General features: G+C 35.6%; 13 protein-coding genes, 1 long non-coding RNA gene and 1 pseudogene across 27 annotated transcripts; 5 read left to right on the forward strand and 10 right to left on the reverse strand.

Annotated features, from left to right (window-relative positions):
* Positions 1 to 18,473: 18,473 nt before the first annotated feature.
* Positions 18,474 to 21,053, reverse strand: LOC140890947 (UV-stimulated scaffold protein A homolog). Its single transcript, XM_073299127.1, has 2 exons — positions 20,837 to 21,053; positions 18,474 to 20,491 (listed from the first exon to the last, which is right to left on the reverse strand). The coding sequence occupies exons 1-2, from the start codon at positions 21,017 to 21,019 to the stop codon at positions 18,710 to 18,712; spliced, it is 1,965 nt and encodes a 654-aa protein (XP_073155228.1). The 5' UTR covers positions 21,020 to 21,053; the 3' UTR covers positions 18,474 to 18,709.
* A 2,674-nt stretch (positions 21,054 to 23,727) lies between these two features.
* On the reverse strand, positions 23,728 to 26,194 carry LOC140891568 (transcription factor MTB1). Of its 2 annotated transcripts, none has more exons than XM_073300124.1 (2): positions 26,035 to 26,194; positions 23,728 to 25,763 (listed from the first exon to the last, which is right to left on the reverse strand). In XM_073300124.1, the coding sequence occupies exon 2, from the start codon at positions 25,719 to 25,721 to the stop codon at positions 24,093 to 24,095; it is 1,629 nt and encodes a 542-aa protein (XP_073156225.1). In that variant the 5' UTR covers positions 25,722 to 25,763; positions 26,035 to 26,194; the 3' UTR covers positions 23,728 to 24,092. The 2 variants fall into 2 exon arrangements, with proteins under 2 accessions (XP_073156225.1, XP_073156227.1); XM_073300126.1 differs by having other exon boundaries at positions 23,728 to 25,920.
* Positions 26,195 to 27,338: 1,144 nt separating this feature from the next.
* LOC140888660 (ethylene-responsive transcription factor ERF023-like) lies at positions 27,339 to 35,560 on the forward strand. The gene is made up of 2 exons (XM_073296358.1): positions 27,339 to 27,408; positions 35,070 to 35,560. The coding sequence occupies exons 1-2, from the start codon at positions 27,339 to 27,341 to the stop codon at positions 35,558 to 35,560; spliced, it is 561 nt and encodes a 186-aa protein (XP_073152459.1).
* A 762-nt stretch (positions 35,561 to 36,322) lies between these two features.
* On the forward strand, positions 36,323 to 41,265 carry LOC140890633 (exportin-2). 2 transcript variants are annotated; one of them, XM_073298555.1, is made up of 3 exons: positions 36,323 to 36,405; positions 36,545 to 39,533; positions 40,778 to 41,265. In XM_073298555.1, the coding sequence occupies exon 2, from the start codon at positions 36,584 to 36,586 to the stop codon at positions 39,506 to 39,508; it is 2,925 nt and encodes a 974-aa protein (XP_073154656.1). In that variant the 5' UTR covers positions 36,323 to 36,405; positions 36,545 to 36,583; the 3' UTR covers positions 39,509 to 39,533; positions 40,778 to 41,265. The 2 variants fall into 2 exon arrangements, with proteins under 2 accessions (XP_073154656.1, XP_073154655.1); XM_073298554.1 differs by having other exon boundaries at positions 36,341 to 39,533.
* Positions 41,266 to 42,929: 1,664 nt separating this feature from the next.
* LOC140893631 (uncharacterized) lies at positions 42,930 to 58,091 on the reverse strand. Of its 8 annotated transcripts, none has more exons than XR_012153230.1 (17): positions 57,620 to 58,091; positions 54,481 to 57,150; positions 53,046 to 53,481; positions 51,859 to 52,087; positions 50,898 to 51,062; positions 50,060 to 50,332; positions 49,698 to 49,943; positions 48,556 to 48,948; positions 47,089 to 48,468; positions 46,943 to 46,999; positions 45,828 to 46,256; positions 45,068 to 45,291; positions 44,568 to 44,701; positions 43,894 to 44,151; positions 43,630 to 43,808; positions 43,394 to 43,544; positions 42,930 to 43,300 (listed from the first exon to the last, which is right to left on the reverse strand). XR_012153230.1 is itself a non-coding variant. In XM_073302716.1 (17 exons), exons 1-16 carry the CDS (start codon positions 58,077 to 58,079, stop codon positions 43,446 to 43,448), a joined length of 7,632 nt encoding a protein of 2,543 aa, XP_073158817.1. In that variant the 5' UTR covers positions 58,080 to 58,091; the 3' UTR covers positions 42,930 to 43,300; positions 43,428 to 43,445. The 8 variants fall into 8 exon arrangements, 5 of the variants coding, with proteins under 5 accessions (XP_073158817.1, XP_073158815.1, XP_073158816.1 ...); XR_012153231.1 differs by having other exon boundaries at positions 42,930 to 43,319; XM_073302716.1 differs by having other exon boundaries at positions 43,428 to 43,544.
* Positions 58,092 to 59,676: 1,585 nt separating this feature from the next.
* Positions 59,677 to 62,508, forward strand: LOC140888661 (probable alkaline/neutral invertase F). Its single transcript, XM_073296359.1, has 5 exons — positions 59,677 to 59,742; positions 59,792 to 60,364; positions 60,782 to 61,219; positions 61,365 to 61,923; positions 62,210 to 62,508. Exons 1-5 carry the CDS (start codon positions 59,677 to 59,679, stop codon positions 62,506 to 62,508), a joined length of 1,935 nt encoding a protein of 644 aa, XP_073152460.1.
* A 241-nt stretch (positions 62,509 to 62,749) lies between these two features.
* LOC140886744 (pyridoxine/pyridoxamine 5'-phosphate oxidase 2) lies at positions 62,750 to 65,172 on the reverse strand. Of its 2 annotated transcripts, none has more exons than XM_073293514.1 (7): positions 65,026 to 65,172; positions 64,879 to 64,928; positions 64,707 to 64,764; positions 64,037 to 64,069; positions 63,815 to 63,910; positions 63,047 to 63,217; positions 62,750 to 62,959 (listed from the first exon to the last, which is right to left on the reverse strand). In XM_073293514.1, the coding sequence occupies exons 1-7, from the start codon at positions 65,116 to 65,118 to the stop codon at positions 62,858 to 62,860; spliced, it is 603 nt and encodes a 200-aa protein (XP_073149615.1). In that variant the 5' UTR covers positions 65,119 to 65,172; the 3' UTR covers positions 62,750 to 62,857. The 2 variants fall into 2 exon arrangements, with proteins under 2 accessions (XP_073149615.1, XP_073149613.1); XM_073293512.1 differs by having other exon boundaries at positions 62,750 to 62,968.
* A 3,127-nt stretch (positions 65,173 to 68,299) lies between these two features.
* Positions 68,300 to 70,707, reverse strand: LOC140890430 (uncharacterized). Its single transcript, XM_073298203.1, has 4 exons — positions 70,581 to 70,707; positions 69,815 to 70,047; positions 68,835 to 68,983; positions 68,300 to 68,731 (listed from the first exon to the last, which is right to left on the reverse strand). The coding sequence occupies exons 2-4, from the start codon at positions 69,998 to 70,000 to the stop codon at positions 68,593 to 68,595; spliced, it is 474 nt and encodes a 157-aa protein (XP_073154304.1). The 5' UTR covers positions 70,001 to 70,047; positions 70,581 to 70,707; the 3' UTR covers positions 68,300 to 68,592.
* Positions 70,386 to 73,176, reverse strand: LOC140890429 (probable phytol kinase 3, chloroplastic). The gene is made up of 6 exons (XM_073298202.1): positions 72,920 to 73,176; positions 72,310 to 72,377; positions 72,089 to 72,220; positions 71,134 to 71,249; positions 70,839 to 70,953; positions 70,386 to 70,759 (listed from the first exon to the last, which is right to left on the reverse strand). The coding sequence occupies exons 1-6, from the start codon at positions 73,034 to 73,036 to the stop codon at positions 70,582 to 70,584; spliced, it is 726 nt and encodes a 241-aa protein (XP_073154303.1). The 5' UTR covers positions 73,037 to 73,176; the 3' UTR covers positions 70,386 to 70,581.
* A 1,173-nt stretch (positions 73,177 to 74,349) lies between these two features.
* LOC140891680 (ribonucleoside-diphosphate reductase small chain-like) lies at positions 74,350 to 75,841 on the reverse strand. The gene has a single exon (XM_073300281.1). It carries the CDS (start codon positions 75,634 to 75,636, stop codon positions 74,563 to 74,565), a length of 1,074 nt encoding a protein of 357 aa, XP_073156382.1. The 5' UTR covers positions 75,637 to 75,841; the 3' UTR covers positions 74,350 to 74,562.
* Positions 75,842 to 76,518: 677 nt separating this feature from the next.
* LOC140887660 (SWI/SNF complex component SNF12 homolog) lies at positions 76,519 to 79,640 on the reverse strand. Its single transcript, XM_073295064.1, has 3 exons — positions 79,473 to 79,640; positions 77,486 to 79,029; positions 76,519 to 77,227 (listed from the first exon to the last, which is right to left on the reverse strand). The coding sequence occupies exons 2-3, from the start codon at positions 79,015 to 79,017 to the stop codon at positions 77,158 to 77,160; spliced, it is 1,602 nt and encodes a 533-aa protein (XP_073151165.1). The 5' UTR covers positions 79,018 to 79,029; positions 79,473 to 79,640; the 3' UTR covers positions 76,519 to 77,157.
* Positions 79,641 to 82,354: 2,714 nt separating this feature from the next.
* LOC140886091 (uncharacterized) lies at positions 82,355 to 86,802 on the reverse strand. 4 transcript variants are annotated; one of them, XR_012151424.1, is made up of 7 exons: positions 86,666 to 86,802; positions 86,177 to 86,254; positions 85,976 to 86,078; positions 85,622 to 85,862; positions 85,419 to 85,525; positions 85,227 to 85,334; positions 82,355 to 82,477 (listed from the first exon to the last, which is right to left on the reverse strand). It is a non-coding gene; the product is annotated as an uncharacterized lncRNA (long non-coding RNA). The 4 variants fall into 4 exon arrangements; XR_012151423.1 differs by lacking the exon at positions 82,355 to 82,477 and adding an exon at positions 84,378 to 84,516; XR_012151422.1 differs by lacking the exon at positions 82,355 to 82,477 and having other exon boundaries at positions 85,179 to 85,334.
* On the forward strand, positions 85,327 to 89,108 carry LOC140886090 (chloride channel protein CLC-b-like). The gene is made up of 6 exons (XM_073292594.1): positions 85,327 to 85,531; positions 85,637 to 85,837; positions 85,972 to 86,149; positions 86,710 to 87,242; positions 87,483 to 88,638; positions 88,817 to 89,108. Exons 1-6 carry the CDS (start codon positions 85,341 to 85,343, stop codon positions 88,922 to 88,924), a joined length of 2,367 nt encoding a protein of 788 aa, XP_073148695.1. The 5' UTR covers positions 85,327 to 85,340; the 3' UTR covers positions 88,925 to 89,108.
* LOC140888662 (uncharacterized) lies at positions 89,028 to 93,716 on the reverse strand. The gene is made up of 15 exons (XM_073296360.1): positions 93,541 to 93,716; positions 93,342 to 93,456; positions 93,139 to 93,250; positions 92,980 to 93,024; positions 92,788 to 92,855; positions 92,543 to 92,597; positions 92,390 to 92,469; positions 92,216 to 92,299; positions 91,353 to 91,466; positions 91,059 to 91,177; positions 90,856 to 90,973; positions 90,482 to 90,612; positions 90,201 to 90,345; positions 89,957 to 90,036; positions 89,028 to 89,345 (listed from the first exon to the last, which is right to left on the reverse strand). The coding sequence occupies exons 1-15, from the start codon at positions 93,714 to 93,716 to the stop codon at positions 89,261 to 89,263; spliced, it is 1,527 nt and encodes a 508-aa protein (XP_073152461.1). The 3' UTR covers positions 89,028 to 89,260.
* A 47,648-nt stretch (positions 93,717 to 141,364) lies between these two features.
* On the forward strand, positions 141,365 to 142,082 carry LOC140888663 (putative RING-H2 finger protein ATL21A; annotated as a pseudogene).
* Positions 142,083 to 143,451: the final 1,369 nt, after the last annotated feature.

Below are 143,451 nucleotides of genomic sequence, written 5' to 3' on the forward strand. Positions count from 1 at the left end.
TGGACAAAGGTCCAAGTGTCGAACCCACAGTGACTGTATAAAAATGATTACCAAAATATATTTATTTCTACTTAATCTAGACTAATTAAAAAGGATGATTTCATATTTTATAAAAATTAATAAAATTGCAATAAAGATCAAATTAATTAAAACGCAGCTGGAAACTTTGGATTAACTTAAATTTGGAAAAGTTCGATCAAGGACTCACGTAGGTACCAGACAATTCATGTAACAAGCAGTAAATCTAAGATATCAGACTTAATCGTAATTCACGGGAATTTTCCTAATTTGTTCGAAGGACTATTTCTAGAACAATCAACCTATTCAAATATTGATGAACTAATCTTTCGTAATTCTAATCAAATTTGAATGCATAAATTGCTGTGAAAATTCAGTAAAAACCTAAACCGCATAATGAAACCGAATTCTATTTCTAGTCAGTTTTACACTATGTTGATTATCGAAGTGATCAAAATCGAGACCTCCTCTGTCGACTTGGAATCGATTAACAAGCAAACAAATAACTGGCCAAGAAATTTGTAAGACAAATATAAATTCGATAATTAATAAATTCAAATCAAGTCTAAAAATCCCAAATAAACAAACGAGTTTTATACATAAATTGTCTGGCCCAATCACCTGGCCTTGATCGAAAAAGAAAAACTACTCACAATTCATAATTCAAAACCAAGTTTTAATCATGAATTGATAAAAGAAAAATAAAAGAAAAGAGAAAAGAATTCTTCTCTCAAGCGTGTAGCCGTCTCTGCCTCCGTCTCCAACTCAGAAAAATTGTGGAACCCTTGTAAAATAATAAAAACTCCTATTTATAGTGTTTGGAAAGCCTTAAAAATTAATTTCCTAGTTGAAATATAATTTTCGGAATTTTCTGGCCCGTCAACACGCGCGCGTGCGCCTTGGAGTCCTCGCGCGCGCGCTTCATTAAAATACAGAGACTCAGGTTTCCTCTCTCGCGCGCGCGCGAGATAAAAGCTCGCTCGCGCGCGTTCTTCTCAAAATTCTCTGGAAATTCCTCTTGCGCGCGCGCGAGATAATTCCCTCGCGCGCGCGCGCTCTATTCTTGCTGAACATGCGCGATAGCTTCCTCCTCAGCGCGATTGCTCACCTTCATAGCGCGTTAGCGCTCCCTCATGCGCTATTCCTCACCTTCTTAGCGCGTTAGCACCCCTTAAGGCGCTAAACTCCCACCAACAGCGTAACTTTTTCCTGCTCCGAGCGATGATTTTGAAAAATTCATATCTTAAGATCTAGCCGTCGGATTGACCTGAAACTTGGACTGCAGCTTCAAAACATCTTGAACTTTAATCTGATAGGTGGAGATCGGATTTGGATCTCTCAAAAATTAAATATGATTTTTATGTCAAGGCTGCTCTGTTATTCACTCTTCAAAAATCCAATTTCAAAATCCAATTTCCTACAAAATTAACCGGGGAAGTGAAATACATACACATGAACTAAAACACATAAAAAACACATAAAAATAATATGAACTCACACAAAATATAAATACAACTAACACAAACTAACGCATACAAAATGAACTTATCAGAGCGCGCAGAAGACCTTATTCGGGGTAACAAGGTTTTGTGCAGCATCAGAGATAAATCCCCCAAGTAGACAGTAAAATTTCAATTTATTGTATTGTATATGAGTCAAGAACGATCAAAAAAATGTCAAGAAACAGTAAAAAAAAATCCAAGATACATTTTTAAAATTGAAAAGAAATGAATGAATATCACTACTCTCATCTAACATCTCTTCGATCTTGATACTCTCAAGAAACAGCAAACAATTTTAAAAAATCGAAAAGATATGTGTGATTTTTCACTCTACTTTGATCTAACCTCTCATGGATCATCCACTTCTCCTCCATCGTCATCCTCTCTTCCAACATCCTCATGTCTTCTATCTCTTGGCTCCTGAACAAACAGATGAATTTCTTGACCAGGACCCACACTTTCACCGCGACGTTGATGGCAGCTAAGGCATTCGACAAGACTTCTGAAAGTTCACTCGTGAATGCGAGTAGCATTCGCGCTCTTCTCACGTACTCCAGATTCATTTTCGTCTCTTGAGAAGAAATTTTTTTAGAGCGAACTTGAGAAGAATTAAGGCTTTCTGATTTTTTTTTTTAACAGTAGGGACATGATTGGTACGTTAAAAATTAGAATGGAATAAAGAATGAATGAAATCAACTTTGGAATGAAATGACAATAGGCATGGAATGGTACTTTTATTCCATTACAATTATTAATATCGAAAAAAATGAAAAGGAATGTAATGAAATTATTTTAATAATCAAATATTTTTAATCGAAAAGAAAAAAATAATTACTACTCATATGTGTTTTTATTATAATTATTAAATAATAAATTAATAATATTATAAAATTATTTTATTTAATTTAATTTAACTTATATATTAATTGGAATAATTTTTAAAATATTTTTTAATATAATAATATTTTTATGATAATAAAAATAAATAATTATTATAATACTAAAAATTCAATATATAATAATTATTATTTTTATTAATATTAGTTATAAAAATAATAAAAATAATATAATATATTTTTATAATAATAATAATAATAATAATAAATAATAATAAATTAGTATTTTATAAATAATAATATTGATAGATAAAGTAAATAATAAATCATAATACTAATAATTATTTATACGTGATAATAATTACTTATATTTAATATTAAAATAATTATATAATAATTTGTTGTTTTATATATAATATTAACTATTATTGGTGTTATTATTGTTGTTGTTGTTGTTATTATATAAGGTTAGATTGTTATAAATGAACTAAATATAGAAGAAATTTTTTTATAAAAATAAAAAGGAAAAGTGGAATGACCAATTCCATGCAAAATGGATGGAATGATTATTCCCATGAACATGTGAATAGTTATTCCCATGGAAATGGTCATTCTCATTCTAACGGTCATATTAAACATAGGTACGAGGAATGAGATGAGAATGCTCATTCCATTCTCATCTCATTCTTTCATACCAATCATGACTTAGAGAAATAATATATATGAGGTGAATTGGAGAAGGAATCGGGGATTTTTTAAAAACTTAATATAAAATTAAAAAATAAAAATAAAACATTTTATAGTTAATAAAATCCATTTTATTCAAGTTTAATTCATTAGACGGAAGCATGTTACTAATTATATAATTAAATCAAAATTGAAGACCACTAGAGAGTTGAAACAAAGAAATTTTGGGTTAGGGAGTTAAAATAAAAATTGGATAGGTGATAGTGATTTTAAAATCATTTACCCTTGAAAATTTTTGGAATATTTTTTTATTTTGGTATATAGTATATAGGTGAATAAAATATATTTTTATAGTTTTTTGTATTTATCTTGATTGAATAATTTTGTTTATTTTAATACAATTTAATCTATTTTTTACCTTTGGTTTTTTTAATTTTCTTCTTCTTCTTTTTTTCCCCTTAGCCATCATGTGCTTTTGTGTGATTTGAGTAAAAATAATAATAAGAGGAATGATATTTACACTCCAATTTTTGTTAAATATACTCTATATTTAATTTTTATAATAGATATTGACAATGATATCCTTTTATTAATTTTTATATTTTTAGTAAATTTATTAATGATGATCTTTAGTTTAAATTTTTTTCAACAAGTGATATTTCATTCCCATATTTTAATATCTTATTCCATGATGATACTTTTATTATAAATATAAAAAATTTAAATTTTCAAGTAAAAGATATTTATATTTTAAAACTTAAATAAAAATTTTAAAAAATATATAATATATTTTTCGGCATATTTCTTTTACAATAAAAAATGGCTATGTCAAATGAATAATGTTCACAATATATTTTATTAAAATTATACAATTTACCTTTGGACATTTTTGTAAAAACAATCAAAATAATATAAAATAAAAATTAGTTTTAAGTTTTATTTAAATTTGTATTTTATTCCAAAATTTTTACACCTAATAGTTTAAAGTATTTCTGAAAATAATTATTAATAATTTGTAAAACCTGTTAAATATTTTAGACAAAATATGAAAAATATTATGTAATATTAAATTTATTTTATTTCAATTTATGTTTTTATGTATACATGATAGAAAATTATGGTAAATGATTGAAAATTTATAATTGTTAAACGTGAAACATATTGCACTTATCTTTTAGAAATTAATCAATTTCATCATTAATATATATACTTGAAATAAAATAATGAAGAAAAGGATATCATTATCAATGAATGTCATAAAACTTAAAAGTGGAGTGTAGTTAACAAAAGATTGAGTGTAAATATCAATACCCTAATAATAATAATATCTATATACGACACATTCTTATCAAAAAATCACCATGACATATTGAATAAAAAATTGAGAAATCATGTGGTTTCTTTTTTGTATTCAACTTTTTTTAACATATTATTTTTGAAAATAATATATATCCATGATTGTGTAAATTTTTTTATAAAATAATTTTTCATATTGCTTTTAACTATTTATTTATTTATTTTAAATTTGTACATATATTTAGGAGAAAATAATTATATTTTGTTGGAATCTAAATTTTGGTGTTTACGATTTTCATAAGCCAAACTTATCTCGATCAATAAGGCGCTCAACCGATTCAATGAAGAAAAAGTGCTCAACTGCTTCTCAGAGAAAAACGCGACTTTATTAAGTAAAGTACGACTTCAAGCGCCAAACTGAACGCCACAAGAAAAGTGCTAAACTGACGAGATACCAAACTGATATCAAAACTGATGTCCTAAAGATACTGAACTAATATCGTTGAACCGATGAATACATCACCATACATAAGCGCATCGCAATCGAGATTGGATAAAGTTTTCCGTACTCTGACAGCCTCTGCAACATAGTGCCGCGATCCAAGAAAATGTCGGCCTCAAAATATGTTGGTGAAATTTACAAGGCAACGGGAATAATTCAAATTCCATCAGAGACACTTCAAAATTATAACTGTTGCAATCCAAGACCTAGAAATAGGCATCTTGATCAGACGAAGAACAACTTCGGCCAAATCCTTACTGTTGCATATATTTGAAAATCCAAGTTCTTCAGTCTCAAGAATTTCAATCCAAAAAACTTGAAGCACAACGCCTAAAAGGAATTACTCTGATCATTCAAGGATCAATCTTGTGCAAATCTGTAATCGAGTTGTAACTCTTGTATTTCATCAGTCGAAAACTTAAACTGAGTTGTAAACTAGAAGTTCTAAGATAGGCTATGTGTGTAAGTCCTGGTCTTGGATCGGGATTTTGCAAATTGCTTGTAAAATTCAAAGTCTTCTAGTGGATCCTTCCGAGGTGAAAGAAGTTGTGACGTATGAGTATTTGAAATCTCCGAACATCCATAAATAACCCACTGTGTTCTTCACTAGTTTACCTACCTACGCTCATTCTTGCATACACATTTGGATAAAGTGTTTGGAATCTGTCTTTGATATATTTCCGCACATTATCTGTTTGTCAATCAACATACGACACCAAGATAAATTGAAGTTCAATCACTAAACTGATTGAATTCACCTCCAGCCTTTTTTTTTTTAGAAAACATGATAGTGCATTCACCCCCCTCCCCCCTTTCTCTTTACACTCTCAACCGATCCCAACAAGTGGTATCAGAGTGAGGTTTTTATCTTGTCTCTGAACATTTTCTAAAGATGTCTTCATTCAGCAAATTTCCTATGTTCTCCAAAGAGGAATTTGATGACTGAAAGATACGTATGCAAGCTCACCTATCAGCACTAGATGATGATATTTGGTATGTCATCACTGATGGACCTCTTACCATCACAAATGTTAACACTGCGATGGCTATCTCAAGTGGTGGACCACAATACATCGAGAAACCAAGAGTTGAATAGACTACAAAATATAAGAATAAATCAAATCTTGACAATGTTGCTAAGGACATTCTTTACAAGACTATTGACAAAAACACGTTTAGCAAGATCAAGATGTGCAAAACCGGAAAAGAAATATGGGAAAAACTTATTCAACTTTGCGAGGGAAATGAACATACGAAAGAAAATAAGTTATCTGTGGCTACACATAAATTTGACAATATCAAAATGAAGCCAGGAGAATCCATGACAGAGTTTGATGAACATGTCAGTAGCATTGTTATTGAGCACAATGCTCTGGGAAAAACATACCCGAATCGAGAGATTATTTTGAAGGTCATTCTAGGTCTTCCCAAAGAATGGGATGTAAAAACAATAACAATAAGAGAATCACAAGACTTGAAAAAACTGAGACTTCATGATCTATTTGCTGACCTAAAAGCTTATGAGTTTGAGTTGAAAACTCGAGAAGAGGATCAGTCTACCTTTCAACTAACCAAAGCCCTAGCAGCATTCAAAGTGTAATCTCCAGCTTCAATGGAAAGAACCGCTGAACAACTTAGCAGTGATGTTATGTCAATGTTTGTAAAGAAGTTTGGAAAGTTCATAAGAAAGAATCAAGAAGGTTCCTACAGAAGAAATTCTCAAAAGAAAGAATCAAATGATGAGCCAAGAGCGTGCTTTAACTGTGGAAAGACAGGACATTTCATAGCAAGACTATCCTAAACCCAAAAGGATGAGAAAAGATCAACAGACAAAAGAAAGAAGAAGTTTGAAAGAAAGAAAAGCTCAAGAGATGCTAAACATAGTCATGAACTTACAGCCAGCACGAGGTTGGAAATAAACGGAAAAATCTAGTCGAAGACATCGTGCGGAGAAACAAGAATGAAATATCAACGTAGTAGCATGAAGGTGAAGCTCGCCTACTCGATGTCGGAACCCTGGGAAATAGAGGAAAGCATTTGGCGTCAGTTGACTGATACTTATACCTAGGCTCTGCGCCACCTCGACTAGCAAAGGGTCAGGAGGGATAGAAAGACCATTATTAAAGTATGCTAGGGTCACAGTAAAGTATCCCGGAGGGGGTTTGTGGAAGGAGTCCCCTAACCCAGATATCCCGATCCGCATCACAAAAAGCAGGTTCAAGAGAAACATTCAGTGATGAGGGTACTAAGGAGCTAGGGACAGTGCAAATCCTAAGTACGTCCATAGACCCAAAGTCACTCGAAGAATCTAGATCACCGAAGAGATTTAGATCACCCAAAGAACCCAGATCTCTCAAAACTCAAAAGATAGTGAGTGTCAGATTAATAGGAACAAGTATCTGAAGCTTCACTCCAACTAGAGCTAGTCCCAGATGGAGAGTTATGCCTACGATTAGCCATTAATAAGGAATACTCTTTGTCACGAGGTGCACACCATGCAGAGAGTTTTTTTTATCTTTAAGCTACGCAAAGATGCAATATGGTGGCATAGGACCCAATCAAAAGGTATTCACGAATCAAAGAAGTTAGTCCAAATTACAAATTAAACTTTAGCAAAATTACCAAAGCCCAAAACCATGCCCAAACCAAGCCCAGAACCATGCCCAAACCAAGCCCAAAACCCATGTCCAGCCAAAATCCATAACCCATGCCCAGCTCAAACCCATAAAGCATGACCAGCCCAAACCCATGCCCCCATCCCATAACCCCTTAACCATTAAAATCCAGCCCATAAAACCAACCCCATAACCCATACCCATCCCAACCCCTAAACCCATGCCAGCCCAACTTCCAGTCCCAACCCCAGTCCAAGCCCAATCCCGCAAACCCAGCTCCATCGGCCCAACCCCAAATTCACCTCCACAGACTCACCAAGGGCCGTAATTGCGTGGCAGCGAAGAGATCATCCCCACCATGGGCTCAACTTCCACAGATTCACTGCTTCTCCCCTGAATGCCACAAGCAACACATGGTCTCTCCCTCCCAAACCACGCCATGGGCTCAAATCTCACGAGCGTCACCAACGATAATAGCTGGCTCCTCCAAGAGCTCGGCCTCCATTCACCTCACCACACCATCGTAGCAGCACTCCGCTGCTTCCATTCCTATTTATAGACACAACACAGTCCCAGAGCTCAAACCCCTGCCCAAGCCCCATCTCCCATTAGCAAAAACCCAGCACAAACCATCTGCGGCTAAGCCCCAGCCATCTCTCGTGCAATCGTTGAAACACCGCTGCCATAGCTGCAAGAGTCAGCCATCCACCCCACTAACCCGAGCTATGATTATCCCTCACTCAAACCACTGCAACTCAATCACCATTTAAATCCAAGATAAACCACAAAATGCATAAAAATGAAAAAGAAGACGGATCACAAAAGAGAAATCAGCTTGATGGCAAAAAATTTAGGAACGATGGCCTGCACAATAAGAGAGCTAGTCGTCGCCCTTGCCGCATGCATCACGGAGAACCAGTCATTGACGTCGCAGAAACAACCTTACCCGAGGGCTTTTTAGATTAAGGAGGCACAAATGCCCCATCTTACCGTCCTCTCAACCGAATACAAATAAAAAACGAAGAACAAAAGCAACAAAAACCAGGAAGAAGATAGGGGGCGTAGATTTTAAAAAATGCTAGACGTTGCCCCGCCCTCACCGCTTCACCGGAAAACGGCCACTGCCATCGTAATAGCAACCTCATCCAAGAATTTTTAGGGCGAGGAGGCGAGGGTGCCACTTCTAGCCGTCATCTCCATTGAAAACAAGCAAAGTAAATAAACAAGGAAAGAAGTGTTAAAAGAAGAAGAAATGGCAGCAGCAATATGTAACACCCGGAAGTTTTAATACGTAAATTCGCATGCATAATTAGGAGAAATTAATTTTAAAAATAAGGGTTAAATGAATTTATGTGTTATTATGTGATTTATATGCATGATTTAAGTTATTTTAGCATTTAACCCAAAATTAGTGATTTTTGTGATTTATGGAAATTAATTGGTTTTGATCGCGTAGACGGGACCGTGGACGGACGAGATACCAAAATATTTAGCCAAAAATATTTTATGAGTTTTATGAGCCTTAAAATATTATTTTAAGATATTTTGTCAAGAAAATTTTAGTATTTAGTTATATATTTATTTAATAATTGATTTTTAGTCAAAATAAGTCATTTTATTGACTTTTATTAATATTTAAAAATTCCCAAAGTTATTATTTCGGGATTTTGGTTTAATATCAGATTTATTATTAATTTTATTAGTTTAAAAATTTATATTTTATGTCATATTATCTACCTAACTATATTATATTAATTAATATTCTATTTTTATTCTATTTAATCTATTTAAAACCTAAACCTACCCTACCACTATATGATTGAGCCGATAACTTTTTCTTCCACCCTCTCCTTCACGCCTCCATCATCTTCCTTGGCAGAAAACTCCATAGCCGATCCAACCAAGCTCCACCTTTGAAGGTTTTCGGTCCGTTCGTCGTCCCGGAGTCCCGTAAACGCATCAATCGTTATCCAATAATTATCAAAGGCATGTATATTTCCTTATTTTGGCCACCATATGAGCTATTAACCAGACATGATGTTTTCTTCTCAGATTCCATATGAATGTTTCGAATTTATGCTAGTTTATTTATGGTTGATGCATGATCGTTGATTGTTTCATGTCATGGTTCACGTTTCTGTTGCATGGTTCGGTCCAGAGGTTGTGGCTCGGTCAAGGGGTGTCCTAGGGTGCCTAGGGTCGAGCTGGGTCCAGGGGTTCGGGCTGGTTCACGGCTGGGTTCAAGCTGGTGCAAGGTTTGGTCATGGGAGGCGACAGTTTAGGGTTATGGGGAAGAGGGGCTCGGCTGGTCATGCTAGGGCATGAACCAGCCGAGCACCTGTTGGGTTCGAACCGGCAGGACCCTGGGAAGGTCCTGCCGGCGGCGGTCCGGCCAGTAGTGGCCGGACCGAGGCGGCAGCAGCCCCTGAAAGGCTGCTGCCCGAACTGCACGCGCAGCATGGGAAAGGAGAGGAGAGGGGATCGGGTAGGTGGGTTCTGGGTGGTTCCGGGTCGGGTCAGGGTAGTGGGTCGGGTCAGTAGGGTCTAGGGTCGGGTCAGGTAGGTCCGGGTCCGGGCTAGGTGGGCCGGGCTCGAGTATTTTAATTTTAAAATGTTTAATGGTTTAATTGGATTTTTGGGCCATTTAATTAGAAATAAAATTATTTGGGCTTCCAAATAATTTTATTTGGGCTTTTTAAATTATTTTTAAGTTAACCCAATAATTTTATGGGCCCGTGGGCCCATCGGAATTTTTGGACTAGTCAGTGATTTTATTGGGTCAGTCTAGGAATTTTTATGAATTAAATTAGTTATTGGGCCTAAATATTTTTATTTAAGCCCAATAACATTTAAGTATTTTATTTTAGTAAAAATTATAATTTTTAAAATTAGTTATTTAATTATGGGCTTTAAGTTAGTTAACAGGCTTTAAGTCAGTTAAGGGGTTTAGTAGAAAGACCAGCAGTCTGGACCAACCCATGAAAATAAACTAAGTCCGGAATATATATTTAATTATTTTTATGCATGAAGTCTATTTTAAGTAAAAGTATATTTATTATTAAAATTAATTAAATATATATTACGGACATATTTTAAGTGCATGCATACATGAAATATTTTATGATGTGTTTATGATTAAGAATTGAGCATGAAAAATATTTTTATGGAAATTGAAGTGATGTGACAGCATAGAAGTGGGTTCTACCACTGACACAGAGGTAGTTCTACTACCGGCATAGAAGTGGGTTTTACCACTGGCACAGAGGTAGTTTACTACCAGCATAGAGGTGGATTTATCCACCGCCACGTACGATGGTTCTTTAGACTGATCAGTCGGCACAGTTATTAGTCACATTCATGGATATGACCATACACAGTTTTTATGTTTATGACATGCTCAATTATGTTATGTATGATGAAGAAAGTTATGTTATGTATAAGATTTATAATTAAGCATTTATGTTATGAAAAATGTTTCCACGCATGCTCATGTACATGTATATGTATTAGTATTTACGTGATGCATTATTTTTAACCTTGTTATAAAGGATTAGACATGTTGAGCCTCTAGGCTCACTACGCTTATATGGTGCAGGTGAGTATGAGGTAGCTCCTACCGGTGGCGAGGACGTATGAGCGAGCATGGCAGTGGCCCCGTGACCGTCTCGCTAGGAATTTATTTATGCATGAGTTATATTTAGGATATTTTTATGTTTTTATTGGTTATAATTAATTATTGAATTTTCATGATTTTAGTAGACATTATTCTATTTATTGCATGGCTCAAGATTTTATCAAATAAATGTTTATTATTTTTATTAAACGAGTTTTTATTTGTAATATATTTTTAAAGTTTATACATATATGTATGGGCGTATATGTATATAGTATAGTAATAAAAAATAAAAAAAAAAAAAAAAAAGTTTTTCCTCATTTTATTAGTATTAGGCGTTTCAATTGGTATCAGAGCACGGTCCTCGGAGGGTGTCCATCTGCCACGTGAAGCTCAGAAATCCTGCTACTGGTCTGTAAGTTTTAAATGTTTTTAATAAGATTTAAAAGGAGCATATGTATTAATTTTAAGTATTTCATGTTCAGTAAGATTTTTGAAACCCTTAGTTATGCATTGCGATTTAAAGAAATATGTGGTGGTACAGAATGCCTCCCAGACAGATGAATAGACGCGGAAGACCTCCACCTCCACCGCCACCTCCGCAGAACCCTATGACAGCACTGGAGCAGGCCAGTGCTACGATGATGGCAGGGATTACTGCTCTGTTGGAGCAGCAGGCTGCACGTCCCAGACTATCCCATGAGGAGGACGTGGCTGAGAGGTTCCAGAAGAAGGGACCTAAAGAGTTTACTGGGACCACCGATCCTTTGGTGGCTGAGGGATGGATTCGCTCTCTTGAGTCCATCTTTGATTACACGGGGATCACAGACACCGACAGGGTGAACTGTGCGACGTACATGATGAGAGGAGATGCAGCCCTTTGGTGGGAGGGTGCAGTTAGGGGAGTCCACTTGCCCACGCTGACGTGGACGGAGTTCAGGCGTATCTTCTACGCCAAGTACTTCACTGAGGATGTGCGCAGTCGCATGATCCGTGAGTTCATGAGTCTCCGTCAGGGGGACAGGTCTGTTGTGGAGTATGTGAGCCAGTTTGAGAGGGGCTGTCGCTTTGTGCCCATGATTGCTGACAGTCCGCAGGAGAAGCTGCGACAGTTTGTGGAGGGCCTGAAGGCTGAGATCAGGCATGATGTGCGCATGGCAGACGTCTTTACATACGAGTCTGCAGTGAGTAGAGCCTTGCGTTCCGAGGAGGGTCGGAGAGAGATCCAGAAGGAACAGCAGCGTAAGAGACAGCTCCAGCTGGAATCTTATCAACCATCTTCGCAGCCACCCACGAAGAAACAGTACACAGGGCCATCTAAGGACCTTAACCAGCAGAATCAGCAGGGTCAGCAGCAGCAGCAACAGAGGGGCGGGGCCCCTAAGGCAGGAGGAGTACCACTTTGCCCGAAGTGTCAGAAACCACATTCGGGTCTGTGCCTAAGTGGGTCGAATGTGTGTTTCCATTGCAAGGAGCCGGGGCACATGTCCGTAAATTGTCCAAGGAAGAAGAACACCACAGGGAGGGTGTTTGTCATGCAAGCAGCTGGGGCAGACCCAAACACCACTTTGATGTCCGGTATGCCCTAACCTATTCTTTTAAGGGAACTTTGGTGAAGTTAAAAATATTTTGTTTATCAGAGTGCGCAGCAGAAGCATTACTTTTGGGATACCGAAACCTGGGAACTAGATATGTGATAATGAGTTTAGCGAATTGGATTTTGAAGAACTCCGTTATTAGAATTTGATCCGTCGGATTTCGAGGACGAAATTCAATTTAAGGGGGGGAGAATTGTAACACCCGGAAGTTTTAATACGTAAATTCGCATGCATAATTAGGAGAAATTAATTTTAAAAATAAGGGTTAAATGAATTTATGTGTTATTATGTGATTTATATGCATGATTTAAGTTATTTTAGCATTTAACCCAAAATTAGTGATTTTTGTGATTTATGGAAATTAATTGGTTTTGATCGCGTAGACGGGACCGTGGACGGACGAGATACCAAAATATTTAGCCAAAAATATTTTATGAGTTTTATGAGCCTTAAAATATTATTTTAAGATATTTTGTCAAGAAAATTTTAGTATTTAGTTATATATTTATTTAATAATTGATTTTTAGTCAAAATAAGTCATTTTATTGACTTTTATTAATATTTAAAAATTCCCAAAGTTATTATTTCGGGATTTTGGTTTAATATCAGATTTATTATTAATTTTATTAGTTTAAAAATTTATATTTTATGTCATATTATCTACCTAACTATATTATATTAATTAATATTCTATTTTTATTCTATTTAATCTATTTAAAACCTAAACCTACCCTACCACTATATGATTGAGCCGATAACTTTTTCTTCCACCCTCTCCTTCACGCCTCCATCATCTTCCTTGGCAGAAAACTCCATAGCCGATCCAACCAAGCTCCACCTTTGAAGGTTTTCGGTCCGTTCGTCGTCCCGGAGTCCCGTAAACGCATCAATCGTTATCCAATAATTATCAAAGGCATGTATATTTCCTTATTTTGGCCACCATATGAGCTATTAACCAGACATGATGTTTTCTTCTCAGATTCCATATGAATGTTTCGAATTTATGCTAGTTTATTTATGGTTGATGCATGATCGTTGATTGTTTCATGTCATGGTTCACGTTTCTGTTGCATGGTTCGGTCCAGAGGTTGTGGCTCGGTCAAGGGGTGTCCTAGGGTGCCTAGGGTCGAGCTGGGTCCAGGGGTTCGGGCTGGTTCACGGCTGGGTTCAAGCTGGTGCAAGGTTTGGTCATGGGAGGCGACAGTTTAGGGTTATGGGGAAGAGGGGCTCGGCTGGTCATGCTAGGGCATGAACCAGCCGAGCACCTGTTGGGTTCGAACCGGCAGGACCCTGGGAAGGTCCTGCCGGCGGCGGTCCGGCCAGTAGTGGCCGGACCGAGGCGGCAGCAGCCCCTGAAAGGCTGCTGCCCGAACTGCACGCGCAGCATGGGAAAGGAGAGGAGAGGGGATCGGGTAGGTGGGTTCTGGGTGGTTCCGGGTCGGGTCAGGGTAGTGGGTCGGGTCAGTAGGGTCTAGGGTCGGGTCAGGTAGGTCCGGGTCCGGGCTAGGTGGGCCGGGCTCGAGTATTTTAATTTTAAAATGTTTAATGGTTTAATTGGATTTTTGGGCCATTTAATTAGAAATAAAATTATTTGGGCTTCCAAATAATTTTATTTGGGCTTTTTAAATTATTTTTAAGTTAACCCAATAATTTTATGGGCCCGTGGGCCCATCGGAATTTTTGGACTAGTCAGTGATTTTATTGGGTCAGTCTAGGAATTTTTATGAATTAAATTAGTTATTGGGCCTAAATATTTTTATTTAAGCCCAATAACATTTAAGTATTTTATTTTAGTAAAAATTATAATTTTTAAAATTAGTTATTTAATTATGGGCTTTAAGTTAGTTAACAGGCTTTAAGTCAGTTAAGGGGTTTAGTAGAAAGACCAGCAGTCTGGACCAACCCATGAAAATAAACTAAGTCCGGAATATATATTTAATTATTTTTATGCATGAAGTCTATTTTAAGTAAAAGTATATTTATTATTAAAATTAATTAAATATATATTACGGACATATTTTAAGTGCATGCATACATGAAATATTTTATGATGTGTTTATGATTAAGAATTGAGCATGAAAAATATTTTTATGGAAATTGAAGTGATGTGACAGCATAGAAGTGGGTTCTACCACTGACACAGAGGTAGTTCTACTACCGGCATAGAAGTGGGTTTTACCACTGGCACAGAGGTAGTTTACTACCAGCATAGAGGTGGATTTATCCACCGCCACGTACGATGGTTCTTTAGACTGATCAGTCGGCACAGTTATTAGTCACATTCATGGATATGACCATACACAGTTTTTATGTTTATGACATGCTCAATTATGTTATGTATGATGAAGAAAGTTATGTTATGTATAAGATTTATAATTAAGCATTTATGTTATGAAAAATGTTTCCACGCATGCTCATGTACATGTATATGTATTAGTATTTACGTGATGCATTATTTTTAACCTTGTTATAAAGGATTAGACATGTTGAGCCTCTAGGCTCACTACGCTTATATGGTGCAGGTGAGTATGAGGTAGCTCCTACCGGTGGCGAGGACGTATGAGCGAGCATGGCAGTGGCCCCGTGACCGTCTCGCTAGGAATTTATTTATGCATGAGTTATATTTAGGATATTTTTATGTTTTTATTGGTTATAATTAATTATTGAATTTTCATGATTTTAGTAGACATTATTCTATTTATTGCATGGCTCAAGATTTTATCAAATAAATGTTTATTATTTTTATTAAACGAGTTTTTATTTGTAATATATTTTTAAAGTTTATACATATATGTATGGGCGTATATGTATATAGTATAGTAATAAAAAATAAAAAAAAAAAAAAAAAAGTTTTTCCGCATTTTATTAGTATTAGGCGTTTCACAATACATGTATCGTAAATCGTAAACGAGAAAGGAACAAAAAAAAAACAAGAATAATTTTCACTTGTCATTGCGACGTCCTATTCGAGGAATAGAATAATGGTGGATCCTTTATATAAAGGTACAATACGACCTAGTATAGTGAGAACTTTACTCTGGGTGTTGTCAGAATATTGGCCCATTATTTTTTAATACTCTCAATCATCTTTAGTAGATTAAAATTGATCGAGAGTGAAGGTTTATGATGGTGATAAATACTAATTAAAGGTAATTAAGATATAAGTTGGGTATATTAAAGCAATATTAAAATTATTAAGCCCATGTGTTTGAGCCCATAAAGAATCCATATATTTAGGAGGCTCATAGCACATGTGTAAGGAATCTATAAATAGAGGACTCTTACCCATATTTCAAGGTATTCTCTCATTTTCTCTCAATCTATGCTCTAAAAGCTCTCTAATTTTTGTGAATACATAATTTTAGTAGATCATTGACTTGAGTATCGGAGGGTTTTCGCTGGACATTCCCCCACGCCTCTAACCTCATTTTGTGACACATGTGACGAACCTAGCATTGCTGGATTGGATACGTAAGGAGCACTTGTTTTCCTAAAATTGTGGTATACTTTAACTGACTGGAGCGCGCAGAAGACCTTATTCGGGGTAACAAGGTTTTGTGCAGCATCAGAGATAAATCCCCCAAGTAGACAGTAAAATTTCAATTTCTTGTATTGTATATGAGTCAAGAACGATGAAAAAAATGTCAAGAAACAGTAAAAAAATATCCAAGATACATTTTTAAAATTGAAAAAAAAAATGAATGAATATCACTACTCTCATCTAACATCTCTTCGATCTTGATACTCTCAAGAAACAGCAAACAATTTTAAAAAATCGAAAAGATATGCGTGATTCTTCACTCTACTCTGATCTAACCTCTCCTGGATCATCCACTTCTCCTCCATCGTCATCCTCTCTTCCAACATCCTTCTGTCTTCTATCTCTTGGCTCCTGAACAAACAGATGAATTTCTTGACCAGGACCCAAACTTTCACCGCGACGTCGATGGCAGCCAAGGCATTCGACAAGACTTCTGAAAGTTCACTCGTGAATGCGAGTAGCATTCGCGTTCTTATCACGTACTCCAGATTCATTTTAGCATTCGCGCTCTTCTCACGTACTCCATATTCATTTTCGTCTCTTGAGAAAAAAAAAATTTAGAGCGAACTTGAGAAGAATTAAGGCTTTTTGGTTTCTTTTTTAACAGTAGATACTTGATTGGTACGTTAGAATGGAATAAGGAAAGAATGAAATCAACTTTGGAATGAAATGACAATAAGAATGAAATGATACTTTTATTCCATTACAATGATTGATATCGAAAAAAATGAAAAGAATGTAATTAAATTATTTTAATAATAAAAAATTTTTAACCGGAAAAAAAAATAATTACTACTCATATGTGTTTTTATTATAATTATTAAATAATAAATTAATAATATTATAAAATTATTTTATTTAATTTAATTTAACTTATATATTAATTGGAATAATTTTTAAAATATTTTTTAATATAATAATATTTTTATGATAATAAAAATAAATAATTATTATAATACTAAAAATTCAATATATAATAATAATTATTTTTATTAATATTAGTTATAAAAATAGTATAATATATTTTTATTATAATAATAATAATAATAATAATAAATAATAATAAATTAGTATTTTATAAATAATAATATTGATAGATAAAGTAAATAATAAATCATAATACTAATAATTATTTATACGTGATAATAATTACTTATATTTAATATTAAAAGAAATATATAATAATTTGTTGTTTTATATATAATATTAACTATTATTGTTGTTGTTGTTGTTATTATTATTTTTATTATATAAGGTTAGATTGTTATAAATGAACTAAATATAGAAGAAATTTTTTTATAAAAATAAAAAGAAAGAGTGGGAATGACCATTTCCATGCAAAATGGATGGAATGATCATTCTCATGAACATGTGAATAGTTATTCCCATGGAAATGGTCATTCACATTCCAACGATCATACCAAACATAGGTATGAAGAATGAGATGAGAATGCTTTCATACTAATCATGCCTTAGAGGAATAATATATATGAGGTGAATTGAAGAAGGAATCGGGGCTTTTTTAAAAACTTAATATAAAATTAAAAAATAAAAATAAAACATTTTATAGTTAATAAAATCCATTTTATTCAAGTTTAATTTATTAGACGGAAGCATGTTACTAATTACATAATTAAATCAAAATTGAAGACTACTAGAGAGTTAAAACAATGAAATTTTGGGTTAGGGAGTTAAAATAAAGATTGGATAGTTGATAGTGATTTTAAAATCATTTACCCTTGAAAAGTTTTGGAGTATTTTTTTATTTTGGTATATAGTATATAGGTGAATAAAATATATTTTTATAGTTTTTTATTTATCTTGATTGAATAATTTTGTGTATTATAATACAATTTAATCTATTTTTTACCTTTGGTTTTTTTTAATTTTCTCCTTCTTATTTTTTTCCCCTTAGCCATCGTGCTTTTGTGTGATTTGAGTAAAAATATTGTATTTTTAAAAACGTCAATTTAAAAGAAGGCCGAAGGGTTTATGGTATGTATCCATTACGAACAATGCTCATATGCTAACATTGAACAATCCAACCAATGTGAATGTATTAGTTGAGTGCCTTTTTAAGATAAAATTTTATTTATTTAGTACAAATATTTCAAAAGTAGTGGTGTTGGTTTTTCCTTAAACAAGAGCGACGGAGTTTGTTTGCTTCATTTAATGTCTGCATTAAGAAGTCCGAATATTGGCTCACTGCTGCACAACAGAGTTTATGGGGACACAAGCACTTTTAAAGAACGTTGAACATTCAATAATGTGATGTTGCGTAAAATTACAGAAACAAAACAATGAAAGGGGGGTGAAAAAAGTGCAATCCCGACCGAGTTTATGTACAATATGTACCATGCAAGAGTTGATCTATAAATTTTAAGTACAAGAAAGCACCTCAAACTTCTTAAGGCGACGAGATAGTTGAGGTACACCGTTGAACTTTTGATCATACACACATGCAAATAGAAAGATTAAATAACACAAGACTGAACCTTGATCTACCACTGATTTGGAAAAGCCTCCCGATAGTTGGCGTCCTCTGATTCTGTCAACTGTCTTATCGTGCTTTCTCTTGCTCGAGTGTTTAATAGCCTCTGACCTAATCTAACTTTAGCAGTATCTTTCTTTTTCAGCATTGATGCAAGTGTTTGCTTCTTGATTCTAGCTGAAGATTTAGAACCACTCCCGATTTCCATGTCTTCTCCAATATGAGAGGATCTAGAAGTTGAAGCAATTGCTGCATCTCGAAGAACGGCTTCATTGTGTGCTCGAACTTCTGCAAGCTTTGCTCTCTTCAAAGCCTGCTTGTCTGAATGCCTCTTCTTTGATTCTTCTCTATCTCTTTCCCTAACATTCTGCACAGCCTGCTTTAGTAGCTGCTTCACTTTATCACTGTCCACATACGGAGTCATTTCTACCGACTGATTCTGGGGATCTGTCTCTTCTACTATGGAGCTCCCACTGATCGGATTTCCTTCATCATCCCTAGGGATGACGAGTCCATGAAATGGACAAACTCTCAAGTCTCTTCTTTGACAAAGTTGGCCATTTCGTAATGGTGCCTTACATGGTTGGATTTCAACAGGCTCTTCTTTATAAACAGATGCTCGTACGTTAAGTTCAGCTATTTTCTCTGCTGGTATAACTGCATCATAGTCTACCCTACCCCAGTGACCTTCAAGATCCAATCCCCTATGATTAGCTAAAACATCCCGGTTCGAGCCCCAGTTATCAAGGAAAGAACCCCAGGTAATAACTGGGGCTTCATCCAAGAGTTTACCTCGGGCAGGGTTTGATTTGCTTCGACTGCTGTCACAACCATCTATGATACTTTTGTTAGACACTTTATTACGGCATTCTATGCCTTTTGCATCATTGGTGGTCGATGCAACAGGGAAATCATTGCCTTTGGAACGATCAAAAACAGAGTACCCTTTCTCAAGTGTTTGCAAAGTACCATCTTCCCAGATATCTTCTTCTTCGGTATTTGCTATATTAGGAAGTGCACAACCTGATTCTTCACATTTATCCTTAGTCAATTGAATGAGATTTCTAATATCTATGAACTCCTTCAAAGTAGAATCCCTGAACCTGTTATCTGCCACGTCCACCCTTATAAGAACAGAGAGCCATTCTTGTATTCCAGCTAGATGCTTAGTCACCAAAACCTTATAAAGTTCTCTCACGGCATCAAAAACAATTTTGTTTTCACTATTCTCCTGAATTTTTTCCCCCTCTATCAAAGAATCATGACGTATCTGCCGTAATTCTGAATTATGAAACTCTTGGATTTCCTCACCATCTATAATAGCAAATGGAATATCTTCATCCTCCGTTTTAAGAATATCTAAGCATTCACCAATCTCATCGACTGTTGATTGTATTTCCTCTTTAATCAAAGACATATTAGTCTTCAAAGATTCAAATTTTTTAAGCAAGATCTCTTTTGTTCTCATCTCCCTTTCTTTCCTCTCTAGCTGAATCCGAGCTGCATTGGCTTGCAGGTTAGGAAATTGAAATCGGAGGGTGTTCTTGAGATAGTCGTACCCCAACCTGAGCTGTCTGTAATGAATACCAAATGTGACATTCCACTTTTCTAAAAACTCGATGGCCTTTGACCGCAGAACAGATGCAACAGAAGTAGGTGCAGGTAGAGGTAAATTCCTTCGAAATCCAATACTCAAACTGAGTAACTGATCTAGGTTCTCGACCATAAGAGTTCTAAAAAGTTTGGACCGCATGAAAAGCTCGTCTATTATGAGAAGTGCAAGATATCTTACCTACACAACATAGAAATAACTCAACTTTCATCAAAATATCTTCATAAAGGGGCATCAACGATTTTCCAATCGTCAAACAAAATTGGGCAAAATACTTTCAAACAACAATTCCATGTATCAGTATCCCCTTGCCTAAACATGAGAAGCCTGTATATATATAACAAGTTATATCATATGTCAACATATGATAGTTTTATTTACTCTAACTCTATTCAGTATAAAATAAAAATCGTGAACAAAACTGTGAATTATGGTGAATTGAGGAAAATCTGATCATACATCCATCTATCTAAGCAATGAAAGCTAAGCTATTGCTATTAGAATTGAGCTTCTCGTGAAAGGTACCTGAGAATGGTCACGTTTCATAAGCGATATTAGGGTTTGGGCGGCGCATCGGAGCTGGGAGTCGGATGACCGGACCGAGGATTTGATGGCCCTGAGGAGTCGGGGATCAACCTCCGCCGCCGTGGAGTTGGTGGCTCTCTGAATCAACGGCACCACCACCGCCCTTTCCGTTTCTTCCTTCATGATCTCTTATCGTTATCTGGGTCTATTTCGGTATTTTGCGGTTATATAACTACTTGTAATTTCAGTAGAGGTGGGCTCAAACCTCAAAGTCAACGAATCGTTGCTTGCTCTCAAGAAGGCGGTTACATGCAGTTGGGCCAATTGAGAATATATGACTAGTACCTTCAGGCCCGGCCTGAGGCCCATGTAAAGTATTAAATAATAACCTACCTACGTCACCGAAGAATAATTATGACGTTATTATTATTGTGAAAAGATAAATTTGTTAGATATTTATTCTCAATAAGAATGGATATAATCATATAAATCATAATCACGAGAAATAAACATGTGAAAGCCAATGTGTTTGGATGTATTAATTGAGTAGGTCTCTTATGAGATTGATTTCACAGATAAAACACGAACTTTTATCTATGAGACAATCGAATTTATCTATATTTACAATAAGAAATAACAATTTTGACATAAAAATGATAATTTTTAATGGATTGACCCGAATAGAAGATATTTCTTATAAAATTTATCGTCTCATAAGAATTTTTGTGACATTAATATAGACACTCTAGATACGTGATTTGACACAATTTTCTTAAGTACTTATTTATCTATCCACATTACAAAAAAAATCTTAAAATAATTAATTTTCACTTATACATTAAAAATTATTATTATTAAAATAAAAATAACCAAATCTATAATAATAACTAATAATTAATTAAAAATGAATTCATTTTCTTAGCAAATATCAGATAATACATTTATAAAATATCTATTTCCCACACATTTTTAATATAATTTAATTTGAATTTTTTTCTCTAAGTTAATTATACTAGTAATTTTAAGGTATATAATAAAAATAATTTTAAAAAATATAGCGAATGATGTATGCATATACTTGCTAAGAATAACCACAAATTATTATTATTATTATTTTTTTATAACGTGGGAACCTGCAGCCGCCTACTTTTAAATGTGAATTGGATAAACTTCAGGGCTAACGCAATAGTCTGCAAACTACGTTAGACAAGTCTAGTGTGATAGTCTAGTCCAAAAAGGTGTTAGTAGACTCCTGATATCTGACCAATAGTTCACTTACTTTACCAATTTTAACACCTCCGAGAGCTATTATTATTATTATTATTATTGATGTGTCAAGATGACACCAATATTCTTCACCATTTTACCTCTGTTCATTGAGAGTTCTCTTGCACAGTTTTTTTTTTTAAGGCAAAATAACATTTTGACAACTTTCATAATTCTAATTTAATCTCACGTCTCTCTCACATGTCTCCCAAACGAACGTTCTTTTCTCTCAAACCAAAAAAAAAACAAATTTTATTAAAAAAATACTGTAAAAGCACGCAAGCGTGCTTCGGATCACTAGTTATTATATAAAAGATAAACAGACTATAATAACTATCTTGAAGACACCAAAATTACTTATTTCATAATTATCTTTTTCCTATTAACTACCCATTAAATCTCTTCCACTCTTTCAAAATTTACTTTTAAAAATATATAAATATAAAAAATTTCTCTTTAACATCGCGAGTTATTATTATTGATTGATGGAGAATAACCTCCACATATAAATAAACATGTTCCACACGTTTTCAATAGACCACACATTTGGTTGGTCGTATTCAACTAACCGTAGCTACACCATAACTCGCCCTCTTTTATTTAGACGTCCTCGTAATAGGACCACACGCGTTACGCATGGCGTATGTATAAAATTTTAGTTTTCGGTTAAAAATTGTATATTATTTTTAAAAATTTATGCATTGCTTTAGATAATATTCATTTTGAAAATATGATCGATAATTTCAAGATGTTGAAGATACAAATATTATGAATTATGAAAAAAATTGAGAAGTTAATCCGTGGGTTTGTGATATTGACATATGTTTGGATATTCAGAATTGGGTTTTTGGACTTATTTGGGTATATGTATCAAGTGTTTTACTTTTTTTAAAAAAAGTAAAAAATGTATGTAATTGTCATTTTGAAAGAAGGCAATTCTGAAGTCTGAACACTATAATTGCCAAAACAGTATTCCTAGGAGGCAAATCTATTATAATATAGCAAAGATCATAAATAATTTATATAATTTTATATTATATATGTTCAACTACAAGAATATATGATTTAGACCATCAAAATTTTCTGTTTTAGTTTAACCCACTCGACCACTCTTAACACGTAGTAATTAAAAGTAATAATAAATAAATAAAATGCTCTGGGAATTGGGCCATGTGCTCCCTCTCTCAAAAATATTATTAGGCATTGCCTGACCGGATGAGATGATATAAAAGACGAGATGATGAAATTGAAAATACCGATAGCAAAACTATTTTTTAACTCCTTCAAATTTGAATCAAACACGAAATGACATAAAGACATTGAATTTCATTTTTATTTTTCACACCAAACGGTGGCATATCGTGCCACAATATCATGTTGTCCGCAAAATCTCAGTGGTCCAATATGATAATTGATAAACATAATCCCGATGTCTCCCTCGTACTGGCCTACCAATATTATTTCTCAAGGGAATTGTCATTTATCTTTTTCTCAATCAAAATCAACGGCGGACCTAATGAGTGCCAAAGGAACCGTATCTTATCCTCAGGTTCAAGAAAAGACAGAAAACACATGAATTTTATGTTATAACTTTCTAAAATTGATCCAAATTAAAATTATGCATTTTTCATCGTCCGAATCCGAGATCATCAAGTTCCCACCATTCTAACTGTGTCACTGTCTACATTGTCGATTTAAGACAAGGTCGACAATAGAACCAGCCAAAAGTAGACTGAAATTTAATATGTACAAGGTTACATTCTTGTGGATATACATAATAATGTGTGTTATAGACAAACAGGAAATAGTTATCCCACTTGGACTAAATGGAGTTTGCCTCAACTTTCTACCATTACCAGGTGTATATCAAAATCTCTGCACGAGGATTTCCAGATTGGTTCATGAAACATTACGCAAGTAAATGTGTCAAAGAAAAACGACACTTGTATTTATTTACCGAATAGATGACGACTGCTGTGAGGAGCTGGACTCAGGGAGCGAATGCTTTGATCAACTTCTCCTTAGTCAGCTGTTCCGATCCTTGCGATTTGACAACAAATGTGTGAAGAACTTGTTCACTTCCTATCGAAATATTTGCCTCAAGGATGCATGCATTTGCGTCCTTTATAGCTTGAATGAGCCTTGATGCAGGGTGAGCGTTCAATGGGAAGCTCGCTCTCACGATGAGAGAATCACAGTCAGCTTCAATGTCAATGTTCGAAGTCTGTTCTTGGTTATTTGAATTTGATATACACCCATTCACTTCTTTGTCATACTCTATTTCTTTCAACTTCGTCTGAAGTTCAGTTATGTAAGCTACAGCCTCTTTTAGAAGGGATGCCTTGTCTGCTTTAGAAACATCGGGCACTACTGCTCGTAGAGCATCGAAATGCTGGTTTAGCTTTTCTCGTCGCTGTCTTTCCGCCTCTACATGGTTGAGTGGCTCCTCTCTTCCATTTGCAGGTTTTCTACCACGCTTCCGAGGCCTCTTCTCATCCATTATCCCGGTACTATTCGCTTGCTTGCGTAAAATCTCAACATTTGACTGCTCAGACTCAACAACAGGCTGCTTCGAAATTATAGGCCTCGATGTGGCTCCAGTAAAATCAATCTCCATTTGGGCTGGTTTTTCATTCCCAAAATTCCCAGTCCTGAGATCCTCCCTCGTCCCCTGAAATCCATTTCCACTGTTCATAAGCGGCAACCTGTTCCAATTCATGCTAGCATCCCCTGTCTTCTCTTCCACATTCTTTACAACAAATTTTTTGTTGGATTGTGCAGTACATAAATTCAAGTTCTGCCCAAAAATCTTGGAGACTACTCCAGGTCGATTACTTTTCAACGGATTCAAAGTAAGACCACACTCAACTCTTTTGTCAGCAACTTGTTTCGCCTTGAGCAGCGACGAAAAAGAAGAAAACGAAGATGTTATCCCCTTTAAGAGTTCCAAATTCTCAGGGATACATTTCACTGATCCTAGTTCAACCACTCCAATGTCAGTAGGAATCAATATTATAGTCCTTAAACCAGCACATCTCGCAAGGCACGACCTTACACAATATTCCAATGGCGATTTCACAACATCCAACAACCAGATATGTCTACCAGATACATAACACCTCCCCGGACCCCCTTCCCCTCCACGGAAGGAAAAGTACATAGACGCAAGAAAGAACATCTCAATATCAGTAATCTTATCCAATCCAAAGGCATAGCTGTCCTCATCACTTCCCCCAAACAGCTTATGCAGATGTTGGAGAACCTTTTTCCTCATTCTTTGCTGAGAATCATCCTCAAGCCTCATGTTTAGAATTCCAGGAATTTCGGTCTCCTCGCCTTCAAGAGGCTCTCGGCAACAGCCATCCCCCCATCCTAACACCAAATCACCAGACTTGGACCTCGAAAGCTGCCAAAAAATCGCGTAATTCCAACGGAAATTGGCAGAGTTTGGGTGCTCCACAAGATCTGAGAGCTTGTCTTGCAAATTCTCATCTCTCCCAAAAGTCATCAATGAGCATTCAGAAGAAACCGAGTTTGACATCAAGTGATCAAAGGCCTTAATTCCCAGAACCGCCGCAGCCATAGCTTTACTCTCATCAGTCCACTCAACACGTCCCATGCTGAGGTGTTGAGCTGTAATTAATAATTATCCCGAGTAACACTGCAAAATCCAGTCTCTATGGTCAATAGATTTCGAAAAAATACACTCGAAGAACATTTAGAAAACCAAACCGGCTCGATCCCATCTCAAATATACAAATTCAAATTCTTTTGCAGAAACCCATCTCAGATCTAAAGACTCCCAAATCTATAGAAGACTGCATAACAAGAAAAGCAAGAAAAGTAAAACAAAAGAATCCCACTAAAAAATGCGAGTTCGGCAAGAAGTAGCGAAATACATGGCCAGCAGAGATTGAAAAAAAACTACTTACCAGTATTCGATATCTTTCCCACGTAAAATACCATCCAATGATTCATGAAATCAACACTTTATTCATCCCCACAACCACATGATACTCAGTTTGAAGCGAAAATCTCATTTTCCTTTGTTGTTTTCCTTTTCAGTGTCATTTTCCCTCAATAGTAAACGAGGAAGACAATAATAACATAGAGTGGGTAGGGGGTGGGGATAAAACATTTTCCATTCTTGGTTCCTCACATGAATTTTTTTATATTATTATTATTAACCCAAAAATAATGGATCCTCTTTGTTAGGTTATGACAAATTCAATAAGAAATATATGACGGTATAATTGATATAAATATCGATTTTATTCTTTTATGTTTATTTAAAATGATTATATTTTTATTTGCTATTTCTTGATAAGAATATTATTTTGTCAATCTAAAATTAGACATACAATTTAATGTTATTAGTTAATATAATCATCCTTGATTTTATTTACAAATTGAATATTTAATCTTTAAAAATATCGGTTTTTATTTAATCATTTACAAAAAAAATTTATGAGTTAATTTTATGAAATTAATATCTTACTGAAATTACTTTTAACTTCAAATATAGACCGAATAATTCTTTTTTGATTAATGAGATTGTCTGATATTATATTTCATGAAATTATTTTAGAATAGTCTGTATCATCATGTATCATCAACATCATCATCACTTTCTTCATGTTTATTATCTCAACTTATTATTATTTATTTAAAACCAAGGGAAAGCACGATAAGTGTGACAATAGTTTAATTATGGTTGTAAAAAGGACAGATTAGAAAACTATTAAATAATAATAATAATAATAATAATAATAATACAAAGGCTTAAACAAAACAACATTATTCCAACAATCACCCCGTGGACTTAATTAATTTTTTAATTCGTGATAATATAAGATTGTTGCACGTGATTCTTGAGGGCCGAAATACTGGGAGTAGGGACCTCCATTATAATTAATTAATTAATATAATGCAATGCATATGTGTAGTTTTATTTTTATTTTTTTTAAAGCCAATGCATATGCGTAGTTTGTTGCACTTTCTCCATCATTTTCCTATTTATTATTGAGACCAAAAGATAAAAATGACAAGCTCTTTTTTTAAAAAAAAAAAAAGAAAAAGAAAAAATGACAAGCTCTTACCATCATTATCAAGAATAACACTCCTAGGGTTGAGATAGCGAACCAAAATACCGATTTTTTGGGATATCATACCGAAATTTTTTTTATATATAGACATTTTTTTGGTATATCGAATTTTTTTTCAGTATCTATACGGTATGAAAGGCGACTGCGCGGAGAAAGAAGCGATGGCGATGGAGAAGGAGGCGACAGTGAGGGAAGAAGAAAGTTTGTGTTTTTTTTTACGGTGAGGAAAGAAAATTGGGCTTCTGAATTGGGATCTTAATTAAGATCTGATCGAGTCATAACCGGGTACTTGTTTTTAATTTGGTTAGTCCGTTTCACGAAACATGACCCGTGAAACAGTCTCACACAAGTGCTTGTCCATTATCAATTGCTTTTATGGTCTAAGTTTGGTTAATACTAGAGTTGTTGTCACATGGGTCAATTCATGGTAAGACACACCGGCTCAACAAAAACTCACTGTTTGACGAGTCGAGGGCAAGCGGTCCACCATTTTGGGCGGGCAGGAAATCCTCAGCTCATCACAGCCCAAGGTGGGTTGCGGAACGTTAGACAAACCAACCCGCGGGTTGACTCACTACAAATAAAAATAAATAAAAATCATTATAATAATTATAAGTTCCATTTTATAAATAAATATTAATATATACATATTAATAAATTTTTTAATTATTGATTTTGCATGTGTAAATTTTATGTAAAATAATTAATACAAAACATTTTCATAATTTTCATTAAAAATACATATATCACCATAAAATAAATATAATTTTTAATTTTTTTTCTTCAGGCAAGCGGGCCAACTCAATCCTGAAGCCAGTTGGTCTCCTAATCCCGTGTAGTGACCCGCGTCGTAATCACTTACTAATCAAAATCTTAACCATGCAATTAACTTTAATCAAAGTAAATCAGCGAAAACTTAATCAATCTAACAACCTGACAGAAAGCAACCGATAAACAAATAAAAACTCAATGGAATAATAAAATATCGGATAAAATCTTAATCTAGAAATCTCTGGTGACTCATGCTACCAAGCCCTAGTCATCAACAACCACTGATCTCGCTCCTAGTCCACCTGCACACTTGTCCTGTTAAATGAGGTGTCCGAGATAAAAGCAGGGACGTGAGCGCTAACGCCCAATATATAATATCAAATATACAAGTCTATATGATACATGCAACATGAAATGTGAATGCTCTGGGTAAACTGGGATCATATCTGGAAATCATTCTCAGAACATAGGCGACTTCAGTATGCGCACGCTGCTCCAAAGATTCAGTGGGTGTCATACATACTGAACCCGATCTCGGACTATCACCGTCCTGGGTAAATCGCACACGCTGCCCCATCGGTCTAGTGGATGTCACAAGGTACCCGATCGTACAATAACAACAACCCTAGGGCTGAGCGACCCAAAAACAACTGGCTATCTCAAAAGGATAACTGAATCAACATGGTATGAAAATGCCGCATACAAATCATGAACAATATAGTATGCATCTCATGACAAATAATAATGCAATACATAAACATGTATATTCAGCTGATTATCTCAGTGTGTACTTACGTACTTTACTAAGGCAGGTCTTAGAATCTCCCATTTAGGTTCAAGCCTATCATGTAACACTACAATACAATATAACCATGCATTATTTGGCATGCCAAACAACACATATCATGCTTTAAAAGTCTTAATTAAACTATAGCATACTCCCTATTTTCAATAAGGATCCAGAGTTATATTTTCGTTTGTCGCCAGCCCGCTGATTTCGATGCCCCAGAACTTGGGCACAACTCCTCAACGACTTCCGGATGCCTATCTAAGACTCTTCCCCACGCCTATGAAGGCTGGAAACCCTCAAAAACCCGCAAAAAATGAAAGAAAAAGGTTGGATTTGGTGTGAAAAATGAACTCCCCGAAACCACTATTTATAAATGGAGATCGGAAGCTCCGAACACCATATCTGTGGAGACCTCGGGTGCAAATACGTAAAAAAATTCAATATGACATTTGGCGACTCAAAACCTTACATTTGGCGATGCAAAAACACGTCGCCAAAAGACAAGATTTTTTTTTTTGGGAGGAGGCGTAGCCGCGCCCCTGCTACGCATTTCTTGCGTGACCGCGTTGTGGCTTCGAAAATGTCCCATTTTTCTTCTTTTTCTTGCTCAAAAACCTGAATGGTGATATCTCAAAAGTCTTGATCAAATCACACAATAAAAATATGTCCGAAAATCATCCAAACGAATATAAAAAGCAACAAATTTGAAAATTCCAATTATGAAACATGTCTTCAACATTTATTTAAATCATTTGATTGCTAGACCCGAGCTCCACTTCTACTCTCATTTCAAATCTTTAACGTCCTCTAAAGCTTGACCCCGAACCACCTGTTGCAATGCACACACACACAAGACAAAGTAACAGCCAAAAAACCGATTAGTATAAAACCCCAGTATGAATGACAGAAACAAATGAGTATTTAAACATTTCAATGATATCAATATAAATCCATAAGTAATCTCAAATGGATAATAAATAGATGAAATGCATGCTCAAGAATCTGGGTTATCAATTTTATTGATTCAGTCTGAATCTCGGTCTTAGGGATTCCAAGGGAAAAGAAAACACAACGTCACCACCTACTTTCCCAATCGGGGTGGACGTTGAGTTCACAACCCCGGACTTTGGCACTACTATATAGAGTATTTTGGTCATGAAAGTTGCTCTATATTCCATGCCACTCAAATATAGACCCAAACATCCGCTGCAATCTAGGCAAGTTTGCCATCAAATATGAATAAAATCTGATTCAATATGAATGAGATGATGCAATTCAATATATCAAAATCTTTGCTCAATTTGAGCATTTCATCTCATATATCAAATCATATATCGATAATCATCGAATTATAATCAAATTCATAATTTAATGTTATTCAATCAAATCATATAATTGAAATAATATTAGCAAACAAGTGTGTGATTTTATTGGGCTCAAGAATCTCATGATCTTCTCGAGGATTCAATCTCAAGCTCTTCATTGTATATCTATACCTCAATTCCAAGTCTGTAAAGCTCAAATCTTGAAAGCTACATCAATACAAAATTCATATCAATTTCTTGTTAAATCAACCATTCAATATTTCCTTCAAAAATTCAATAACGTCTCAAAATCGGTATTTTCAAAAATTTCCAACACCAATATTCTCACAATTCCAACACAATATCATCATCGAAATCATCTCTAATTTTCGAAAATCATCATCCAAAAATTCCAGAAATTCCAAAAATTCTTCGAAAATAAAAAAACATGTTCAAACGATGTATTTTCTCAAACCGTATAAGATATACCATCTCTATTATCTCAAAAACATATTTATACCATCAAAACTAGAATCCAACAATATCTCAAAATTAGAACTTGGTATAATTCTAAAATACTTACATAGAAACGCAGCACTTGTCGCGAGGATCGCAAATATGTGTTTGAATCGAAATTCTACCAGTCGGATCGAGTCAGATCGGAAGAACAAAAGCTTGGAAGGTGTCGGCTATGACTTATTCTCTCTCGTGAAGGAGATGAAGGAGTAAATATGCATACAACACATGAATATAATGTTAATAATTGATGAAATTAATAAGTCAACCCATATTTGCAGTTTAGTCACTGGAGATTTCCAAAATTTCAATCTAGTTCCTGATTATCTCCAAACTTCAATTTCAATCCTTTAATTTCTTAAACTTGGAGTTTAAATATAAAATTTCATAAATTTTCTAATTAAATATTTTGGGGCATTACAATATCGGAAGCTCCGATCTGTGCATGCAGGACACATTTTGGACAGCTATGATCGAAAGCTCCGATCTGTGCATGCAGCTACATGTTCAAGCCATATTGACACCTGTTATAGATGAGTTCAGAAGCTCCGAACTGGAGATCGGAAGCTCCAAGCCTCCAAACGCATCGCTCCTTTCGAACTGTTTTTGGGTTCTTTCGAATTGTATTTGGACCCCCGGGATCCTCCATATCATTTTCGGACATTCTGGATATGATTTTCCACTTATTTTCACCAAATAATAACTTTTTAAATATGTTTTGACACTTTTAAAATTATATGTTATTTTTTAACATGTTTAAAATCACATAATATTGTAAAATGAAACCGGTCTACTACATCCAGCTAGCGACCCGCGTGAGTTGGCCCGGCAGACCCGTATAGACCAGTCTTTAGTTGGGTTGTAAAAAATTCAAATCAGCCCACTTAAATTGTGTGGTGGAGCGGGCCGATCCGACAGTCATAACTCAAATTGACGGCTCTAGGTAATATTCTCTTAGGGTAATAAAGTAGTGTTTAGGAGAGTTTTTAAGAAATATTTTTTTAGCTTTTAATAAACAAAATTTTGAAACTAAAGAAAATCTGAAAAGTGATTTTTAGAAACTTTTCCAAACACTATCTAAGTACCATTGTTCGTCCGGATCGGACTCAGGATTTTGAGTTAGAAAACTTTATTAAATAAATTATAAATTTTTATGTAAACAATTCATCAACAAAAAAATGTTATGTCAAAATGTACGAAAATTTAGCAAATCATCTATACTATCTATACTATATTATAATAGTTTTACCTCTTATACTAACTCTTTTTTGTGTGTCAAATCACACAAAAAATTCTTCTCATGTTATCCTTAAATTTAACTCAACTCTCTTTTATGTTAAATTATAAATGACCGAAAAATTTTCTTCATTTTTTCTTTAACATCCTTATCTCCTTTTATTTTTATCTCATCATTCAAATTTCATCATTCAATTTTCATCATTTATCAATTATTATTAATTTATATACATAAATTTTTATAACTTATCTCTACTTTATATCAAAACTTCATATTTTTTCACCGCGATAATTTTTTTATATTTTTTAAAAAATAATTAAATTGTCGAGCACGTGAAAATTACGTATCAACGGTCTCTAATCATGCTCCAATTCTTCTTTGATGCGAGCTGGCATTTCTCCCAAGGCACCACTTATAGATGCAATTCTACTTTCCGGCTTAGCACATCGGCTACTATATTGGCTTTGCCCGGCCGGTACTCAAACATAATCAAACTCTACCAATAAGTCTTGCCACCTAGCTTGCTTGAGACTAATCTTTTTTCTGACTCTGAAAGTAGCTAATGACAACGTTATAGTTTTCACGGAAAATCGAGATCCCAGCGGGAGATGACTGCCACACTGTAAATGACATTTTGATTGTTGACATTTCCTTGGAATCGAATTTGACAATTCGGAATTTCTTTTAATTTTTTTAAAGATATAGTATTGTTGGTGATCAAATGTTTTGGTGGACAGATTCAGAATCTATTAATTGAAAAATGATTAGGTTAGGGTTGATATGTAAACTTTTTTTTAGCCTTTCGTTAATTTTATTTATTTTTAAGTCCAACTCAATATCATTTTTTTTAGCCTTTCGTGTACAATAAATTTTAAGTTTACTTTTTTAAAGCCACTTTTTTCAACACAACTCAACATACAAGTGAGAATAAGAAAAAATTCTCACGGTAGGTGTCATTTGGCAAGTACGTACATTATCGATTATTTATTTGATTAATAATTAATACATTGATATTTGATGTATTACTTTTTTATGGTTTGGCGTTTTTTTTTTCATTGTTCTATTTGACCAATTTATTAAATATATTATAAATTGACTTTTATGACATTATTTCGGATTTCATATACAATAATGGATGTTTTTTTTTAAAAAAAAATGATAGCTTGAAATTATATTAATTTAGATGTTATTAGTAATGAGATTAATTTATGAAAATATTATTTTGTGACTTGAGAATATCAAGTTTAATTACTATTATCATAATATCTTAATTTTTTTTTATCGTTTCTATAGTTTGATATTTTTTGCCATTTTTATTGATTATTATTGGCACCGTAATTAACAATTAAATTTCCACATGTTTTTTAGAATTGACATATGAAATTCATTTTCAATGCCAATTAAGTTGGTTAATAATTAATTAATATCATCTTTATTATTTATGCTTATTTGATTTTATTAAGGAATATTTCAAAAAAAAAATATCAAGGAAATTTGAGTTTGATTATAGTGTCAAATGAACATATTTCTAAGATACAAAATAAAAATTAATTATTTATCTTTTTTATATTAAATCATTTTATATCTAATTATTCACTAAATATCGTGAATCATCTATACCTTCAAAAATTGATCAGTTCTCCTTGAAGTAAATTCCTAGTTCCGTCCCTATATATATATATATATATATATATATGCGCGTTTATATACAATTAATTGTTTTTTTTTTTAAAAGCAAGTATTTAATCTCTCCGCTTATTTCTGCATTAGTCTTCGACTCTCTTAAATAATAAACGAAACCGTGTAGAGGACAAAAAGGGGAAGTCGATCACCTAATTCTCGTGTTGTTTAATTTTTTGTTCATGTGAACTCAAGGGGACCAAAAACTTTTCAAGTCCCTCGACCACGACAGTGTTGTGTCGTGTTTTAAGGGTAAATTTGTCAAGGAAAGGAAAATAAAAATAAAAATTTAAAAACATGATTGAGCTATAATCCACTTGATCACGATCGAAGAAGGTGTTTTATGTTAATTTGAATTGACTCACGCGATATATTAACAATCAATATCGTGATATATAGCTCACAAGAATTTTATCGGATATTTGACCAAATTTGCAACATGGTAATTGGTTATAATAAGGTTTGATCCCAAATAAATTTTTATGTGGTTAATTAATGTTTGTTTCAAAATATATATTAACAAAGGGCACGCATATTAGAAATTTTTGGTTTCGTATCATTAATACTTAATTCTGCTCTGATTAATTAGTCGGAGAGCTAGCTAGAAGCCTAGTCGAGTTATAAGGAGCACTACTTAAAATGACGAATTAATAATAAAAAAAACCCCACAAACTCGAAGATAGTGTAACTCTCCTCCATGTACATTTAATATCACATTTAGTTTAATAAATAATTTTTTCTAATGTTTTGGAGATTAATTTGCAAAAATGATTATGTGGGATGAAAAATAGAAACATTTGAATGTCTTCAAATGTGTAGGATCTAAAAATAGAATATTTTTGGGAACATGTGAAAATATATTTTTGGAGAGAATAATAAAAACTAGCATTCAAACACAAACTCTTGCGATTGTGATATAATATAAATCCTATGTATTTACACATCTATATCTATATTTATTTTATTTTAAATATTTGATTTGAAAAACTGAATGAAATTGTAAGTGACTTATTCTCACTACTACAAAAGAGGTGGTTGAGAAAAAAAATATGGAAAAGAAGGTGAGAAAGTGAGGTAGTGATATACTAGCTTTAGTGAATAATAGCAAGGGTAATTCGATGCAACCATTAACCAAAAATGGTTACTATAATTAGGGATGTGATATCGAACCAAAATACCGACTTTTTGGGATACCATATCGAAATTTTTTTGATATATAGATATTTTTTTGGTATATCAAAATTTTTTTCGATATTTATACGGTATCGATATGGATTTTTTTCATACCAAAATTTTGAAATTTCGATATCGACGGTATCGGTATGAATTTTTTTCATACCCAATACGATATACCGAAAACCCACCCCTAACTATAACACTCTTGTGCATTATTATTATTATTATTATTATTATTATTATTATTATTTTACTTGTAATTTAATTTTATTGAGGTCAAGGTTTTGGGGCATATTCGTGAATTCAGGTCTTCTTCTTGTACGAACCAAAATGGCATAAATATTGCAATATTGGACAATTTGGCATGCATGCTGAATTTGATCTGCAGTGGAGCAACCACCATCAAGCGACACCAACTATGGCACTTCCACCGCACGGAATCCCTCCAAACAAGGTGGAGCGCTGAGCGACCCTCGCCACCCTCTTTACAGAGGCGTGCGCAAACGACGGTGGGGAAAATGGGTTTCAGAAATCCGGGAGCCCAAGAAAAATAATCGGATATTGCTAGGGTCTTTCCCTTCACCGGAGATGGCGGCCAGAGCGTACGACGTCGCGTCCCGTTGTCTCAAAGGCCACAAGGCTCAGCTCAATTTCTCTGAAGCAATCGAGCGCTTGCCGCGGCCATCCACCAGCGCCGCCACATTGGCAGCCAAAATGGTGATTGAGAAGAGTGGCGCCGCTGCTGAAGGTGGAGGCGTCGATGACTTTTGGGCGGAGATTGAGCTGCCGGAGCTGATGGATAATCATAAAAATCTGTCGGAGGTATGGAACTGGGAAAATTACTATTCTACCCATCATGGGGGATCCAGAGATTTGTGATGAATCGATCAGTATTAATCACGCAAATAAATATATTTCATATTCATTCATATAATTATTTTGTTGATCAATGTTTGTATAAAATATATCTAATATTTTTATAAAAATAATTAATTCGGTGATTCGGTTTGAATTAAAGAGAATTAATTATTTTTATAAAAAATTTCCAACACTAAAATCGAATTTCTTAAGTAAAACGAATCTGTCGATGAATCAACCGAACTGATTTGGTTTGATTTATTAATTCAGTTTAACCAGAATAATGTTATATTAGACAATTCCACGGTCCAAACTTATTACAATTTTTTTGAAAAAAGGAAAGTGAATAAATAATTCAACTAGTTAAAATGATATAAAAAAATAACTTTAATTTTTAGTTTATCCTTTAAATTGTCATGAGATTTTTGGTCTGCCAAGTGTTCAAATTTTACTTTTGGTTCAATAAATTTTAATTTCCAAAGATTTGATTGTTGATGTATTTTTTAGGTCATGTCAGTTTTTTTTGGTCACACGTTAGTACTCTGAAGAGGTAAAATAAAATAAAAAAAATCCACATTATTGTATCAAAAGTGCAAAACCAAATTTTAAATAGATAATTGCCAAAATTTTCAGAATGGGACTACTGAAAAAATATTATCAGTAATAGTTTAGCATCAGAATGGGCTAGAGGAATTTGAAATAAAAAATTTAAAATGGGCTACAGGCCCAATAGAGTGAAATATTATTTTGATAAAATAAAAAACGCCTTCCCCCCATTTGCTTTAGGCTTTTCCCCCTGCCTATAGCTATTTCCCTTTGTTCAAATTCCCTCTGCGTCTGCGAATCGATTTCACTCTCACTCTCAGGTATTCTCTCTGCAAATACATATACACTCGATTTGAATACTTACATTGATAATATATTTCTTCTTAGCAATCGATTTCGTTGAAGAATTTTGTTTTGTTTTTTTTTGCTTACCGGTTCAAAATCTTGTATAAACCCTAGACCATACTAGAGCTACGAACTGAGAGCGTGAGGTTGAAAATGGATTGGAACCCAGAAACCCTGCAATTTCTCTCGCAGTGTTTCCTCAACACCTTGTCCCCAATGCCTGAACCTCGTCGCCTGGCGGAGAAGGCTTTGGCAGAGGCTGCTGATAGGCCGGACTATGGACTTGCCGTGCTTCGCCTCGTTGCTAGGCCATCTGTCGATGAGCAGATCCGGCAAGCTGCTGCTGTCAACTTCAAGAACCACCTTAAAGCTTGTTGGACCTCGCAAGCTGGTGATCCATCCGGGGCCCAAACCCCGGTCATACCTGACCAGGAAAAGGATCAGATCAAATCCTTGATAGTCAGTTTGATGGTCAGTGCCTCCCCGAAAATTCAGGCGCAGTTGAGTGAAGCCCTTACTATTATTGGGAAGCATGATTTTCCTAAATCGTGGCCATCTTTATTGCCTGAGCTCGTGGTGACTTTGGATAAGTTGAGCCAGGAGAAGGACTATGCCTCAGTTAATGGGGTTTTGACCTCCATTAATTCATTGTTAAAAAAATTCAGGTACCAGTTTAAGACCAACGAGTTGTTGCTTGATTTGAAGTACTGTCTTGATAATTTTGCAAAACCATTGTTGGAAGTGTTTAAAAGGACTGCGAGTTTTATAGAAGAAGTCGTTTCTTCTGGGGCTGCAAATGCAATTTCGCTCAGGCCATACATAGAATCTCAGAGGTTGTGCTGTAGAATTTTCTATTCGCTGAATTTTATGGAGTTGCCCGAGTTTTTTGAAGATCATATGGATGAGTGGATGACTGAGTTCTTGAAGTATTTGAGGACAAGATACAATGTGTTGGAAGATAGTGGTCCCGATGGGCTCGCTGTGGTTGATGACTTGCGAGCTGCTGTATGTGAGAATATTAGTCTGTATATGGAGAAAGAGGAGGACTTATTTCAGAGCTATTTGAGTGGGTTTGCAGAGGCAGTATGGGGACTTTTGGTGGCCACATCAAATTCTTCTAGCAGGGAAAGGCTGACAGTGACTGCTATTAAGTTTTTGACCACGGTTAGCACTAGCATTCATCATACTCTATTTGGAAGGGATGATATTTTGCAACAGATTTGTCAGAGTATTGTGATTCCAAATGTGATGTTGAGGGATGAGGATGAAGAACTGTTTGAAATGAATTATGTGGAATACATAAGGAGGGATATGGAGGGGAGTGACCTCGACACAAGGAGGAGGATTGCCTGTGAACTCCTAAAGGGAATTGCCTTGAATTACAAGGAGAAGGTGACTGAAAAGGTTTCGGCGCAGGTGCAATCTCTTTTGGCTTCATTTGCGCAAAATCCAGCGGCAAATTGGAAACACAAAGATTGTGCAATATATTTGGTTGTCTCCCTTGCCACGAAGAAAGCTGGTGGTACTTCTGTCTCCACTGATCTTGTGGATGTCCATAGCTTTTTTGGATCTGTAATTGTACCAGAGCTGCAAAGTCAGGAAGTGGATGGATTTCCCATGTTGAAGGCCGGTGCATTGAAATTCTTCACCATGTTTAGAAATCAGATATCCAAACATGTTGCACTTGCATTGCTACCTGATGTTGTTCGATATCTAGGCTCGGAATCAAATGTGGTTCACTCATATGCTTCCAGCTGCATTGAGAAACTTTTGCTGGTTAAAGATGAGGGAGGGAAGGCAAGATACTCAGGTGAAGACATCAGTCCATTTCTGCTCGCATTGATGACAAATCTTTTCAGTGACTTGCAGAAGCCAGAATCTGAAGAGAATCAGTATGTGATGAAGTGTATCATGAGGGTTCTTGGGGTCGCTATTGTTTCTCGTGAGGTTGCTTTACCATGCATCAATGGTTTGACAATAGTTCTGAACAGGGTCTGTGAGAACCCTAAAAATCCCGTTTTCAACCACTATTTATTTGAATCAGTGGCTCTTCTTATTAGAAGGGCCTGTGAGCGGGACCCATCTCTCATTTCTATTTTAGAGACAAGTTTACTCCCTACCCTTCAAATGATATTATCCAGAGATGTCAGCGAGTTCTTCCCTTATGCATTCCAGCTCCTTGCCCAGCTTGTTGACTTGAATATAGCCCCATTGCCAGGTAATTATATGGAGATTTTTGCGATCCTCCTTTTACCTGAATCATGGAAAAAATCTGCGAATGTTCCAGCTCTGGTTCGTCTGCTCCAAGCTTTCCTTAGAAAGGCGCCTAATGAACTAAACCAACAGGGAAGGTTATCTAATGTCCTCGGGATTTTTAACACCCTAGTTTCAACTTCGAGTACTGATGAACAAGGGTTTTATGTGCTCAACACTGTGGTAGAGAACCTTGGATTTGAAGTCATCTCCCCATACATAAGCCACATATGGGTTGCTTTGTTTAAACGACTGCAGTATAATAGAACAGTGAAGTTTGTGAAGTCTCTTATTATATTTATGTCACTTTTTCTAGTGAAGCATGGTTCTCAGAACCTTTCTGGCTCAATGAATGCTGTTCAACCGGATGTATTTCGTACAATTTTAGAGCAGTTTTGGATACCAAATCTCAAGCTGATTACAGGTTCCTTAGAGCTCAAGTTAACTTCAGTTGCTTCAGTTAGACTTCTGTGTGAATCTTTGGCACCATCAGATTCTAAGCTTTGGGGAAAAATGCTTGACAGCATGGTTACACTTCTTTCCCGACCAGAGCAGGAGAGAGTGGAAGAGGACCCTGAAGTTCCAGACTTCGGTGAAAGTGTTGGTTACAATACCACATTTGTTCAACTTTATAATGCTGGGAGGAAAGAAGAGGACCCTGTTCCAGAAATCAAGGATCCAAAACAATTTTTGGTGGCCACCCTGGCTAATCTTTCAGCTCGCTCCCCTGGGACATATCCCCAAATCATTAATGAAAATCTAGAACCTGCAAATCAAGCTGCACTTTTTCAACTTTGCAGCTCCTATAGTGTGACAATAGCCTGAGACAGGAGTCTTCCTTTGTTAACTTGTAAGTATTTTATTTGCGCTTATCATGTTACATTTGTCATTTATTCAAAAGTGTAATGCTTGGCATCGGTGAAAATTGTTTACATTTATGATCAGCTCATACAGATAATAACATAGTAAGCTGTCGGATTCAGTAGACTTGGAGAAGTCTTTGTTTTGCTTCTTTACTCTAGTAACTTTAACCCCTTTTATTTCTGAGATGCTTGCCAGACCATTTTTGTCCAGTATATGTGCCAAACATCTTCATTATTCATAATGTTCCCCCTGTATTTCCTCTTGATTGGACTCCCTTGCTAGATCATCAATAGTTGTTATACATGATATAAAGCATGTAGAATGAGAATGCCGAAACTGAGCGTATTTTGTCTTCTATAAATTTTGACTGATGTATGTACTAATTGCCAAATCATTGAGTTGAGGTAGGGTTCATATCAAAGATTCATTGAAACTAACAGTTCATGATTGTTTGTCAAATAGATTATAAATGTTTATCATCATGTTTTTTGTCCATCTCGCAGGTGCATTTTAAGCAAGGTATATGATATCATACTAGTATGCGAGAGAAAAAGAATAATGTTTTCTCCTGTACGTAATTGTTGGTTTCCAAGACATATTTGTTGGTTCATCATGTTAGTTGTCCAATTACATTAGCATTTAAGAATGAGATATATTGACCACTTCTTAGTCGCATGTTGATTATAGTTTGATAAAAGCTGGGAATATTTTGTTGCTGCTTGTGTTGTTATACATAGTTTTCACCTGTTTTGTTCTTTGTTTAATTGCATCTTATATTTTTATGTTGTGCTAAATATGTTTTACGTGCCCCTTGAATCTGCTTGCTTTGGTTTGCTGTAGGTACTTTTGTGTCGAGGATAATCCTCCCAAGTACCAACTAGATGATGTAAATAAATTTTGCCTCACCCGTGTTCTCTCGTTAATTATGGGTTCAATCATCAATATTTCATTTTAAAAATTGGAAAATCCAAAAGCATTGGCCATAAAAAGAGAAATAGGTACAATTATCTGTTTCTTCTGAAAACGACTGCATACCAAGGTTAACAGTCTTATACATTTGTAGAGTTATGTATAACTGCTGCATAAAAGGAATTGCTCACATGTTTGGTAGAGGAATTGGTGCCTTACATTGATTTGATCTTGTTGTAACTCTTTCTATCCACGTTCCCGCTTGATATTAGTCTATATTTAAAGTTTTTTTGTATGAATTAATTGTTTTTCCCTTTTCAGGAGCAGTGTTTTATTGATGGCAACACCATGGTTTGTGGTCATAGTTCAGTGTTTATGCACAGGCTTTCACTGCGCTTGCTTGAAATGAAATGGGGCAGATAAATATATATAATTTAAGCTCGTTACTTCCAGTCATGCTCACGTTTTCCGACCATGCAGTTATATGTTGTCATATCGAGTGGCCAGTATGAATGAATATGTAGTCTGGGGGCACTTCATATGAATTTGGTCGGGAAACTGTCCGTCTGTTGAGCTTAAACATGCTTCTGCGGCTTTTACTTTACTTTTTTCAGGCTGTCTTCCTCACGCATTGTTTGTTTTTATTCAAACTTGTGCTTTGTTGTTGAGCAAGTGAGTCATTTAGAATCTGTTATCGGACTCAAAGTTTTGAACTTCTTGTTGCTGCCGAAGATGTATGCCAAAATTATATTTTTCAGTATCAATCATGTAGTGTGAAGGTTTGAAGGTGGATATATTTAAGTATATCTTAAAACAGTTTCATACACTATCTTGAGATAGCCATCGATATATTTCACTAATTACATGGTTAATTATAGTCATTTTGAGGTTATTATCCCAAATTTGGCAACAACTAATTGCTTTGTCACCGGTGCGAACTAGATGGGTGTCATAATTTCAACAATAAAATCAATGTGTAACATAACAGTTTGTTTTGTTAAAGAATGAAAAAATTGATTAAAGGTAAATAGGATATGTACAACTACACCGGATATTTTTTTGTTATTGTTACATGATAGTTTGGTCGAGGCCCGAGGAGCATCAGACATCCCTCGGATTGATAGAAGGCGACGGATTTGATCCTGCCTCGACATAGAGTAAAAATTTATTACTAGGTTAAAATCTACCCTTTAATATATTTACTTTTTTTTTTTAACGGATTTAATATATTTACTTTTACTTCCAAAGTTATTCTTATTAAATATTTCTAATTGTATATATTATCAATTAGGTATCTCATAGATTGAGTGAATTTAATATTTGAAAATAATTTTCACAGAGAAGTTTTAAGTTGTCCAACAAATTTCTGCTCATTTCATACCTGTTAGTTGTTTTTGTTTTTAATTTTTCGCACCACTAAAATCCGGCATCGAGTTTTAGTGGTCGGACATAAAGTGGACATCATTTGTTGGATAGCTGAAATTTTTTTAATTTTCACTATCACATATTTTAACAAACCGATCAATTTTTTTTTCTATTTAAAAATTAAAACATGAAGTTTTTTTCCAATCAAATTTTTTTTATCTCGCAAAATCATCTTCTGTAATTAAAATGGTTATAAATTATAATTTTTAAAATACAAAGTAATATTCTTTGAAATAATGCTTGGTATGCACCCATATTATGTGTGTAAAAACGCTAGTTGATAATAAAGAAAAGCATCCCGTTTCCTACATATGCACAACAATTGTTGGGAGTGGTAGAAATCGCATTTAAAAATACGAACATCAAATGTAATTTTTCAAAGATACAGACGAATTTAAATTATTACAGACACGCTGCATTAGTACACAACAAATAGAGATGAATCTCACAGGAATAAGAAAAGTATGCCAACGTATTGTAGCTTTTAGAGCATGTACAATGGGCGAGGAAGCCCACGCGAGGAAGTGGGCTTCCTCGCCCATTTTCATTTCTCGCAAGCAGTGGGCCTCGCGCGGAGGGTCATCGCGCGAGGAAGCCCTGGTTTTTTTTTTTTTTTTAATTATTTTTTTGTGCGGGGTCCACTGCATTGTTTTTTTTAAAAAAATTAAATAAAAATCTAACGGTCAGAAAAATTTGGCCGTTAAAAATCGAACGGCCAGATTTAATCTGACCGTTTTAAATAATTAAAAGTAATTTAAAAATAAAATTAAAAATAATATAACTTTAAATTAAATATAAAATTAATAATAATATAATTTTAATTATGTGTAAGCTTTTAAATTTTAATGAAATAAAAATTTATTTGTGTATTTCTTAATTTTCTATAGTTTTTAAAATTTAATTATGTGTAGTTTTATTTTTTTTATTTGTGCAATTTTATTTTGTGTTTCAATAAAAATATATTTAATAAAATAAAAAATTAATATTTCAACATCGTCTCTACAACATCATCTCACCCTCGCAGAACCAAACAATAAAGTTATCATAGCTAACATCATCATACAATGAAGTTACCAACTTCCTCACACCAACTTCATCTCACCCTTGTACATGCTCTTACAAAGAGCCAATCTTCACCAACAAAAGCATTAAATGCAAAAACTTATTATCAAAACCACCACTTGAATAAAATAATTACAGTTCTGCAACCATAATAATAATAATAATAATATAACATACATTAAATTTCAAAAATATTCCTAGTCACCACCACGCAGTGAGGAGGCATCTAAACGCTGTACAAAATCTCTAAGCTACCGTCTTGACATAAACTATTGAAGATCATCTTTTCAGTTCCAGATCGAAGATGGCGAGCAAGTTTCTTCAGTCAAGGCTCTCTGCAAAGGATGTCGATTGACTCTGTGCAAATATCGTCGAGCTGTATCAATTTTTTTAGAATGATCTTCTGAAAAAGCAGGCTACGATAAATTACAAGAGAAACAGAATTTGCACCTCACAAGGGTTCTCGCCAAAGAATGTAGATTACCACAAACGGAATTAGATCTCATGAGTGGAAATCTTGAAACCTTATAAATTTTACTAATCCATCTCCACCACATGAAAGAAAACCTTGTGGAACAACCTGAATATCTGTAACGGCAACCTGTAAAATGGATTTGGGGGTGTTTCCGTAAAATGTTACAAATAAAATGGCCTTTTTACTCAAAGTAACTGCTTTAAGAAATTACCCTAACAACTTCGCCGAAACCACGGGAGCTTGGTTGCAGAAAGGTGTGCCTTTCATGCAATCTTGGCCAGTGAAACACCAACTTGGCCATCTTGGCATCCCAAAGTTTTACATCCCCGTCCTTGCTTCCAGTTAAGAAAAAGCTGGTGTTTGGAATTGTGGTGATTTTAGTTACACTCCCTTCAAGACAAATTAAAGGAACATCAGTATAAATAGCATTTTATTGTTTTCAACTATGTATTCAACAGTACACATTTTACAGTACCGGAGTGGGCCTTTGGTATATACCAGAGCATTCCATTCCTATTCTGATCCCCAGTTTTGTTCTGCATATAGCCCAAAGATGAAGCGTTTATGTTGTGTTCACCAGTGTCCAAGTGCTTGTGCCTCTTTGTCTTTCCAGTAGCTATGTAGCGGAAGTCATGAAGGCCCACATCACCTTCTTTTCCACCAGTCAAAATGAGAGGCGAAATAGACCCACTACCAATGTCATTGTCAAACACTGAAAGAGAGCGAGCGCCACCTAGAACATGGCAGATGAATACAGATTTGAATCTAAAATCATAAAAATAACTTGCAGGTTGCAATGGAATAGGAACCAATACATATCCATGCATGCGTATCTGAACGTACGTGACTTTGTACGGTATACAAGAAATCTAAAAAATAATTCCAAAAAAACATAGAATCATGTATAAGAAAAACATTCTATTTTACTTGGCATATTCATTGGTAAACAGCCTCAGACTGAGAATATTGTTATTACCCAAGAAATCATTAGCACCATATCAATTTTCTAATCAACAATGAGGACCAATTATGCCATTTTCCAACTGGGACTTCGGATATTCTTCCACCTCTATATCTAATGAAGCCGAGCATTTTTTAAATTTAACAGGTCACAAAAATGATTCTCTCAAAATCTTTTGGGAAACAAACCTTCGTGGCACATAATGGAAGCTTGAGAAGTGGCAGGAGGAGCGAGTGTATCCCAAACTACCACGTTAACACCATTGGAGCTATATCCAGAAGCTGCAATAATTGATCCACTAGCAGTAACATAAGTAACATCCCTGCATATTCATTTACCAAGATTAAAAAAAAACCCACAGGATACAAAATACAGACCAGCAAACTGTTGAAAGGCACAAGAAATATTGGCTCCAACTCTCAAGAGAGAAAAGCATGGAAAAGCTACGAAATTGAACGAAGGGCAAGACTCTACCAACCTAAAACCCCCACCTCCAGCAACTAGAGCAAGCAACGAATTAAACTTTTGTGATTATTCAATATTACTGATGGCAGGGTAAAGCAGAGAGGGACAGGGGAAAACTGCTCCAGGGACTTCAGAAGTTCACAGTGAAAGTATAAAAATATAGCACAAACTAAAATTCTCGATTCAGGTGAATCAATTCAACACTGAAAGAGGGATCGCATACGAGGTATGATTGCTAAAGCAGGCAGACGATTCTGTTGGCCGAATATTACTCCGCCCTCCAACTTCAAGCTGCCATGTGCATACAGTGCCGTCTAGTGCAGCAGTGGCAAATCGGTGCCCACAGTTGTCAAACCGCAACGCTGACACTGAGGCGAGAGCATACGGAGGAGGGACATTTGCAGCTGGAAGAACTCCATATGTAGCAATAGCTCTTTCCTCACCAAACTGCAGTTGAGAGATTCTTGCGTCAACTTCTGTTTAGGGAAGCAAACTAATAGTAACTTTAGCAAATGGAAACCAGATTGTTTGACTGAAAATTACTTCAGTAAGTGGAAAAATCTTGTGATTCTTAGATGTATGACACTAAATGAACCCTATGAACCAGTTGAAGCTTAGTTCAACTATATATTCCCGGCACACTGGCTTTTAAAATAAAAGGATTCTCTTAACCGTTTTAGGACCAAAGGTTCATTTAGGATACAAGAAGAACAAATGGAGTAAAAGGCTGATAAATTTAGAAAAAGGCTAGAAAGGATTCTTATAATAAACACATCCACTGAACCATAGAAAACTAAATGCCACAGAAAGCAATCAACTTAATATGTAAAGGCAGGGGCATACAGATCACATTTTTTCCAGAAATAAAACTAAGATTCTGGCTTAACCAAGACCAAAAAAAATCCATTAGACGACTATTATAATCACAATATTGACAGTTGGAAGCAGACAAGGCCGATGATCTACTGTACAAACTTGCATACCTCCCACAGGTATATGTGAGTATTGCTAGAGCCGACCATAAAGAAGGGCCTAGAAGGATGAGATGCCAACACCCTGGACCTGACATTTTCGACAGTTGCAGGAGGATCCACAAACTCATCAAAACCATCTTGGACCCCCCAACCAAGGCCAGATGCTCCTACACCAGCATAACCTGGAATTCCAAACGCTCCACCACCAGTTAAATCCCTGCCTGCTCTTAGCACAGCAGCTGCACCAATGGTAGCTCCACCTAACCCTAGATGTGTGCCCTTCGTACTCCCCAGACCCACGCCAGGAGAAACACATGTGGGAACTGGGGTAGACTCAGATCCAGCCCACCCATTATGTGGCCAATCAGCTTCCTCCCAGAGGTAGTCTGATTCATCCATATGAAGCAATCCATCTTCCCAGTTGAAAAATATTATTCCCTAAAAAAATATGAGCCTGTCATCAATAAACTATAGAAATCGCTTCAACTTAATGGCAAAAAAGGCGATCGGAAGCATTTTGTTAATAGCAAACTAGATATGCTGTTTTCCCTGTTCATAAATATCTCAATATTCAATAAAAAGAAGTCCTATTAGAACATACTAATACCACCAAATGAGATAAATGACACAAAATACAAAGTACAAACACCTCCATCCATATTCAAAAAAGATGCTTAACCAACAAGTGATTACATTACTAACAAATTAAGTTGGTTTGGTCATTTGGTCAGGTTTCACAGCCCACAGGTCAATGCAGGTCAAAAGTTCAAAAGCTGACATCATACTCTCCTCTTGAAAAGATGAGAACTGTTTGGTTAGTTATGTCATTATTAAATCATAGGCCTGCAAATACAAAAGTAACAAAATAGTCAAATGCTGCATGATCCTTCTGCCTGATGCTTATACTTCAGCTCTTAAAGCCACCAAAATGGACTCCATTTTGCTCCATGTCTCCATCAATCAACAGAATATAATAAATATATTGATTTTTAAAATATAAGAAAAGGTAAAATCAAATGGGGCCAACTTTTTATCTGTGTGCATTAACGGAGACAGCTTTCATGAGATTGTCAGACATTTTACCACTACAGCAACAATAATGGAACAAAGGAAAGAAATCCCACCTTTTTATTGCTGGCAACTGCAGCTTGGCGATTATCAACAGAGTTAATGCACAAGGCCTGGTCAGATACTGTAACAGATCAGAATAACTTGATGCTAGATGAAGCAGATATTTCAAATACGGAATATAATAGTAATTAAGAGGTACCTCTAAAAGTTCCCCGTTTCTCTTGTATATTTCTTTAGGATTGTAGAAAGGCATAGTTTTCTTCATGTCAAACACATCATTTTCCCCAAAACTTTTGAAAGGGTGATCATCTGGGGACATACAAGCAAGAGGTGATCCAACAGCATGAGTAGGGCTGCCAAGCCCATCTTTTCCGCAAGAAGTTTCCTCAGATTCACACTCTCTTGAGATGTTCATATAAGTTTCACCCCATCCACCAAAAGATTTCTGTTTAACATATGGAAGCCAGTTGCAGTATTCTTGCTCAAAAGCTCCATGAGTTATTCTTCGATCAGCACAAATAAGCCATAACTTTTTCAAAGCTGGTAACTCACTGCCGCTGTCCAAAAATTCTGTATTTTCTAGAGTTTTATTGTTGTATTTATCTCCGAGTTCTGGCTGAGGAAAACCATTTTCTAAATATGAGAGGATAGGTTTGTTTGATAAGTTGACTTCCTGAAGAAGGTATATCACAAATTGCCTCGAACAATAAAAAGAAACACCTGCTCTCGTGAGCTTTAGAAATTCAACTAAAGTACTTGACACTAATCCCATTTCCAGGGGTAAATTTTTGCAAACGGGTATGGACAAAGACGGGGTCGGCGAAGCACATATACCATTGGGAATTACAGGCAATGTGTTAAGTTGATGTTCCAAAAACTTAACCATGTGTACCCACAATGAACCACTCATAAGTTCCCAGCACTTGTCTTCTGGAGCTGATGACACACTTCCTACATTCTGCTCATGCTTACGTCCATCCAGCTCAACATAAGTTGGTAATGGAACATACGTTGAATCTTGAGCAAGTGTCTCCACAATCTCACTAAGCATTACATTGAGGTCCTCAACCGTAAGCTTATTAGGCGTATTCCCTCTCATTAATGGGGTTAGAATAGGCCTAACACTAACAAGAAGAGCATTGAGATTCCTTTGAAACCAAGCTGATGAAAACAACACATGGTACTTGACCAAAGCTAGAATATGAAAAAGAATCATCTCAAATTCCTTGGTGCAGGATCTAAGAAACAACCTCAGCATGGCTGTTAAACACCCAAATGACCATGTAATCCCTTGATTGGAAAATCGCCAAGCAGCAAGCCAACAAAACCTGGCTTCACAAGAAATTCTATTGTTGGCCAAATATGCTGCGTGACAGCTGTTTACACACGAGAAAACAACATATTTTGCAAAAATGCATGAAAATTCCTCAGTGGCTTTCGATAGAAGATTGGACGGAATAGAATCCAAGAACAATTTGTCAGCATAGCTCTTCTCACCAGATTGAACTTTCAGCATATATTCATGCATTATATTGTTTCCAATGAACACTAAGCCTTTATGGTGAAAATACAACACAGCCTGCAAAGTACAGAATATAAGAAAAAATTGGATAATTGAACACAAAAATGAGCAACACATCAAGTTACTACCATCAACAACAATTACCATGAAAATCAAATGAAGAGGAATCAAAAGAAACTTCTGCTGAAAACATGCAATAGCTGCAGTCAAATTGCTGCGAAATTCACTCAGTGAATTTTCAAATTCTTGATCCACAGGGTTGTAGTTCTCGAACATCCCAAAAGATGCAGTTTCAATATCCGCAGAACTTGGATGTTCTATCAACAAGTTTGACATGTACCGCATAGCCAAATTTAGCTTAGAATGAAACATAATCTGGTGTGATATCTCATTTGATATCCAGTTCAAGAAATGTTTATCTGCCGGTGGTTTCAGCATTTCAACAAGAAGATTGTGACCTGCGCTCTGCATTGTACTCCCTTGCCCTAGACTGCCAAAGTGGCTAATAGACGAGGAATGGCATTCCAAAGCTTCGAGCTAATCAGAAAGCAAAACAAGAAATCATCATGAAATTGAACGAAAGTCATCCATATCATAGAGGTATATAAGTACTTGGAAGAGTTGAGGATTAGGGTGTTCATAATTCCTGTCGTTTTCCGAGCATTACTTAGCACCCATAAAATTTATCTCAGATGGTTCAAGTGTGTTAAACCACAAAAGTTTGCACGATAAAACGGAAACCCAGATAGAAGGTAGCACAATTACTCCATTTTCAAAGTTCAAACAAATAGCATTAACAAGACAATTTTCAAAAGATTGTATTCTTAAATAACAAACAATTAGTACTTTTGAAGTGAAACATACTAATGCAATCGGTGCAACAACTATACAATAAAGTCATACATAAAGGAAAAGATGAGCAACAACTATAAAATTTCAGTATACAATACAGAGGTGGTACATGAATCTAACTTATTTACTAACCAGGAGATTCCAATAAATGAGAAACTATTATTAAAATTCTTTGATCTTCCAAAAACAAGGAGAGTTTCAAATAAAGAAATGAATGATCTTGACACTCATTGGAGCAGAGACCATGAAATAATACAACTAACCATCTCATGCATGGCTACAAGCACATGCCCAAGTCATAAGACAAGTATCAAGCATAAATAAAATATCCTAAATTTAATAAAAACTATTAACAAATTTGTATCAAGAAGTTGAAACATAAAGTGTTTAGTCAAGAAGTGATGATTCAGAAAACAATGACAAGACTAACTTACAGGTAGGCCACATCTACTTAAGGATGTCGCATTCATCAGTACAGAAAACTGACTTAATGCAGCAGCTCGGTACTCCCCAATAGCATTTTTCATGACCGTCTTGGTAGCCAACATCATGCAATATTGACCGATACTTGGATCCAGAAATGGAGCATGCAAAGACGAAAGAAAGGAACTATTTGACTCTGAACTCATTTCAACACCAAGCATTCTCAAAAAGGACTGGAAATGATTCCCCAACACCCACTGTTCATGAAAAAATGAATGAAATTAGTGGCATGCTAATACAAGGAAATAATGGAGATGAATCTACCAAGGGGAACATCAGTTTTTACGGAGTTAAGAATATCATAACTCACTACCTCCAGAAAACTTGACATCCAAATGTTTCCTTCGCTTAGTGCAGATGGAAGGAGAAACTTTGAAATAAGATTGTGCTCTGAAGGCCCACCATAACCCTCAATAAGGCGACAAATTACAAGAGCAAGCTGCTCATCCCCTAGGTTTTTAGCACAGACTGTAACAGCTGAAGAAAGATCCCCACCAAGCAGAAAGAAAGCTACAGCAAGCTCTAGCTGATGCTTTCCCATTAGTACATAAGCATTTTTTAAAGCAGCAGCCTTATTGTGATCCTCCTGAACATTAAAGTTCAGCAAAACAAAACTAATGTAAAGATCAAAATCACAAGTTCGCAACAATCAAAGGAATTGTTATCACAGCAACAGCATTAAACAAGTGAGACTAGAAAAGCTCAATTCTAGGAAATACCAAAAAACCAGAGTTCTTTGAGCGTCAGATTCCATAAGAAGAAAATTCAGTATCAGATCCAAGGAATGTATAAACATATGAGTTATTCCTAAGGTTGTTCAGGGCAGTGAGATATAAGTGACTGACCGCTTGGCAGATTAATCGTATGTAGTATGTGCATTAAGAAAATTTTAACTCAGTATCACGACAAAAAAATGGCATAAAGAGACAATGTTATTTACTTCTTTCTTATGTTACTTATAGCCTAACTAGAGCCAAATATGTAAACTGCCATACGCTTGAGAGATGAGCATTTAACATCCATCTCTCCTGTATAATATTTTATTGACTTTATATAATAATCATTTAACAATTGCATAGGGTCGTGTTTAACACTTCCCCTGATGGAAAATACTGTTTCAATCCATCAAAATGGACAAATATTATGAGCACCTGAAAATTTCTCAACAGAAACGTGGCCAATGGCTTGTCTTTATCGTCTTTGCTCATTTTGAACAGGCCAGCCAAAACTTGAACCCTGTTTAAAGCTATGTACAGGAGTGAACATGCCTTGGGATCTTTGTTTCTCATGTACTGCTGTCTAGCCAGTCGTTCCATCTGCAATCAGACATAAAGTTACTTAAAATAAGGATTAGATATCTTCTACTCGCAATTATATCTTAAATCAAAAACATAAAAACCAGGATATAGATATAATACATTGTGATGAAAAATGAATATCAGTGGGGACATGCAAAGGTCTATAACCATCGTGTGTGCATACAGAGAGCTGATTAACAGTGACTTGGCAGCGTACCACTCCAATTATCAAGTTGAGCATAAGTACAGAAACGGAGGACAAAAGGCCATAAAATCAACACGTAAACACTAGCCTCTTTACCAAAAAAATACAAATTCTCTTCCAAGTTTTCTCCTCCAGCAATTCAACTCCTTTTTCTATATATATTTGGTTGCTTGCACATTCTTGGATAGTATTCAACAAAACAAAAAAAAAAAACAGCAGGGAAAATGGTTCCTTCTAAGGGGGGAAAGGCTGACAACGCTATCTCCCCTTGATCTGCGATTTGAAGTGGGTAAGAAAAGGCTCAGTTTGGATATCTCATACTACAGAAGCCAGAATACAGCTCACAAAACTCATACACCTTATCATAGGATGGAGAAAGCAGCAAAGGATGAAAAAACCGAAGACAGTTCCGCAAAAGTCAAAATGAAGTGGAACCGGAAAGGAAAATGATATTTTCTTGTCTTAATTTCGCCATTTTCATCCCAGAAACAACAAACAAATGAAATCAACTCATAATCTAGCAAAAAACAGAGTGATCATTCAGAGTTTAAGAGCATACAAAAAGAAAATACAAATTTCGTGTATTTGCATGTTTGGTTTTTTGAGTACCTTCAAACGGAATTGTGTCACATTTGAGTACCAAAACCCAACACCTATACTGCGCATTTCTTCCCAAGATGGCTCAGCCGATAAAAGAGAGTTAAACAAATTTTCATGACAATCTGAATGAAAAGCCCATCCAATCAGCTCTGACGAAAAGTCTAGTTCTTCCACCAAAGGCAACCTATTGAATCTTCGGGAAAAAAATATTCGTTGAAACCTAACTGCAACCCAAAACCTTCAAAAGAGAATGTTGGAAAATTAATAGAAATTCACTGCGAAGAATCTATAATCTATAAAAAAGCAAAAGTGTAAAAGGTGCAGAAAGAGAAGAACCACAACACAAAAATTATGTTAATTAGCCGCTCAGCCTCAATTAAGGCATGATAATAAGTGAAGTTAGGAGTGTGAAACTTACCAAGGATTCAAACAAAAAGTTTCTGTTTTACAACATTAGTTTATAGCGAAAGGACTGAATCAGAAAGTTTCTGGTTTTCAATACATATACCTGAATATATCCTTCAAAGCCTAGCAAGCTAACATCAGAACAATAATTTGATAGTTTAATAAGTTGAATTGATATGCATTACCAAACAGAAGAACCAAGAGGAAAGAAATTTCACATTTCGTATTTAATTAGATATTTACAATTTTGTCTTTGTCATGATGTTTATGTATCATTTATTTAGGAGCTGTCGTGTTTGTGACACATCATATCAGTTGTGATGACAATGACTTAAACACAAACGTAACAAAATAAGAAAAAAATCACACACCAGCTCTGTGATTTAGATTTTCTAAAACCAGTCACACCCAAAATGTAATTATAAAAACCGAACTGAATAGCTGTACATTGCCATTTGATGCAAGGGGTCCATGGCTTGTCAAACTAAAAAATTGACTAAGAGCTCGGATCCCAGAACTTTGCAGAACAGCATCGCAGCACGAGATTGAATCATGTCCAAATTCATCATCTCCAGATTTGGTCAACTTCTGGTTAGTGATAATTTTAATTTATTCACCAGATTAACAAACCCAGTGTTATCATCTCATAGCTTTTATGGGCCAAATCTAGAGTACCCGTCCCTAAAACAAATTGATGGCCATCGAGCCAATCAAAAACTTTTTTAAGAGACATCATCCCCAAGATTGGAAAGAATCCAAAAACCGAGGTGGCAGACAAAAATCTAAAGTACCTTCTACCAGGTTCATCTAGACTTCCATAAGCTGAAGTGGAGTGTGGATCACTAACTTCTTGCAGGAGATCGACTAAAGAAATTGCCTGCATCATTTCAATCTTTGTCATGCATCCAGCACGGTGCAACCACTCAAGAGCTTCAATGAAGCTTATAAATTCAGATTTTTGAGAAGATGAAGTCAATCTAGTATTGGGTTCATTATGTCCCCAACCAGAGGTAAACTGAGATAATCCTATCTGTGGTTGGGAACTACTCCACTGAAATAGGTTATCATTTGAACTTGAAGTGAGGAGTCCTTCGAGATAGTTTGATAATGGGAGTGGTGAAATCATGTTGCGTGGCACTTTAGTGCCATATCTCTTTTTAGACGATCCACTGGAAGCAACATCCTTGACCAGATGACGCAAAGCTACAAATGCACGATTGAAGTTACCTGGAGGCAAATTATAAAATTATTAGACCTTATAAAAAGCCACAAAAGGTTAAAGCTTCTTGAATATATTTAAAATGAACTGATTGCCAGGAGCCATGCATTAACAAAACACATACACACTTTAAAAGAATCTACAATTTTAAGGCAGCATATTTCAGAACAAAATTCTAAGTAACAATATAATAAAGCATCAGGAAGCTCTGTATACTATAATATTATAGAATAACTTCAGCAACAGGCAAGCCCAAGTCCATATCAATACGGAAGATTTTAGTCATTATTCTTGAAATGCTTTTCGCCAATGTAGAGGGAGAGAGAGAGAGAGAGAGAGAGAGAGAGTATAATTTAATGTCGCAAATTAATAGAGTGTTTAAATACTTCTGCTTGTACTTCATCGCAAGCACAACGCAGAAAAAGAGACAAGTCCTTCCCAGTTGCCAATTTCTTTGGGTTTCTTCCATAAATAAGCATAAATATAAAATATCTGGGGTATTTCGGGTTTCATTTTCTAGCCCACCTTTGCCATTTCCCAACAATGAAACCAAGCATTAAAATTTTCTTCTTCCAAAATATTTTTACCCTGCAACACAGTCATTATTTTCCATTAAACTTCTCAGATTTCCTAAGCATACCCTACAATTTTATTTTATTCTCATCCAACAAACTATATTTTTCGATTTTAAAAATAATCCTGTACCATTCCAATATCTATGATGAGGCATTAACAACTCAACATATTTTTACTTGACATACATCTACATTAAAAAATGTCTCCTTCATGAGACAAAAACATACATCACAATCTCCAATACTTTTTATTCAAAATATTTCCAAAAATCTTCCAGCAAACATAGAAAACAAAACATCATAGCCATGGTATTCTGCAAAAGGCTCCTTGTTCTTATTTGATTAAGCGTTAAAATATATTGAGTCACAAAATTATCAAACCAAAGCTCATATAAATATAGCCAATATTCCGTAGTCCAAACCCAAAAGTACCTGAAGAGATATTGATCAAAAGTGTCTCAGGATGAAATAAAGGAAGGGATCCTCCCATATTTTCTGCTATTTCTGACATGCTCCAGAACCAAATTTTAGTTAAAATTTCATACATTTGTTCACAGTTTTGAGCATAAGATTTCGGATTATCTCTCATATTCACCTCAGAAGAGAACTGATAGCGTGCTTCATTGATCTTTATTGATGGTTCTTTCGAATCAGTACAGTTTGTTGAAAGCATTAGTTTACCGACACCGCCATTGCAAAGAAAAGGACCATCCTGGCAGAACTTCGGGCAACGGTTGGACAGAAATTCCTTATCAGCTACCAATAAAAACTGACTAAAAATGCTAAAATACTTGTCGTGAACAACAGTGATTGTCCCTCTAGGCCCCCAGAGGAAATTGCAAATAGCAGGGCTAGCACTATGTACTGCAATACAATGCCAGATGTTTTTATCCACAGGTTTCCCAGATTTCAAAAAATTCTGATCTCCACAGCGTCCAAGAGCATATACTCGCACTTCAGTTTGCAAGCATATCCCTAGTAATAACTGACCATTTCCCATCATCAACCAATTTAGAGCAACAACCTCTCCATCAAGACATAATTTATCTTCTAGTAGGAAGATACCTGCATTCTGCACATGCATGCATTCCCATATACAAAGTATACTAGCGCAATTTTGTTGATCACTTGGAGAAGCTGTTGCTATCTTTTGACAACAAGGGCTGGGAGTCAAGCCTGTGATAGAACCTTGGCCTGAAGAAAGCACACCAACAAGATCCCACTTCGCACCAGATCTCGAGGATCGAGTTGGCAAGCTCCTCCACAGCTTTAAACTGCTGTCCATGCAACCAGTTATCATATGATAAGCATAGCAGCGGCTGTACCTTTCATTAGTAGAACTTAGCTTCTGTTCTAAAGATACAATTAAGTTATCAGGGCAGACCACGGAATAGCTTGTAACTTTGTCATCATCATGAGGAGCAGGAATGACTGAGGAGCATGGATCAACAGAGACAATGTACTTTTTACCAGCAAAATCAGATTCAAATGTCTGCAAGCGTTCATCACAACAGCAATGACATAAATCATTACAGTGTATGGTTATTTCCCACGATAGAGCCTGAAATCTATCCATCCATAGTGCAACAAGCAGAAACTTACAAGAGTTAACAGTTTCATCGCAATTAGAAGGTAAAGGAATCGAGCATATTCTACTTAGCTTTTGTTGGTCACCACAAGCCCCAAAGGGAATAAAACATAGCTTATGAAAGGAAAGATCCTGTTCATCACTTTTCGACGTCTTAAGGATAAAGCAATCAATACCATCAGAATGCCCTAGGAGAAGGGCTCGGTCCTCACCCAGAACAGTTGGGGCCCAACAAAGGCAGGTGTAATAAGGAGAGTGAGAGCATCCAGGAAACAACATTTTTCCGAAGAGCTTCCAAGAGGGAGTTGATGTTGGCAAGCCAATGTGACTACTGAAAAAGGTTGAAAATGACCAAAAAAGAAGCATTCCATGTCTATCTAAAGATGCGGCTAGTTCAACACCTGAAATGGACGGATGAACTGCAATTTGCAAAATTTTTCCAGTGTGGCCGTCAACTTTCATAATTCTTTTACTTTGAGATGGCGTAGGGTTGTCAGTGTTGTATCCATTGGCAGATTTACCTTTTCTAGTTGGTCTTTGAAAGTATAATTGTAGCCAGGAAAAAGAATTGCAAGGTGAAAACTGGACTAAAGAGCAAGCAACTGGTGGACCAGAAACATGATTTCTCGTCATGAAAACCTTGCGAGCTAATACTTGACTAGTTTCCATTTCAGAACTGACTAACTCTTGTTTCTTCCATAAAGTAATCCTTGGGAATCTCACTGGAGAAAAATCATCAAGACAATGTACTGCCCATAGAGTTGTCACTTTATCAGGACCTAAGCCAATTAACCACTCACACCTGCTTGCATCATCATACCGTGAATCACTTAAACATGAATAGCATGCTTCATCATGAAGGAGTTTTATGCTTTCAACTTCCGTTGCCCAAAATACAAATATATCGGAGCCCAAAGAACCATTAAGAGTTTGAGAAACCTCAATCACACCAATGACACAAAAAGACAACCTCGGTGATCTATGGTCACTACTATCCTTTCCAGCTCTTTTAATCCTCCCAGCATCAATTTCACTCCATAACCTAACAGCACCATCTAAAGTGCAAGTTAGAAGCACTGACCTCGGCGCATGTACAGCATGTCTGCTCAATGGTTTTCCTGTTGACGGCCTCCATTGTATCATCCCAACGGGCATTGGATGATGCAACTCAGCTTGCATATATTTGGAATGTCCATCACCTTGACAAATTAAAACAGAATTGTTTGCCACAGAATCATAATTTCTTGCTTCACTGGTCAGAGATGATGCAACTCCATTGTTCAGTCTACATGGTGCTGTTGCTGATAATCCTTGAAGCGACCAAGTGGCAGATATCAGCGCTTGAGGCACTTTGGGTGTAAATTTCCAAGCTATTTCCCAGGATTTCACATTCCTTCTCCAGAACACTACTTCAATACCTCCTGAAATGATTCCATCCCCAGACCCCGTCCATTGGATGGCCTCCACCTTCGTTGCTTGAGAAAGAACTGCAGTCTGACTCCAACAAAAAGAACCTGAATATCAGTAAAGAGATTCATATTTGATTGATAGAAATGGAAGTTAGCAGGAACCTTTCCTGTGCACAAAGTTTTACAAAATATTAAGATATTTTTCCTTACAATTGGTTATGGTGTTGGATAATTGGTATGTTTAATGAAATCCGCTGTGTTAATTATGTTTCTGCACTGTATATAGGTATCTATCCTAAAAGTAGCAAGCATGTACAATCACTTAGAAACTTGAAGCAAACACCTGCCTCAATGAGATAATTCTGCTCAGCTTTTCACATTCGTCCGTATCTTGTAATTTCGTTAATTTGTTTCAGCAAAGCTTGGTACAATCAAGTAACCAAAGCTTGTTAAAATATGATAAATCGCCAGCAGGCATCCATATAAATTAAACCTCACAAATTTTCGGCCGATACTCCAGCATTCAAATCCAGGGAGAAAAAAAAATGACAATTACTAAAAGAGTTGAACTTACAGCTCGAAGTGTCGTCTGAATTATATGAGAACAACTGGATACATTCATCTATAGCCGCCCCAAGTTCACCAACACAAGGGTCGGCAGGCGACCACGAGACTGCGGAGACGCAGACGTCGCTACCACAGCTTCGCGATAGCTCGAGAACTTGCCGGAAAACGGGACCGATCTTCGCTTCGGCCTGAGACAAAGGATTTGGTAAGTGAGTAATTACAAGAAGAGATGAAGCCCCGTAAGCAATCCATGAGTATCCAGCGAAGTCCAACAGCCAGTCGATCAATTGTTCAGATCCATGTTTGGGCCGGGACGGTGCAGGAGGAACGATCTCCGATTTGATCAATTTGAGAGGAAGATATGAGGCGATGTCCGCCGCAGCCGGATATATGGAAGTAATCTCCGGCATTTTCCCGGCGGACGAGATTTGGCTGGAGCTTGGAGGGAAGGACTGGTCATACTCCATTCCTAAAGCGATTAATTCATTTTCAGCAAAATTAATAGCGCTTAATACCTCCTCTCCTCCTCTTCTTCTTCTTCTTTTTTTTTTTTTTTTTTTAATTATAATTATTAATCGATACTGTATTATTAATTGATTAATAAAAATAGTAGCTTTGCCCCCGATTTTAATATTTGATTAATTGATATACTTGATGTGAAATTTTAATAAGAAGAAAAAATTATGTTGAATATAAAATAAAATTGGCAACCAAATGCAAATTAATTAAAAACACTAGAACAATGATTTGGGTTATTTGAATTTTATATTTTATCACTCAACTAAAATCAATTTATTAAGTTCAACCTTGTAAAAATAATAGCAAACACAAAAATTTTTGTGATTATGTGTTTTAAGTCAAGGGATTTCTTACTTGACCTAATAACCAAATGAATTATTTTATTATATCAAAAATATTAATTTACTTTCTATATATATATATACATTGTCTAATAGATAATACTTTAAACTAGTTTTTTTCATTAATATTTAAGGCATATAAAATATTTTAATTAAGTGATTGGATAATTAATAATTTCATTTGAAAAAAATTCGACGTGCGATGATATTAATTTTATGAGATAAATATTTTATTATATCATATTGGTAAAAAAATATTATTTGTTATTTTTAAAAATACTATTTTAATTTTAGACGTTAATCGATAAGACTTGTTAGTCAATTGAAAAGTTTTTAGACACAGTTTAATTTGAATGATATGATATAGATTACTAACGTAATGTAAATAAAAATAAATTAAAAATTATAGTTAATTTAGTATTTGATTTGATTGATAGATTATAATTTATTTAATTTGATTGATTAAATTTTATACAAAATGTTAAATTATCATTTTGTATTTTTAATAATAAATAAAATATAAATAATATTATTTATAAGGGGCAATATAATAATTTCAATTCAATGATTTGATTTATGTAAGATAAATAATTAATAATTTGATTGATGTAAAATAAATAATTAATAGATGAATAAATAATATGTCAAGAATAACATAAGATTTGATAAGATAAATTATACCAAAATTAATAATAATCGTATCAAATGAAGCTTAAGGTACAATTTGAAAGAGTTTTTAGAAGCTTTTCTCAGCTTTTTATTTATAAAATTTCTATATCTCAAAATTTTATTTCAAAACTGAGAAACATGTTTGACAGAATTTCTAAAAAGTTTTTCTCAACTTTTTCTTCATATACCAATCTCAAAATTTATAAAATTTCCCGAAGAAAAAATCGAAAAATACTTAGGAAAATATTTTGGATACAGTACCTAAGATTCACAGCAAGAATAATAAATTTCTATATTCCCAAATTAACCCCGCACTTCCTCCACTCCACGTCTGTTTTAAGAGGCCAATACCGAAACAAAAACATATGATGGCATTTTCGTTTTTAAACATAAAAATAAGGGCAAAAAATTCCACCAAATCTCCCTCCATCCCCATGCATTCAACCTCTTAACTGAAAACCAAACGTCACCTCCGTACACCTTATTTCTCTCCAGTTCTGCTCCCTCCAAAACACGACGTTGAAACGGCAGACGAATGCGATTTTCTGATTCCGTTTTGGCGACTTTAGCATCAACTGAACGAGACTGTACCGCCGGGGAAGTACTGCAATATTGCGTTTTCTTCAAACTCTTGGCTATTTTCCATATAGAGGTCTCCGTCTTCCTTGTGTTCACTCAGACCCAAAAATTTGTTGGTTTCTACATCCGCCATGTCTGGGGATTCAACAGCACTCGGAAGAAGCGAGACTTCCGACCGTGATCCCGAGGAATCTGAAGCCGCTGTTGATACGATCGAAGAAGCTTGGAGGAATCTCAGTCTCGACGGCAAGAAATCGTTCGGTAAAGTTCTTTCCGATATGGCGGGAGACTCCGATTCTTTGTCAGGAGAAATGAATACCAGCTCACTGATGAGTAGCGGAGACTTTCCCGGAGAAGAGAATGCTGAATCGGAGGTTATGGGTAAAATTGATGGCGGCGGGGGAAAGGCGACTTGGGTATTGAAACCGTCACCGAGCGTCGGAATCAACCTGGAAAATCTTTTGGAAGCGCCGATCGGTGGTGCTACGAAAAATGGTGGGTCGGATAATAGTTCTCCGGGAAATATGATGGATGAGGCGTGGGAGCTACTTGCCAGAGCATACGTCAACTTCAAAGGGCAGAGAGTAGGTGCACTCGCCACCATTAATGACGAATCCGGCGGCGAGACTTTGAACTACAATCAGGTATTGCATTTCCTTGAACTTTAATTTCATAACTTATGGTATGTTCATTTTATGTATATGCATACACGAGGAGATTGCGGGAAATGTGCATGTTTGCATAATATAGAGAGTATATGCATGCATATATGCAAAGTATTGTCTCGAAAATAATTGGCGGATTGATGGTAGCGTTAAATTCAAGCATGATATATGCATCTCCAATTCTGCTACATGATATGTTATTGGACGAACAACTATAAGATTGATTAATTGCCGTTCGTTTTTTATTCAAGTAATCCTTCCAACATCTTTCAAATACTGTTTATTAATTTTTTTGGGGAGTCTTCCTCAAATTCGTCTTTGATAATTTTTCCATTGATTTCTAGTTCTCTAGTTTGGAAGACTCTTTTTCAATTGATGCGTTTGTGGAATTGGCAGGTTTTTGTGAGAGACTTCGTTCCTTGTGGGCTAGCATGCCTAATGAAAACGGATGCAGATGTAGACATTGTAAAGAACTTTCTGTTAAAGACTCTCCACCTCCAAGGCTGGGAAAAGAGAATCGATAACTTCACCCTCGGAGAAGGTGTGATGCCTGCCAGTTTCAAGGTTGGTCTTGACCCAGAGCGTCAGAAGGAGATTCTGCAAGCAGATTTCGGAGGCACCGCGATAGGAAGAGTTGCACCTGTGGATTCCGGATTCTGGTGGATTATATTGCTGAGATCATACACAAAATGCACACACGATTATTCCCTGTCGGAGTTACCAGAGGTGCAGAGGGGAATGAAATTGGTGCTTAACCTCTGTCTCTCAGATGGATTTGACACATTTCCAACATTGTTATGCGCGGATGGATGCAGCATGATTGACAGACGAATGGTAAACTTACATATCTGCTTAAATACTTTATAGATGCCGAGTGATTGTCCAAGAGTGATTAAAAACTGAGAGTTCATTTTCGTGTCTCCAAATGACTCTAAATTGTTGAGTTTGGAGGATTGACTTTGGCTTCAATATGGTGCAGGGAATGTATGGCTATCCGATGGAAATTCAGGCCCTCTTCTTTTTTGCTTTAAGGTGTGCGAGGCAGATGCTTAAACCCGAGCATGATGGCAAGGAATTGATTGAGCGCATTGACAAGCGGATTACTGCACTGAGTTATCATATACGAAATTATTACTGGATCGATTTCACTCAACTGAACAACATTTATCGCTATAAAACTGAAGAGTATTCCCACACTGCTGTCAACAAATTCAATGTCATTCCTGAATCTATTCCAGATTGGGTATTCGAATTTATGCCATTGAGAGGAGGTTACTTCATTGGCAATGTAAGTCCAGCTCGCATGGACTTCAGGTGGTTCTTGGTCGGAAACTGCATTGCTATTTTGAGCTCTTTAGCAACACCTGAACAGGCTACTGCAATAATGGATTTGATTGAGGAACGCTGGGAAGAGTTGATTGGGGAGATGCCACTCAAAATCGCATATCCAGCTCTGGAAGGACATGAATGGAGGATTGTAACCGGATGCGACCCAAAGAACACAAGATGGAGTTACCACAACGGTGGATCTTGGCCAGGTACTATTATGATATAATTGCATCAGTTGTCACTTGTTATCCTCTTACAACCCTGGTCTTTGGTTGATATTACGGTCATGGTCGATTTGATAAAATATTCAGTGATTGCTTCACAACTGCTAATTTTACAAGTGATACATGCGTCCGTATTGCATTTTCCTTAAAGAGCACTCGAGTAGTTTTGCATTTAGACTATTTGTCCTGGCATTGTGATTAAAAGAATGAAAAAGAAGTGGTACGCTGCGAGCTAATCAAGGTTTGGTAATTGGGTTTTATTTTTTTGTAGTTCTTCTATGGTTACTGACAGCAGCAAGCATTAAAACTGGAAGGCCTCAAATTGCAAAGAGAGCAATAGAGTTGGTAGAGCAGCGGCTAGCAAAAGATGGATGGCCGGAATACTATGATGGAATAAGCGGCCGATATATCGGAAAACAGGCGAGGAAACATCAGACATGGTCCATCACCGGATATCTGGTGGCAAAACTCATGATAGAGGACCCATCCAATCTTCTCATTATATCTCTTGAAGAGGACAAAAAGATAGCGAAGCCAAAGCTTACACGATCCGCCTCATGGACATGTTAGAAGCGTGTTCCCGTTACATAAAACTTCTATTTTACTGATGGACAAGTCTTCTATGAAAATGTTACCTAGTATCATACATTCCTATTGGCTGTCTGCACAGACACACATCAATTGAACTTGGAAGATGTGAACAACTGCTTTTTAAGCATCCCAAATATTTCGTAGTTTTGAGTTTGTTGCTGTGGTTACTGCTGCTTTCTAGTTGTCTTTAAAATACATTGTCTCGATTAATCAAGGGGAAGATCTGAAGAAATGATTATTAAAGGTAACTAAACTTGTTATATTTAGTTAATGAAACACATTAGTTTTAATTGGAAGTCGACATATTATAATTGCAAATACCAATGCCTTAGGGATTGACTTTTTCCACGCTCCACTGCTTCTTTCGATTACCATTCTGACCTGCTGTAAATATCATCCTCTCGTTGCTCTTCAAATTTAAATAGTCAACCTGAAAAAACTACACACGATATGCCATCTTTGGAGGGGTCAAGTTAACCAATTCAGATTGAAGTGTAATGACACGTAGGATTCTTACCTGGTCGGGGTCCAGAACGAGCAGGCAAAACACACCAACAGGACCCATAGAAGGATCCAATGTGGGCGGTTCTGTTGGCTGTTGTTCACTTGCAAAAAGAATCCGTGGTGCAGGCGTCAAATACTGCATCCTTGATTTAAGAGAGCAGGCAAACCAAGATTTCTCTCTTTGCTTCACGTACAAATTAAAGGGAAAATATACTCATTACTGGTTATTGTTATAGATAAACAAAGCTGTAAATATAGATATAGTCTCGTTCGACAAGACATGGATTGTGTTTCTTACAATTATTCTCTTTGCCGCAACAGGTCATAAATATTTATGACATCATTGGCTATGCTAAGTAGCCTATGGAGACGAACTATAAATACGATTTTAGCGAACCAAAACAAAACTGGAAACTGCCTGATTTGTGATTCCTCGAAAATTTAAAAATATGTTTTAAATTAAAAAGGGAAGAAGACAAGTCAATCAAAGATTTCAACATATTGTGTGCAAAGCATAAGAAATGAAGCACCAGAGGGCAAAGTGGACCAACTACTTTTGGTATTCTTAGGGGCAAACTTATCGGACATCAATCAACTCGTTCTCCCAATTAATGGTGCAAACCTAGACAGCTTTGGGACTTGAATCTGCTAACTAAGGCCCATATTTTTCACCATTAAGTGTAAACTTTGGCTTCTTGTGCTGATAACAAAACATAAAGAGCTGGGGCACATGGTGATGTAAAAAGGGGCACAATAAAAAAAGGCGGCCAAGGGGGGTCACCTGAAGTTTAACTGGATCAGAATTTGTTCCATCTATGACATCTACTTTTCCACCGATGCGGAATTGCTCCCAAGAGTTTGTGAAATACCAACAAATCTGAACTATCCAACATATGAACAAGGACAGGTGAATCAAAAGAACTTTTTAAATGCAAAAGCATTGAAGCTCTCTGGTCCATTTAACACCGACGGCAAATTTGTAGCCAAAAAAATACTTTTATACCTCTGCGAATGGACAGTGCTTGAGATCATCAATCTGCAATGTGCATGTAAATTCCGGAAATTTAACAGAAAATAACTTGTAGGTAGAAATATAGTAATCAACGCGAAGGAAACATTAAATTTGCATGGAAACATTAAAGTGTTAAAGAGTTAAAAACCTAGTTTTTTTAAAAATCATAGTTGATGAAACTGGACCAACAATGATTCTTCTGTCTTTAACACAACTCTTACCAACGATTGCGCAAATGCTCAGAAAATAAGCAACACAGGCGAAGACTGAGTTAACACTTTCAAACTCTGGGCCATTATGCTATGATATTCTCCAAAAGCATAATTTGATTTGAGGAGTCAAACAATGGTTTTATATATCCTTCAAAAAAGGGGTATGAAAAAACTTCACATAGCCAGCATTTGCATTCATTGATTCGGATCCAACAAAGAATCAAAATGAAACGATTTCAAAATATTCGAATTTGAAACAGCGTCCTCGGTAAGGAATTTCAAATACTCCAAAGATCAAGGATTTCAACTCTTCCATTTCGTTCTTGTTGCCACGCTGGATCAATCGAGATAGTAGATTTCAAATTCTCACATAAACTAAGCAAACCCAAAAAGGATTAAGCAAAGCAAAGATCAAGCCTTGGGGACAAAAAGTAAAAAACGAGAAACACCTTGTGAGTGCGAGAATCGGTGTTGATTTGAATCTTATCGCCGTCATCTTGGAATCCCCTGAATATCATAAAAAAACACCCAGAATTCACAAAGCCAACTAAAGAATACATGATCAAAGATAACACACAAAAGTGCGTTTAGTAAACATATCATCGAGCAGCAGAAACCAACCTGAAAACAACAGTGCGATTGGAGGGTTTGCCGTTAGATGCTACAGTAGCCTAAATTCGAGACGGTCCAAAAGATTAAAAAAAGACGGAGACAATTTCAGAAGAAACAATGAGCAGAAACACGAATGAATAGCATAAGTGGGTTTACAATCTGAAAGTAAGAAGAATGGTTGAGATGGGAATTGGATTGAATTGAGCTGAGGAGGAGCTGCTTCCATGACGCCGCCGCCACCGCCGCCATTTGCTGCAGCTCTCTATCTTCCCTCCGACCTCGTCATTAATGCCATTGGTTAGGTACTTACTCGTTGCAATCCCAAAAGGCTAAAACAACACCAGCTGTACGGCCAAAACTCGTTCCATTTTTACTTTAATTTTAATAAATATAGTATTAATTAAGTTAATTTGATTAATAATTTGATAAATCTAATACTACATTCTTTTTTTTCATCCATCATCTACTCTTTTATCAATTTATTTTATTAAATTAATATCATTAACTACTAATATAATTATTTTATTCTGCTGAAATCCTCATTAAATAAGAGCAAGAGAGGAAATTACTATAAAAAATTACTTTCCTAAATATTTTTCTAACATTTGGAAATACATATATATATATATAATATATATATATATATATATATATATATATATATATATATATATATATATATAGTGTGACACCTGACTTGTAGTCTAACCTTTGTTAGGTATCACATTCCTTAACAACACTCTATGTGGGAATTTAATATCCCTAATTAAAGTGTCTTAGGCAATAACAGATCATTTAAACGATTAGTGTGTGCGGAAGCGAAAATAAAGATTTAATAATAAAATATCAATAAGGATCTTTTATAACAACAGGACTGAATTCTTAAACAAGTAGCAGTACATGGATAAGACATTTCTTTATTTTACTAAGCATATGGTCTCTGATGAGCATAAAAGAGACTACATAAAACATAATTGAGAACATTATTTGTGGCAAAGATGGTTCATTCACTGACATTTTCTTCATTATCCATATCTGGAAACCCTGGCTCTGGAAATTACAATAGAGAAAAAAAATAAAGGAGGTTAAATCTTTAAGGACTTAGTGAGAATAAAAGATTATTCATTGGATAAAATTTCCTGGTAATAGTAGTAAACATCAGGATAATAAGCTTAAGTAGGTAGGTATGAATTCAATAGTTTAGTAGCAATCATTCCAGTTGTGATAAAGAGGGTGAGCCAAAGTGAACACGAATACCCGGTTTTAACCCGCTGTTCATTGGACTCAATATCCAGATCGAAGTCCGTTGTCCAGGGCTCTCACTTCGAATAACATTCATTCATTCATTCATTCATTCAATCAATCAATCAATCAATCAATCAATCAATCAATCAATCATTTGATCTTTCGATCATTCCACCATCCGTTTTGATAATAAACCAATACATTATGAAAATCAGGTATAATAATATCGAATCAACAAATTAATATGAACAATAGTTAGGATATATTATAATTTCCAGACCGAATGTCAAAGGGCTGTATAAAGATAATAATTCCTTAAGTAATGAAAACTTCACCTCAATACTTACTATCCGAATCAGTAGATAACTTCAAATTCCTATAATTTTAGGATATTTCATATGTTAGAAATACTACCAGATGCTAGGCTAGTTTATAATTAAAATTTGTTACTCAAACAAGGAAGGAACATTTTGATAATTCATAAAAAAATTTATAATAATTTGAAAGTAGATCCAAAAATTCTGAAAATTTGACAGTATGTATAACTCAAAGAAATCTACAACTTTTGTGTTCAAAGCATGTCAAAATTCCAAGTCGATCTTTGACCAAATCAGCTTTTTCCAAACTGATTCTCTAGGTATATTGACCACCGAAAAAATGCTTCTTCCGGCAACTATTCCGGTCATAGGCCACCATTCTAGTATACTAGACAGTACAGGGAACAACTTTTACTTTAAGCTCTAGGCTAGAAACAGATTCCATCTTTGAGAAAATCGAGCCTCAATCTTGCGTCTAGCCACTTTCAAAACTCAAGTTTCAAAGATTTAAGGATTTCTAAGGAAAATCATAACAATTCATGTACTTGTAAAAAAATTATGAAACTTGAAATATAAGCCTAAAACAAGTGCAGAAAACTACGGCTGCCGGAAATTTTGTTTTCTGCGCGTGTAAATCACGCGCCACTTTCGGCGGCGCGTGCACAGCTTCCGGCGGCCACGCGCGGCCCAAACTTTTACCGAAGATGTGTTGCATGATTTCCTACATTTTTTGTTTAATGAGTTTTCTCAAATTCCTAACCGAACAGTACCAGAAATGGAATAACCTACTGTGACTTTTACTCTACTAGACTGAAGAAAAAAATACTGTTCCGACGTTATTCCCGGAAAAAATACGGTACTGATGCAAACTAGGGTACATCTGGAGCAACTTTCATGTTTAGACTAGGTTCAAATACTGAGAGTAAGGTATGAAAAACGAGGGTGAAAACAGTACCTGCAAATGGTTTCTGAGCACTGTTTTTCCTTTTCGGACAGCGATAGTTTAAGAATTTTAACGGAGAATCGGTTGATCTTTTTATGACACCTCCTTCACTACTATTTTACTGGACATCCTAAGTATCTTGTATAATTTTTTGAGAATTTTGGAACGTGTTCTTGGGTATAAGTGAGTAAATCCCCTCTTTTTTCAACCTTTAAGCACAATATTCTCACACCTCTTCAACTTGACACTAGACCACTAATCATCACGAAAATCTGAAGGAAAGCTCAATGAGGTATGTGAAGGGTCTCTATATATAAGAAAGAACCAAACATGATATCCTATCCATGGAACACACTTTCCGATCACCGGTTGGGCAAAGGGGAGGTGGAGTGGTGGCCAAGAAACCTATTAACAAGTAATATATATATATAAGCATAAAGATATTATAATAATATATTTATAAAAAAATTTATTTACATATATATATATATATATCAAATTAATTATCCTAAAAAAAAAGGGGCATTACATATAGTGAGACGGAAAGAGTACTAGTTTTACATCTTGAAAAATCCAACACAATTTGATTTAGTTGATTTTAAAAACCAAACTCATATAAGAAGTTCAATTTTTTTTTTGGAAAAAAATAATAATAATAAAACTAGAGAAAGAGTTCGATTTTGCTTGTTTACATATCACTATATCAGATGGTTACACACGCATGTAGTTTGTTGATTTGTTATCAAATACATAATTAATACAACTAGGTACACATTTTTTATCCAAAACTCTGCACGTCGATTACTCGGGAAAAAGACGCACATCACTAGGTTAAAATCAAGTAAGAATTTAATTTAAAAAAACCACAAAAATTAATTCAAACCACCAAGCATAATGATATCGTTAATATGTACTTACACGTGAATTATAACAATCCTTTAATCAACCTTTTATAATACAATTTCTAAGAGTCCAACGACAAGTTCAATCCCTAAGGCATCACTGAGATTATGTGCTAAAAACTATTAAGTAAGCACATGAATGCAAAGATATACTCTTGAACAAAATTCACCGTATAACATTAGTCATGCTATTTACGAATGGTACCACAAGTACATCTCTTGATTTCCAACTTCTACAAAGGGATATAACCAAACCATATCTGCAGGTACCATATCAACCGAAGGCCATGGTTGAATTTGACGAAGAACATCAAACTCAATAATCTCCATTAATTCCAAAGATTCGAACTTTGTGCATATTCGGAAACTTAGCTATAACCATAACGAGTACTGCAAGTGTGTTCAACAATAGCATAGGGTGTCGGTAATCGGTTGTATGTGAAGCAATCAAGTAGCTGCAAGTAAAACAAAGGGGAAGGGATTTTATCAATTCATACCAGTTAATTAACTTCGAGTGATGAGTTATATCTGCGAAGAAGGAATTGATGGAGGGCTTACAGAACGAGAGGTACAACCGTGAGGAACTTTCTATTGCGAGTGAGCTGCTTCCCATTATCAATCTGCTCCCACCAAGTTAAACTATTGTAAATTCCCTGGTCATCAGCAAAAGGAGTCCCTTTTTTCCAATGGAAGAAGTGGTAAGTCACCTGCATTTAAAAGCATATATGCACCGCAAGTTAATCGGACTGGGTTTATGTAAGCTTTACCAGAGTATGCACAATGACCATACTGTTTAGTTTCTAGAAAGAACATTCTGAACTATCACCCCATAAAACAACTATCTAATGCTACTATAACACAATTAACACACACAGAATCAACTCCATGATGTGAATCATCTGGCATGAGTTTTACTTGAATAGATATTGGACAGATCGAAAGATTTTCCCAGATTATAGATGTATCAACAAAGTATTACGGATCGAACCCGAACTTTCAAAAGTGAAGATGAAGGAGAGGATAAAAGCATGATGGATAAAAAGAAAGCATCTTTCAAGGAGCCATTTAACAGCTGCATAAACATCAAATATATTACTTTTCAATCATAGGCAGCATGAAATGAGGAGTAAAAACAATCTGAGTGAACAATAAACATATTTTAGATCTCAAGCACAAATCAAACGCACCAAAATCATAGCTCGTGTTTGAGGTTTACGTGGCTTGTGATTCCAAAGCAGGAAAGCATAAAACAATAGGTGGTCGGGTCTACAATTACAAGCTTCTAATTAATGATTGAGCTTATTTTCAAAAACATCAAAACACGCAATCATACACAAATAGCTGAAAAGGATCTGACAATCGATGGAACCAAGGCTCGAGTATATTCAACATAAGAGCACAGAAACGATCCAGAAACATCCAAACATCAAATCAGGATCAAAATATACTCGTGATAGCATCAGAATACTCAAAACCCTGGACATCGTAATCTAAAAGCTCCCGACACCGGATAAATCGCAATAAAAACAGAAACTTACAACGAAATGACCGAGATTAACGATCGTCCAGGCTATTCCGGGGGTACAATTGAAGATCGAGAAAAATAGGAACCAGAAGAAGAAGAGAATGAGAATATAGGAGGTCCAGACACCGGGATACGTGAACCACTCGGTGTTCCGATTCATGTCCGGCGGCGGCACCCAGTTCACGTACAGATTCTTCATCTCGATTTTGATCGTCGCTGCTCCGCTTCGTGGATAAACTCGATTCACTTTTCACATTCAATTCAATTCAAATAAATAACTATATATTATAAAATAATAAATAAATAAATAAGTATATGAATTAGGTTTGATTCCAGTTTATCCGTTCAAGATAAATATTAACTTCATTTTACAACTAATATAAACCAACGAATAAGTGACACACGCAACCGGGAAAAAATGATTTTTTTAATTTCAAATATTAATTCGTTAAAGTAATTAATTATTTCTTAAAAAAAACGAGTTATTGATTTTAATTATCAAATCATTTAATTATTTTTAAAATTTTAAAAAATAAGCTCGTATGTCTGGTTCGAGAATAGGATGCAGTATCCATAATTAATGTATCAAAAAAAATGTATCAATTTTATTGAAAGAGGCAAACAAGCAAACAATCACTGACTAAAGTTACAAGATGATACAAATATGCATACAACACACATAAAGACTCATTGATTTGAGCAGCACTATGATGCCTAAACTCAGAATGGTCAGCCAGCTATGTTTCAATCAGTGTATCTTTCGTTACATGACATTTCACCTCATAGAACAAAACTTCCAACGAGGAAGGATGCGAGGGGAACCGTCAGATTGTCATCAACCTTGGTGCTGAGTGGATGGGATTCAACAAGAGCAGAAACAAGGGACACGATCAAGAACCCGAGAACCATCTCCGGGCTTTCTTGAATGTATCCAAAGGAGGAGAAATAGAACATGAATCTGTTTTGAATTTTCCATCAGCAAAAATCCCAGCAAGTTTTTACTAATATTATGGCACCAGAGGCAATGAGTATTTTACCCGATGGAGGCCAAGAAACCAGCAGTTGCCATAGCGAAAGTGCCAAGAATTGTTTTGTTGCTGTTGTAAGGAAGTTTCTGACGTCCGAAATTCCTCCCCACAATATCCGCCATACCTAAGAGGAGATGTGAATGAATGAGTTCAACTATTGGAAACACGTCTACAATTGGAAACACGTCTCAGTCCAATACTTGGGTATATATATGTACGCTGAAACAACCAGGCAGCATAGAGAATTCCCCACCTGACTAAGCAGAAAAAATACATGTACAAATATTTTAACGAGAAACTATACCATCTCCGGCGCAGAGGTTACAGATTGATGCAATTGCTATAGGAGAAGTTCTCCAGTACATAAAACATGCCCATGTGATCGTGGAAGCATAGTACAACGGTCCCTTAATGAGTTCCCTAAAACAGCAAACACACCATTTTTAGTAAAAAAATCCCCCAAATGGCCAGACAGGTTTCAAGTATTACAGAAAGGAAGAAAAGGAATTTCGCCATGCCAAGAGTTTCCTCCTATACCAACCAAACATATTGGTCTTACAGCATCGTCAACTTACAATAACCATTCACATTTTTCTCTTGTTCAAGTAAGGGGAAGGTTGAAGAGAATTATTAACTGTCCAAGTATGCCTCTCAGATACAGAAAGATCTTACTAAATTATGTTTGGATCATTGGATGAAGAATCTTTTATTAGAAAAGCATTTTTCTAAAAGAAATTAAAAGAGTCTTTTCTAGAAATGTGGCTCTTCTGTCTCAATTTCTCTTTTAAAAAATAAAAAGAATACCATTTTCATTAAGAGATCCAAACATAAAACTGCTTCTGTATCTCTTAAAAAATTTTGCTTGATAAAATCTTTGTTAACTCAATGCCTTCAGCATCCAAACTCACCCTCAATCCACAAAGCCATCATTGCTGAAATTTAATCAAAGAACTTGTAAAAAGTTAATGATTCTTTCGTTTTTCAGCCCAAACACACACAAGCACCATTGGTAGCAAAAAAATTCTTTCAAATCAATCAGAAGTATTACAATGCAGGGTATAAAATGAATCCGATCCAAGACAGACATAACAAGCTAGGGCAAGGCGGCAATCCCTAAAAGGAATTTAAAATCTAAAAAAGATCAAATTTCATGCATATTTTCTTTTTCTAAAAAAAAGTCTTAAATTACCCCTTAGCCCTGCTCGTCCTTCATGGTCAATGTTTCAGTCCGCCTATAATTCTAATTCCCTAGTACATACCTATGGTCACCAAATCTGCTCATTGACTTGACAGTTTTCTCATCTTTCCATATTCCAAGGCCCAAAAGAAGCATCTTAATGATATTGACTCCAGGAACAAGAGCTGCTAAACCTGCTCCTCTAGCATCATTACTGTCAAAAATCACCACAACATCGTAAATATAACAGCACCATACCAGCAACAACAAAGAATTTTTCTTTCTTTATAAACTAAAATTCACCTGAACATTGGCCAGCAAAGCATGAAAACTAATCCAACAGTAACGTGTACAATCTTCCTATTTAAATTCTAAAACAAAAAAAAAGAATAAATAACAAATCAGATTTGAGTAAAAAGGAATAAAGAGATGCTTCGCATTAGAATCAAGATTTTGCAGGATTATATATCAATCCCAACATGTTTTCTTGGTATGCTATAAATCTATTGAATGCTTCCTTTTTCCCTTTAAATGCTAAGAATTTAGCTGTCTCCATGTAGGCAAAATCCCAAACACTTCTTTAGTTGGTGGTGGATGTTCTTCGCTGCAGCTTAATCTAACCAAGCAAGAAAATGTGGTGCATAATAATAACAGCAGCTTAGATATGCGGTCCGATGCTAGCTTAATGTGTTAAACTATATAAAATCATTATTTGGGCCTACGAATTTTAGTTTTCAGGCGAAGGAATTTAGAAACATCCCTACATAGATACTCTTCGATAAGATTCTTAGAACAAGAAACCCATATCTGCAGATCATTTCTCTAAAATTTCTTTGTTTCCCTTCAATATTATACGAAGAAAAAAAAATTAAAAAAAAAATTGGAACAAGGAGAGCACAGGAGTGGAGTCAACCTGGTCAAAGATCCCTCTTTTCGCTGTTTCTTCCCATAGTCTAAGCAAAGACAAGGCTACTCCGACGGTCAACGTGGTGGCGGTGAGGTCGTTGCAGAGCGTATTATCGGAAAACATGGCGGAATGCGAAGAAATCGGGCACGAGGAGCTTATATATTCATGAGGAAGATAATGCTAGGAATTAGGCATTGGGCTGGGCGTTTGGTTCATGGCTGCATCATCGGCCAAACGAGCTGTAAAAGTACTCTTTTTTTTTTTCCTAGTAAAACTTGTAATATTATAAGAACAGTTTAAATCTTCTAATACAAGATTTATTAACCAAAACGGTAATATCTCTGACTCCCAAACAAACGAGGTAGGGGGAGAAACTGTAAAAGATTAACTTAATAATCTGAGTGCGTGTTACGTTTTTTTTTTTTTTTTTAAATCAAGTGTGTGTTACTTTTGACTCGAAACAAAATGAATTTATTGGAATGTTGGTGAAATCGATGAACTGAGGTAGCGTTTGCATCCTCGTGATTATGAAGATTCTAATAAATTTGTTATGATAATCTTTATAATCATTAAGAGAATCTACATAATTTATTAGTTTTAAAGATTGCAAAGAGTACTTAAATGATACGAAAATGATCTTAAATTTATTTTTTTTATTTTTAATATTTCATCAAAAAAACTTGTTGATAAGTATATTGGATACTGTCTAGACAAAATCTAATGTTTGAGTAGTGTCGACATAATGAATATTTTTGTTGCAAGTGTCCTCTTTTTTTTTAAGGAAAAAAATGTTTTTTTTTACATTCGATATGTTTACACTATCTTATCTATAATTTATCGTTATCGAATTCAATTTGAAATATATGATATATTTCTCGTTTTTATCCGATATAAATTGATGAACAAACAAGTCAAATAATTTTTTTAAAATTAAAATTTAAATTAAAAAATATAAAATATTATATGTTAGTTTAGTAGGTTGCCAAGACGGATTTTGAAATGTCTGGACAACAAGTTAAAATAATCAATTAATATAATAACTTCAATAAAATTAACTAAAAATCGAGATGAACAACCGCCTAGCGCAAAGTGCCTAAGCAATCCTAAACTTTTTTTTTTAAACACTAATAAATGCTCAAGTGATATCTGAACATACAAATTGTTTTTACTTTTTACAACTAGGCAAGTGTCGTCCATCTAAGTCTTTTCATCAATTGAATCTTCCACATTCGAATAGAAAACAGTCGACAATTCATACTCGCTCGCCACACGATGTGCTCAAATGCGGAGATTTCACAGGTTTCATTACAGCTTAAGAGTTAGGTCTATTAATATATTTTTGATTGTATTTTACAAATACCACATACAATAATTGAGTCTTTGTGCACGAAAATAATAATAAACTCATTATTACAAAATTAAAAATGTAATCAGATCCATTGATAGAACATCGAAACAACACACAAGATTCAAACAACTTTTTGTAGTCTATAGGGACATGATGATCTATGTACTTCATTCTCTGGATCCAAGACAAGAACACCTTTGTAATGTTAACACAGATTATCCTACGTTGAATACATATAAAGATTAGAACTTTTAACGAAATCAGTCGCCTGAAACTCTCGATCCCATTCAAGAACTCCAGATCAGAAATCTTCATCGAGCTTGAAGATGTGGGTCTCTCCATTACCATTCAAACTGGACATCACGGAAGCTTTCTGGTACTCTCCGACCCTCTTCTCGAAGAAATTCGTCTTGCCCTGCAGACTGATCAGCTCCATCCAATCGAACGGGTTCGGCACTCCGTAGAGCTTGCTGTATCCCAGAGCGTTCAGCAATCTATCGGCCACGAACTCGATGTATTGGCTCATCAGCGTCTCGTTCATACCCACCAACGCGCAAGGGAGAGCATCGCAGACGAATTCCCTCTCTATGTCCACAGCATCCCTCACCAGGCCCTTCACTTTCTCCTCGCTCGGCTTCATTCTCAGCAAACCGTACAGCATGCACGCGAAGTCGCAGTGCAGGCCCTCGTCTCTCGAGATTAACTCGTTTGAAAAAGTTAATCCCGGCATAAGACCGCGTTTCTTCAGCCAAAATATGGCGCAGAAGCTTCCGGAGAAGAATATTCCTTCAACGCAGGCGAAGGCGAGTAATCGCTCAGCAAAAGATTCGGAACCATCGATCCAGCGGAGAGCCCACTTGGCCTTCTTCTCCACACAAGGGACGGTGTCGATCGCTCGGAAGAGGTGATTCTTCTCCGCCGAATCCTTTATATAAGTCTCGAGAAGGAGACTATACATCTCCGAGTGGATGTTCTCGATGGCAATCTGGAATCCATAAAACGCGCGCGCCTCGGAAATCTGGACATCTTTCATGAACCTTCCAGCTAAATTCTCCAAAACGATGCCATCGGATGCAGCAAAGAAGGCCAGAACATGTTTGATGAAATGCTTCTCGTCGGCAGAGAGGGCGTTCCAATGGGTGACGTCCTGCGACAAATCAACCTCCTCGGCAGTCCAAAAGGAAGCTTCGGCCTTCTTGTACATCTCCCATATCTGAGGGTACTCGATGGGAAACATGCAGAAGCGATCCGGGTTCGGCGCCAGGAGCGGTTCTTCCGGGATCGAAGGCATTTTCAGGCTGCCGCTGTTGGGATTCCGATCAGGGGAAGAGGGAAATGATTTGCTTGTGAAGACGGAGGAAATCGAGGACGACATTAAATAAAGATTGGATTTTTCGAAAACAGAGCGCCGGAATTTGAAATTTAAAGGTAATTTGTTGGCGCCAGCGGGACCAGAGAAGGGGCTTAAATTTGGGCGGCGCCTTTGTTAAACGATTCAAAGTATTACCATAATAATTTGTCCAAGTTTCAACATAAATAAGAATCTACCTAACAATTTAATTGTAATATAATATCAAATAAGGGAAAGAAATAAACCCAAGAGAGGGAGAAGGTTGAAATATTGAAAAACAAAAAAAAGCTAATCTTTGGAGCGTACAAAGGAAGATTCAAGGTTATTTGAACTACTTTCAAGCTGGCGCCATTGATAAAATTCAAACTGGAATGGGTTGAACAAAGAAATCCAAAAATGGTCCCCAACCAACTTGCTTAATTGGTCTTGCAATCAAAACAAGAAGCACAGCGAGTCTTGATAGGCCAGAGCCCAATACAGACCTGATTGAGCTATACACGTTTGGATTACCCACTTGCTTGTGTTTACTATTTGGTTTCAAGTATTTTCAAGGGAAATTCTTTCAAAATTTTATTAGTTTATTGGATTCGAACAAGAAACAAATCCACTCGGGGGGAGATGCTATGATTCACCCGGTGCATCATCTACCCTTGATTGGGCACCCGAGCCCATTTTATTGTGGGCCCGGGTGCCCAATCAAGGGCAGATGCTGCACCGGGTGAAGATCACCCGGTGTAGCATAGCCCGAGCCCACTCGGGAGATGCTATGATGCACCGGGTCGGGGGTACATTGACAAAAGAACCAAAATCTTGTCAACCAACGAATTCAGCAATGTCACAATTTAATTTAGAGGGTTAAATTTAAATGCAAACAGTTGGGAGAGTGTAATACACGTACGATCTGTATTGTATACAAATACTACATTAACATTCAACTGTATGAAAATTTAAGAGAGTGCAGATGGGACTGTCACAACTGGTCTCCTCCCACCTGCCACTGCCAAAAACCAAGCTACAAAGAAATGGCTAGAGACATTGGGAACACAACTTTTTTCTTCTTGTCTAATAATTTGTTAAGCGAAGCATTAGGCCATCTGCGATCAGACTAAATTCAGTGTGAAACAACACAATACAAAGCAAGTCAACCAACTACACGTAGCATAACATCAACACCCATCGTTCTTGCAATGTTGAACCTAAATATATATTTAACAACGAAAAAACAGTAACATGTGTGCCGTATTTTCAACTTATCCATGCATCTCAGCAGATTACAGCTCGAGGTCGAGTAGGCATCGCATCGCCATTTTGTAAAACTTATCTCGCGTGTCGTATCTCATTCCAGATTACATCTACACCATGTCGTGTTTTCAGCAGCATTAAAATTACTGTGGATTATTCGAGCACTTATTGATAGATGCAAGCAACTTTCAAGTCCGCAGAACCTTTTTGTCAAAAGATCACTCGTACTAAGACCCAACAAGCCAATTAGCTACCAGATGCATACTAGTTTCTAGCCGTCCTTGGAGTTAAATTCATCCCAGTTCAAGTGTTTGCGGGGACGTCTGCTGCTGGTGGCTTTCGGTTCAAGTACCGAATAACAGCATCTTCAACCCTGTCAAAAGTTGCAAAGATTCCATTTCTCATCCAATCTCATAACTTATCAGTATAAACGAATACTTTGGCCTCGAAAATGATAAAAGAGATCATATTGTCTTTGGTAACGAGCAAAGTAATTCAGGTAGATCATGCTAAGTCACAGCAGTGGAAACCAAACAAGTTCCTTTGATCATTTGTCAGATGCAAGAAACACAAAGCAATGAGTAATAGAATTAGAGCAATTAACAAGAACACAAATCTAAAATTCACATACCAAGGTTGGCCGTAGAAATCAGATCCACGCTCTTTTTCCGCATTGCGACTTGCTTCACCGGTAACAAGCTTAATATCCCTATTTTGAGAATCGATAAGTGTGTTAATAAACTCAATCGGCGACTGGCTAAATCCAAGAAAAAATGCTCGTCTCCGCCGGTGCTCATGGATCTTTCTTATAGCAGCACAAATTGCTTCATCACAGGCATCGATCTCTTTGGTTTTTTCCGTATTGGCTAATAAGGCGTGCAATTCTCTCTGAATTGGGAAGGGTACATCAACTAGCACATCATAACATGCAGTCCCAGCAGGAGTATTTCCTGACAGTTTTATCCTGTGCTCTAAATGTATGGGCTGTGGAGGAAAAAGGTGCAGAGTAATTCTTTGCGCAACTGTAGTGAACTTGATCCTGGTTTCGCCAAATACTTTCTGAAGGGGTGGATCACAGTTGAAAGAAGATGGGTCATCTGGACACTGCAATTTTCTAGCCTTGACATAGTGCCATACTGCAGCCATTATTCTTGCGCGGGTATCAACCTCAATACCTAAGACATCAACAAGTGCTGGAGCTAGCTTATACTTCTCAGGCACATAATTTATCTCAAGCCGTATGCTCACGGTAAATTCTTGGTCCCCTTTCCTTTTGACCTCGAAGCCTTCATGAGGAGCAGGTGATCTAGCACTGTCCCATATGATTAAATGATTGTCAGGATATAGCTTCTGGTCTAATGTAATAGTAACTCTTTTAAAAAATGAAGAAAACTTCGGATTCAAAGGGCTCGGTTGCATGAGGGCAGCTTGTTCAGGATCCATCCCCTCCTCCACGATTCTCCCTACTATTTTAAGGGTCCACGTAGGTGGCTCCGCATTTGGCTTCTTAGGAATTGTGCGAATCTGATTGGCATAAGTGTTAAATACATAAATACGGAGCATTTTCTGAATGCAGGGAGGGGTCTTGAGGGCCTCTTGAATATCAATTTTCTTCCTCGTCAAAGCAGCATCCACACGAGATTCAAACTCCAAGAGTTGCGTGTAAAGAGCCGATTCAGGTAAAATGGCCGCCACTCTTTCTTGTAACTGTTTCTCAGGAAGCTTCTGCTTTTTCTTGCGAGCAGCGGCAGCTGCTGCAGCATCCATTGGCCTCATCGGAGAGGCCGAGTAAGTTGGGGGAGAGAAGGTTGGCCGCACAGGTGGTTTTTGGGAAAACCATTTGGCACCAGCACTTCCAGCTCCGGAAATAGAGGGCGATGGTGAGCCTATGTTTGAAACCCCTCCAGCATGAGCCTGGTTAAATGCAAGGCCCTGAGCAGCTTGCAACTGGGCTTGGAATTGCGCATGAGCTGCTTGGGCCTGAGCCTTTGACTGAGCTTGAGCAATGGCTTGGATCTGAGTTGCGGAAAGCTGGGTCAGCTGAAACTGGCCTGGAAATCCTGGTCCTACTTGCTGCTGACTAGATGGATTCACCGGAAAAGAATTCATAAAGGGAGGTGAAGCTCCAACAGTCTTTGGCGGGTTACCGCTGTTAGCTGACATTGCTAGCTAAATCTGAAAATTCAAACCAAGGAAACCACTTCTCACCAGAAGTTTAAAACTAAAAATTTAAGAGAGAAAAATAAATAAAAAGAAACTAACTTCATCCATATGAAAACATTATGAGTGATAACTGAAAGGATAAACTTGCGGGACATTATCAAGCTGAAGCTCAATCGCCTAGAATCGTGTAAAGTTTTCAAATTGTTAATATTTTTTTAAAAAGAAAAAAAATCGCATATAAAACAAAACCCTAAACCCAAATGTCGAGCAGAGCAAATCGTATATAATATGTAATCAAAAGGGAGACAAAAATTACAGTAGCCAAGAATGCTTACGACCTTAAAAATAGTCTATGTTCGAATTCAAACAGCTATCTTTGTCACGACAATTATGCAGAAACTACAAATACAAAACGCAGAAATGAAACAGATTTGGAGCTGACGCAGAAATCATACGATTGGAAAAGCTTGGATCCGGATTTGAGAAGAATCTTGCAAAGTATGGGACGAGTTTGCTCCACCGTAGCCCCCCGTCGCCGCTGGCGGCCTCCGCGACTCAGGAGCTCTAGTTCACACTTCACAGTGGGGTCAAATTGGAAAAGTACGCCCGATATTATGGTTTTTAATTAATTAAATAATAAAAATAAAAATATCAAACAATCCAATTTAAGACAGCAATAATTTATTTAATATAAAACGGATCCAACACCTTTAGACCACGGTGCCTAAGTTTTTAGATTTTTTTTTATAAAAAAAATGCCTTTTGTTTTCGAAAAAAAAATGCCTTTTGTTTTCGAAAAAAAAAAGCCTTTTGAGAAAAAAAAAACTAATTTAAATTTTAAATGTAATATTATATTAATCGTAGAATTTGAAATTTTGAAATTTTAGTTTAAGGAATATAACATCATTTTATGTTCGGAGAAAAAAGGAATTTATTAATTTTTGGAAATAAATAATCTTTCTTATATTATAATACATAATTTTTACTATATTATAAAACATAAACCCCATAGAAAAAACATCTTTACTATATAATGATACATAAATCTCATATAAAAATCAAATTTGGTCATTTTAATATATTTTTAAATTAATTTTTTATCATTCCTCGAATATATTAACAATGGAGTGTCCAAAAAATAAATTTCTTATTAAAAAACTTCTCACATTTTGTTTCACTATTCCCATTATCCTAACCAATATCATATTGTTCTAACTTTTAAACAAAAATTATAATTAATTTAAGTTTATAAAATATTATTTAATTTCAAATAATATATAATATACGTACATATAACGCATGTGCTTCATATACTAATGATAATAATTGAAAAATTAAAGAGTTAGGCGAACCACGTTTGGTGACCAAGGTATTTATGTCACTCATTTTAATTTTAAACTAATGTATAGATGGATAAAAAGATAATTTTCTAAAAAACATCGAATTTCGTTACATGTTAATTCTTGATTAATATGCATAAAAGCCAATCGCGTGGCTCGTGTTTGCTTGTCAAAATTTTCATTCTCGAAGTAATATTTTGTCGATCAACAAACTTGTTAATGAAATATGATTTTCTATTAAGATAAAAATAATAAGAAATTATGCATCTCTATCATATTTGTACATGTAAATATAGAGTTATTTATTTATACAAATACAAAATAGTAAAAAGACCGTTCTTTATGATCATTTATTATAAAAAAAGATGACAAAAAGATTAATGCATATCAACTTAGGTAGTGTTTGAGAGAATTTTTAGAAGCATTTTTTAATTTTTTTTAACAAAATTGTTAAAATAATACATTTTTATACTTCGATTTGTAAAAAACCAAAATCGGCTTTCAATTTTAAAAAAATCAAAAACTATATAATGAACTATTTTTTCTGTAATTTTTATTTAGTTTATATAATATAAATTTAAAAAAAACATTTGAAAAATCATATTTCGACCTCTTTCACAAATGTCGTCAACATCAAGAATGAAAAATAGTTCAAACTATTTTCTAGAAAATAGTTCAAACTGAATTTTAAGGCATGAAAATTTCGGGCCTAAACCTTTGACCATACCAACTGTATTTGGGCCACCTGTGGTTTTCGAGGCCCATGTGATTAGTATTATGGGATTTGTTGGCTAATTTTTTTTTCACGCAACTTCACGCAACACAGAAATCTTCAAACCACACAATCAAAAATAAATCATATTGGACAAATTATATGTGACAGATTCATCTCAAAAGATGAGGATGCAAGCAATCAACTCATTCTCATTAGCTTCGAGTTCACATTTTTCATCAACTCGGACATAATAACGTGATTGCTTGATGGTGAGTTGTTATAGAATATATCTACTAAATTCATATATCCCTTTCTTTTAATCCATATGTTTTATACTTTATCGACATAAAATATGTATTACATCACGAGAGATGCGCCTCGTTCGACACATGTACAGTTAGATGTATAGAATTCACATGCATATTTAATTATTATACAAAACTCAAGTGTATTTCTATACATCTTCTTAATTATTATACAAAACTCAAGTGTATTTCCTTACATCTTCTCCGGTCCTCGCTATTTGTCTTGTTCCATTATTAAAATAAAATAAAACAATCCATTTTTAATGACTCATCCAACATATCTGTATATTTATAATTATAATTGATAGAGCTACTTTAAATCTCGAGGGATACTCGATAGTTGATTTAACATCACAAATAAATAAATAAAAATATATATATTATAATGTGGCATATATTATTCACTAAAAAAATCAAGAATCGTCACATTCCCGAACACCTACTCCATCGGAAAATATTTATCCGCAATCAACGTAGAAAAACAATTATTACACTTGTATTATTCCAGTTCATTGCCAGCTTTAGTTGCACATGCCGACCACACAGCTGAGTCTGAAGAAATTGAATGGATTTCTCAAAGTGAAATCGGCGGTGTTTCTTGTTTAATTTTGTTTGTTTCCTGGTTTTTATTACAACCCTATACAATGTTACAATATTTTATCTATGAAATATGTAGACAGAATAACGCCATCTGATGTGTGTGGTAACATCCTTATTTAAAGAAAAAGGGAATCAAAAGATAAAAAATAGTAATTAAAAAAAACACTACAACATGTATGTCTTCATGCATTATTATAAATTATAATTTCAATTGATTGATTTGATTGGATTGGAAGACACATGTTTCATAATTATTTACTGAATTTACATATCTTGGTAAGGAACGAATTTGAACTTATAACATAAATTTTATATGTTCATACAAATCAAATCAAACGATAATTTCCAAAGCAATGCAATGCAATGCAATGGGGGCAGACAAAAGTGACTTTTTTGGTTATCAACAACGACGTGATCGGATACGACGAGTACGCTTTGTGCCCACAAATTTATTGTCAACATTTTCCATTTTCCTCTTCACATTATCTGATCTCTCCATTCTATCATACAGTTCCAATCGTTGCAGTGGCAAAAAAAAGAAAAAAAAAAAAAAAGAAGAAGAAAAACTTATAAACATCTGATAGAAAAATAAATAAAGGAATCACTTTACGTCCCTGAATTAATTGATTCAAATTTCAAACATGATTATCGAGACCAAATCGAATAAGAAAATCAAATTAATCTCAGAAGCCCGGAACTATGTCGAAATCAACCAGCAGTGACCAATTGATTAATACACATTATGAGTACTAGTTCTCAAATTAAATTCAAGAACTTCCAAAATTATAGCAAATAAAAATTGACTTGAATACATTAGCCACCAGAAACTATGTTCATATCAGCCTAACAATCGATTGGATACACGTTAAAAATACCAAAAGAAAACTTATATTTATCCAACCCATTTGAAAGAAGAGATGATGGATTCATTCAAAGGAGGTGGATTTTACATATGAGGGCAAAATCTTGAATGTATATATTTTTACAATAAACATTTGACATTTGTATTTCAACCGCCTTCAATGACTCAAGATTTTTCCATTTGAAAGGAAAAGATTGTGATTTTACAAAAAGAAAGAGACAAAACCTGAGTTCTATAAAAACTACACACAAAAAAGCTTGTCAATTCAGGTGGCACAATCATTAACTTTGAAAAAAAGAGACCATGAATTCGAACCCACGTTGAACTCTCTCCTTACTCGTGCTATACATGACTACAAGTAAACCTACCAATAATTTAATAGAAAAGGTAAAAGGGAAAAAAAAGGAAACAACTCCCTTAACATGAAACTCGTGATAGTTGAAAACTCACCCGAATGATCGGCACCGACCAATGTGATGTAAAGTAAAAAAAAAATGAATGGAAGTCGAAACAAAAATCAAGCAAACATGTAATCATGTATTGATTGCTCAATAATTTCAACACAAGAAAGATAGAAAGATAAGAGTAGAATACGTGTTTTGATTATGGATAAAAATGGCTCTTCGACCATTCCAAAGGTCACTTTTGCTTGGCATAGTTGGATCTCTCAAATGGTCCAATTTGACACATAGGACAAGTGTGATGGCAAATTGAACGCCCATATTCCACATGGTTCCTCTGTCTTAAATTAATCAATATTTACAAGAAAAGGACATTTACTCTCCCCTTCTCCTACTCCATTATGTGTATGTGACCAAATTCATTTTTTTAAGGGCTAACTATTACACATGTTATGCTATAAGCCACTTGATTTAGGATAATTATAAGAATATTCATCCCTGTTATGTAATGTTTTAATTATTGCTTTGCTGTGTAGGATAGATTGAGCCTAATGGGTCAGGTTAGATTTACATGTCATTTCTGGGTTCTTCTGATATTTTTTTCTTCTCACTTTCTCAGTTTATTTGATTAAAAATTTGAAAGGGATCAATCATTGTAAAGTTATGTACCAACAGATGGGGACCGATTGTTCTTGGAACAAAATTCATAATCCAAATTCACTCTGATTGTAAAAGGTAATTTTTGAATCCGTGGATGTCAAATCTTTCGACTATATTGAGCAAAAATATAATATTTCAATTACGCAATTTTAAGACATTTCAATTATAGAGTCCGATGCGCTTTTAGTTGTTAATGTTTTGAATAATACGGCTGTAGATTTTTCTTGTTTTGGTTTAATTATTGATGACTGTAAAACCATGATGTTGGATATTCCGTCATATACTTTTGTTTTCGTTCGTCGATCAGCGAATCAAGCAGCTCATGCTCTGGCTCGATCAATTGATTCTACGACTGATTTTGAAGGCCGGGTTTCTCCAACACCTTACCAGCTTCAGATTTAGTTTAATGAAATATCTTTTATTTAAAAAAAACACTTCAAATGAAACTTTTGATCCACAATCACAACCTGAAGATGATTTTTTAAAAAAAAAAAAAAGTAAAAAAAATAATGTAGCAAGAAAACAAACAAATCATGGTCATGTTAGTCCGATACTCCGATTAACAAGCACATGCCATATCTGCAAATGAAAATACACTTGACCATCTCGTTCCATCCTTTAAAAAACAAAAACAAAAACAAAAACAAAAACAAAAACAAATTTTCACCACATATTCGGCATTTTAAAATACACTACTCTAGTAGAAGCTAAATTAATACGATGAGGCAAGATCTCACAAAATACTACACTTTAAAGTTTTTATAAAAAAAACACGTACATAAATCTCTACCAAACGGTGGTATCAAATACAATACGACATATTAACTTGGAACAATTTTCAAAATAAATTCACAGATGTGAAAAATGAGACAATCAGACAAACATTACCCAAGGAGTGGTATGAGATGAGCTGAGATGGGATGGGATGGGTTGGGTTGGAATTGAATGATTGGTTGTCTTTGAGTAAAACCAAACTGGCCACTATTTATCAAACATCATGTTCCAATAATTAATCCATTCGTACCTCTCGACTCCACAGATATTTTGCTTCAAATACTTGTTTTTAAATATGCTGATATCAAGACATTATATATATTTTAAAGTTTGACGTAACCAATTAACCATAATGAACATGGGGTGAGTAAAATTAAATTCAAAATCATCCCAATCATGCCACCCCAATAAAATGACACAAAATATTAAAATACGTAGCTTGACATAAAAGATAACCCTCCAACAAAGCATAATTCATATTCTCACATTTATTTAAAAAAAAAGAAAAAGAATATATGCCTACTTAGCATTGTTATCTACAAGAAGACAAACCTGAGTATATGTGCAACTTCTGATTCAAGTCCATTTTTTTCATCAACTCTATTCCAAGAAGCCAGGAACGGCTCACCTTTTTCATCATCGGAACAGGAAAGTGAGAATCTGCTGATGGAGGAGAATCACAAGTCAGCAGGAGCAGAGGAAACTTTCATAGAGAAACAAGAAGATGATGAAGAAGAAACAGACCCCGAAAGCAACCCACTCCGACTGCCGCTGCTCAAAAGAACTCGAACTCTGTCTTCCAATCCACTTGCCATGGTTGGAGCCAAAGTGTCTCACATAGAGAGCTTGGACTACGAGTAATAAACAATACACAAAACTGATGTTCTCTTTTGTTTGTTTTCAATGAATGTTGAACAAAAATCCTCAATGGGTTTTTGGAAACTAACTGTTTCTTGATTTAGGATCAACGAAAACGATCTTTTCAAGCACGACTGGAGGAGCAGATCGAAAGTTCAAGTACTGCAGTATATCTTCTTGAAATGGTTGCTGGCATTCCTCGTCGGGCTTCTGACTGGAATAGTCGCCTCTCTTATCAATCTTGCGGTTGAAAATATTGCGGGGTACAAACTTCTTGCCGTGGTTAAATACATCGACCAGGAAAGGTAACGGCATCATCCAACTTTGCCCCTGCAAAACGAAATTTGCAAATTGGATGTGTACTGATCACTGAATCAGTGAAGCTGATTCTTGCTTGCTTGTGTGATCGTGAAAAAAGCTCATGATTTGATGGATGCAGGTACCTGATGGGATTCATCTATTTGGCCGTAGCAAATTTGATCTTAACATCGGTGGCTGCCGTTCTGTGTGTTTGTTTTGCACCTACAGCAGCTGGTCCTGGAATTCCTGAAATTAAAGCTTATCTGAATGGAGTTGACACCCCTAACATGTTTGGTGCCACAACATTGATAGTTAAGGTGCGCAATTGTTAAGAGGAACATTACCAATCTATCTCTTAAGCTGTTTTGGCCTCGTGATTGCTGATCGATACTCACCTTTCGTGAATGTAAATCATGAACCAACTAATACAAAACGATCAGAAAGACATCAGCATTCTATTTATTGACATATTCAGCATTGTAATTGGTGAATAACAGATCAACAAACTTAAAAAATTTAAATCTTGAACCAGAAAATCAGGGACACTCGGCCAACATTAGAATAAATCCTTGACAAAGGTCTTATAATTGTTCAGGTTTACAAAAAGATGCATTCAGAGCTCCCACCATGTTTACCAATTTCAGAATAGTTCTTGATACTGCTTCTTTTCTTTAACATCTAATTATCAAAGACTAGCTTACCGAGTTATTGATGATTCAATTAGAAATCAGTCAAACCTGTAAATATTTTTGTAGAGGGCCTAGGGGTTGCAAATGTAGTTTCATACAGTGTTCGGAAGTTGATCCCTGATGTGCTGCAGTTTCTTATTATACCTGCTATGTTGGCTGAGTGCATGTTATTGTCTTTGTGACCCCAGATCATTGGAAGCATTGGAGCCGTTGCTGCAGGCTTGGATCTTGGAAAAGAAGGACCTCTGGTACATATCGGGACCTGCATTGCTTCTCTTTTAGGACAGGGTGGCTCGGGTAATTACCGTCTCAGATGGCGCTGGCTAAGATATTTCAACAATGACAGGGACAGGCGAGATCTGATCACATGTGGTTCCTCATCCGGAGTATGTGCTGCTTTCCGAGCCCCAGTAGGTGGTGTTCTCTTCGCTCTTGAAGAGGTGGCAACATGGTGGAGAAGTGCTCTTCTTTGGAGAACATTTTTCAGTACAGCAGTTGTGGTTGTAGTTCTGAGGGCATTCATCGAATACTGCAAATCAGGGAACTGTGGATTATTTGGGAAAGGTGGCTTGATCATGTTTGATGTGAGTGGCGTTTCAGTGCGATATCATGCGGTCGACCTTGTTCCTGTGGCTGTAATAGGAGTGATTGGAGGCATTTTGGGAAGCCTATACAACTACGTTCTCCACCAGGTCCTCAAGGTCTACAATGTCATAAATAAGTAAGAACTAAGAACCTATTTTTTTAAATGCTACCTGCTATCTTTTTTGTGAATTTTATCCAGACTTCAATATGGTAAATTCAGTGGATGACACAAATCAGGCAGTTGATCTGTTGCTCGTCTCGGTTTCATAGTACTACATAAATTTTTTAATGACAACCGCGTCACTCCCCAAAGAGAAAATTCTAGTTTTCTCGTTGGTTCTGATATCCAATTACCTGTTTTATGGTTATTTTGCAGGAAGGGGAAATTGCATAAACTACTACTTAGTCTCAGTGTCTCAATTTTTACTTCAGTATGCATGTATGGACTTCCTTTTTTTGCAAACTGTCGACCTTGTGATTCCTCCATTGTGGATTCTTCCTGTCCTACAACTGGAGGGACAGGAAACTTTAAGCAATTCAACTGCCCAAAAGGATACTATAATGACCTAGCTACTCTTCTCTTAACCACAAACGATGATGCTGTCCGCAGCCTTTTCTCCATAAACACTCCAACAGAATTCCATATCTCTTCCCTCATTATCTACTTTGCTCTGTATTGCATTTTGGGACTTATCACCTTTGGCATTGCCGTTCCATCAGGCCTCTTCCTCCCTATTATTTTAATGGGCGCGGCTTACGGTCGCATACTTGGCGTTGCCATGGGAACATATACAGATATAGATCAGGGGCTTTATGCCGTTCTTGGGGCAGCTTCCCTTATGGCTGGTTCGATGAGAATGACTGTCTCCCTTTGTGTCATATTTCTCGAGCTCACCAACAACCTTCTTTTGCTACCCATTACAATGTTAGTTCTCCTAATTGCTAAAACAGTGGGTGATTGCTTCAACCCAAGCATCTATGAAATAATATTAGAATTAAAAGAGCTGCCTTTCTTGGACGCAAATCCTGAGCCGTGGATGAGAAACATTACCGTCGGTGAGCTCATTGACGCTAAGCCGCCCGTGATTACCCTGAGTGGAATCGAGAAGGTCGGTCGTATAGTGGAAATCCTGAGAAATACCACATATAATGGTTTCCCGGTTATGGACACAGTTATGGTTCCACCGATAATGGGTGCACAAAATGGGACTGCTGAACTGCATGGACTCGTCCTAAGAGCTCATCTTATGTTAGTGCTGAAGAAGAAGTATTTCCTGCAAGAGAGACGACGGATAGAGGAATGGGAAGTGAGAAATAAATTTACCTCAATTGATTTAGCTGAAACTTGGGGTAATATTGAAGAGGTGGCACTGACAAATGATGAAATGGAGATGTATGTTGACTTGCACCCCTTGACCAACACAACCCCCTTCACTGTAATTGAGAGCATGTCAGTGGCGAAAGCAATGGTGCTTTTTCGGCAGGTGGGGCTTCGTCACTTGCTCATTCTCCCTAAGTTTCAAGCAGCTGGGGTAAGTTCAAGATACACTATTGTTGTTATTGAAGAATTATATACATTTTTTTTTTGGTTTTGCATAGGAAAGAAACTATCTATTTTTTGGAAAAAAAAGAAAAAAAAAAGTCGATGCAGAAAACAGATGATAGACTTACTTGCTGAATGTGACACGAGTTGTTGTATACATTTTACAGGTGTCTCCCGTGATTGGAATTTTGACAAGGCAAGACTTGAGAGCCCATAATATTTTGAGTGCCTTCCCTCATCTGGAAAAGTCCAAGGAAAGTAAAAAGGGCCACTGATGTCCTCCCTACAAGAGAGTGTCACTATCTAGAAATACTACACTTTTCTTAATATTTTCCCACGTTTGTTGAACAGATCATTCTTTGTCCAGATCCAAAAGAATATAGTAAAGAATATTTATTGTATTAGAATATCATCTCGAGCATAAATCAATTCATGATACATGGCATATCGTTGAACTCATTCATTTAGCAAGGAATACTCGATTCATGGAGGAGTAACGGACAACAGCAAACTGATATCCTTTGTCCATTCATAGTTTAAAGTAAGATATCACACGAGAACTTTGTCAACAAGTATGCTTGTCACAGCATATAGATGTCCAAGTGCGCATCTCAACCACGTATTTTCTTTTTCCTGGTTTTCTTTCGGTTCACATTTTCTCCCGCGCCTCTTTTGAACACAGCCAGGATTTCAATACTGCATCCATAAAAAGGCCGTACTTTAGAGTAGCAGAAAGTAATACAGATCAAAAGCATGCGTCAGCAGCCTATGCATCGAAAACTTACAATACCCTTCTTGAGTGCAATTATTTGCTCAAGTATGATTCAATACTTAGAACATCCACATGTAGTAAGACAGGGGAACTGTGTAAATCTGATAGATCCAGAACGATAAACACACCCTCATATAGAGACCCCAACTACTCGCATCCTGTTTCTTTTACTTTCTAGGTTTTTTTTCTTGGAATAGAAGAAGATAGATGGCATATGGTGCAAATGTATTTTTTTCATGTTCTATTAGCATTAGTCACTTTCTAATCAAAGAATAGATATTTATAACATCACAGTTCTCAAATCAATTCACAAATCCAGATCGGATAAGTTCTTCGTCAAGGCTCATGCACTCAAGATCAATTCATAACAGTGACTCATTCAGAAATAAAATCACACAACATATTTAGGAAACCAGTCTTACGAATACATGTGAACATGTAAATTTAGCAACCACAGGCACCAGCTAAAGGTTGGTTTTCACATAGGTCAAGGAGGAGAAGTTAAAAGTGAATGTTGTGTGGGAGAGAGAGAGACCTTTGTGTTCCAGGGAAAAAGTTGAAACCATGGGCTTTCTTCAAATGCCATGCCTTGGTAGATAGCAGTGACATGCAATCCTGATAACAAATGAAGGGGTATGAGATTACTATAAGTGGCAATCTGCCAAAACACAAATAAAAGAGCTGAAGGCAAAAAAACAAAATCAAAAGAAAAAGAAAAAGGTAAAAACATATTTCAAAACTTTGTTAATGGTGGGAAGATCTTAGATAGGATACTATACCTCTTTGAAACTATCCCATCCACAGCTTATATAAATAAGAGTTTCTGGTAATGACTGCCTCTCTGCTTCCACTATCTGGCCAAGACTCTGCACTGAAGTTTCTCTCTCCCGTAGAACCCAAGGTCTTTTCTCATTTTTGACTTTTCTGGTGGAATTGAAATGGCAGAAAAAGGTGGGGTGCAAAGGGACAAGCTTTTAAAATTGCAAACCATGATGCTCAACTCACAGATTTCCAAATTCAAAACTGCTGTTAATAGCGAAGATTTCCCTGACAAGTATACCTCTCGCTAGTATTATTTTTGAGCTTCATGACTGACAGAGACTGCAATGCGCAGACCAGAGAAGAGTCCAACCCCTTCCGCGGAGGATCCACTATAACAACATCAGATCCCAAGAGCCAAGAAAGTGGTTCCTGACAAAATTGTGATAAATCCATTTGTTCATATGCACCGATTAATCATCACACAGAGCAGTTTTACCGAAGAAAGTGATTATCGCCATTTAATCGGTTTCCAAATTAATTTCAACCATATGTGTGCATGCGTATACGTAAGATGCCATAGTTCTCTGGATGTGAATAATGCAGTTATGATGAGAAAACTACACGTATTTTTGGCTTATATTAAGACAGAATGATAATAAGTCCGCAACGAACCTTGGAAGCATCGGCATGATGCCAGCTGATACTGCAGTCCATAGTTGTAGGTAACCGAGAAGCAGTCTTTTCAAATGATTGTTTAGATTCTTTGTTAACCTCCACACATTTTACCGAGCTGTTAATTACTACAAATTTAATCAGCACCTAATGAATCACGTGTTTTCAAACCAAAATTTCCAAATAAAAATCACTAATCCCACCTGCATTTCCTGGTGGCAGCCAAAGATAAACCAATGACACCAGCACCAGCATAAAGGTCAACTACTGATGCCCCCATACGAACATATTTTTGTAATCTATGAAGTAGAGCATCGAAAGCCTGCCAAATTGACGGACATTAAAGAGGTTATTCAACTTCAATAACGTATAAGTCACTGCTACACAACTGCAGACCAGTCTATCAGAAATCTGATTTAACTTTCCAGATAGCACGCAAATCCCAATCTGATGTTTCAAACAGAAAACTAACAAACGTCTCTACTCCAAATACATACTTGTGTATTTGCTTGTCCAAAACTTGAAGGGACCTGAGAAATATCAATTCCTCCAACATGCTCCCAGAACTCTTTTTCACCCAAAAGATGTCTCCATCTGTTGCCAAAAATAATCTGGAAAACCAGACGAGGACAAAAGTAACACAATGCAGAAAAGGATTCCATATTATGTACCACTTTCAGGTATTAACATACATCAATATGCTAATACAATAAAGATGTTTCTAAAACTGTTCTTTATATGTTTTGACAGAGTAAGTGACAAAACAGCACAAAAAGTTAAAGCCTAAAGGAAAAGCAAATGACAGAGAAGGAGCAAAGGGAATTGAAGGAACTGTGCATTCCTTTCAGTAAAGACAGGTTGGGAACCACGGCAGGGCTTGGATACAACTAAGATTTAAAAGATGGTGCAGTCTAAGTTTAAAAGACCACTCTTTCACATGACAAAGTACCCTTCAGTGGGTGATTCATGCCTTCTCGACCAGTATCTACAAATGCGATGTCAGATTGATAAAGACCAGTTTAGGTACCAATTGTCACCTCGATATGTATATCACATCTCAGCAGTTCCAAATTTGCATTTTATTCAAGATATTCAGTCCTCTAAGCATACTCAGGTCTATCACGAGTTTCTTCCTCCAGTTTCTTAAGTTCTTAAAAAAAATAAGGTGATTAACAAGACATCTACATTATAAGTTGAAGCTTAAACAAATTACAAGCAAATAAAACCGCCTCGACCATATATATGTTTTGCGCAAGATGGTTCTCGACCCATTAACTCCACCATAACGGTGAAGTTGTTCATATGAAAGTGCACAAACTGTTCAACTAAAGTTTCTGAGCAGTATCCAAAAGAGACTTACATTATTTGTTGATGTCTGAAAGTTAGCCCACACAGAATGGATCAAATGAACTTTCTGCTTTGGCCCCCCTTTCATCCATAAATACTAGAAATTGGAATCTCACAACAATTACACATAATACAAAGGATGTCTAAAATCCAAAGAATGCCAGAAAAGTAACGGTCGCAATCTTACACTGGCCAGAGCATCTAACTTTTCAGAACTAGGTGATCTCTCGTCTCTCGAATTCCAAACCAACGCAACCTGCACCTTACCTGACATGATCCACAAAACTTAATAGCTGGATACTTGACCGCGCTACAATCTGCTTTAACTCTATCTACATACCATTTTTATATCTTTCACGAGATGGGAGAGATGTGTCATATGTGGTCACAGCCAGCTAAAGAAGGAAATAGACCACATAGTGAAAAGATATCAGCAAGCATACATCACTTAATTAGTTTTTTATTACTATTTTTTTCTGGCCTGGCGGCATGCACATTGAATTTTTAACTTGGATTTAGCTCGGAAATGAAACCCATTTTGCATTGATGAGAGGGAGGCCATCATATATCAATAAAATCACTAACCTGAACATATCTCAGCTGACCAGTTCCCTGATCTTCATCATATGGCTCAATATTCAACTCAAACATGGCTAAACGGAAATCAATATATGAAACACAAAGAGTGTCAGATATATAATGCCAAATAATATCTTCAGAATAACAACCTAACAAATTAAATTTCATGATACAACAATTGAAAAAAAAACAACAAACCTTTCTTCAGTAGGACCACAGCAATATTGATGCTTGGATGGTGAGCTACACATGACATGAATATTCACAACTATAAAACTAGAGAAATGCTTGTAGAAGCTATAAGAATAATAAGATTTGCTAAAAAAAAGAAACAATAAAAATTTGTGGACTCGAGACCTTTGCATTCAGGAATATCTACTACATTATGAGTGCCCTCTTCGTAAAGGCCAATAAAAGGTTTGGCTGATGTACCACGAACCGCAAGCTTTGCCCGGCATCTCCATCCCCACTAACGATTAACAAAGATAACTTCATAAAATTGAAAATTGGATGCCAGTGCATAAATAGAATGAAGGGTATCAGGATATGCAAGTACGTACAGTTCTACGACTCTCGAATGTGAAATCTGCGACACCCATGTTGTTGAAGAAGTCAGATGCCTCGCCGAGAATGGGTGGCTGGTGGAGATTGTACTCGTGAGTGCATCCCGAGCAGCTGCAAGATTCCAACATCAGTTAGATATATAAAAGCAACAATTTCGGTCTTATCCAATTCAGTAAAAAAGTCGAAAATAAGTACGATTCAAAGTGAGGACAGTGAAGAGCAGGAGAAGAGTATGGGAGAGGGTTTTGGCTAGGGTTCTGAGGATGTGACAGCGGCGGCGATGAAGATGCTCGAGCTGAGAAGCAGCGGCGGCGGTTGAAGAAAGTTGGGGAGAGTGAAGTAAGAAAAGGCGCGAGAGAGATGAGGCTCATGTCTGAATCTGAGCTTCGTTTTGTCTCCGAAAATATTATATATATTTTTTATTTTTATTTTTTTGACTGTCTTTAATTTGTTTTCTTTCTTTCTTTTCAAAATTAAATACTTAGTTCTCTTATATATTTGTTATTTGTGTTGTGAAAAAGTAAAAATATATGGTAAAAAATAAAAACTTCAAAACTCAAAATATATCAAACTCTACACTTTATAATAATTTTCTCTCAACTCAATTGTGATTTTCATCACAAATGAATACCTATTTATAGATCCACATTTGAAATTAGTCCAAAAATTAATATATCAACATCTACATCATCACACACTAATTTTCAACATTTTACAACTCAATATTCAACATTCAATATTCAACAATAATAAAATAATATATTTTCAACACTCCCCCTTGTGATGATGATCATCATATGATTATTGTCTTTATTGCGTGTTTTATGTTGCCTCGTTAAAAATCTTACTAGAAAAAATCCAGTGGGATAAAAACCATAGCAAGAAAAAAAGAGTGCAGCCACGTAAACTCCCCCCTCATGTTAACATGAGTGATTCTTCACATATTTCGTAGATTGCGCATCCCAATGTTGTATATATGCTTTCTGAATATCATCGTGGGAAGTGCCTTTGTGAAGAGATCTGATGAGTTTTCACTTGATTGAATATAACAGATATCAATATATTTATTCTTCTCAAGCTCTTGAGTATAGACAAAGAACTTTGGGGGTATATGTTTGGTTATGTCACTTTTGATGTATCCTTCTTTCATTTGAGCAACACATGCAGCATTATCTTCATATAGTGTCACGGGCTTCTTGTCTACTGTCAATCCACACGATGTTTGAATATGTTTGGTCACTGACTTTAACCATACACATTCACGACTTGCTTCATGTAATGCAACAATCTCGGCGTGATTTGATGATGTTGTTACGAGTGTTTGTTTCTGTGAACGCTAAGAAATTGCGGTGCCTCCACGAGTAAATACATATCCGGTTTGGGAACGTGCCTTATGTGGATCAGATAAATATCCAGCATTAGCATAACCAATGATACTTTGATTGTGTCTTTTGAGTACAAAAGTCCCAAATCTGTCATTCCTCGTAGATAACGGAATATATGTTTAATTCCATTCCAGTGTCTTTTTGTTGGATATGAACTGAATCTTGTCAATAAATTTACAGCAAAAGATATATCAGGTCTAGTGCAATTTGCAAGATACATAAGGGCACCAATGACACTTAGATATGATACTTCTGGACCAAGAATAACTTCATCATTTTCACATGGACGGAATGGATTATTTTCTATGTTTAATGATCTTACAACCATTGGAGTACTTAATGGATTTGATTTATTCATATTAGTTTAAGGATCTTTTCTGTATAATTTGTCTGGTGAACAAAAATTCCACATTTTTTTTGTTCGATTTGCAAACCCAGATAATACTTGGTTTTTCAAAGATCCTTCATTTCGAATTCTTCTTTCAAGTACATCATAACTTATTGAATTTCTTTATTCGTTCCAATAATGTTTAAATCATCAACATATACATCAATAATTACACATCCGGATGTTGTTTTCTTGGTGAAAGCACAAAGGCATATTGGATCATTTACATATCCCTTTTTCATCAAGTGCTCACTTAGCCGATTATACCACATTCGGCCGGATTGCTTCAACCCATATAATGATCTTTGCAATTTTACAGAATAAAATTCTCTGGGTTTTGAACTTTGTGCTTTAGACATCTTAAATCCTTCAGGGATTTTCATGTATATATCACTATCAAGTGATACGTATAAGTAAGTTGTAACAACATCCATAAGATACATTTCCAAATTTTCAGACACTGCTAAACTAATCAAATATCGAAACGTAATTGCATCCATAACAGGAGAATACGTTTCTTCATAATCAATTTCAGGTCTTTGAGAAAAACCTTGTGCAACAGGTCTAGCTTTATATCTGACTATTTCATTTTTCTCATTTCGCTTTCGAATAAAAACTCATTTGTATCCAACAGGTTTTACACATTTCCATAAAATCATTGGGTCTTTTTCTGTGAGATACTCACATTTCAATCCTTCATCAAGATGTCTACATAAGAAAATCATAGACTTTGCTTTTTCTTGTGAGGATGATATATTATTTTCTTTGATGATATCACTTAGACCCAATGACTCAAGATGCATCTCTACATCGAGAGTTCATGGCATATAATTCTTTCTAGTGATATCGAGCGCAACGAATTCAATCTTTGTCAAATTTGACATTGTGGTACTAGAGAAATAACAATGCATCTTATTAGTTAATTTCAATTAATATGACAATACAAAATAATGGAATAATGAAGATTACAAGTGCATGTACAAATAGAGAAAAAGTTTGTGGTGAAAAATCGCTGGTGAGTACAAGACTCGTGAGTATGATGATCATAATCGTTATGAAAAATAGTCTTAAAAATGCCATCATCTTCATCTTCGAAAAAAATCGAGGAGAAAATATTTTGAGAGTGAATTTTGGTGTGATTGAAAATGGGTTTGAGTGAACATATTTATAGGCAAAAAACTAGCCGTTTTGTTACCGTTTGTGACCGTTGGGGGTAAGGAAAAAAATCGAGTATGTGTTGAATAAAAATTTGTGATAATGATGCAATGCATATAATGATAATCATAATTAAATAATTACGTATATCATATCACATTATTATAAGTTCGGTGTCATAGACAACCTTTTATATAATAATATGAGATTATACGAATATGATTAGTATATAAATACACAATAATATATATCATATCACGTTATTATAAGGTCAGTGTCATAGACAACCTTTTATATAATAACATGAAATTATATATTAATACAGTTAGTATATATACATAATAAATATATATCATATCAACTCTCAAAAAAAAAATATCATATCATGTTATTATAAGGTCAGTGTCATAGACAACCTTTTATATAATAACATGAAATTATATATTAATACAGTTAGTATATATACATAATAAATATATATCATATCACGTTATTATAAGGTCAGTGTCATAGACAACCTTTTATATAATAACATGAAATTATATATTAATATATACACAATAAAAATATATAAACATTAAAATAAAAATTCTTACTTGTTGAATATTTTTGACTTCTTCTTGTATTTTGGAGCGTCGGAAATTATAGAGAACCTTCGAGCGATCGTGCTGATAACATGTTGTGAAAAAGTAAAAATATATGGTAAATAGTAAAAACTCAAAAACTCAAAATATATCAAACTCCACGCTTTATAATATTTTTCTCTCAACTCAATTGTGATTTTCATCACAGATGAAGACATATTTATAAATCCACATTTTAGATTAGTCCAAAAATTAATATATCATCATTTACATCATCACACACTAATTTTCAACATTTTACAACTCAATATTCAAAATTCAATATTCAATAATAATAAAATAATATATTTTCTGTTGTGAAAAAGTAAAAATTTACGGTAAAAATTAAATACTCCAAAAACTTAAAATATATCAAACTCTACACTTTATAATATTTTTTTCTCAACTCAATTGTGTTTTTCATCACAAATGAAGACCTATTTATAGATCCACATTTGAGATTAGTCCAAAAATAAATACATCATCATCTACATCATCACACAATAATTTTCCACATTTTACAACTCAATATTCAACATTCAACATTCAATATTCAACATAATATTAATAATAATAATATTTTTCAACACTCCCCCTTGTGATGATGATCGTGATATGATGACTGTCTTCATTACGTGTTTTATACTGCCTCGTTAAAAACCTTACTAGGAAAAACCCAGTGGGATAAAAACTATAGTAAGGGAAAAAGAGTGCAGCCACGTAAGCTCTCCCTCATGTTAACATGAGTGATTCTTCACATATTCCGCAGATTGCGCATCCCAATATTGTATATATGCTTTCTGAATATCGTCGTGGAAAGTGCCTTTGTGAAGAGATCTGATGAGTTCTCACTTGATTGAATATAACAGATATCAATATCTTTATTCTTCTCAAGCTCTTGAGTGTAGGCAAAGAACTTTGGGGGTATATGTTTTGTTCTGTCACTTTTGATGTATCCTTCTTTCATTTGAGCAATACATGCAACATTGTCTTCATACAACGTCACAGGCTTCTTGTCTACTGATAATCCACAAGAAGTTTGGATATGTTGTGTCATTGATTTTAGCCAAACACATTCACGGCTTGCTTCATGTAGCGCAATAATCTCAGAGTGATTTGATAAAGTTGTTACGAGTGTTTGTTTCTCATGTGAACGCCAAGAAATTGCGGTGCCTCCACGAGTAAATACATATCTGGTTTGAGAACGTGCCTTATGTGGATCAGATAAATATCCAGCATCGGCATAACCAATGATACTTTGATTGGTGTCTTTTGAGTACAAAAGTCCCAAATCTGTCGTTTCTCGTAGATAACGAAATATATGTTTAATTCCGTTCCAGTGCCTCTTTGTTGGATATGAACTGAATCTTGCTAATAAATTTACAGCAAAAGATATATCTGGTCTAGTGCAATTTGCAAGATACATAAGGGCACCAATGGCACTTAGATATGGTACTTCTGGACCAAGAATAACTTCATCATCTTCACATGGACGAAATGGATCATTTTCTATGTTTAATGATCTTACAACCATTGGAGTACTTAATGGATTTGATTTATCCATATTAAAACGTTTAAGGATCTTTTCTGTATAATTTGCCTGGTGAACAAAAATTCCACATTCTTTTTGTTCTATTTGCAAACCCAGACAGTACTTGGTTTTTCCAAGATCTTTCATTTCGAATTCTTCCTTCAAGTACATCATAACCTCTTGAATTTCTTTATTCGTTCCAATGATGTTTAAATCATCAACATATACAGCAGTAATTACACATCTGGATGTTGTTTTCTTGATGAAAACACAAGGGCATATTGGATCATTTACATATTTCTTTTTCATCAAGTGCTCACTTAGCCGATTATACCACATTCGGCCGGATTGCTTCAACCCATATAATGATCTTTGCAATTTTACAGAATAAAATTCTCTGGGTTTTGAACTTTGTGCCTCAGGCATCTTAAATCCTTCAGGGATCTTCATGTATATATCACTATCAAGTGATCCGTATAAGTAAGCCGTAACAACATCCATCAGACACATTTCCAAATTTTCAGACACTGCCAAACTAATCAAATATCGAAACGTAATTGCATCCATAACAGGAGAATACGTTTCTTCATAATCAATTCCAGGCCTTTGAGAAAAACCTTGTGCAATAAGTCTAGCTTTATATCTTACTATTTCATTTTTCTCATTTCACTTTCGAATAAAAACTCATTTGTATCCAACAGGTTTTACACCTTCAGGTGTGGGGACTATAGGTCCAAAAACATTACGTTTATTTAGCGAATCCAATTCAACCTGGATGGCATCTTTCCATTTTGCCCAATCATGACGAGTTTTACATTCACCAAATGTTTTTGGTTCATGATCCTCGTTTTCATTTATGATGTCATATGCCACATTATAAGAAAATATCTCATCAATATATTTTATATCTTTTCGGTTCCATATTTTTCCAGTATTAATATAATTGATAGAGATTTCACGATTCTCGTCATTTTGTGGTTCTGACAGAACATTTTCATCATCAGGTATTTCTTCTGGAACATCATTTTCTATTTTATGATCATCGTGTTTCTCTATGCCTTTTCTTTTTCGAGGATTTTTATCCTTGGAACCGACTGGCCTTCCACGCTTCAAGCGTTTTATGACATCATGAGTGTCTTCAATTTGTTTATTTGGAATTTCAATTCGAGCAGGGGCATGTACAACATGTATATATGATTTTGTTACCCCTTTTGTGTCTGCAAATGCATCTGGCATTTGATTTGCAATTCTTTATAAGTGCACAATTTGCTGTACATCTTTCTCACATTGTTTGGTCCTTGGATCCAAATGTAACAATGATGGTACATACCATGTGATTTCTTTTTCGATGTGTTTCTTTTCTCCCCCTAACATTGGGAAGATTTCTTCATTAAAATGACAATCAGCAAAACGTGCTGTAAACACATCGCCTGTCTGAGGCTCAAGATATCGAATGATTGATGGGCTATCATAACCGATATAAATACCGATTTTTCTTTGAGGACCCATTTTTTATCGTTGAGGTGGTGCAATAGGCACATACACCATACATCCAAAAATTCTCAGATGAGAAATATTTGGTTCTTTACCAAATGCAAGCTGCAATGGGGAGAATTTATGATATGCACTTGGTCTGATGTGAATTCATACCGAAGCATGTAAAATTGCATGTCCCCATATAGAAATAGGGATTTTTGTTCTTGTGAGACCTCGATTCTAATCATCTAATCTCAGAATAAACAATAATTACGCATACAAGATCTAAGATTAAAATCAAAGTTTTTTTTTTTTTTTTTTACACCGGGTGACGCGCGGGCGCGCATACAGACCTGCCCGGGCCTCCGAGAAAGGGAGCAGAACGCGCGGGCGCTCCTCACCAGGCGCGGGCGCGCATGGCCTGCTGTTTTAGCTCAAAATAAGGCTCCAAAAGTGCAATCTAACACCCGGAAAGGCTCCGACATGATCCAACTAACACTTTTCCAACAACGAAGTATTCAATTACAAGAAAGAGTAGAACATGCATCAATTCTAAGTTCCAAAATCCAAAATACAAATCGAGTTCGAATACAATCTAAGTTCGATTTCAAATTCGACTTCTACAATAACAAGGCCTCACTCTATCAACTCGACCACCTAGCCATGCGATCTCTGACTCGGTCCTGCCCCACCTGTTGCCAAGCACACATACAAAGACAAGACAACAGCCGGATAATCCGGTGAGAATAATATTCCCAGTAAAAGAGACAAACATGCAATATCATAAAAACATCTCAAACGAAATGCATCATCTTCTACATATTCAAATAACAACCATGCAATTCCACAAGCATGTCTAAAACTCAATTCATATGCATAAATGCAATGCATGTCTTTAAATCTGAGATTATCAAGTCGGATAATCAAAACATTTCAGCTTTTGCTTTTGGGATCCCGAGGACGAGATCACGTAAACAACTCACCGACTCTCCCGATCGAGGTGGTGCTACGTATCTCCATCCTCTAGACTTTGGTGCAACTATAAGGAGTATGCTAGCACTAGGTGAAACAGCTACACCCAGGCCACTCACAATATAATTCCCAAAAGTCTATCATCAAAAGGGCCGTCCTGCCCGCTATTCAAATCAGGGTTCATATGCTCAATATGAATGCAATGCAACATAACTCAAATAATCAATTAACATGCAAGTATGTGATTTTTCCGGAACACTCGAATCAAGTCGGATTTGAGTCATTCGTTCCATTCCATTCCAAGTCATCTTATACCTCTTTTCAACAACGTCGATGCTCCAAACCTGGAAACAACATCGATACAAGAATTCCAAATCAAAATTCCATTCCAAATCAAGTTCAACGATAAAGATAATTCAATTCAACTTTCGAGGATGGATCAACTCGATACCAAACCTCGATCAACTCTTCAACGATTCGAAAGTTGCCAATTCGGAACTCCACGATCTTCAACTAATCTGCGGAGATAAAATCAATCCAATATCAATCCATTCAAAACGAGCAACTCCCAAAAACTCAAACGAATCTCCAATTTCCAAAATCTCAAACCGGCGGCATAACGGCTATAAATTCAACTAACCGAAAATGCAAACAGCATAATATCACTCTAAGCAACTCATATCAATCAACATTCAACCAAAACAATCCAATTCCAACAAATCACAAAACTCACTTTTTCGAAAATCCCTTCAAAAATTCATAACAAATCCGAACGTCGCTCTAATTCAAAACTGACAGATAATAAACGATCAGAACTCCGCCAGGAACAACATACTAGAATCTAAATAGATTCTAACCACCTCCGAAAAACAAAACATATCCGATCGGAGAAATACTTACGGTATAACGAAGCTCTCTCAGCCGTGATCGCTAATCTGCCTTCAGAAATAATTTCTAACGGACGGATCGTGCTCGGGGTGAAATCCAAAAGCTTGAAAAGCTTATCTCACGCCTTCAATGGAGGAATCGGTTGGGAGAGAAGAGGGTGGAGTGAAGGAGGAGTCAAAACAAGGTATAAATATCTAATTAAGTCCATATTTGCGTTTTAGTCCCTGAAAAATCCGAAATTTGTAAAAAGGACCCTGATCAAAATCAAGTCGGCTCTTGAACTCTGGAATCTCCGATTATCTTAAATAAAGTCGATTAAGATAAAATCGGGGCGTTACAATTCTCCCCCACTAAGAAAAGATTTCGTCCTCAAAATCGACACGGTTCCAACACGAACTCTGTTCTCCAGACTACTCCTTCAAGTCTGTCAATCAAAAGTCGACTCCTTCTCTAAAGAAAATCCTCCTAAGCTCAGTCACAATCGAATCATCTCCGGTTTCAACTCAAGGCATAACATCCAAAGTTCGACTCGTCTAATCTGGCTGTCCGTCGTTCTGAGGATATCGAACTGAAAAAGTTGAAATCAGGCAACAAAATCTCATCGAAGTCCTTTCCGAAAGAATGAGCGCATCAAGGATCTCTGTCTAAACTAACAGACTTCAACAAAAACAAGACATCTGACGACCTCTGACAAGATATCAATCCTCTAATCTTGACTGAAAGTCATTCTGTACGAAAAACGGTAGCAGATTCCAACAATCGGTCAATCAAATCAGACAGTAGATAAAATAAGAACAGCTCAAAACATCGGTTGCTGCATACAATTCCTCAGATAAAATTCGCAGTAAGAAATCTCATACAATCTAATCCTCTTCTCTGCTTTCAAATCAGTTCCGTCTGCTAAAATAATTACTCCAACTCTTAAAATTAGAACAGATCACGAGAATTTCCGCATAAGACAAATAGAAGAACAGGTCTTCAAATCAATAAGATCGCTACGAGCTCAAAGTCCAGATTCAGACATTGAGTATCGAGCGTCTTCAACTGTCTCGATGTCTAGACTATAGCGCAATTCCACTTAATAAGAATACATCTCCAAAATCTCGATAAGAAAAGATCGCTGATCGGCATAAATTCCATCATCAAATCATACAATCGAAGAAGACCATTTGATCCAAAAGAATTCAGACATCGAAGAAAAACATACAACTGCTTGGTACCACAATCTGCTATCCAATTCTCAAAAGCTCCGAAAGATCAGTATAATTCTCATTCCACAAGATAAGAAATCAACGATAAGAATTCATAACTTCTACTAATTCTTCTGAAAGATCCGGTTAACAGAAGTTAACAACACTACTGGAGTATTCATAAATTCGAACGATTCAACAATTTAAAAGAGGCACGTTAAACATATACAGATTCTTCAATAAGAAGGCAAGAGATTCGCCAGTATCTAACAGTCCAATAAGAATAGGAAACTCAATATCGAACGTTACCTGATCTGTCATTATCGGGTGCAGCCTGAGTCTGCGGATCCTCAGACAGAGCAAAAACTCGTGCCTGCTGTCTGGGAGGCTGGCTTGCATACTGATTACCTTCCTGCACATTCTGTTGCTGAGGTTGGAAAGAGTGGACAGTAGGTGCTTGCTGCTGAGGCTGAGCTGTCTGTCTCGGGAAAATTCCACTCTGAGCTTGCTGAGGGACACGCTGAGGACACGTTCTTGCAAAGTGCCCCGCCTGGTTACAAATATGACAGCTTCCAAAAATACCTCTACACTGATCACTGGAGTGACGACCTCCGCAGTTGGCACAAGACATGCCTGACTGTCCCGAACTCTGTCCCGATCCATACTGCCTCGAACCACTCGAGCTAGAAGAACTGGTTCCGTGCTTCTTAAACTGCTTCCCCTTCGGGAGATAGTAATCCTTCCTGTTACCTCCACTGCTACCACCCTCAGAACTCGGTGGTTGGTTCTGAAATTGAAAGGATTGATTTTGGTAATGGAACGGTTGGTTTTGGTATTGAGAAGATTGTGCCTGAAACTGTCCTTGCTGCTGCTGAGGCACAAACTGATTTCCTCTCTGTCTCCACAAACCTGCTTCTGCTCCCTTTGCGTGATTCATGGCATCCGCAAAGTTGTTAGGCCTGTTGGTATTTACCAACGTGAAGACGTCAGGGTTCAAACCATTGATGAACTGATCTGCCTTAGCTTCTTCATCTCCGGCAATTAGCGGTGCAAAACGCAACAGACTATCGAACTTAGCCACGTACTCTTCAATGTTCAGATTCCCTTGCCTCAGGTTGGCAAACTCTGCTCCCTTCTCTTTGCGATACGAGATAGGAAAAAACCGCTTATAAAATTCCGATTTGAAAAGAGTCCAAGTAACTTCCGTACCTCTATTCTCCATTGCTTTCTTCGTCATGATCCACCAACTCTTAGCAACCCCACGAAGCTGATGAATGACTAACCTGATTCGACGGTCATCTGAGTAATCGATGGAATCGAACAACTGATCGATATCATCCAACCAACTCTCACAGTCAACTGGATTTTCTGAACCCATCAACAATGGCGGATTGAACGACTGAAACCTTTTTAGCAAGGTTTCCATAGGCGTCGCTGAAGCATCCATCTCTACCGTTTCAGTACTAGCTTGCTCAGTTGTAGGAATAACTGGCGGGGGATTCCTATTAATAACTCGTCGAGGACCCATCTGATAATCAAAGGTTAGGACACAAGATATCTCAATCGCTGCAATTCGGTGCCCTTGCAACCTCTCAGAATTCCGGATACAGGTGAAATACAGTTCATATCTCAAATAATTCATGCTTCATATTTCAAATCACAAAATCATGTAAATCAAGTAATTCTCAACAACAAAGCATGCTCGCATGGTATTTAAATAAATCAATTTAAATAACTCAATCACATGCGAGAATCAATTCATGCGGACTCGATCTACCCCGCTCACTTCTAAATTCAGTCCAAGAATCTTATCGCTCTGATACCACTTAATGTGAGACCTCGATTCTAATCATCTAATCTCAGAATAAACAATAATTACGCATACAAGATCTAAGATTAAAAGCAAAGTTTTTTTTTTTTTTTTTTACACCGGGTGAGGCGCGGGCGCGCCACCCGAGGCGCGGGCGCGCATACAGACCTGCCCGGGCCTCCGAGAAAGGGAGCAGAACGCGCGGGCGCTCCTCACCAGGCGCGGGCGCGCATGGCCTGCTGTTTTAGCTCAAAATAAGGCTCCAAAAGTGCAATCTAACACCCGGAAAGGCTCCGACATGATCCAACTAACACTTTTCCAACAACGAAGTATTCAATTACAAGAAAGAGTAGAACATGCATCAATTCTAAGTTCCAAAATCCAAAATACAAATCGAGTTCGAATACAATCTAAGTTCGATTTCAAATTCGACTTCTACAATAACAAGGCCTCACTCTATCAACTCGACCACCTAGCCATGCGATCTCTGACTCGGTCCTGCCCCACCTGTTGCCAAGCACACATACAAAGACAAGACAACAGCCGGATAATCCGGTGAGAATAATATTCCCAGTAAAAGAGACAAACATGCAATATCATAAAAACATCTCAAACGAAATGCATCATCTTCTACATATTCAAATAACAACCATGCAATTCCACAAGCATGTCTAAAACTCAATTCATATGCATAAATGCAATGCATGTCTTTAAATCTGAGATTATCAAGTCGGATAATCAAAACATTTCAGCTTTTGCTTTTGGGATCCCGAGGACGAGATCACGTAAACAACTCACCGACTCTCCCGATCGAGGTGGTGCTACGTATCTCCATCCTCTAGACTTTGGTGCAACTATAAGGAGTATGCTAGCACTAGGTGAAACAGCTACACCCAGGCCACTCACAATATAATTCCCAAAACGTCTATCATCAAAAGGGCTGTCCTGCCCGCTATTCAAATCAGGGTTCATATGCTCAATATGAATGCAATGCAACATAACTCAAATAATCAATTAACATGCAAGTATGTGATTTTTCCGGAACACTCGAATCAAGTCGGATTTGAGTCATTCGTTCCATTCCATTCCAAGTCATCTTATACCTCTTTTCAACAACGTCGATGCTCCAAACCTGGAAACAACATCGATACAAGAATTCCAAATCAAAATTCCATTCCAAATCAAGTTCAACGATAAAGATAATTCAATTCAACTTTCGAGGATGGATCAACTCGATACCAAACCTCGATCAACTCTTCAACGATTCAAAAGTTGCCAATTCGGAACTCCACGATCTTCAACTAATCTGCGGAGATAAAATCAATCCAATATCAATCCATTCAAAACGAGCAACTCCCAAAAACTCAAACGAATCTCCAATTTCCAAAATCTCAAACCGGCGGCATAACGGCTATAAATTCAACTAACCGAAAATGCAAACAGCATAATATCACTCTAAGCAACTCATATCAATCAACATTCAACCAAAACAATCCAATTCCAACAAATCACAAAACTCACTTTTTCGAAAATCCCTTCAAAAATTCATAACAAATCCGAACGTCGCTCTAATTCAAAACTGACAGATAATAAACGATCAGAACTCCGCCAGGAACAACATACTAGAATCTAAATCGATTCTAACCACCTCCGAAAAACAAAACATATCCGATCGGAGAAATACTTACGGTATAACGAAGCTCTCTCAGCCGTGATCGCTAATCTGCCTTCAGAAATAATTTCTAACGGACGGATCGTGCTCGGGGTGAAATCCAAAAGCTTGAAAAGCTTATCTCACGCCTTCAATGGAGGAATCGGTTGGGAGAGAAGAGGGTGGAGTGAAGGAGGAGTCAAAACAAGGTATAAATATCTAATTAAGTCCATATTTGCGTTTTAGTCCCTGAAAAATCCGAAATTTGCAAAAAGGACCCTGATCAAAATCAAGTCGGCTCTTGAACTCTGGAATCTCCGATTATCTTAAATAAAGTCGATTAAGATAAAATCGGGGCATTACAGTTCTCATAATCATTGGTCTAGCAATCAGTTGTAGACGTTTAATCAATGATTCAGCTAATCCATTCTGTGTATAAACATGAGCAACAGGATGTTCAACAGTAATTCCCATTGACATACAATAGTCATTGAAAGTTTGGGAAGTAAATTCTCCAGCATTATCAAGTCTTATTTTTTTGATTGTATAATCAGGAAATTGATTCCGCAATTTTATTATTTGAGCCATTAATCTTGCAAATACCACATTCCAAGTTGACAATAAGCATACACGTGACCATCTGCTAGAGGCATCGATTAATACCATAAAATATCGAAATGGTCCACATGGTGGATGAATTGGCCCACAAATATCACCCTGAATGCGTTCAAGAAATATGGGTGATTCTGTTTGGATTTTAGCTGGCGATGGTCTTATAAAAAGTTTTCCAAGAGAACATGCTTTACATTGAAACTTATTATTCTGAAAGATCTTCTCGTCTTTCAATGGATGACAATGCGTATTTTCAATAATTATTCGCATCATTATTGAACCAGGATGTCCCAATCGATCATGCCAATTGATTAATATTGAAGAACTATTAACCACCATATTTGATTCGATTGGCCTTATATGTGTATAATGCAATCCAGTAGGGAGCATTGATAATTTTTCAACCACATATTTCTTTCCTGATTTATATGTGGTAAGACACATATATTTCTGATTTCCATCAGTTATCGTCTCAGTATCATATCCATGAGAATATATGTCATTAAAACTCAACAAATTTCTTTTTGATTGTGGTGAATATAAAGTATCACTTATCAGAAATTTTTTACCATTTGGTAACAAAAATTGTGCTTTACCACAACCTTCAATCAAGTCTACAGGACCTGATATTGTATTCACCATTGTTTTTGTTGGTTTTATTTCCAAGAAATATCTTTCATCTCGCAGAATAGTATGCATTGTACCACTATCCAGTATGCAAATTTCCATGATATTATTTCCATGTTTGCTCATAGCATTTTCCATATCAAACTTCACAAAAATGCAATAAAAAAAAATTAAGTACAATACAAATGCAAAATATAACATGCTTTATAATACAAGAATGCATAAAAATACAAATTTGTTACAATCTAATCCCACAAATCTTTTAATCAATGTCTTCGAAATCATTCAAAAAATATGCAGCATTGAAACTAGTTGAACCAATTAAATGGTCACTATTTTCAACAAAATTGGTCTCTTTTCCTTTTCCCTTTGTCGATTCTTTATAGAGCTTACATAGGTGCTCAGGGGTTCGACAAATATGTGACCAATGTCCTGGAGTGCCACATCTATAACAAACACTCTCAGATCTTTTTGAGTGATTTTCATTTTCACTCGTATTTTCATGCTGCCTTTTTGGTGGGTGGTTCGTGACGTTTTTTTGAGATGAGTTATTGAAATAACTATCTCGATTATTTTCATATCCACGGCCACGACCACGACCGCGATAATTTTTACGTCCACGTCCACGCCCACGCCCACTTCCTCGACCTCGTCCACGACCAAATTCTGGTCTATGTCTTTGATTTTGGTTTTTATTTTTTATTACGACATTTGCTTCAGGAAATGTCGTTGATCTAGTGGGTCGGGATTGATGATTTCTTATTAACAATTCGTTGTTCTTTTCCGCCACAAGAAGACATGCAATGAGTTCAGAATATCTCGTAAAACCACGCACTCTATACTGTTGCTGTAGAGTTATATTTGATGCATGAAAAGTGGAAAACGTTTTCTCAAGCATTTTCATCTCTGTGACTTCAAGTCCACAGGATTTTAATTGCGAAACTATTCGATACATCGCAGAATAATAATCACTGACTTTTTTAAAGTCTTGGATTCTCAACGAATTCCATTCATCACGGGCGGTCGGAAGTATCACTTCTCTTATATGCTCAAATCTTTCTTTCAACCCTTTTCATAAAATCATTGGGTCTTTTTCTATGAGATACTCACATTTCAACCCTTCATCAAGATGTCGGCGTAAGAAAATCATTGCCTTTGCTTTATCTTGTGAGGTTGATATATTAATTTCTTTGATGGTATCACTTAGATCCAATGACTCAAGATGCATCTCTACATCGAGAGTCCATGGCATATAATTTTTTCCAGTGATATCGAGCGCAACGAATTCAATCTTTGCCAAATTTGACATGGTGGTACTAGAAAAATAACAATGCATTTTATTAGTTAATTTCTATTAGTATGATAATACAAAATAATGGAAGGACGAAAATTACAAGTGCGTATATAAATAGATAAAAAATCTGTGGTGAAAAATCGCCGGTGAGTACAAAATTCGTGAGCATGATGATCATAGTCGTTATGAAAAATAGCCTTAGAAAGGTCAAAAAACTCCATTTTCTTCTTTTTCGAAAAAAAATCGAGGAGAAAATATTTTGAGAGAAAGAGTGAATTTGGTGTGATTGAAAATGAGTTTGAGCGAACATATTTATAGGGCAAAAATTTAGCCGTTTGTGACCGTTGGGGGTAAAGAAAAAATCGAGTATGTGTTGAATAAAAATTTGTGATAATGATGCAATGCATATAATGATAATCATAATTAAATAATTATGTATATCATATCACATTATTATAAGGTCAGTGTCGTTGACAGCCTTTTATATAATGTTGTGAAATTATACCAATATAGTTAGTATAAAGTCAGGTATAGTATATCATATCACATTATTATAAGATCGGTGTCGTAGACAACCTTTTATATAATAACATGAGATTATACAAATATGGTTAGTATATAAATACATAATAATATATATCATATCACGTTATTATAAGGTCAGTGTCATAGACAACCTTTTATATAATAACATGAAATTATATATTAATATAGTTAATATATATACATAATAAATATATATCACGTTATTGTTTAAAAACCTTAGAGGCTTTTATACTTGTCGTATCCTTTACCGGGAGTGTGAGATGTCGTCTTAACATCCTCCCAGGATTTATAACAAGTTTTGATAAAAAAAAACTTATTTTTTCATAACATGATATTATATATTAATATATACACAATAAAAATATATAAACAGTAAAATAAAAATTCTTACTTGTTGAATATTTTTGACTTCTTCTTGTATTTTGGAGCGTCGGAAATTATAGAGAACCTTCGAGCGATCGTGCTGATAACGTGTTGTGAAAAAGTAAACATTTACGGTAAAAAGTAAATACTCCAAAAACTTAAAATATATCAAACTCTACACTTTATAATATTTTTCTCTCAACTCAATTGTGTTTTTCATCACAAATGAAGACCTATTTATAGATCCACATTTGAGATTAGTCCAAAAATAAATACATCATCATCTACATCATCACACACTCATTTTCCACATTTTACAACTCAATATTCAACATTTAACATTCAATATTCAACATAATATTAATAATAATAATAATATTTTTCAACATTTTCAACCATTTGTTGATTAATTGAGGGGTGTGATTTTTTAGAAGCGGTGACAGTGACAAGGAGAAAGATATTCATCGTCTTCGTGGTAACCTGAATTTCTTTCCATCAATCTTTTCTCTTTTTATTATTTTATTATTTATGGTTTAATTTGTTAGTTTGTAATTTTTACTTATTAGAGTGATTGTTCGCAAGTCTATTTATAAATTCACAAGATACATACGAAGGTGATGTCTTGTTAAATCTTTTGTTTTTTTTTTTAAATTAACGTTGAAAACCAAGCATCGTACGAATTTTTTTTTTATCTCTGATTTAGTATATATATAGTAAAATCCCTTTAAAAAAAAGTATATGATAAAATCCAACACACACTTATTAATAAAATCCAACACACACTTATTATTTATTTGTTTTCCTTTTCGTGTTTTAGAAAATTTGGGAGCGAGAATGATAAAAATTTGGAAAAGAAGAATAATTAAGAAGACAGTGGCATGGCAGGTGCATCAAGAATGATATGTGGTGCCTTCTTTTATTTTCTATCTAGTCAATATGAAATTTTCTAGCTTAGCAACTTTATATATAATATTTTGGTCAATACTCTATCATCAAACAAATTTCAAAATTTGATATAGTCATATTTTCGCTAGTTGAGTAATCCCGCATTGTATGTAATGCTCAATCTACCACGTATAATGTGAATCAAACTCATATTGATCAGTCAATTGTATAATGTAAATCAAACTCACTTTGATTAGTCAATCTATTATATCATTTCGGACACATCAAGCATATATATATATATATATATATATATGCATTATAACACGATGATTATGATTGAATGCGTCTCTATTGCAAAATTTAAATAATAATAATAATGAGTCGGAATTTGACAATTTTTTTAACAAATATTTAATCGTTTGATAGAAGTGTGAATGAATAATTCCATTGATATTTAAAGATATATTAGATGGAAGGTTGCACATTAATAAATTAAATAATAAATTGCATAAACTTAGATGAATCAAATAATGATATTTTCTATCTAATAATTCGCCTTAATCAATTTAAATTTATGTGATGATTTCCTATTAAAGATAAATCATCACATTCAACCATGTGCTAATTCTTTTATTTTATTTTTCAAAATAAACTATAAAATCCACTTCTTTCTTTTTGTTTGGATTTGCACCCAAATTTTATTTTTAAAAAACAACACAAATAAAAAAAAATTCATTCTAATAAAAGTTTCAAATAAAAACTTTAGAATCTTAAGTTAATAAAAACTTTCAAAACATATATATTTTTTAGTTATGGATAGAGTTTAAATAAAAACAAAATTGGTGATTTATTTTTTACTATAGTTTCTTTCTGATACTAAAATTAGATAAATGACATGACATAGGTATTGAATTTGAGAAAATACAATCGAGCTCGAGCTCGAGCTTTAAATACATGTGTTTGAGTAGCTCGTGAGTAGGAATGACAATGGGTCGGGTATGGGTAGGATATCACGTATCCATCCCCATACCCATACCCATACCCGTCGGGTATTCAATTTCATCCACATCCCCATATCCGTCGGAGTATCGGATATTCATACCTTACCCAACCCCTATTTATCTATCTACCCCATACAAATACATTTGTTTAAATTTGAATTATTTTGATAAAAATATGCTTATTTATCAGATTTTATATCAAATTTATAAGAGAAAAATAAGAAAAAAATGAAAGATAAAAGAAATCAATAACCTAATAACCTAAGAATTATAAGAAATAACAAAATATTGTAAAATTTATCTCAACATTATTATCCTACATAATAGCGTTAGATTTATATTAATAATTTTAATTGTTAAATCCAACTAACATAATTCAACAAAAAAAAATTAAATCAGCATTTCTTTAATATAAATTAATATGTAAATAAATATAAATTTATATTATATTTAATCGGGTATCGGGTCGGATATGGGTAGTATATCACTACATCCGCCTCCATACCTATATACAAGATCCTCATATCCATTTACCCATTTATTTAATCGGGTCCAAAAAACAACTCCATACCTCCTCCATTCGGGTCGTGTATCGGATTCTCCATCGGGTTCGGAAAAAATTGTCATCCCTACTCGTGAGCTACTTTATAACACATATAAATATAAAATATAATATAACTATAATTTATATAATATTTTATTTGCTTATTTATTCATATAAATTTTTTATTTATATATAATTTTTGAATGAAATTAACTACTCGATCGAGCTTGAATAGTCAAATATGAGTCGAGCTCGAGTAGTATGCTACTCGACTCGACTCAACTCGACTCGGCTCGGCTCGGCTCGACTCGATTGCACCCAAGTATAAGATATAAGAGATAATTTAGGAAATGGGTCTGCATTGATTGTAGGCTCAGAAGAGAAGGCCTATAATTTCCAATAATAAATGGGTTTCCGCATGCACCCATATAAGGCCCATACATTTTTTTACCGTGTTTGTAGGCCCATATTCTGAAGGAATGCGCTTCTGATAGCGATTGAATGTAAGACCAAATCGAAAGGCCCGTGATCTCGCTTCGATTGTAGGCCCAAACGATAAAGCCCATAATCTCGATAAAGGGGCTCCGCTTGAAATGAAATGGTCCATAATCTCGGCTGACGGGTATGTGCTTTCCTTGAATGTAGGTAGGCACACCGATGGTCCTGAAAACATAAATAATTAAAATTCTATTGAATTCAGTAATTATTTGAAAATGAAAGACTAAAATATGTCTATTACAAAGAAATAGATAATTATTCTAAAAGAATGAAAAATGAGTCGATTGATGAATATAAAATCCATGGAAATGCTTTCAACAATTAATAAAGGAATGAAAAATGAATTTATAGTTTTTTTTTTAAAAAAATGCAGTTATAATTATATTCACATTAATACCTCTCAAAATTTTCGTCTCAATACTAAAATCAAATGGCTAAGATGTTGTAAAGTTTGACATAAGCATTGATCAGCAGTATAATTAAATAAAAAAATCATCTCCCAAACATTTTTAATTAAAACACCATTAAAAATATATTGCGACCAAAATATAAGTTATTAATCTCAACTTTAAATTTTTGTAGAATTTTGAACACTGGATTTAGTGTAAGCATATCTAACAACTATTATTTCAATTAAGGACAAATCATATTCAAATTGAAAAGTATCAAACTTTATAAATATCTCTAGACAAAATTCTGAAGTGAAGAATTAATGTTATTACATATGTTAAACTTTTGTCGATGAATTCCTCCATCTTTAATTCTCAAGCATTGAAGCCAAGACCTGTCTTTGTTACAATGAACACTCCACGTCAAGTTTATTGACACCAGCCACGAAAATTTGAATGAAATTCAACCAGAATTTTTTGGCCTCCTTCGTTAACCTGGAAGTTTCAACACTCATTGTTAGTAAAAGAAAACAATTTTTTTTTTTGACAGGAAAAGAAAACAAATTTAAGAGAACTAAAAACATATTTATTTATTAAATTAACTGATCTCACATTTTTGTTGGGATAAAACTAATCAGATTTTTTTTTTTAAAAAAAAGGCCATCTGATAATCTGTTGAAGAGAAAATTAAGGAAAAGTAATCAATGTGGATTGAGAGCAAGAAGACACATTGGGTTTTAAACTCCAAATTGAGTGTGTGATTTAAATTTTTAATGAAGGGTAAATTAGTTTTAACATTAATTTGGACATAACAGCTAGTCTAAGATATTTAGCAATTATTAAATAGTAAGGATAATAACGATGACATCCGATGATGTCGAAATTTTCCTCCGGGTTCGGTTTGGTAGAGTGGATCTCTAAATCTTCAATAAATCGGGTCGGGTCGGGCACGACGGTGTTCTGCACTTACAGAAGCTAGGTTAGGGGGCGCCGAAGGTGTTTTCGGCGTGACCCATCCGATGCCTAAGTCAGTGCTCGAAAGTGAAAGAGCTTGACAAAAAGTAAGAACAAGAAAATATGCGTGCGTGTGTGTGTGAACAAGAAGTGAATAGAAGAGATGAATCCATAAACCATGAACCATACCTGTATTTATAGGGGCTTGGAGGGGTAGATTACCTTGTCAAGGTAGAACATGTGTTAGAGTAGGACTCTAATTGATGAGTCTGAAATCATATCAAATCTTGGATTCATAAAATATTGTCCTTATCTGTTGCAGATCTTCATGTATCCGAGAGTACTGGAAGGTTATAGATATTGGACCCTTCTTGGGCCCGGGTCGGGCTCCAACCATACCAGTTAGGGCTCAAGCCCATGAATTTATGATCATGAGCCCATTTCCTAACAGGGTCATCCCAGACTGGGCTTCTCATAAAATAAAACCAAATGTGCCTCGAAGTATATTTTCAAAAATATGGATTATTGAGCTCGGGTCGGGCTTTTACCATGCCTAGATAGGGCTCGGCCCAGTGAGCTCAGCTGAAACATCTAGGACTCTTTAAACTTAAATGCGGAATTTTTTTTTTAAATAATAATAATACATATACGCCCATACATATATGTAATTCAAAATAAAAGATAAATAATATCAGCATGAAATAAAAAAATCATACTAAAAATGCGAAAATACTAAAGTAAAAGTATAATTTGCTTTAAAAAAATCAATAACATAATAAAAATGTATATGAAATAATCCTAAATCATCCAACGGTCATGAGGCCACTGTTCCGTGAGCTCATACGTCCTCACCACCGGTAGGAGCTACAAAAAATTCATCTGTCTCACCTGCACCATATAAGCGTAGTGAGCCTAGGGCTCAACATGTCTAAACTTGGATAACAAGGTTTAAAATAATGCATCACATAATCATACTAATACATATACATGATGCATGAGCATGAATGGAAATATTTTTCATAACATAAATACTGAAACATAAATAATAACCATAAACATCATCTTTCTTCATCATACATAACATAATTGAGCATGGTATTTTTGAAACAGTCTATGGTCCTATCCGTAAGTGTGACTCTTATCTGTGCCGACTGATCAGTCTCATAAACCAACGTACGTGGCGGTGATAAATCACTTCCTATGGTAGTAAACTACCGCATAAATCATATATCATATGGTGGATAACCACCCTTATGTCACACTACTTCAATTTTCATCAAGAAAATATTTTATTGCTCAACTCATACATAATCATAATCATATCATATAAAATTTCATGAATGCATGCACTGAAAATTTGTCCGTAATATATATTTAATTGATTTTTCATAATAAATATACTTATACTTAAAATATAAACTTCATGCATAAAATAATTAAATATATATTCCGGACTTAATTATTTTTTATGGTTTCGGTCCAGACTGCTGGTCACTCACTCTAAGCCCATTAAGCTTAAATAAAAGCTCAATAATCATATCTTAGCCCAAATAACTTAATTAACTTAACTGGGCCTAAATAAAGATTTTTAAACCCATTAACCTAATTAATCCCAATAAAACTCTAGACTAGCCCAAAAATCCACTGACTGGCCCAAAAATATTCATGGGCTCCCAAGCCCATAAAAGTCATTGGGCTAACTTAAACAAATTATTTAAGGCCCAAATAAAATTATTTGGAGGCCCAAATAATTTTCTAACTAATTATTAAAACCCAAAATCCACTTAACTATTAAATACCTAAAAATTAAAATACCCAAGCCCGGCCCACCTAACCCGGACCCGGCCCTACTGACCCGACCCTAAACCTACCAGACCCGACCCGGACCCCAAGACCCGGCCCAAACCCATCCCCAGCCCAAAACCCGATCCCCCCTTTCCCAGCCCTCCTCGGCCGCGAGCAGCAGGCCTTCTTGACCTGCTGCCGCCCAGGCGTAGCCCACGTCTGAGTGGTCCTAACCCACCATGGCTCAGCCCGAGCCATGACCCCTACCTCAAACCCGAAGGGTTCTTCCCAGAAACCCTAACCTGCGCATTCCCTTGGACCAAAGTTGCATTAGCTTGAACCCAGGCATAACCAGCCTGAACCACTTGACCCAGCTCGACCCTAAGGCACCCTAGGACACCCCTGATTCGAGTCCTAGCCTCTGGACCAAACCATGCAAGGGAAGAACGCGAGTCATGGCAAGAAACACAAACACATGCATCAACCTATTCATAAAATGCATAAATTCGAACCATCCATGAAAAATTATGAAACAAGACATCATGCATGAATAATAGCTCATATGGTGGCCAAGTGAAAGATTTAGACATGTCTTTTAATTATTGGATGAAGATTGATGCGTTTTCGGGGCTCCGGAACAACGAACGGCCAAAATCTTCCAAGAGAAGTGATGGATCGGCTATGGAGGATAAGAAATCTGGAAAGTGGCGTGAGAAAGGTTGAAGAAGATGATAGGAGGCGGCTGATAGGTTTTTGATCGGCTAAAAGAATTAATTTTAGGTTTAAATTTGAGTAGATAATGGGTTAATAATAGATATTACTTAATATAAAGATATTATACCTTAAACATAATATTTTAAACTCTCAAATAATAATAAAAATCTGATAAAATATCTCAAATCTCGAAATATTTATATAGGCTAATTTTAAAATTTAATAAAAGTCAATAAAGGGACTAATTTTGACTAAAAATCAACCCTTAAATAAATGTATAATTAAATACTAAATTTTTCATGACAAAATACCTTAAAATATTATTTTAAGGCTCATAAAACTCATAAAATATTTTTGGCTAAGAATTTTGGTATCTCGTCCGTCCACGGTCCCGTCAACGCGATCAACTCTATAAAATTCTCAAAAATCTAAAAATTCTAATATTGCGGGTTAAATGCTTAAATAAATTAAATCATGCATATAAATCACATAATAACACATAAATGTCATTTAACCCAAATATAAATTTTAAATAATTATTTTCCTTAATTATGCATGCGAATTTACGTATTAAAATTTTTCGGGTGTTACATCAGCAGCTAGGGCTTGAGTCAAGGGCTCTTTCCTTTGTCTTGAATAGGTCCATCTAACTTGAATTGTTACATGGGGCATGATCGAATGAGCTTTGTATTGTCTTAAATCCTGTCTCATAACAATAGTAGGTGATTTTTGAACCACGTTCCCTGATTATGGGTTGTCGTGTTCGGGTCGGATCAAATCCAATTATTTATGGGGCATCAACATCTATTAAAAGTGTCATAATAATTAGTCTAATATGTTTTTTTTTATTTTCTGAATTAAGAGTTTGTTATAAGTTTTGTTATTAGATATTTTTAATTACACTTTTTTTTAAAAAAATATCCACATTAAAGTGTCACCATAAGAATTTTTTCTTGCGGTATACACTAATAAATACAGATTAATTCCTAACCAATGTCACAAAAATACCTCGAAAATCTAAGAAATATTGGTGTCTAGCCCCATCCAAAATAATATCGCCTACTCTTATCCTTTTAAGCACATGTAACATTAAAAATTTTCAGTTGTCCAACCAATGTTGCACAACTCGTCCCCGGTACCGTATTTTAGTGATACGATATTTTTTTTTAAAAAAACAACTAAAACCCGATATCGAATTTTAGTAATCGGGGACGAGGTAGACAGGAATAGTTAGACAACTAAAAACTCCTACATGTATGCATTTACATGGTTTAATCGAACTTTACACTGAAGTACATAAAATAACTAAATATTATCCACGAATGCCATTGTTGGATGAAAAGTTTACTAAACTTATTGATATGACTACCGCTATGGGTACCAAACTGAGAACAACTAAATTTCTTAAAACAATAGTTTGGCCAGTGTGTTTGGATGCCTAAAAAATAAAATTTGGAATTGGATTTTGAATTTGATTTGGAATTGAAATTTGAATTCCTGAAATTCAAATTCCATTTTGGTGTTTGGAAAAAAAGTTAAAATACATATTTGAATTTGCTAGCATAAATTTTAGGAAAGTGATATTTTTTTTAAAAAAATGTTTGAAAAACTTAAATTTATAACTAAAGTTTATAAATTTATTGTTAGAAATAATTTTATTGTTTTTATAAACTCAAATCCCATGAAATCCGACCAATTTTGTAAGGATTTCAGTTAGTTAAATGAAATACCATGAAATCCCATCAAATACCAATTCCGTTTTAAATTTTCATTTTCCCAAACACCAAAACAGTATTTTTAAATCCAAATCCAATCAAATCCCTGTCAAATCCTGTCCACCAAACACACTGACAGTTTAAAAGCTTAAGAGAATTCAATAATGAAGTTGGAATTCACTATTCACATTTAGTCCCGCATATTAATAAGTATATATATGTTAGAGTTGACCACAAATGACTTTATTTCTAGTTACGAGATTTAGTTAGTGTTTGAAAAAAAAATTAGGAAGTTTTTTAACTTTTTTTTCATAACATTTTAAAATTTTGTGAAGAAAAAGATGAAAAATATTTTTTAAAAAGTTCTCTCAAACGCTATCTTAAGAATTGTATTGTTATTTAAAAAATTTATTTTTTCGGACGAACGCATTGGAGTCTGATTTTGTTGGTTGTTTGTTAATTATTCTTTCTTTCGAAGTTTGAGTACTGCATGCCCAAGCTTGGGTACAGATATCTGTTGAATCCGACATTTTGGTGATAACAAACAACAACTCATTGTATAGGAATGTGCTACCAATCTTTTGTACTTCAGGAATCTACTACAACTCCTACCGCAACCGTCTAAACCCTTCAAGTTATCTACCGGAAGCTTGTCAACCGCCTTTGTCTCTCGACCGGTTGCAGTCACAAGCCTATCGACTGGTTATTCAAACCAGCAGAGGATAAATCTCTCTACCGGAAGAAAGTCAACTGTTTATCAAGATATCTCAAGACAAATACTTGAGACAAGACGTTCTTTGCAAGATCTTTTATCAAAAGCAGAACCGGCGTATCAGAAGATCTGTTGACTCTTGCATCGAGACAACAGGTTGCACTAAAATGGCAAAAACGCAGAATGGCTACAGATAAAGCATTCGACCGTTTATACCAGTTTTGGACCCTGGAAGTTGTCTGCATTTAAAGAAGAGTACGATCTTCATGCAGAATCATCAATGCATTTATGAAGCATTAAATGTGCATTCAATGCAGCATCAGAACGCTCAAAATAAAGACGTTGATGATTGACCTATATAAAGGGAAGATTGCTCAAGACAAAAAAAGAAGACAAGCAATACGAAAAATCTCAATCAACTCAATCACTTGAATACTATCAGAAGTCCTCATCTGATATACTGAAGCAATACTTGAGCACACTTACAAGATCATTCACTTGCTGCTCAAATAAACCCTCGCCTACAGTTTACATATCTGATCTTCAAGGATCATCCTAGGGTTTCCAAGCCTCTCGACCGCTCTGCAGTTTGAGAAGCTCAACCGGACTGTATTCATTATTGAAGAGACTTGAAGCTACTCTGAAAGCTTCCACCAGTCTGATAAGAACTGAGAATCTTATCTGTGTAAATCTAGGAGTTTCGGATTAGGCATTGGATAAGTCCTAAGTCTGAAGTGGGTGTATTGCAAGACGTTGTAATAACCAAAGTCTTCTAGTGAATTCCTTCCTAAGTGGAAGAAGGGGAGACGTAGAAGGATTAAGCCTTCGAACTTCCATAAATTGTGCCTCAGTCTTTACTGCATATTTATCTTACATATTGCTCATACATCGTGTTGTAACTTGCCTTTGCATCACTAAAACCTCTGAACTATTTCCGCACTATTTAAGTTGTTCAAACCGTTTTAGAAGTTGAGAAAACAGATTAAGTGAACTAAACTTCACTTGATCATTTTGAAAAGAAAGAAAATAAGTTTCAGAGTGTATTCACCCCCCCCCTCTACCCTCTGAACCGATCCCAACAATATCATTTACTGGGTACTTCATTTCTCAATTCAGAATACAATTGATTAACATATATTTAGGTGCAAAAATAGTCATGGTCGTATTACCCCATTTTCAAATGAAATAATTACCTCATAAATATTTTTTAGTAAAATATGAAACCATTTTTCATCATTTATTCCAATTAAGTGATATATGCATGTTCTGTCTGTTGGGCTTTGGCCCAACTCCTTATTTTTCCCAGCCCATTACACAAAGCTCTTGTATAAAGGCAACCCCAACCTCTAATTAGTAGATGAGCGTGAGAATTCCTTCGAGTGAGGCGGCCGATCTGCTGCATTCAATCTCTTCTTCTCTGTTTCTGAGTGAACGTGAGAGAACACAAGAGATTGTGAGAGAGCTTGAAAGCCTGTCCTCGTATTTTTGCCTACATCTAAACTTTGTGTTGTGTGTTCGAGACAGAGTGTTTGGATAGGGAAATCTTTTGTGTCGTCTCCGTGGATTGCTGTAATATTGGAGAGGCCAAAATTCAGTGCCTCTGACCCCGTTGTTTGATATTCTTCATGTTCCCTTTTATGTTCTTTTCTTTCTTTTCTCGTTGTCCCCTTGCTGGTTCGGTTTCTTTGTTATGCAGGTTAATGCATGTTTAAGGTTCAAACTTAAAAGAAGTTTACTCCTAAGCAAGCTAGGTGGCAAGACTTCTTAGCCGAGTTTGAATTTGTGCTTGAGTACCGGCCGGGCAAAACAAATGTTGTAGCTGCTGCGCTAAATTGGAAATCCGAGTAGGCCTCCATCAGTGCTGCCTTGGGAGACCTACCAGGATCACGGTCCCATGGCCAAGGAGTTGGCTAAGCTTGTCGAGCAAGGAAAGACTCGACAATTTTTGCTTGAATATGGACTTTTATACACGAAGGGACGTCGAATATATGTGCCAAAATGGGGGGGGGGGGATCCGAGGGAGGATCTAATCTGCGAGTGCCATGACACGAAGTAGGCTGGCCATCCAGGGAAAAAAATGCACAAGGGCCTTATTGGAATCTTCTTACTTTTAACCACAAATGAGAGACCAATTCGAACTATATGTCAAGACATACCTGGTCTATCAACAAGACAAGTTCGTGATTAATAAACCAACGGGATTGCTCGAGCCACTACAAATTGCGGAGCGTCCATGGGATTCTATTACTATGGACTTCATTAGTGTCTTGCTGAAGTCTGATGGGTTTGGTTCGATCATGGTAGTGATCGATCGATTCACTAAGTATGTAACACTCATTCCATCTCCAAATGATTGCATTGCCGAGGAAGCTGCAGGGCTGTTCTTCAAGAACGTAGTCAATATTGGGGGTTGCCAAGACACATCATAAGCAACAGGGATCCTTGATTCACAGGCCGTCTATAGACGGAACTCTTCAAACTCCTTGGGTCGGAGCTACATTTTTCTACAAGTTTTCACCCACAAACTGATGGTGAGACCGAGCGGGTAAATGCCTTATTGGAATGCTACTTGAGGCACTTTGTGAGTGCCAACCAACGAGACTGGGCAAAGCTCATGGATGTAGCATAATTCTCCTACAACTTACAACAAAGTGAAGCCACTAGAAAGAGCCCATTCGAGCTAGTCATGAGACAACAACCTACGACTCCGCATACTTTGCAAACATCATTTAGCAAGGGACAAAGCCCCGCCACGACAAAGTTGGTCAAGTCTTGTAGCGAGCACATGGACTTGGCCCGAGTGCAATTAGAGAAGGCACAACGACGCATAAAGGCCGATGCAAAGATAAGACAACAAGAGTACTCCGTCGGAGATGAAGTGCTCATTAAGCTTTTGAAAAATTAAATTAAAGCCTTTCGAGGGGTACATAAGGCTCTAATATGGAAGTATGAAGGACTCTTTACGATCATTGCAAAGATTGGGAAGGTATTCTATCTTTTTGACCTCCACAACACATTGAAGATTCATCCGGTCTTCCATATGAGCATGTTAAAGTCTTATTATCCGAATGAGAAAGACAAAAGCCGAGGCGATTCTCACCTAGCACCTCCTGTAGTAACAACTTCTTTCGACAAAGATGTTGAACAGGTTCTTGCCAAATGCATAGAGCGGCGACGTGGAGTGCAACCTAACACTCAATATTTGATCAAATGAAAGAGATTGTCAGAGTATGAAGCTACATGAGAAACAAAATATGACTTGTGGCAATTCAAAGAATTACTCCATCAATTTGAGGCGACGGGAGCGTCAACCGAATAGGTGGGGGAGAATGTCACGAACCGGTACCTTCACGGACATTTCGGAAGATTCTAAAACATGATGCATGGTAGAGGTTGCATGATTCTAAAATTCTCCACAATATTCATGATATAGACTTATGTAGAACTTTCTAGAATACACTTGTATATAAATGACTTGTATAGAAACAGAAAAAAGAATCTAGACTTGTGTAGATGGAAGAATTTAGAATCTTGTAGATTGTAGGAAGCTCAACTATAAAAAGGTGCAAGCTCTCATTTGTAAACCACCAAGTTTGAAAACAATACAAAAGAATTCTTCAAGCTCTATAGTGTTCTTACTTAAACATAGGGATGTCAACGAGGTGGGTCTGGGGCGGGTTTGACTAAACCTGAGACCTGCCCGCCCCGCGAACCTGGTGGGTCCAATCCGAGTTAAAACCGTTGGACCCGCCAAAAATTAAATATTTTTAAATTTATTAAATTAAAAAGTTTAAAAATTAAAAAAAATCATTAAATTAAATTTCAAATATATATTGATAATATTTAAGACAAAAATATATATTCTCACAAGTTAAAATTTATAAACTTGTAATTAATTAATAATTATTAGCCAAAAAATATTATAATTATATATATTTTAACTAAACATATCATAATAAAATAAATTTATTTCAATCTAATAATATTACGCACTCAAATTATGGATAAAATGTTAATTATTTAGTATAAAAATATAATTATATATTATTAATATTACATATATATTTATATTTATATATATAAATGTATATTTTAAATTTATATACATATATATATATAAATTAGTTTTTTTTTTATTTTGTTGGGTGACGAACCAAATTAGTATTTAAGGACTTATAATCCCATCATTTTAATAATCCGTTTTATTTTGCTCACGAACCCAAGACTTCCCTTGCGCCCCCTCCGCCTCATCTCCCTACTATGAGTACTACTGAAACTCTGCGATTATGCAATGAGATCCTTCAACTGCTAAACAATCTGCTGACCATATTTTTTCTCTTTGTTCTTGGTTAACCACGCTTCGACAGACGAACCAAGACCCGCCAACAAGCCAATCTCAATCCGCCCCACGCGGGATACAAAACGATAAAGCGGAAGGACCAGAACCGGTCAATGCCAACGAAGCTATGATGGGCAATGTCAACGGCGTTGTGTCGGGCAATGAGAACGATGGGCATGGACAAGTCGTATTGAACATTCAAGATGATCAAGAAATCTGATGAGGAGGTCGTATCGAACATTCAAGAAATGAAGGATCAAGAAATCTGAGCGTCGTCCTTCTTCAATATATAGTAATACGGTAGCGTATTGATTTATTTGTTTTTTACTGAATAGTAATTTACTAGTTTTCATATGCCTTTCCCTCACCACCTTTGGAAAATTTTGTGTCATACTTATCTCTAATCGTGGGAAGAGTCTCACTTATACTGATGGTGTTATTGACCATTCGAGGGATTTTGGTGACAATTAAATATAGAAATGGTAAAAATGTCATTCGGTGGGAAAAAAATGGTGACCGTATAATTCATGATTTATATTTAGTAGTAACTGAGCACACATGTTGCATGTAAAACATAATATGTTTGCACAATTTTTTTTTTTCTAAAAATTTTGATTTAATTATCATATTGTACAAAAATAAATATGATATAAAATTTAGTAAGATAATTTTTCATATAAAATATGAAAAATTAAAAATCTCTACAAAATTAAATATGTTTAGGAGTTAATGTATGAAAAGATAGTTTTGAAATTAAGATAAAAAGCTTCACAAAAAAACAGTTACTATCCACTTATAATATGAATTAAATATTAAAAATTAATCTACGTACTTTGAATAAATAAATTAAAATAAATGCAAGACCTAAAAAAATGACAAAAATATTAATATAAATTATTAAATGTGTGAATGTATAGAAACATAGCAAATAAATTATGTACGTATTCTATTCATTTTAACTAATTTTTTCATTAAAAAAAAAGGAGCCCTTCAAGATAATAATAGTCAAATATATATATAGATTATTATTATCATGCATTATTTTTGGAAGAGAAATTAAATTACTAAATGTAATTAATACTCTTTTTTTTTAAAAAAAAAAAAAATCAATACTAACGAATTATTGGAAAATATAGGATAATTTCAAAACCAGAAATTATTCCTTCATAAAAATTGAAGTATATATAGTTGTAAGTTAGTGGATTTGGCTCCCTCAACTCATCACATTCTTTACAGATCAACGACGTCTAAAGAAACCAAGATTCCCCATCGCCGAATCTCCCCTGCCACCATGACTGCCATCGAAATTCTCCATTTCTGCACCGAGCTTCTACAACTCATAAACAATCTCTTGAACATTTTTGTTGTACTTCATTCTGCGTTAACCACGAGGAGGGAGAACCAAGACCCCGCGCCACCCCATCAAGCGCCGCCCATTCTCAATCCGAACATTAATGCCGCACAAGAAGGACCGGAGCCCCCCGAAAATCTCAACGAAGTTGCGCCGGCCGCTGCGCCGGGGAATGGGCATGGACAGGAGGTCATACTGAACATTGATCATGAAACGACCCTAACTCTATAATTAATAAATAAATATGCGGAAATTTTTTTTTTTATATATACTTACTAAATAAAATATGCACATATATGCCCATACATACATGCACAGAATAAAAAGATTTAAAATAAATAAATAAATAACTTAAATAAAAATTGCATTCTTTAAATAAAATAAATATCTGAGTCAAACATTTAATTAAAAATACTGCATAAGAAAAATGATTTAAAATTTGCATGCACTGACAATATTCAATAAAATATTCAAAACTCACAACCACTGAAAAATAATATAAAATGTGTAACATGCTGACATAATCAAAACACGCAATGTGACTCAGACATCTATCACGGTCACGGGGTCACTGCATGTCCGCTCATATGTCCTCGCCGCCGGTAGGAGCTACATCCTCCTCTACGAACTCACCTGCACGATACCAGTGTAGTGAGCCTAGAGGCCCAACATGCTAACATAATAAGGGTTTAAAATAATTTAAAACAATTAAATATTAATACATAACATATACATGAATGAGCATGCTTAGAAATATCATAACATATCATAACTTAAATTAACTTAAATAACATAATACATAAATATTGTTGAGCAATTAATTTTCTAACATCGCATGGTTGTATCCGTAGTGTAACCTTAAATCATACATTGAATACTGATCAGCGTGGAAACCAACGTACGTGGCGGTGACGAATCACCTCTTAAATTGGCAGTAAACTGCCCTTCAATAGTTCACATATGGGGACGAATCCCCCTCAAATTGTCACACTACTTCAACTTCCAACATAAAAATATTTTATTATTGCTCAACCTTAAACATTTAATCGTACCTAAAATTATTTCATGAATGCATGTACTTAAATAAAATGTGTGTCCTTCATATATATTTAATTTAATTTCTTACTATCATATAAATATTAAAATAACTTCAATGCATAAAAATAATTAAATATATATTCAGGACACATGCAATTTCTCATGGATTGTACTGGACTGCTGGCCCTACTCTCAAGCCCAATTACTTAAATCTGGCCCATTATCATGCTTAAGCCCAATAAAATTATTCTAAGCCCAATTAAATAATTAAAGCCCATTAACAACCAATTCTGGCCCAATGGGCCCAAAAGCCCAAAGACTGGCCCAATAACTTTCACGGGCCCTAAAGCCCATAAAAATTATTGGACTTACTTAATTAAATTAATTTAAATCCCAAATAATTAAAATCAACCCAAAATAATTAAATGGAGCCCAATAAAATTTTGAGATTTAATTAGGCCCATTAAACCTTTAATTAAACTTAAAACTTAAAAATAAAAATACCCGAGCCCAACTAACTTAACCCGGACCCGGACCCAACTAACTTGACCCAAGACTTGACTGACCCGACCCGGACCTAACCACCCGACCCGGACCCTTCAAACCCTAAAACCCGAACTGCCCTACCCTCAACTCCTCTCGGCCGCGAGCAGCAGGCCTTCTAGGGCTGCTGCCGCCCTGCTCCGGCTGCCCCTGGCCGGAGCCCCGCCGCCCAGACGTAGCCCACGTCTGGGCGGTCCTAACCTGCCCAAGAACCCAGCTCCATGCAGTCCCACGCACCGAGCCGAAGCCTCCTTCCCGAGAACCCTAGCCTGCGCGACCATGGGAGCCGCTCTGAACATTATGGTTTCCTGGGATCGTTTGACTCGATCCCTTCGAGCCATTCGAGTCCAGGCCACCCCACACACCATACGAACCCTTACCAGCAGACAGTGCACCATGGCTAAGGAAAAACGTGAGTATGATAATTCAAAACCCAAGTACCGTGCGCCTTCAACAATAAAATCGAAACCCTTTCTGAAAAACTTTAAAAATTTTGATGCATACACAATCCACACCACATAATATCTAATAGGTACGAAAAATAGGGAAGAAAATCATGCCTTTCACCGAAAACGAAGAGAAAAATTGAGTGTGGGACGATTTCGGGACGACGGAACGATGACAACCGACTTGGACCTTCAAAAATCGAGCTATGGAGTAGTTGGAGGCTGCTGGAAACGATGGAGAGTGATGGAGGAGAGTGGGGTGTCGGCTGGGGCTTAGGGTCGATGGGTTTGGGGTAGATTAGGTTAAGTTTTTAATAAAATAGGTTTTTAGGAAATTAAATATATTAATAAGGATTTTAATATATATAAAATATATAACTTAAAAATCTAATTAAGAAAAGAAATCTGATAACCCAATTTAAAAAATATAAAAATCCCGAAATTACAAATTAAGGGAATTTTAAAAATAATTAAAAGTCATTAAAATGGCTTAATTTGAATAAAAATGGACTCCTAAAATTATATAAAATTAAATACTAAGAATTTTGAGGAAATAAAACTCAAAATAATATTTTTGGGCTTTAAAAAGACTCATAAAATAATTTGAATAGAAAGTTGTCATCTCGTCCGTCCACGGTCCCGTCTACGCGATCAAAAACAATTAAATACTATACATCATAAAAATCACTAATTATGGGTTAAATGCTTAAAAATAAATTAAATCATGCACAAATAATTCACATAATTATTTAACCCATAAATCTAAAATTTAAATAATTAAATATCCTAATTATGCATGCGGATTTACGTATTTAAAATACCGGGTGTTACAGATCAAGATCATGATCAAGTGATATATTATAATTAATTCGTTTGGTTTTTTTAATTTTTTAAAATATTATTTATTAAACACAATATGGATATAGTTAATTGTCATCAGAGCACTAAAAATCAAGAGAGATTAGAAATTTTCGGTTACCTAATAGATAGAAAAATACTATGCTATTTTTTTAACCTATCAAACACAATATTTTAATTTATTTTCAAATCATCACATTGAATTTTTAAAGCTAACTCTCTATACTATTGCAATATAAGTGCAATCAATTAATAAACTATTTTGATATAGTCTCTTTATTATTATTAAAATTATTAACTCTACTTATCACCATCACAATAAAAATAACAAATATTTTTTTTTTGCAATATTTACACTTATAAAATTTGTGTCAAACATATATATGAAAAAGTAAAATATTTGACAATATAAAAAAATTATGGCCAAATATTGTTTGTAAAATTTTATATTATATATTATACATTACCTATAAATAATTAATTTTGAGATGATAATTGATTATAAATGAAAATTTTAATACACCTTCATTATTCATGATGCAATAAATTTATCCTTAAAATTTGACTAAAATTCTAACCTCTTTTTTGCCCTTGTTTTTACATCATTTTTCCATAATTGCTCATACATGTTTTGATCCAAAGACAATTTTTAATAAGTGCAATCAATTAACAAACTATTTTTATACAGTCTCTAAATTATTATTAAAATTATTAACTCTATTTCTCACTATCACAATAAAAATAACTAATATTTTTTTAGCAATATTTACACTTATAAAAAATTTGTGTCAAACATATATATAAAAAAGTAAAATATTTGACACTATAAAAAAATTATGGCCAAATATTGTTTGTTAAATTTTATATTATATATTATATATTACCTATAAATAATTAATTTTGAGATGATAATTGATTATGAATGAAAATTTTAATACACCTTCATTACTCATGATGCAATAAATTTCTCCTTAAAGTTTGACTAAAATTATAATATCTTTTTTGCCCATGTTTTTTACATCATTTTTCCATAATTGCACATACATGTTTTTTGATCCAAAGACAATTGTTTTATTAGTGCAATCAATTAAAAAACTATTGTAATACAGTCTCTTTATTATTATTAAAATTATTAACTCTATTTCTCACTATCACAATAAAAATAACTAATATTTTTTTTTATCAATATTTACACTTATAAAAAATTTGTGTCAAACATATATATGAAAAAGTAAAATATTTGACACTATAAAAAAATTGTGGCCAAATATTGTTTGTGAAATTTTATATTATATATTATACATTACCTATCAATAATTAATTTTGAGATGATAATTGATTATAAATGAAAATTTTAATACACCTTTATTACTCATGATGCAATAAAGTTCTCCTTAAAGTTTGACTAAAATTATAATCTCTTTTTTGCCCTTGTTTTTTACATCATTTTTCCATAATTGTCCATACATGTTTTTTGATTCAAAGACAATTTGAGGCAAAGTTATAAATTCACAATGAAAAAACTTTGCCCTTCATTCATATTTTTATAGTTGAAATAAATTTTATAGTAGACATATATATATATATATATTTATAATTCAATTTACTATATATCTTGGCCCGATAAAGAACAAAGCCACCTCGTTCTTTCTCAACTTATGGGCCTTTTCAGAATTATATCATTTGCATTCTTGCTCATTCTTGAAATTCATGCGATAAATGATTGTTTAACTGCTTTCTGTGGTAACAATCCGTTTGAAGTACATTTTCCATTTCAATTATCCGACCAACAAGCGCAGAACTGCGGCTACCCTGGCTTTAACTTTAGTTGTGTGAGCCAAGGGGCGCAGGCCGTGCTAAGTCTCTCTTACTCGGGAGACTTTTGGGTTTGAGATATCGACTACTTAACGCAAAAAAAATCATACTATATGATCCGAATGGATGCCTTCCAAGACAACTTTTGAGCTTAAATATTTCATCCTCACCTTTTATAGTTGCATACTCCAAGAACTACACAATCCTTAATTAGTTGTCCTCCAGAGTTTGTAAGGAACCATTTCACACCGGAAGATTGCCTTAGCACGCATTTTTTTTTGACAAGAAAGTAAAAAATCATTAAGCTAAATCAAACGAAATTACACTGGAAATCATAGTAGGACTAGGAATGTTTCATCCTAGTGGACCAGGCTTAGAAACAACCTCTCGTGCTAGAACATGAGCGGCATGATTCGCTGATCGTTTAACAAAAATAAAGTTATAAGATTGTATATCCCTAGCAAGAGTTCTAAAATCTTCTGCAATGAGTCCCAAATAAGTGTAAGAAAAATTAAAGTAACTTCCAATCGAAGATATGTTCCAAGAAATTAATTATAGAAATTGTAATTTGGTAACTGGAAATTTTTTTTTGATGATGGTACAATTCGTTAGATTAAACCTCAAAATTCTTGCAGTTCACCATTATTGCAGGACCTTGTAAAAATTAGATTAATTTTCTTTTATATTTTACCGTCATTTATGCTCGTAAAATATGTGAATTGGCTTAAAATGTACTCGCAATTTACTGATTTTCATATACCTTTCCCTCACCACCTTGGGAAAATTTCGTCATACTTATCAATAATCGTGGGAGGAGTCTCACTTATACTGATGGTGTTATTGAACATTCGAAGTATTTTGGTGACAATTAAGTATAGAAATGGTAAAAATGTCATTTGTTGAGAAAAAATGGTGACTGTATAATTCATGATTTATATTTATTAGTTATAAGTGAGCACACACCTTGCATGTAAAACATAATATGTTTGCACAATTTTTTTTTTTTGAAAATTTTAATTTAATTATCATATTGTACAAAAATAAATATGTTATAAAATTTAGTAAGATAATTTTTTATATAAAATATGAGAAATTAAGCATCTTTACAAAATTAAATATGTTTAGGAGTTAATGTATGAAAAACTAGTTTTGGAATTAAGATAAGAAACTTCACAAAAAAAAGTAGTTACTATTCACTCATCTTGTTTTATTAATAATATAAATTTATTTCGAAAGAGAGGTCGAAAAATGTGGGTGGATAAATCAGTTACATCCATTGAAAGATCAAATGATTGTTATTACGGCGACAATTAATAACCTCAAAATCGTCATAGTTAACCAATATAATATTCACGCAATACCTTGTACAAATTATAATTATCGGGATTTAATAACAATCAAAAAGTTGGCCATGACAAAGACAAACAGCTGGAGCCTGGAAGCACTAAATTTTGTAAAAATTTCTTGAAAACAAAAGTAAGAAAGAATTTTTTTTAAAAAAAATCTCTCAACTCCTAAAAGGAAAAATAAAATAGAAAGGGTCAAATTAATGGAATCCCAATGTTTTCATTTTGTCTTTTATCCCCCCCTGAAAAATAATAACTCGTTTAAATCATTCTATATGAAATCATCTTTGCCCTTTCTAAAAAAGTGCATGCAAAATCAGATTCCAAGGCCCGGGATTAATTAATATTAATCTAATTTTATTTAATTTTAATTCGCGTATATTTAATTTGGGAATATTTAGAGTTTTGATTTAAATTCTAATATTATTAAATTATTTAGGATTGAAATTGAATTAGAATAAGGGCCGAGGACCAAATTGCAATTATTGAAAAGTTGAGGGACTAAAGTGCAATTTTGATTGAAAGTTATCAGATGTTGAGTTTTCGATTATGTTTATCGACGTTTATGCGATTCTATATCGAAACCGGATTGATGAGTTTGTGTTATTTGTATTCAACTTTGATTTCAGCATGTATATAAATTGTTATGGCTACTGAGATGAGGTTTGGAATGATATATCAGTTGGTTTGTTGAATTGAATACACGTATAATTGGTTTTGAAGTTAGAAATGATTTTGGGATTACGTCGGTTACCGATTTTCAATCGCTACGCCGTCGATTCGAGTTTTTGGACCGTTTTGATAGCCTATATCTGAGCTGAAGTTGTTATCTAGATGTTATGAATGTTATAACATTTTTATTCTTCAATTTCAGTCGAGTTTGGACGGCCAACGAATCAAGACGTCAACTTTGTACCGAAGAAGTTGGATTGAGGTTTGAAATGAGTTTGATCGATGATCTTATGTTGTTTTTGACTCGATTTTGATATGATAGATTGGAATGAAGTTGATATATGTATTTTGATTATGTCTTGCAGATTTGAAGAGTTCAGAACCTCGATAAACAAAGGTATAATGACGACATCGCGAAGTAGGGACTTTGAAACTCAAGAACGACTAATCTTGAGTTGGCCCGCAAAAACCACATACTTGTTTATGTTTTTGATTTGATTGTGATGTTGTCGATCCATCTCAGGTAGTGGATCTTTATATTCGAGTTGATATGATGCTATATTGAATTGATTCTATGCCAAGGTTGCGGTTAACCTTGCGAGTCGTTTACGAACTCGTTAGATGGATATCCATGTCAAGATCAGTTATGAATCTTGATGGCTTTGAAGTTATGTGAATCAATTCGTATGTAAAGCGTTTACGTACTCTATTTGTTGAGTCGAGTTTAAATAGAGTCAAGATGATTTATTTAACGCCTTTTATATGTTGGTTATACTGAGAATTACTCTCATCGGAGTTTATCCGGCTGTTGTCTTGTTTTGTATGTGTGCATGACAACAAATGGAGCAGGAGATGGTCATCGACGTCATTGACAGCTGGGAAAGAGTCTAGCATGTGAGGACTCGGGTTGTAGATGAAGTCTTGAGATCTAGAAGCATCAAATCTTAGAACTTGTTGGTTTTAGAATACATGTATGAACTTGAGATAGTTATGTCGTTTATCATTTGTTTATCGACTTGTTTGATGTATCGAATGCATGTATAGATGCTTAAGAGGTTGTTTATGATTATATGCAAAACTAGGATTTGATATATCATGTGTTGTTGATTTAAAATAGATGGAATCAAGCTTGACAGCAAAATGAATTGCTGATTTTTCTGGAAACAGAGGGCACGCTCGATCCTGTGAAAAGCCAGGATCGAGCGCGGCCATCAATTTTGCAAAAAAGAGAATTGGATATTTTGGCCCGCTCGATCGGCGGAAGTTGTCCGATCGAGCGAGGCCAAAATATTATCGAACAGTGAGCAGAGCATTTGTGCTCGCTCGATCGGGTGATTTTCACCGATCGAGCGAGGCACTGTTTTTATAAATTTTTTTTTTTACTTTGCTCTTGGTTTCTTAATTGATGTTTAATGAATGTTAATTGTTCATTAATTGCCCTAAGATGAGATTAGCAACCCGAGGTCCCCACAACAGGTGGTATCAGAGCATAAGTTTCTTGGACTGAGAATAGATGAGCGGGGATAGATCGAGTCTTCTATTCTGATTTATTTATTGCTTTCATAATTGTATGGTATATGATTGATTGATTACAGATATTAAATTGTCACATGATGCTGTGATAATTTGCGAAGAATATGCTATACAATGGTTTGAATTACATGCTATCTGGTTATTTGATTGAAGTACTAGCATGTATTATGAGAATGAATCGAAACTCGATCTTTTATGAAGGCAATGTGGACTGCAACAGACTTGTTGTAATTGAGATTGAACTGTACACTAATCTGTTTGATTATCAGATATGCCTCCCCGACCAGCACCAAGAGTTAGACAGACGTTGGCTACGAATCAGTGTAGTAACCCGTATCCAAAATTAGCGATTAATGAGTATATTAATCGAGTAATCATGTTTAGATTAAGTAAAACATGATTAAGGAAATTCCAAATGGGTTAACGGAGTCCAGAAATGGATCCAGGACACTCGAAAGTAGCCGGAAATGTCCCAAAGGTCCGGAGGGTTCGGAAGATCTGAACTCAGGATCGGAAGCTCCGTCGGCAAGATCAGACGTTTCGATCGGGACCAGGGCATATTTCATTGCTTACGTCAGCAAGGTGACGCCATGGCTGACATAATATTGGGCGATCAGATGCTCCGAAGGTGGGATCTGAGGTTCCGATCGTGTTCGGACGTTCCGAACCGGGTTCGAAGGCTCCGAACTCCGTCTATAAATAGGGGGCCGAGATTTCATTTTCAAGTGCACCTTTCCCTCTCTTCTTTCTGATTCCTAAGCCTTCTAACTCAGATCTAGGGAGTTTTATGAATCCTATTGGGAATCCGGAAGTGGCATAGCGATTCAGGCGTCGAGGCAGAGCTGTGGCCTAGTTTTGAGGCAATTGTTAACGACGGACGCAGGTATAGCTATGGTCTCCTTAAATTATTTAGGAGTATGCAATAGCTTAATTAAGACTTTTAGAGCTTAATTATTGATGCATGGGTATTTGCATTGTAGAGTTGATATAGGCTTGGAACCTAGAGCGGGACTGCTAGGAACTGCCTGTAGTAAGGTACGCAAGTACAGACTGAGATAGCCAGCGGGTTTTGCATGCTTATATGTTGTATTTTGTATGTCATTTATTATGCAACATGTGCATATCATATTGTGCCTATCCATCATATGAGATGAGCCACGTAGGGCCGCTCAGTCCTGTCTGGACGGTTGATGTCTAGTGCTCAGTGGCTGACGGGTCATGGGTAGTTAGCATCTGGGGACACAGTCCACGTCCTGTAGGAATGAGCAGTGTACGCAGGGTTTGCTCCCTGGGTTGTACCACTCATGTCCTAGGCGCCTTTACTGAGCAGTTATATACAGTTATCCCAGATATGGATACCCTATCATTCGCATGCATCATATTTGTATGTTTTACCCAGTGCTTTTCTGTGTATCTGGACACCCCATTCGACGGAGCAGGTGTAGGTACAGGATTGAGCATCAGGAGCTTGGAGTAGCCAGTGACCAGTGAAGACAGCAGGATTAGCTGTAGGTTTTGCCTTTAGGGTTTATTTATTCGATTGGGTTGTATAATCGAATTGGTTTAACCGGTTGTATTCTGCCGGTTTGTTTTTATTTAAGTCTTTCGCAGCGATTTATTTAATGCATGTTTAAATTATGCTCTTAACTCTGATTAGGTAGCGGATCCAGGCAGGGTCGCTACAATCAGCCTGAACAGACAAATGCTGCACAGGTCCCAGTGACAGTGTCTGAACATGGACAGGGTAGTACTTCTACTGATGAGTTTAGTGATGCTAATCCGATGGAGAAACTTTTGAAACGATTCCAGTCATTCCAACCACCGAAGTTGCAAGGAACTGAGAATGCTGTGGAATGTGAGAATTGGCTGGAAGATATTGAGTAGTTATACGAGTCTATTGATTATTCAGATGATCGTCGTGTGAGACTGATTATTCATCAACTGCATGGCCTTGCCAAGAGTTGGTGGATAGCGACGAAGAAAGCATTGGAAAACCAAGGTACTGTTATTACCTGGTCTGTATTTTGAACTGCTTTCTATCAGCATTTCTTTCCTGTGTCTTATCGTAAGGACAAAGGAGCAGAGTTTGCAAGTCTGCAATAGGGGCAGTTAAATATCAAAGAATATGTTGCCAAATTCACCAGCTTGTTGAAGTTTGCTCCACATATTGCTGTTAGTGATGAAGCTCAAGCCGATCAATTCATCAATGGCTTGAATCCTGATGTGTTTACACTTGTGAATTCGGGAAGACCGAATACCTTTGCTGATGCTCTGAATCGAGCAAAGGGTGCAGAAGCAGGGATACTGAAACAACGAGGAGCACAGTTTGTGCCACAGCCAGTGAGACAGTCCCAAGAAAAGTCAAATATTCCACCGCCACCTCGATTTGAAGCTGGAGGTAGCAGTAGTGGAAAGAAGAACTTATTCAAAGGCAAGAGTAAACAGTTCAAGAGATCTGGTGGTAGTAGCTCTTCGAGTTCAAGTAGTTCCCGACAGTCTAGAACTGGACAAAATTCTGATGTGTATTGCACCAAGTGTGGTGGTCGCCATACCAATGAACAATGCCAAGGTGTATTTGGAAGTTGCCACATTTGCAACAAGATGAGACACTTTGCGAGGGTGTGTCCACAACGAGGTTCTGAAGGTGCATAGGGTGCGGGATCATCGAGACCGGTAGGTCAGTCTACATCTTCTGTTCACTCTTTTCAACCACAGCCTGCAGCACCGAGTAGAGGAGGAGGTCAGACAGTGAATCAACCTCCCAGGCAACAAGCACGAGTGTTTGCATTGACAGAAGAGCAAGCACAAGTAGCACCAGACGATGTGATTGCAGGTAACTGTTTTCTTTCTGGTTATCCTGCTTATGTCATATTCGATACTGGTGCGTCTACCTTCATATCTGAACAATTTGTTACGTTGTATTCATTGCCTGTTGAGTCATTAGCTACTATAGTGTCTATATCTTTACCGTTGGAAAAAGGTATAGTATCAGTGAAGTCTGTTAGAAATTGTGTACTACAGTACGAAGGTAATGAAGTTGAGCTTGACTGTATCGTTCTTGGTTTATCTGATTTTGATTGCATAATCGGTATCGATATGCTAACCAAGTACAGAGAAACAGTGGACTGTTTTCAGAAGATTGTGAAGTTCAGACCTGATATGACTGATGAGTGGAAATTCTATGGTAAGGGATCACGAGCCAGAATTCCTTTGATATCTGTTCTTTCTATGACTGACTTGTTACAGAAAAGGGCGGAAGGATTCCTTATTTATGCAGTCGATATACTGAAGACTAGTCCAACATTGACGGATATATCGGTGGTGAATGAGTTTGCAGATGTATTCCCTGATGAGATTCCAGGATTGCCACCGTACAGAGAGGTAGATTTTGGTATTGAATTGATGCCAGGTACACAGCCGATATCGAAAGCACCTTACCGAATGGCACCGATTGAACTAAAAGAATTGAAGGACCAACTTGAAGATTTGTTGGCCAAAGGATATATTAGACCGAGTGTATCCCCTTTGGGTGCTCCGGTATTATTTGTTCGAAAGAAAGACGAATCAATGAGATTATGTATAGACTATCGGCAATTGAACAAAGCAACGATAAAAAATCGTTATCCTTTACCTCGTATAAATGATTTATTTGATCAATTGCAGGGTTCGTCGGTATATTCGAAGATTGATCTCCGATCCGGATATCATCAGTTGAGAGTTAGAGACGAGGATATTGCTAAAACTGCATTTAGAACCAGGTATGGCCATTATGAATTCATAGTCATGTCTTTTGGTCTAACGAATGCACCGGCAGTTTTTATGGGATTGATGAATAGAGTATTTCAAAGATATTTAGATGATTTTGTGATTATCTTTATCGATGATATTTTGATATACTCTAAGAATCTGTGTGAACATGCTGATCATCTCCGAACTGTATTGAGAATATTAAGAGAAGAGAAATTGTATGCCAAGTTATCCAAATGTGAGTTTTGGTTGCAGCGAGTTGTTTTTCTTGGTCACTTAATTTCAGGAGATGGAATTTCAGTGGATCCGAGTAAGGTTGAAGCTGTGATCAGTTGGCAGAGACCGACATCTGTGCCATTAATTTGAAGTTTTATGAGCTTAGCTGGTTATTACCGTCGATTCATTCGAGATTTTTCCTCGATAGCGAAGCCTATTACACAGCTTACACAGAAGAATGCACCATTTCTTTGGTCTGAGGCGTGTGAAAGAAGTTTTATCGAACTTAAGAAAATATTGACGACAGCGCCGATTTTAATAATCCCTACAGGTACTGGTGATTTTGTTGTTTATTGTGATGCTTCTCACCAGGGTTTGGGATGCATTTAATGCAGAAAGGACATGTTGTCGCTTATGCTTCTCGACAACTGAAACCACATGAAGTCAGGTATCTGATTCATGATCTTGAATTGGCTGCAATTATCTTTGCATTGAAGATCTGAAGACATTATTTATACGGCGAGAAGTTTGAAATCTTTTTTGATCACAAAAGTTTGAAGTATCTGTTGTCACAATCTGAATTGAATATGAGACAACGACGATGGCTTGATTTATTGAAGGATTTTGATTGTGAAATCAAATACTATCCGGGAAAATCTAACGCAGCAGCGGATGCCCTAAGTAGAAAGGTATGTGCTTTATTCTTGTCTACGATAGGTGTATCTAATTTGATTGAAGATTGTTGTATTTCGGGGTATGTATTTGAGACAGATAAAAGGCCGATGAGAGTGTATGCAATCAGTGCTGAGTCAGAGTTATTGATTCGTATCAAAGAAGCACAAAAAGCCGATCAGAATGTGCAGAAATCGATTGAAATGATTCGATCAGGACATCAGTCTGAGTACAAGGTTAGTGATGAAGATATCTTGTATGTGAATGACCGAATAGTTGTTCCCGATATTGCAAACTTGAGACAGAATATTCTAAAAGAAGCCCAATGTAGTCGCTATAGTGTTCACCCTGGAGGCAGAAAGATGTACAACGACTTGAAGAGTCAGTACTGGTGGAAACAAATGAAGTCTGATGTGACTGAATTTGTATCTAAATGTTTGAATTGCCAATAGGTGAAAGCTGAAAGAAAAAAACCAGGTGGCTTATTACAGAGTTTATCGATTCTTGAATGGAAATGGGACCACATTTCCATGGACTTTGTAACGAAGTTGCCACGATCATCTCGAGGATGCGATGCTGTTTGGGTGATCATTGACAGATTGACGAAATCTACGTGCTTTATTCCTTATCGAATGACTTATCGTCATGATCAAATGGCGGATCTCTATATTCGAAAAGTGGTAAGATTACACGGTGTGCCAAAGTCGATTGTATCTGACCGAGATCCGAGGTTTACTTCGCACTTTTGGCATAGCCTACAGGAAGCTCTAGGTACGCGTTTACATTTGAGTACTGCTTATCATCCTCAAACTGACGGTCAATCTTAACGAACTATTCAGACGCTTGAGGATATGCTCAGAGCTGTAGTACTTGATTTTGGCGTTACATGGCAAAATTCTATACCACTCGTGGAATTTTCGTATAACAACAGTTATCAAACGAGTATAGAGATGGCACCATTCGAAGCATTATATGGAAAAAAATGTCGATCGCCTTTGTATTGGGATGATATTTCTGAGGTACCTGAGTTAGGGCCAGATATGATCAGACAGATGACTGAGAAGGTGAAACTTATATAGCAAAGAATGAGAACAGCGCAGCATAGACAGACCAGATATGCAAATGTACGACGACGACCGTTATATTTTGATCAGGGAGATAGAGTGTTTCTGAAGATTTCACCGTTCAGAGGCACCATTCGATTTGGCAAACGAGGAAAATTATCTCCGAGGTATATTGGGCCGTATGAGATTCTCGAGAAAATAGGCAATCTTGTATCGATGTTGAGGAAGTACATATCTGATGCATCTCATGTGATTCGCTCCGATGAAGCTGAGTTGGATTACACTCTTAGCTATTTCGAGCAACCTATTCAGACTCTTGATAGGAAGACAAAGCAACTCCGAACGAAGACCATTCCATTGGTGAAGATTCAATGGAGTAGACACGGAGTTGAAGAAGCAACGTGGGAAGTCGAAGAAGATATGAAGCAACGATTTCCTTATCTATTTCACTGATGTGAGTTCTTATTCAGTTTTCAGTTATTCTTTATTCTTATGAGCATGCAGATTGCATATCTATACTGTTTATGAATTCGAGGACGAACTCATGTCTTAGTGGGGGAGAAATGTAAGGCCCGGGATTAATTAATATTAATTCAATTTTATTTAATTTTAATCCGCGTATATTTAATTTGGGAATATTTAGGGTTTTGATTTAAATTCTAATATTCTTAAATTATTTAGGATTAAAATTGAATTAGAATATGGGCCTAGGACCAAATTGCAATTATTGAAAAGTTGAGGGACTAAAGTGCAATTTTGATTGAAAGTTATCAGATGTTGAGTTTTCGATTATGTTTATCGACGTTTATGCAATTCTATATCGAAACCGGATTGATGAGTTTGTGTTATTTGTATTCAACTTTGATTCCAGCATGTATATCAATTGTTATGGCTACTGAGATGAGGTTTGAAATGATATATCAGTTGGTTTGTTGAATTGAATACACGTATAATTGGTTTTGAAGTTAGAAATGATTTTGGGATTACGTCGGTTACCGATTTTCAATCGCTACGCCGTCGATTCGAGTTTTTGGACCGTTTTGATAGCCTATATCTGAGCTGAAGTTGTTATCTAGATGTTATGAATGTTATAGCATTTTTATTCTTCAATTTCAGTCGATTTTGGACGGCCAACGAATCAAGACGTCAACTTTGTACCGAAGAAGTTGGATTGAGGTTTGAAATGAGTTTGATCGATGATCTTATGTTGTTTTTGACTCTATTTTGATATGATAGATTGGAATGAAGTTGATATATGTATTTTGATTATGTCTCGCAGATTTGAAGAGTTCAGAACCTCGATAAACGAAGGTATAATGACGACATCGCGAAGTAGGGACTTTGAAACTCAAGAACGACTAATCTTGAGTTGGCCCACAAAAACCACATACTTGTTTATGTTTTTGATTTGATTGTGATGTTTTCGATCCATCTCAGGTAGTGGATCTTTATATTCGAGTTGATATGATGCTATATTGAATTGATTCTATGCCAAGGTTGCGGTTAACCTTATTTGCGAGTCGTTTACGAACTCGTTAGATGGATATCTATGTCAAGATCAGTTATGAATCTTGACGGCTTTGAAGTTATGTGAATCAATTCGTATGTAAAGCGTTTACGTACTCTATTTGTTGAGTCGAGTTCAAATAGAGTCAAGATGATTTATTTAACGCCTTTTATATGTTGGTTATACTGAGAATTGTTCTCACCGAAGTTTATCCGGCTGTTGTCTTGTTTTGTATGTGTGCATGACAACAGATGGGGCGGGAGCTGGTCATCGACGTCATTGACAGCTGGGAGAGAGTCTAGCATGTGAGGACTCGGGTTGTAGATGAAGTTTTGAGATCTAGAAGCATCAAACCTTAGAACTTGTTGGTTTTAGAATACATATATGAACTTGAGATAGTTATGTCGTTTATCGTTTGTTTATCGACTTGTTTGATGTATCAAATGCATGTATAGATGCTTAAGAGGTTGTTTATGATTATATGCAAAACTTGGATTTGATATATCATGTGTTGTTGATTTAAAATAGATGGAATCAAGCTTGACAGCAAAATGAATTGCTGATTTTTCTGGAAACAGAGGGCACGCTCGATCCTGTGAAAAGCCAGGATCGAGCGCGGCCATCAATTTTTCAAAATAGAGAATTGGATATTTTGGCCCGCTCGATCGGCGGAATTTGCCCGATCGAGCGAGGCCAAAAGATTATCGAACAGTGAGCAGAGCATTTGTGCTCGCTCGATCGGGTGATTTTCACCGATCGAGCGAGGCACTGTTTTTATAAAAAAAAAAAATTATTTTTTACTTTGCTCTTGGTTTTTTAATTGATATTTAATGAATGTTAATTGTTCATTAATTGCCCTAAGATGAGATTAGCAACTCGAGGTCCCCACACACAAAATACCATTTTTTTAATAAAAAGGAATTCAAGTTCCCATATGTTCAAACTTCAAACTGATTAATTGAATTGAAACCAGTAGAATCGACATTAAATTATTATAAAAAATTCCCAGTAATAAAACGGTATTAAAGATCTGTTAGTTATGTCTCTTTCTAGCATTTCAAGTCTGTCTTTTTATGCAAAAAATATATATATATATTTATAATTCAGTTTACTATATCTTGGCCCGATATAGAGCAAAGCCACCTTGTTCTTTCTCAACTTATGGGCCTTTTCAGAATTATATCATTTGCATTCTTGCTCATTCTTGAAATTCATGCGAGAAATGATTGTTCAACTGCTTTTTGTGGTAACAATCCGTTTGAAGTACGTTTTCCATTTCAATTATCCGGCCAACAATCGCAGAACTGCGGCTACCCTGGCTTTAACTTGAGTTGTGGGAGCCAAGAGGCGCAGGCCATGGTAAGTCTCCCTTATTCGGGAGACTTTTGGGTTCGAGATATCGACTACCTAACGCAAAAAATCATACTATATGATCCGAATGGATGCCTTCCATGACAACTTTTGAGCTTAAATCTTTCATCCTCACCTTTTATAGCTGCATACTCCAAGAACTACACAATCCTTAATTAGCTGTCCTCCAGAGTTTGTAAGGAACCATTTCACACAGGTAGATTGCCTTAGCACGCATTATTAATTGGTTTTGGCAACTTCTGCAATGACTCTTGCTAGAAGCTTGAATATGTGCAGTACTATTGGTATGTTTACGATCCCGGTTCCCTGGCCAGACAATGAAGGGCTCACTTATGATCTAAATGGAGATCTACGGTTGATATGGAGTGATCCAAACTGCTTAAATTGTGAAGCAAAATGTGATGTTTGTGGATTTAAGAACAGAACAAGCGACCAGATTTTGTGCTTCAGTGATCCAGGAAGTGGTATGCTTTTTACAATTTTCATAATCTTTTTGAGGATGCACTAATCAAGAAAAGGAGATTCATAAAGCTCAAGGGACATTCTGAATTTTTTATTAGGTCAATATATTCATTCTACTTGTCCTTTGTGGTAGTTGAGTCTGTATTATAAAGTCCAAATTTTAGAATGACACCAGCACATACATAAGACACAGTAATACATAAAAATAATAATGTCAACTCTACATGAAAGCTATATTATTGTTGACATTGGTTTTAATCCACAGGTAAAACTTGTTAGGAAGATGCACTCTGAATTCTGAACAATACGACAGCAACAATAGCAGCAGCAACAATGAACAAGTCGAGGCGAGAGAATCTCTCTATCTGCAAGACGAAATTGACCGTTAATAGTGCTCAACGCTAGCGGCAATCGTCTCTAAGATACAAAGATTTCTGGACGAGATATATCAGCACTAAAAATAACTCGAACTTCAACGAACTAAAATAAGCAAAAACTTTCTTTGAGAGAAAGTGAGGAGAATTAGCAGAAAAAGCAAAAATCTGATGTATATATGTTATCAGATATTTCAGATCTCTTTCTCTGCGTTATATTAATCATATATATAGCCTAAGACTCCAAATAACACGTTTTATGGCCTACGGATGCAACCCAAGATAGAAAAGCCCAAAAAGAGTCGTAACTTTTCGGAACACAGACGTCGCGCTCGAGCGGTAAGATTTTATCGCTCGGGCGGACAGACCTATGTCCCGCGGCTTCTTGACTTTGCGCTCGAGCGGTAATATTTTACCGCTCGGGCGGCCAAACTTATGTCCCGCAGGTGAGGGCTGCGCTCGAGCGATAATATTTGTCAGCTCGGGCGCACACAATAAAATAATAATAAATATTATTTTAACTAAATTTTATTCAAAAAAGAATAATTGGATCATAAGACCCCACCCCACCGCATCTCACCGCGCCAGCCGCACGTGTTTTAGTTGCATCGACTAGCGTTTTGTCCTTTTACAAAACATCCGGTGTCCTAAGGGCCCAATCCCATAAACCAAATTTGAGTTATTTAAGTAGTTAAACACATTTAAATTGTTCCAATGTGGGACAAACCAAAAACAAGTTTTCCCTCCAATTCATTCACCAAATTCAAATTTCATTCCCAAATTCAAATGTTTCTTACAATCCCCCACATGAATGAATTTCACGTACGTTAGCATTATCACTAGAAAGTTTTTATGAGTTATTGTTACATCAGGATAGGTAGCTTGTGGCTTTGAACCTACCTTAGTAAAATACTATTGGATTTACTAGTTGCATAGTGACGCGATGTCTTAAACTAGTCAACCTTTTATGTAAACCAAGTCAATAGTATTTACATAACAATATTCTAACATATTTTGTTCTCACGTTGTGTCCATTTCGGC

This window comes from Henckelia pumila, chromosome 3 (genome assembly GCF_033568475.1).
Source record: "Henckelia pumila isolate YLH828 chromosome 3, ASM3356847v2, whole genome shotgun sequence".
Lineage (NCBI taxonomy): Eukaryota > Viridiplantae > Streptophyta > Magnoliopsida > Lamiales > Gesneriaceae > Henckelia > Henckelia pumila.

What these genes read in the sequence shown, in the direction of transcription:
- LOC140886090 (XM_073292594.1), top strand. Translation starts at nt 85,341, where the DNA reads ATGGAGGAGAATCACAAGTCAGCAGGAGCAGAGGAAACTTTCATAGAG. An exon ending in ATAGAGAGCTTGGACTACGA is followed by an intron (nt 85,532 to 85,636) that starts GTAATAAACAAT and finishes TTCTTGATTTAG; the next exon opens with GATCAACGAAAACGATCTTT. An exon ending in CTAAGTTTCAAGCAGCTGGG is followed by an intron (nt 88,639 to 88,816) that starts GTAAGTTCAAGA and finishes TACATTTTACAG; the next exon opens with GTGTCTCCCGTGATTGGAAT.
- LOC140891568 (XM_073300124.1), bottom strand. Translation starts at nt 25,721, where the DNA reads ATGGGACGTGTTGAGTGGACTGATGAGAGTAAAGCTATGGCTGCGGCG.
- LOC140888661 (XM_073296359.1), top strand. Translation starts at nt 59,677, where the DNA reads ATGCGATTTTCTGATTCCGTTTTGGCGACTTTAGCATCAACTGAACGA. An exon ending in AGACTTTGAACTACAATCAG is followed by an intron (nt 60,365 to 60,781) that starts GTATTGCATTTC and finishes TGGAATTGGCAG; the next exon opens with GTTTTTGTGAGAGACTTCGT. An exon ending in CAACGGTGGATCTTGGCCAG is followed by an intron (nt 61,924 to 62,209) that starts GTACTATTATGA and finishes ATTTTTTTGTAG; the next exon opens with TTCTTCTATGGTTACTGACA.
- LOC140890947 (XM_073299127.1), bottom strand. Translation starts at nt 21,019, where the DNA reads ATGAAGGAAGAAACGGAAAGGGCGGTGGTGGTGCCGTTGATTCAGAGA. An exon ending in TGAAACGTGACCATTCTCAG is followed by an intron (nt 20,492 to 20,836) that starts GTACCTTTCACG and finishes TATGTTGTGTAG; the next exon opens with GTAAGATATCTTGCACTTCT.
- LOC140887660 (XM_073295064.1), bottom strand. Translation starts at nt 79,017, where the DNA reads ATGTCAGCTAACAGCGGTAACCCGCCAAAGACTGTTGGAGCTTCACCT. An exon ending in GATTTCTACGGCCAACCTTG is followed by an intron (nt 77,228 to 77,485) that starts GTATGTGAATTT and finishes AACTTTTGACAG; the next exon opens with GGTTGAAGATGCTGTTATTC.
- LOC140890633 (XM_073298555.1), top strand. Translation starts at nt 36,584, where the DNA reads ATGGATTGGAACCCAGAAACCCTGCAATTTCTCTCGCAGTGTTTCCTC.
- LOC140886744 (XM_073293512.1), bottom strand. Translation starts at nt 65,118, where the DNA reads ATGGCGGCGGTGGCGGCGGCGTCATGGAAGCAGCTCCTCCTCAGCTCA. An exon ending in ATTCTTCTTACTTTCAGATT is followed by an intron (nt 64,929 to 65,025) that starts GTAAACCCACTT and finishes TCTCGAATTTAG; the next exon opens with GCTACTGTAGCATCTAACGG. An exon ending in TCGTTCTGGACCCCGACCAG is followed by an intron (nt 62,969 to 63,046) that starts GTAAGAATCCTA and finishes TATCGTGTGTAG; the next exon opens with TTTTTTCAGGTTGACTATTT.
- LOC140888662 (XM_073296360.1), bottom strand. Translation starts at nt 93,716, where the DNA reads ATGAGCCTCATCTCTCTCGCGCCTTTTCTTACTTCACTCTCCCCAACT. An exon ending in TCGTGAAAGATATAAAAATG is followed by an intron (nt 92,470 to 92,542) that starts GTATGTAGATAG and finishes GGATCATGTCAG; the next exon opens with GTAAGGTGCAGGTTGCGTTG. An exon ending in AAAAATAATACTAGCGAGAG is followed by an intron (nt 90,346 to 90,481) that starts GTATACTTGTCA and finishes CAATTCCACCAG; the next exon opens with AAAAGTCAAAAATGAGAAAA.
- LOC140893631 (XM_073302716.1), bottom strand. Translation starts at nt 58,079, where the DNA reads ATGGAGTATGACCAGTCCTTCCCTCCAAGCTCCAGCCAAATCTCGTCC. An exon ending in CAGTTGCCAGCAATAAAAAG is followed by an intron (nt 46,257 to 46,942) that starts GTGGGATTTCTT and finishes ATATTTTTTTAG; the next exon opens with GGAATAATATTTTTCAACTG. An exon ending in TATACCAAAGGCCCACTCCG is followed by an intron (nt 43,809 to 43,893) that starts GTACTGTAAAAT and finishes TTTGTCTTGAAG; the next exon opens with GGAGTGTAACTAAAATCACC.
- LOC140888660 (XM_073296358.1), top strand. Translation starts at nt 27,339, where the DNA reads ATGAAAGGCGACTGCGCGGAGAAAGAAGCGATGGCGATGGAGAAGGAG. An exon ending in GACAGTGAGGGAAGAAGAAA is followed by an intron (nt 27,409 to 35,069) that starts GTTTGTGTTTTT and finishes TTTGATCTGCAG; the next exon opens with TGGAGCAACCACCATCAAGC.
- LOC140890430 (XM_073298203.1), bottom strand. Translation starts at nt 70,000, where the DNA reads ATGAAGAATCTGTACGTGAACTGGGTGCCGCCGCCGGACATGAATCGG. An exon ending in TTAATCTCGGTCATTTCGTT is followed by an intron (nt 68,984 to 69,814) that starts GTAAGTTTCTGT and finishes TTTTAAATGCAG; the next exon opens with GTGACTTACCACTTCTTCCA. An exon ending in ACGGTTGTACCTCTCGTTCT is followed by an intron (nt 68,732 to 68,834) that starts GTAAGCCCTCCA and finishes TTTTACTTGCAG; the next exon opens with CTACTTGATTGCTTCACATA.
- LOC140891680 (XM_073300281.1), bottom strand. Translation starts at nt 75,636, where the DNA reads ATGTCGTCCTCGATTTCCTCCGTCTTCACAAGCAAATCATTTCCCTCT.
- LOC140890429 (XM_073298202.1), bottom strand. Translation starts at nt 73,036, where the DNA reads ATGTTTTCCGATAATACGCTCTGCAACGACCTCACCGCCACCACGTTG. An exon ending in AGCAGATTTGGTGACCATAG is followed by an intron (nt 71,250 to 72,088) that starts GTATGTACTAGG and finishes TTGCTGTTTTAG; the next exon opens with GGAACTCATTAAGGGACCGT. An exon ending in GGTTTCTTGGCCTCCATCGG is followed by an intron (nt 70,760 to 70,838) that starts GTAAAATACTCA and finishes AATTCAAAACAG; the next exon opens with ATTCATGTTCTATTTCTCCT.